We start from the raw sequence: 144,179 nt of genomic DNA on the forward strand, positions 1-144,179 counted from the left end.
TAATGAAATGAGCTGAACCTGAGGATTTGTACCAAGGTGTCCCTTTGCAGCTCATATAGGCAACATAAATCATTGGCTGTCAGCTTTCTTCAAGGTGGCCTTAGTGGAGTTGTGTAAAACCTTATAATGAACACGTTTTTCTTCCTACCAGAGAAACAGTAACCTTGATGTTTGTCTCTTTCCCACCAACTCCCCTCCCCACACACACACACACGCAGATAATAATAATAATAATCCTTGCATTTGATATAGCGCTTTTCACGTCGGGAGGACGTCCCAAAGCGCTTCACAGAATATACTGTAAAGTGAATTGACTGTATATTTGTGGGCGAATGCGGCAGCCAATTGCGCACAGCAGTGTCCCACAAACAGTCGTAGATTGAAAATGACCAATTTATTATTGTTTTTGGTTTTGGAGGGATTATTATTAGGCTCTGTGTGGAGTAAGGAAACTTGCCCAAGGTTTCGCCCTCTGCCTGGAATTGAACTCAGGTCTCTCGCTTGCAAAGCGAGTGCTCTAACCACTGAGCTACAGGACTCCAGATGCTGCCTGTATCCAAGCAGGATATTTGGATTTGGATTCAGCGGTGATCAGCTATTTACATAAGTTTGATGCAAAATCTCGTTCGTATATACTTTCCTGAATTCACAACACTTGCCTGGAGACTTTAGTGTGTGGGAGAGCCTTCCCAGTGTATAGCGGATGTAGCTTGAGGAAGATATCAAACAGCAATTCATTCCTGCTAAAGACTTACCTGACTATGGGGGTAAGGGTGGGCAGAGACGCAGCCTGACAGATCCCTTCCTCTTTGTGCACTTTCCAGCAGGACTCACTGAACAGGGATCAGGAGAAGGAATTGTGGCTGATTCTTCTCTTGCCTGGTTATAGGAAAGCTGAGTAAAATTGCAGTGGCTGTCACACAACTCAGCTGAGAATAGTCAACAACAACAACAACAAATTACAGTTGTATAATAATGATAATAATAATAATCCTTGCATTTGATATAGTGCTTTTCACGTCTTCCAGACGTCTCAAAGCGCTTCACAGAATATGCTGTAAAGTGAATTGACTGTATTTTATGTGGGCGAAATGCGGCAGCCAATTGTCACTCCTTTTGACAAACAGTTGTGGTTTGAAGTGACCAATTTATTATTGTTTTTTTTTCTTGAGGGATTATTGTCAGGCTTGTGGAGTAAGGAAATTGGCCAAGGTTTCACCCTGACCTGCTGGGAATCGAACCCAGGTCTCTCGCATGCAAAGCGAGCACTCTAACCACTGAGCTATAGGACTCCACACTCCACAGTATAGCGCCCTTCACGTCAGAAAGATGTCCCAGAGCACTAGACAGTCAGAGGTTCTTGGACCCGAGCTGGGAGTTGGGGTCAGGAGGGGTGGAGGGCAGGGGGTTGGGGGTGAGAGGGTGGCCAAAGGCGGGACTTGAAGGAGGCAAGGGAGGGTGTGAGGAGGAGGGATTGCGGGATAGATTTCCAGAGTGTGGGGGCAGAGATGCTGAATGCCTGACCACCAATAGTGGGGCGAGAGGTGCAGGGGGACTTGAAGCAGGCTGGTGTCCACCGAGCACAGGAAGCGGACAGGCTGACATGCGGTTTGGAGGTCGGCGAGGTAGGGGGGAGCAAGACCATGGAGGGTCAATGCACAGGTCAGCAATTTGCGCTGAGACCTTTCTGAGCGTTAGTCAATTCCACCCACCAGTGACTTTGTCAACTGAACCCAATTGAACACAACACATTCTGCCCCTGCATTCTGGAACCTGCTGTGATCAAACGATCATAAGAGGGGTTCAGGTGAAGAAGGCCTTTTTGTCCATTTGATCTCATCATTCCAGAACACGCACCAGACCGTCTTTCCATTATACCATTAAGCTGTGGTCTGAATAAGTGCAGGACTGGCCTCAACTAGTACCTTCCTGGTAACCTGCGTTTCATCCGCAAAACATAGTCAATTCACTTCACAGTATATAAGGAGTCCTGTATCTCCAATGGATAGAGCACTCGTCTCGCAAGGTTAGATTCCCAGCAGGTCAGGGCAATACCTTGGGCAAGTTTCCTTACTCCACACGCCTGATAGTAATCCTGCAAGAATAAGAGAGGTTCTACAGTATATCAATGGGTTTGGCTGTTGAATTCCTAATACATTGGAAAGTCATTGCAACTCATCAGAATGACGAACATGTCAAAAAAGTAAAGGCTAAATTCTAATTTACGATGAAAGCTTTATTTTTATTCAGATTAAAAAAAAGAGAGTTTATCTGATGAAAGAGTTTTTACGGGATGCATTGATCATCAGCACAGGCTTGCGTTCTACCCTTCTCCCTGGTATGAATGAATCTATGTGTGATTGTGAATGTGTGTGTCTGTTCCACTTCCTTTAAGTCAATATTGGACAGCACAGGAGGTGTGAGTTGGCCATTCAAATGCGCACAAATACAATGTTATGCATTGGCTTCGAGATAGCACAAAAAGCCCAGCATTAGCAGACTTTTAATACCACATTGATGATTTGCACAGTGCTGGCCGGCTGTGGGAACTAGTGCTATGTAAATAGAAACCGAACATGATGATACATTATTGTACCAGTCTATAATTCTTTTTCGTGTGACATAATGTAGGATGAGAGTGCCAAAAGCTCCTACAGTTTTTGCAAACATGCATAAAAGAGCGCTCTGAAAGCCTGCTACATTTTGATTGACTTCTGTGTCCATAACATCATGGAAAATTGGATCCATTAGATGTGCAGCTTGAACACAACCCAATTAGAGCTAATAATGGTTTTGTTATAAGAGCTATTACTACATTTTTCTGCCTGACCTTAAACCGCGATCTTTGTGACACTAATCCCTTATTACCCAGAGCATTGAAATGTAATTTAGTCATTATCAGTACGACTGTGAATAGGAAAAAAATGGGTCGTTTGCGAGGAGTTAAGTGGAAACTGTCTGTCTGAGCCACTGAGCGGTGTCTACAAAGAGCTTCTCGTGTCCATTTACCTCAATGATCTGCCATCTTCTGGGGGTGACTCTGCAGTAACATACCTCTTCACACACCCCCCCCCACCCCCTCCCTCCCCCAGCTAGAACCCATCAAATACTGAAAGCAAGTTGAAGGAGGTTGATGAGCAACTCTGGTGGCAGATCACTGGATTCCCCATTCTCCTGGGTTACAAGTTCAATCCGTAGCCTTCAGTGGTATTCAGATACCCCGATCCTCGATAGATATATTGCAGCAGATGTCAGCTTGACTGCCCGCCAGAGAACTCCACGTCAGCCATTGACATTGTAAAAGTTACCAGCCTACAAATCATCCGAGTAGGCTCTGATTGAATGCGTGCGCTTTGCAAACTGCATGTCCTGCGTGACATTTATGCATATTTAAAATCTATTACATTTTCTGAGCGTAGATTTGTACCAGAAAAGAATTTGTAGTCGCATTCCGAGGTGTGATATATAGTGTGGAATAGTTCAAGTGCATTCGAACATTGAAAACCACTGTCAGGATATCTTGTCTTATCACATGATAGATCACTGTATTAACTTAGGCAGATTGCCCCTCGCCTTCCTTCACCAGCCCCAATAATGTTACTTACCGGCCTTGTCAGCATCAACGTTGATCTATCCAGCGCTCTGCTGTGATACAGGTATGCAAAGTACAACAACAATAACTTATATGCAGCGTCTTTCACGCCGGGAGGATGTCTCAAATTGCCGGACGTCCGAAAACCGAAATATATTTTGTCACAATATAGTGGCCATTTAGTGTTAATGTTCTGATGTTTAGCTTCACACTAAAGATCACAAGTGCAGTGAAAGGTAATGCCAGTCCAGGTCAATAAAAGTATAATGTAAGACAGAAAAACATCTTCATATTGTACTTTGTATACACTATTCTGTTTGTGGGATATTATTGTGCAAATCGTTTAAAGCTGCCGCGTTCACTTATAAACACACAGTGACTACACTTTACAGTAAAATCTTTAAGGTGTGAAGTGCTTCGAGATGTTTCGACAGTGTGATAAGACACCATTTCAAATGGGAGGATCACTATTGTGTAAGTGGTATGTGTCAGCCTGGCTCAGTTTGTAGTATTTCCGCTTCCAAGCAGACGGTTGTGGGTTCTGGCCAGGGTCGCAGTCTTCGAGTGAGATGTTAAAGCAACATCCTGTCCTGGCTGCCTGTTCAGGATCTCGTGGCTCGATTCAAAAAGAGAAAAGGGGAGAGGTTTCTCCTCATTTCATGGTCAACACATCCCCCAGCGGGAAAAAAATGGTTATTCACTTCATGGCTGTGTTGTGGGACATTGTTGTACGCAACAATGGCTGCCTACAAACACACAGTCACTTAACTTTACAGTAAAAAAAATCCTGTCAAGCAGTTTGAAGTATTTTGGTCACATGATAAGGCACTCTATCAGCAAAAAATCACATCATATTAGCACCTTTCATATCAGGAGGACGTCTCAAAGACCTATCAAACGTAAGAATTATTATTGTATCAATCTGTTTGATGTATTTGAACAGGATATTGGCAATGTTTGTTATTGAGGGAAAGTAGACAAATGCATCCGTATTATGTGTATACGCAATATTTGCATCAAGTGTAACAGATGTTTAACGCATCCTGCGCTTTCACTTTAAATTTCGAAGAGGGCTTGGAGACAAGAGGGAAGATATTGAATATTACAGAGAGACCATGGAAAGATCTTAAAGCACCTTAAGGATATTATTGTGACAAGCATGTACATGGCAAGGCTGAGTGAGGAGTTTTACTCAATCCTCCTGTCTAACGGAAGACCGCTCAACTTTAAGAGACTCATCCAATTAGTATTGATTCTGTGCTGATTGAGGCCTTCTGTTCATGGACATGTGAGTTTTGTCAGCACCCGATGAACATATAAATGAAACGGAAACAGAAGTGGCTGGGAACGCTCAGCAGGTCAGGCAGCATCTATGGAGAAAGGAAAGTGAGTCAACATTTCGGTTCTGACGAAGGGTCGTGGATGCTGCCTGACCCACTGACTGCGCCCAGCGACTTCTGTTTCTGTTTCAGATTTCCAGCATCTGCAGTATGTTGCCTTTTGTTTTAACATATAAATGAAATGATTTCACAAACTGCAATGGATGGGTTTAACCTGAAGGGAAGTGAAGACTTAATAAATAATCCATACCAATTTTTGCCGATTTGGACCAAGTGGAGGGAGCAGTTGTGTGACTAGCTGATGATTGGGGATTTCAGTCTTTTGATGATGATAATAATAATAATAATAATAATAATCTTTAGCTATGGGTATATTTCACAACGTCGCAACGTCTCAAAGCGCTTCACAGGACAATACTGTAAATCGTAGTGACTGTGTATCTTGTAGGTGAACGGGGCAGGCAATTTCCAAACAGCAATGTCCCACAAACAGCCATGGTGTGAGTAACCAACTTTATCTAAGGGTTAATGGCCAGGACACCAGGAGAAACTCCCTTCTCTTTTTGATTATTACCATGGAATCTTTAACGTCCACCTGGACAGGCAGTACCTTGGTTTAACATCACACCTGAAGGTCGGCACCTCCAACAATACAGCACACCCCAGCACTGCAATGGAGTGTCAGCCTCGACTGTGTGGGTTCCGAGTCTTGATGCGGGGCTTGAATCCACAACCTGTGAGTATTTTCCATGAAGAAATAACAAAAGTTTGGCATCAGAGGCTTAAAGAGGGTTTTTTGATAAGACTGGCCTGAACAAATCACCCCCCCCACCCCCCACTCCCATACACAACACACACACAATAAATTTATCCAGGACGGGCTGGCAGATTCTGCTCTTCAGGGAGAAATCCCAAACTGAAAGAAAACATTGGCTTTGACCCAAGTCTTCACTTGTGCTGTTGACTTTGTCTCCGCTTCCAGTGGATCTGACATGAGTTAATTATGACGGCACTGGATCAGGCAGAAGTGACCTGAAAACCCCGTTGCCAAAGCAGTCGTTCTACTAAGGTTGAATTTAAAGCCACACGAGATCTCCTCTAATGGCTTAATCAGCTGTTTTCATGTCTATAAATAATCCTACAGCAATTTTCAGTGGACGTCTTTCATCGAAATTCTGTCAAATTTATGAAAATGGAAAACAAACTCCCACCAGAGCAACACCTGGGGCAGAGAATACTCGCAAAATCATATGTCAGCCTCAGCCCAATAATATATGCTCCCCGTGTGGAGATGTAGGTTGACTGGGCTCCAATAAATGACTATTTCCTTAATATTGAAACCAGAAATGTGCTGTAACAACGCATGGGACCTCTGCTCTCACACAATGTACTTTGGGACAAGAGTTCCCATGGGCTGGGCTAATGTACTTGGGATTACCAAAAGGAGCTCCGACTTTGATTGCTTATTAAGGAATTACATCAGAAGCTGCCGCATGTTAAAACCGATGGTTGCTTTTCCGTGTATTTATGGGGTGGGTGGGTGTTTCTTGTGGTCTTTGATCCCTTGAAGTCTCTGGTGTGCTGACTTTCAGGACTTTACAGGCCTGTGTACAGCACAGAAACAGTCCACTGGGCTCAACCAGAGTCCATGTCAGTGTTCATACTCCACATGAGTCTCCACCCACTCCTTACTCCCTCCCTCCCTCTCTCCCTCCCCATACCTGTCTATTCCCCTCTCCCTCATGAGATGTCCTGACATGAAAGGCGCTATACAATTGTAATCTGTTGTTGTTGCAATGTCAGAGGTGCCGTCCTTCAACTGAGACATTAAACCGAGTTCCCATCTGACCGTTCAGGTGGACGTTAAAGATAATAATAATAATAATAATAATAATAATCCTTGCATTTGATTCAGCGCTTTTCACATCTTCAAGACGTCTCAAAGCGCTTCACAGAACATACTGTAAAGTGAATTGACTGTATATTTGTGGGCGAAATGCAGCAGCCAATTGCGCACAGCAGCGTCCCACAAACAGTCATGGATTGAAGTGACCAATTTATTATTTTTTTTTGAGGGATTATTATCTGGTGTGTGGAGTAAAGAAACTTGCCCAAGGTTTCGCCTGACCTGCTGGGAATCAAACCCAGGTCTCTCGTTTGAGAGGCGAGTGCTCTAACCACTGAGATCCCACAGATCCCACAGCACTACTCGAAAAGAGAAGGGAGTTTCTCCTGGTGTCTTGGCCAACGATCCTTCAAATAAAATTGTTCACTGTCTTCATGGCTATTGTGGGACATTGTTGTGTGCAAAAGGCTGCCGCATTTCAATACACCGTCACACCACTCTACAGTATTTCCTGTGAAGCGCTTTCAGACGTCTCAAGGCGTTATATCAAATGCGAGGATTATTATTAGTTGTATCATTATTTTGTGGATATCTAGCTTCCTCTCGAAGGCATCAATACTATCTGCTTCAACTACCACTCGGGGCAGCAAGTTGCACACTCTCATTCTCCTCTGCATGAGGAAGTTTAAGTTGATACTTTATTAAGGAATCATACAAATTAGACGCCCAAACCAGCTCAATCCAACCTCACAGTACTTCCTGGGCTGTTTGTGGGCACATTGTCGTGCGCAACTACGAAATACACAGTCACTCCACTTTACAGCGTTGAGACATCTCGACAATGTGGCAATGTGTTTTATCAAATGCAAGGATTATTAATATTATTATTGATGTATAAAAGGCATCGCGCTCATCAAACTACCTCGGCGATTTTTTTTCTCTCCCCCTCTTCTTTACAAACACAAGTGGGCCTGACTTTTCATGAACGTTGGCTCTTGTGTCTTGTGGCTCTTGTGGAGTCCTGTAGCTCAGTGGTTAGAGCACTCGCTTTGCAAGCGAGAGACCTGAGTTCAATTCCAGGCAGAGGGCGAAACCTTGGGCAAGTTTCCTTACTCCACACAGAGCCTAATAATAATCCCTCCAAAAAACAAAAACAATAATAAATTGGTCATTTTCAATCTACGACTGTTTGTGGGACATTGCTGTGTGCAATTGGCTGCCGCGTTCGCCCACAAATATACAGTCAATTCACTTTACAGTGTGTTCTGTGAAGCGCTTTGGGACGTCCTCCCGACGTGAAAAGCGCTATATCAAATGCAAGGATTATTATTATTATTATTGTGTCGCTTGAACCCCTTCCCTCAAATGAGTTGAGATTTTCTCTCGGTGTTCCATGGCAGACAAAGAGCCACAGAAAGTCCTCGGAGGGCAAAACACAAGACACCGCGCTCAGTAAATTCTTCTTATCTCACGGGTAATCATAGAAGGGACAGACAAGAGAGCACCAGGGGTCGGATGCCTCAAGTGCAGACAGTATGCGGACTGACAGGTTTGAGAAAGCGGTCGATTTCCTTTCTGTGGTTTGGGATTGAATTGCTGGGGATTTGACTTGACACTTTTGCAAACCAATCAAAAACCCCACTTTGAACTCTCCAGTTCAAATGACTTGTTAGGCGGCGAGTATTCCCTCAGTGAACACAATCTCCAGCCCAGCCAGACATCAGTCAGTACCTTGGGCTCCGTAAGAACAACAGGGGGGTGAAGGGGTTAATGAAAGGTTTTGCAGTTCGTCTGCGCTATTCCCAACACAAATACCAATAAGGATTTCCTGACATCCATCATGTTCGCGACGTCTTATTGCATCCTCAAATGGATGATGCCGTAGGAGAAAGAGGGGAGATGTAAAAAGGCTAAAGGCAGTTGATGGGAGAAAGAGAACGAGACAGAGAGAGAGAGAGAGAGAGGGTGAAGAGAAGAGAAGCAGAAGGGCATAAGAAATAGAGGGGAGAGGAAGGGAGGTGTGTAAAGAGACACGGGGTAAATAAAATGAAGCACTAACAACAGAGTCAATGGAAGATAAATCAGATAATTGTTGATTAAAGAAAAAATGATAATAAAAATAATCCTTGCATTTGATAGAGAGTCTTTCACACCGGTAAGACATTTCGAAGACCTTCACAGGATTTACTGTAGATTGTAGTGACTGTGTATTTGGAGGTCAATGCAGTGACCAATTTATGTGTCCCACAAACAGCCAATGAAGTGAGTGACCAATCCTATTTGGGTTTTTGTTGGCCAGGAAACCGGGAGAAACTTCCTTCTCTTTTCGAATAGTGCCGTGGGATCTTTAATGTCAACAACAACAACTTGCATTTACAGCTTCCATTTTGTTTTACATTGCGCCCTTCACTCAGGGTAGGGTCCCAGAGCACTTTGTCCAACTGAGGTGGGAGCTCAGTTCGATGTCTCATCTGAAGGACAGCACCTCCAATGCAGCGCACCCCCAGCCCTGCACCGGAGTGTCAGCTGTGAGTTCAATGTCCTGGCGTAGGGCTTGAACCTACAACTTTCTGATTCGGAGGCAAGAGTGCCAAGGCTCTTTCTAGGGACTATGGAAAAACAACTCCCAAATCCAGACTGGATTTAAGAATTTTCCACAATTATAGGCGGTGATAAATTTGACGTCAAAACCATTTTGCAGGACAAGATTAGATGGAATTTCAGGCCTGAAAAATCCACAGCTTCTGAGCAGTATCAATTTTTATTGCCTCGTGCGTACATTCGAGAGCTGAGATTCAGTAGTTATGTGTAAGTGCATCACTTGAATAAGGAATCATCATAGAATTATTGAATTGTACAGCACAGAAGGAGGCCATTCGGCCCATTGTGTCTGTGTTAGCTCTTTTCCAATTCAATCCCACTCCCCCCATAGCCCTGCAAACTTCTCCTCCCCAAATAATCGTCTACTCGGGGAAGATGATTAACATTTCCTGCACATCTGCATTACGTGTATAAAGTCAACGAAGAAGACTTCTTTTACACAGGTTTGAAACACACGGAAACACTTTCATTATTTCCCCAGTTTTTCTTTGTATCTGCACAGAGAAATGCAGAAGCGGATATCGCCATTTACACAGGAAACATTGGTTGAAATGAAAGCAATATGTTCAATATATTTAGGATGTTAACCATGCTAAAGTCTCTCTCAAGATCTTTTGTCATATTGAATCAGAGAAGAATCATTCATAATAATAATAATAATAACCCTTGCGTTTGATGTAGCACCTTTTCAAAGGGCTTTCATAACAATCAGTAACTCAACAAATCTACAGATTAAGTGTGCTTTTTTGCATTGTTGTATTAAAATTAAGATTTTTTTAAAATTACAATATGAAATAAATACCGCAAAAGTATTGGACTTTTGCACACCAATGCACACTCTGGCTCTTACCACAACAACAACAAATTACATTTGTATTGTGTCTTTCATATCATATCCCAAGATGCTGGACAGTCAGGGATTTGGACCCGAGCTGAGGGTTGGGATCAAGAGGGGTGGAGGGCAGGGAGGGTAAGGGTAGGAGGTTGGCGGAAGGAGGGTGGACAAAGAGGAGGGTCTTCAGATGCGCCTTGAAGGAGGCAAGGGAGGGAGCGAGGTGAAGGGAACGTGGGATGGAGTTCCAAAGAGTGATATGGTGCTAGCAGGTCACAGAGGTAGGAAGGAAGGTAGGCCATGGAGGGCTTTGAAAGTGAGGATGAGGATTTTGACCTCTGTCCTCTGGAGGATGGGGAGCCAATGGAGCCAAGAGAGCGTGGGGGTGATAGGGTCACAGAGCCTGGTGCGGGAGGGGACATGAGCTACAGTGTTCTCAATGATCTGCAGCTTGCAGGAGGAAGAGTTTTGGGAAGGCCAACAAGCAGGGAGTTGGTGTAGTTGAGCCAAAATGCATGGATGAGGGTTTCAGTGGCCTAAGGGGAGAGGCAGTGGCAGAGCCGGGCGAAGTTGCGGAGATGGGGGAAGGCAGAGAGAGGAGGACAGAGCGGGAGTGAAGCAGGGTAGAGGACAGAGATGGGGCCATTTTGGGGTAAAGTAGCTCGGGTCAGGGGCTGCGTTGTGTGCCACTCACACATTGAAATACCCTCCAGAATCTAGCCCCAAACCTACGAAATGAAAGCTTTCCGTCTCTGCTGGCTGTAAGAATCCTGTGTCCCAATCCAATTCCTAGTGAATGTGTGGGCCCAAAGCATAAATCTGTCCTTAATTCAGCTTTACATTGGAAATCTAAGAGAACAGACAAGGACTGGTGGTGTGGAACACATAAAGCCTGAAATTTCTCTTGGTCTTAGCCTGTAAGAAAGACTATCTTGCTTTAAAATTTGACACTGTTGAACTTGAGCATTTAATCTGAGATCGTGCAGTATTGTGTCAAATTCTTAATACACTCAGTTTGGTGGCTGAGGTTTCTGCAGTTGTTCAAAAGAACCGTTTCCTAACTAAGACTGAATTTAAGAATTTTACACAGCTCTGCACAATCTCACAGGTGGAATTTGGGCCTTTAATGTGTCGCACTGGTGTGGTGCCCAATTCTCTTGGGAGGTGGGGGTGGGTGGGGGTGGGTGGGGGGGGGGGTGGGATGAGGGGAGATACATCGATGGGACAGGCTATAAACTGTGCAGCTTTGGAATAAGGTTGCGTTGCATCTGACCTAGAATTGCTGAGTTGACGATTGAAAAAGTGTCAATTGTCCAGCGCTCACAATCTCACTTAATAATAATAATAATAATCCTTGCATTTGATATAGCGCTTTTCACGTCGGGAGGACGTCCCAAAGCGCTTCACAGAACACACTGTAAAGTGAATTGACTGTATATTTGTGGGCGAACGCGGCAGCCAATTGCGCACAGCAATGTCCCACAAACAGTCGTAGATTGAAAATGACCAATTTATTATTGTTTTTGGTTTTTGGAGGGATTATTATTAGGCTCTGTGTGGAGTAAGGAAACTTGCCCAAGGTTTCGCCCTCTGCCTGGAATTGAACTCAGGTCTCTCACTTGCAAAGCGAGTGCTCTAACCACTGAGCTACAGGACTCCACTTCAATGAGAAAAACACTCACCCCTCTGCAGAACACCCCGAATAGAATTTGTGCGCAAATTTTTATCGACAGTGAGCAAACCCGCTTAAAGCTTCCCGATAAGGCAAACGATAATTTGTTGGCAAGTTCAATAAGCAGCGAGGGGGAGAGGAAGGGAGCCATAGAGATAGACCCAGAGGATAAATACAATTAAAACATAAGCAGCAAAAAGAAACGGAATTGAATCAGAGAACTCTGATGATAAACAAAATAATTATAATAATAATTCTTGCATCTGATATATTGCCTTTCGCATTGGGAGAATGTCTCAAAAAACTTCGCTGGACACAGTGGGAAGTACGTGTGTGTTTGTAGGTGAATGTGGTGGGCAATTTGCACGCAGCAATGGAAGTGAGCGATCAATTTGGGGGATTGTTGGCCAGGATACCTCAGTACAGCAATTCCATGCCGAAGAGAGCAGAGCAAAGGGAACGATCGACTGTGTTTAACTTGCTAGAACTGGAGCAGCACTGTCCGAGAATCCACTGAAGAACGACGTGCGCCTCCTGCCCTCGCACCTCCCTATCTATCTGACCTGCTTACCCTCATCCCAACCCCCCCCCCCCCCCATTCCACCACCCGCTGCCTCCGCCCGGCTGGCTCCAGCCTCCTGTTCGTCCCTCGTGTCCTCCTCTCCACCCTCGGTTGCCGTGCCTTTAGCCACTACTCCCCGAAACTCTCTCCCTTAATCCCTCCGCCTCGCCCCCCCCCCCCACCCCCCCCACCCCCCCCCCCCCCCCCGCCTAAATATCTTCCACTCTTGATCGTGCTTACAGTCACCCACCCCTCTCCCCTTGGACTCATAATCAGACTCCGCCATGGCCAAGCACTCCGAGACGCTACCTCACGTGAAGGGGCGCGATATAAATACAAGTTGTTGCTGTTGTTTTGGGGGTCGGGTGCAAAGCACTCGCTGGGAAGGTGCTCACTGGGAAATAAAAATAAACGGGCGCAGGTTCGGGGTCAAAACCTCCAAACCGGGCTTCTTCAGATGACGGAGATAAGAATGTTCACCGGCAGCAACTGGCAGAAGACCAAGGAACAGTCAACTCTCTATCGACTGAACTGAGAAATGGGTTATCTATGAGTGGAGGGATCATTAAATTCAATGAAAGATAATTTGTCAAGAGGCACAAGATATGTCGACTGAGATTACACGGGCTCTGTCTCACTTTCACTGGCAAGATGATGAAAAGCCTAACTGCTGTGAGAAAATAAAGCTGTAGCGGCGAAGAGCTGCCACATGAGTCGACAGACAGCAATGATTACTTCTATATCTGCTACCTTCAGCCACCGGGGACACTTTACTGTTCCTTGCTTGTTCTAACATCAAAGGAAACCAAGAAAACCGGCTGACCTGGAAGCAGGGCTGGTTTCTAGCTTAAAGGGGAAAAAAAATTCCAGCTCCGTCCGCAGTGACCGGGAAATAAAATCGGGAATTGAAATTAAAAAATTGAGGTTGATGTGTTTTGGGCTGAATGTTTATGCAATGTAATATTTACAAACACAACTTTACAATCTCCAGTGCCTCTTAATAATAATAATAATAATAATAATTGCATTTGATCTAGCGCCTCATCATGTCACTGAGACGTCTCAAAGCGCTTCACGGAATATACTGTAAAGTGGAGTGACTGTGGTTGAAACAGCAGTATCCCACAAACAGTTGTGGATTGAGTGAACTTTACAGTATATTCTTTAAGACATCTCAACGACGTGATAAGGTGCTGTATCAAGTGCAAGGATTCATCTTATTATTATTACATAATAATATCCGTTAGAAGTCAAAGCAAAGTGCTTCGAAAATGTTTGGACACAATAAAGCACAGTGTTGAATAAGAATTATAATCTGTTATGTGTTATGTCCTCTCAGTTTTAATCCTGTCAATCCTGGTTTGATCTCTGAATGCTCTATTCACATTTTCCTTCTGAACAATTATTTTGTACTTCCAAAAATAATAATAACAATAATAATCCTTGCATTTGATATAGCGCCTTATAACATCTTCGCGACATCTCAAATCCCTTCACAGAATATACTGTAAAGTGAATTGACTGTATATTTTGTGGGCGAAATGCGGCAGCCAATTGCGCACAGCAGCGTCCCCACAAACAGTCGTGGATTGAGTGATCAAATTATTATTTTTTTGAAGGCATTATTTCCTTCCTTCATTATTTTTTGAAGGATTATTCCTAATAGTCCTTAATAATCCTTGCATTTGATATAGTATTTTTTCATGTCTCAAAGCGCTTCACAGAATAGACCATAAAGTGAATTGACTATATTTGTGGGTGAAACGCAGCAGCCATTTGTGCACAGCAGTGTCCCACAGACAACTGTGGATTGAGTGACCAATTTTTTTTTCTTTTTTGTCTTGAGGGATTATTATCAGGCGTGTGGAGTAAGGAAACTTGCCCAAGGTTTTGCCCTGCCAGAAATCGAACCCAGGTCTCTCGCTTGCGAGGCAAGTGCTCTAATCACTGAGCTACAGGACATCACTAATAATACTACTAATAATGCATGCCTTCATTAGATAGATCATGCACAGTATCCATTGAACTGGAAGCCATCGTTTTCTCCCACTTTTGAATGAGGCATTTCAAGAATTGCGCACAGCAATGTCCCACAAACAGTCGTAGATTTAGTGAACAAATTCAAAAATACATCAATTTTGAAGAGGTTATTACCCCCGGAAAAGCGATCCGCTAATCGACTAACAGTCGGGTTCCTACTTGTCTCTTGTCCAACTCCAAACACTGAGCAGCAGTGGGGGAAGAAACAAGAGTTACACACCTAGAAAAGCACAAACAGAACAACACAGCTTCAGAAGAGATCAGGAATTGCATAAGAACATAAGAATTTGCTGGATGAAAGAAGACCAAGGTCCATCCCGTTCTCTTTCCGCTACCCTGGCAATTATACTGTGTCCCGAGATATTATTTCTTAACAGAAATCTATCTAATTTGTTCTTGAAAGATTTAGATAATAATAAAAAAATATATTTTTATTATAATGGCATCTGCATTTTTTGCCAGTTTTTTTCTTCCACTGTCTTGTCCTTCTCCTCTCCTAACGCTGTTTGACTGTTTCTCCCTTTTTTGTTGATTTGTCTTCCATGGCCTTAGTCACCCTTCATTATCTCAACCCAGAGTTTCAGAGCTGACTGTTTCTGTTTCGGGCTTGGTATTGTATTTTTTTGGTTCTGATTCCTGTTAGCCTGATAGAGAGTCCTGAGGGGATTGTATATACTGTACAAACTTTATATACACACACACACACACTTGCTTTATATGTAAATTTCTTTTGAACTAAAAGTGGATCGACTATTTTAAGAACATATCCAGAATAAATATCTCTGTAGACCCAGGCAAGAGTATTTTGCTGTCCTGTGCAGAAATATTCTCAATTTTGTTGCTTTCAAGAAATACAACAAACACTGGCTGTTTCTGTTTCGGGTTGGGTATTTTTTGGGTTCTGATTCCTGTTAGCCTGATAGAGACTGTAGGTTTCTGACAGTCCCCTTCGGTGGTTATTCAGTGTTTACCCGATAGATAAACCTGTGTTTTTGTCAGATCTTTGATGAGTTGGCTCTCTAGAATTAAAGGAGCTAGAAAACACTGACGGCTCGTTTCTGTCGATCGTGATATGTTAATGTCTCCTTCTGCCAGAAGGTTTTTTTGTCCGTTAGTTATGCCTTTGAGGTGTGGTTTCTGTCAGCTTTTCTCCTTTAATTTTCCCGCTTTCCTGAAGACGTTTGATTAAATTTTCCTTCCGTTGGGGTAGAATACAATGCAAATTTACGTCTGTCACATCAAGAAGATGCCCCAAAGATCTTAACGATCCTGGTTTGGCAACTGAGCTGGGCACACTTTAGGGGAATCATCCACCATATCTAAACTAAGTAAAACCATTATTATAATACCAAGAAATGCATTGATGTAGCCCCTTGCAGATTGGAGTCCTGTAGCTCAGTGGTTAGAGCACTTGCCTGTCAAGCGAGAAGATCCGGGTTCGATTCCCCGGTCGGGCGAAACGTTGGTCAAGTTTCCTTACTCCACACGCCTCTGTTTACCTAGCAGTAAGTAGGAACTGTGAGTAGCTTAGTCGATTTGCGGCTTGATTTTTCGGGGGTAATAATCCCTTCAAAAAACACATTTTAAAAAATCTGGTCACTCAATCCGCGACTGTTTGTGGGATACTGTCAAGACAGAGTTCATTGTGGGTTTCAAGACAGAAGTAGACATGTATATATGAAGGATAGGGGTTTGAAGGGGGTGAGGGGATAATGCAGACTTGATGGGCTGAATGGTCTCCTTCTGTAAATTTCTATTTTTGCGTTTCACCCACAAAATCATAATAGTAATCCTTGCATTTGATATAGTGCCTTATCACGTCTTCGAGGCGTCTCAAAGCGCTTCACAGAATATACTGTAAAGTGAATTGACTGTATGTTTTGTGGGCGAAATGCAGCAACCAATTGCTCACAGCAGCGTCCCACAAACAGCCGTGGAATGAAGTGACTAATTTATTATTACTTTTTATTTATTTACCCCCGGAAAAGCAATCTGCCAATCGACTAACAACCGGGTTCCTACTTACTGCTTAGTAACGGTGCTACCTGTTCATCCCCACTATTTTGTGTGTATATACAGTATATATTTATGTGCATGTATGCCAGATTTCAATATGGCTGTTCTCGTGAATTCCACCCGTAATAAGCCTTGTTCATGCTGCCATCTGCTGTCCGTTCAGTAAAATAAACCCAATTATCCTGGCAGCATGGCAGATGGTTAAAGAGGTCTTTGAAGTCGTTGACATCCTCTTGGAACGTTTCCTGTTGTCCTCAGAAACAAGCCCCATTTGTTATTACAGCAAATGCATTTATACTCCGACAGAGTGAGGACTGGAGGTACTGGAACACATTGGGGTTGGGATGCTTTTACTGGATAGAGGAGTGAAGCCAGAACTATGCTTTCAGAAACTCCAAGGCCAAGAAATATGTGCAGGCTTGTGAAATATGTCAGGAAATATTTCTTTACCCAGAGGGAAAATGTTACCAGGAAGGATGGTTGAGGTCAGGAATCCGGGCACATTTAAGAACAGCTTGATGCTAAAATGGGAATAGAGTAAGTTTGGCAAACCGTTCTGAAAATATGAGATCGAATCAGCCAAAGTGCCTTCTTTGTTCAGTTCTGCTATCTATAATAATAATCCTTACATTTGGTATAGCGCCTTTAACATTGGGAGGATGTCCCGAAAAGCTTTATAAGAATGCTGTAAAGTTTTAGACTGTTTTGTGGATAAACGTGGCAGCCAATTTGCACATGACCTTCACCCACTCCTCACGCCCCCCGACCCGACCCCCTCCCGAATACCCTTCTATTCCCCTCTCCCACATGTGAAGGTCTAGCTTCCTCTTAAATGCATCTACACTGTCTGATTCAAACAGTTTCAGGCAGCAAGTCTCACAATCTCACTCCCCTCTGCGTGAAGTAGTTCCTCCTAAATTTTCTTTTAGATCTCCTGGTCGCTCTCGTATACTTGTGTCCCCGGTTATGGACTCCCCAAACCCTTGGAAACAGCCTATGTAAAACTTAGCAAAATCTTTTATAATTTTAAACACTTCTATTAGGTCCCCCCTTAAATGTCTCTTCTCTAGTGAAAAAAGACCTAACCTATCCAGTCTATTCTGATAAGACTAACTTGCCAGCCCTGATATCATCCTCATAGACCCGCACAGTACTCTTTCCATTGCTATTATATCCATCTTATAGGGTGGAGTTCATGAAGTCATTTAATACCTAATATGCCATTCATCACTTCTCTGCACAACTCAAGCATATTCCTCAGTTTCTTTGCAGAGTGAAATCCGTGCCAATATTTTCCCATAAAACAAATTTGACATCATCACACCTTAACTTGTCCAAATGTTTCAAAGTGCTTCACTGAGATTTTGGAAAAGTGCACTGTATTTGTAGATGAATATAACTATTGAATTCTGTCTCACAAAAACTCATGAAGTGAAAGAGTTTTTTTTAATCTGGGGGAATTGTTATAACAACAACAATTTGCACTTTATAAGGCACCCTCCAGGCAGGATAGCATCTCAGAGCACTTAACAGTGGGGGAGGTGACCATAAGCACGGTCGAAGAAGAAGGGGAGAGAGGGATTGAGAGAGTGTTCCAGGGTTTCGGAGCGTAATAATGTTTGCAACCGGGAGAGCACGTCAAAGCGCTTCACAGGATTTACTATAAGATGTAGTGACTGTGTAAATGTAGGTGAATGCGGCAGTCCGAGCGCGCACAGCAACGTCCCACAAATAGCCATGAAAAAAATGAATTTCATTGGCCAGTTGGCCAGGACACTGGGGGGAAAAAAAGAGCTCCCTCCTCTTTTCGAATAGCGTCATGGGATCTTTTAATGTTAGCACGAATAGGGCACACGGGACCTCCGGTTAATGTCTCCATCCAAAGGATGGCACCTTAGACAACTCCGCACACCTCCAGCTTTCCCCAACGTGGGGCAGGTCTCACACCAGTGCAGATGTGATGGACTGAGCAATGTATGTAACATCGTGACTCCCATCGTTCAGAGTGGTCCCTCCAGTGGGCAGAACTGGCAATGCTCGTCTGATCGGGTAAATGGCCTCAGGTCAAGGCTACTGTTCAAACCCACGCTCCTGCCTGATCCACTGGCACTCGGGCTCTGTGCCTGTATCCACACGTTTGCGTCATGTGAAGGCCCTGATTAATAAAACACCTTCAACATTCAGTGTCTTATTTTTGCTTCTATTTGACGCTTATCTAATAATTATCCTAATAATAATTTGGTCACTTCAACCCCCGACTGTTTGTGGGACGCTGCTGTGCGCAATTGGCTGCCGCGTTTCACCCACAAAACATAGTCAATTTACTTTAGTTTATTCTGTGTAGCAATTTGAGACGTCTCGGAGACCTGATGAGGCGCTATATCAAATGCAAGGATTATTATTAGATTATTATAAATTCAAGATCCAGATTTATGAGTAAATTTGCAAGGCAATTTGACAATGGTGTGATCTTGTATACAATATTGTATACTATATATATGTATATAGAGAGAGGACCTGAAAAGAGCTGTATCAAATTCAAGGATTATTATTATTATAAAAGCTGCAAAATGAGCAGATTACAACACTATGCCAATCAGTGTAGATTCATTTGAGAGAGGTGGGGAGATTACAACAAATCCAATACCTTACAAAACGTTTTCCAGAAATATTTAATTAACAAACATTGAAATAACATTTCTATTTTACAACAATAGAGAAAAACTCAACTTACAACAATGTATTTTGTACAGGCATTCATTCCTCCAACTGAAATAAAAACACTCAATCCATGATTGTTTGCGGGACATAGCTGTGCACAATTGGGTGCCGCGTTTCACCCACAAAATACAGTCAATCCATTTTAGAATATATGCTGTGAAGCGCGTGAAGACACCTCAACAACGTGATACAAATGCAAAGATTATGATTATGATTATTATGAAGGATTGAGATTTTACTGACGAGTGGAATACCACTGAGCTATAGGACTCCACAATATTAACCATGCAATAATAGTGTAAACATCTTCCATTTCCCACACCAACCACTCTGTGGTTTCTCTGCCCCAGTGCCAGTTTATAAGGATGAACATAGCACAATCGCCTTTTTTAAAATCAAGCCCAAATTGCTGAAATTTAAATCAATATTATCTGTTGGTTATTAAGAATCGAACCTGAAATTCAAGTTTTGATCATCTTAAACCTTTATTAAAATATATAGATGTGGATCCATTGAACAAAACTGCCTCCAGTTTATCATCAATTGCTAATCTGACTCGAAGAATACAAATCACTGGAATGGGAACGGTTATGTTAATAATAATCCTTGCATTTGATTTAGCACCTCATCACATCGTTGAAACATCTCAAAGCGCTTCACAGAATATATTGCAAAGTGGATTGACTGTGTACTTTATGGGCGGAATGCGTTGTATATTGTAGAAGAGGGTGCTTTTCTGAGATTGAGACGAGGACACATCACTCAGGCAGCTTTACCCTTTTATCTGATTGTACGTGGCCAACGCAAATACTGGATACCTGAAATGAATGTGTTCCAATTATGAGCAACCCTTGCCTTGAGTGCAAAATTCACTGGAGAGGAGAAAACGATTATCAATTTAGCTCTGGACTCAAAAGGAAAAGCCACGTATAAAACCCAGTCCCTTTGGGAAAAAAGGTGATATGCACTGTATCAATATAACTATGGGAAGGCAGTAAAGATAGCGTGTCCCACTACCTACGTTTGACAAACACAACTAGTTGTTTCAGAAGAGCACAGTTGTTCTCATATTTTTCCTTTCCTTTCTTTTACCCCCGGAAAAGCGACCCGTCAATCAACTAACAAACGATTCCTATTTGCTGCGAGGTAAGCAGAGTTGCGTGGAGTAAGGAAACTTGTCCAACGTTTCTCCCTGCCAGGAATCGAACCCAGGTCCTCTCGCTTGCGAGGCGAATGCTCTAACCACTGAGCTACAGGACTCCGGTGTATTTATGATATTTTTGAACAATAACATTTATTCTTTAATTAACCAATAACAAACGAAAGACATTTATAATAAATGAGCAGGTCTATCAGGCTGTACATCAGCTCACACTTCTTTAGAGCTTTGTTCATATAGCAAAAACACAGAATTACAGTAGTCCAAAATGTCTCAAAATAAAATTAATATTTTAATTCAGAAAAATAAGGCACAAATATATAAACTATAGTAATGACACAATAACTGCTCCTCAAAAATGTTCCCCCACCCCCACCCAATAGTTTTGCTATTGATTCACATCCGGATGTTTCAACTGGGTGAAAAAAAGAATTGCTGGGAAGTTCAGAGAATTTGTAATATTGTAGGGATTACCTGCAAAAGGAGAAAACAATTCAGATATACTGATTTTTTGTTAAAAAATAAAATATTTTCTAATGGTGTGTATTGAATGCAACAAAAAAAAAGTTTTGGTGGTGGTGGAGGAAGGCAGTCCTGGCCAGTGACCGGATGTAAGGTAGGAAGGATAACTTGTGGATCGAACCTGATCCTAAGGTTGCACACGTGCGATGTGTCTGAGGGATAGGCAGAGAAGGATAAGGAGTTCAGAACCACAGGTGAGAAGACCTCGACAAAAGCCAAGGAGGATGGCTTCTGTCTTGTCCAAGTTCAGCTGCAAAACGTTGGAACTCATCCAGCCTTGATGTCTGATAAGCAGGCAGTTAGTACACCGGCAGCACAGGGCTTGCTACTCCAGGAGGAAACATAGTGTTGGCCAGACTTGTGGAAGTTGACCCAATGTCTATGGATGACATAACCAAAATGGAGCATTGAAATGAGAAATAGAAGAGTGTGGAAACCAGACTGAAGGGGCTCGAGAAGGAGAAGTCTCGATAAGACGTGATAAGATGCTGGGAGGAAAGGTGTCAGCAAAGTTGTGTGACTGGCATCAATGTGTTCTAGAAGGGAAGGACAGGTTTGAGATGGGCCAGTAAGTAGCAACGGTTGACTGATCAAGTGTGGCGTTTTGGAGGGGTGATGCTCGGGGTTTTGAGGGGGAGCGGGACGGTGCAGGCGGGGGGGGGGAAGGAGGCAGAGAAATTTTCACTTACCGGGGGGCACACAGAAACAGTCCCCTTGACTGAGATTATACAAGTTGTTGTTGATGGAGACTTTAATATGTCCTTGAATAATGTAAAATAACTGTAACAAAAAAATTATGATTATTTAGGCATCCGCCTCGTTCAGTTTGTAAGCAGTCTCGCCCGAGTGAGAGGTTGTCAGGGACTTGGGACCCATATAGTCTATGCTGACATGTCAATGGTGTGCTACATTGTTAGAGGTTTGCATTTGTATAGTATCTTCCACGTCGGCAGGACATCTCAAGGCACTGACAACCTTCAGATGAACTGTTAAATTGTGGTTGTGTCTGCCTGACATTAAAGATCCCAAGGCACAGAAGAAGATTCTGGCGGTGTCCTAGCCAGATACAATTTGTCATTCACTTCATGACTGTCCTGTAGCTCAGTGGTTAAAGCACTCGCCTCGCAAGCGAGAGACCTGGGTTTGACTCCCGGCAGGTCAGGGTGAAACCTTGGGCAAGTTTCCTTACTCCACACGTCTGATAATAATCCCTCAAGAAAAAAAATAATAAAATTGGTCACTTTAATCCATGACTGTTTGTGGGACGTTGCTGTGTGCAATTGGCTGCCTCGTTTGGCCCACAAATACAGTCAATTCACTTTACAGTATATTCTGTAAAGAGCTTTGAGACATCTCGAAGACTGGAAAAGCGTTATATCAAATGCAAGGGTTATTATTATTATGGCTGTGAAACATTGCAGCGCGTAAATTGTTTGCCACCTTTGTCTACAAATACAGTATTTGCAAATCTTGGAAAGTGCTTTGTGAATCATTGTGAAAAAGTACTTCATGGCGATGGTCTTTAGCCATTTCAACCCTCCCTCCCACTCGCACTCTGACCTCTCCATCCACGGTCTCCTGCGCTTACTGTTCCAATGAGCCACAGCGCAGCTCGAGGAACAATCTGCCAGGGCCCTTACAGCCCTCTGGCCTCAATATTGATTTCAACAATTTCAGACCATAACAGCTCACCTTCCCCTCCCCCTTTTCTGTGACCATTCCCATATCATCCTGGTCCCAGACACGCCTTTTCTCTCCCTGATCTGCCTGTTTTGTTGCAAGTTTTTTTCCCCCCACTTTTGTTCTGCAGTATTAACACCTCTATTCCCCTGCTTTGTTACAATCCCCCTTTGTTTTTGCACCATTAATACCTATTTAGCTCATCATCCCCCGTCCTCTACCCCATTTTCTCCCTTGTCATCCTTGCCCTGCCTCTCCTCTTTCTGTTAGCCCTTAAAAGCCTCTCCCTCCCAACGTGCCCCAGTTCTGACAAAGGATCGTGGACCTGAACCGTTGACTCACTTTCCTTTCTCCATAGATGCTGCCTGACCTGCTGAGTGTTCCCAGCGACTTCTGTTTTTGTTTTCAGGAATAATAAGGGAATGGTTACTCTATTGGGCGCTAATTATAGACCACCAAAGAGTAGAAATCAGACAGCAGGTGAGATTCGTAAGCAAATCTGAGCAATGTGCAGGAATAATAGTACCATAATAATCCAATAAGATGTTAAAAAAAGGATTTTTTTTCTGCAATGTGACCATAATTACTTTCTATATCAGTATGTTTCTATTCCAAGGAAGAGGCAGTGCTTCATCTAGCTCTAGGAAATGAAGAGGGGCAAGTAAGAAAAATAAAATAATAATAATAATCATCCTTGCATATGATATAGCGCCTTATCCCGTCGTGAAACCCACAAAATAATGGAAATGAAGTAATGGAAAAGAGAAACATTTAGGAAACAGTAATCGTATCATAATTTGGATCAATATAAAGATCAAAGAGGGGAGAACTGTAAAGATAAAGGAAACGGACTGGAAAAAGGGATGTGTTTAATGTATATAAAAGGAACTAGTCTAAATAAATTAGTGACAAAAATTGGCAGATAAATTCAAAATATCAGACGGATGAAACATATTTCAACAAAAAGCTTGGTTGAATAGATCAGTGGCCTTCATAATATATTGTCAATGAGTAAAACCAAGGAAACACTTTTTTTAAACAAATATCCATAGATACCTGCAATATTTTAAATTGCAAGTGGGAGATTAAACTGATGTAATGGAATTTTAAACAGCGCATCACACTTGGAAAACAGGACGCAGAACATAATGCAGAGGAACGATTCATTTACTCACCATGGTGTCTCCACACTCTCGCTGAATGCCTTTCTCTCTGAAAGGTCCCAGAAACAGTTTGCCGCAAGCAAACGTGTCGAGATCCAAATCCTTGCAAATACCAAGCGACGTATCGTTCTCATTGTAATCCAACTTTAAGGGATATTCGAAATCATTCGTTCCTGAAATTCCAACACAGTCTGGAAGTTCACAACAAAACAAAGTGGAAAAATTAGGACTCGTTACAGTACCTTTTGGTATCAAAATGCCGATTGCTGGGGATGACACAACTCTGTTCACTTTACACTCTCACCATCAACTACGACAACAATTTACACTTAGGGTATTTCATATAGAATCAGTCTCAAGCGGCTTTACAATAGGAACCTAAGCTGGGAGGCAGTTGGTATTTCTTTGGCGGGGGTGGGGGGCAAAAAAGATGTCCAAAACAACAAAAAACGAGAAAGGTCTTTCGGTGTGATTTGAAATTTTAAGCAAGAATGGGCAAGGCAGGAGGATATCAGTACAGCTCCACAGGGAAGTGGCAAAGTTGCTGATGGCTTGCATGCCAATAGTGGGGTGGAAGGCATGAAGCAGGCTGACATCAGAGTTGTGCTCTTCATGAACACAGCGCTACATAAAAGCAGCTCAGCAATTCTCTTTTGAGTATTTACTGGGGACACTGCTGATGTCAGGAAACGCCATGTACCCATGCTCTATGCGCGGGAGACAGACAGTGAACACAGAAGTACTTGAATACTGCTTATACATGTTATACTGGACTCCGCTGTATACTGAAGTGCAATATAATTGGGTCGTGCTTCACAAAGATAAGATGATAGACAAAAATAAGAATTTATTGACAAAAATTATTAGGAGGAACTCTGACTTTGAAGTATTTCGCAGTTTTCTTCTGTGCTCCATACAGAAGTAGGCTTTTGCTGTTGGAACGTATTTTCATAACTTTCAGATGTTTGCTCCGTGTAGGTTCCCCCTAGCCAGACAATAAAACAAATTGAAGGTTTTGAAAACGTGTAGTTATTCTGAATGTCATGTCTGGTACTTTCTAGAAATTAAATCAAAGTGAAATAGAGTGACTAAAAAAAAAAAACGATTCTGAAGTTAAAAATCAATTCAGCGACAAAAAGAAGGCAATTTATTTGGGGATTAGGCAGGAGTGTTAGGCAGGATACCAAGAGAAGCTCCCTTTTCTTTTCAAATAATGCCATGTGATTTTAATATGCACCTGAACAGGCAGGCAAGGCCTTGGTTTGACATCTCATCTGAAAGACAGAACACCAAAAAAAAAACAGCCAACACGCTGCCGAGAGGTATTTGACCTAATCCCAGAGTGCTGAGGCGCACATTGGTTAAGGCTTCAGGACCTGAGATTCTACGACTGAAATTTCACTAGATTGATCATCGCAAATACTGGTAAGATTCCTGCTATTTAACCAGTCACTTGAATGAGAAGAATCCTTGCTTTCAGAGACAAGTCTACTCTTCCAAGTTAATGAGCTGGACTGGTTAGTTCTCATAGAAAGTGCCTATGAGTATTGCAGACAGAAACAGGACAACCGAGACCAACACACACCATTGCCATCCGTTTCAGTACTGTTTGTGGTACATTTCAGTATTTGAAGACCGTGGTCAAATTTGAAAGCGTGGTCAAAGAGGAAAATCCTAAGACAGACCTTGAAGAAGGCAAAGGAAGTGGCGAGGTGAAGAGACTCCAGGATGGACTTCCAGAGAATGGGGGCAGAAAGGATGAACACCTGACCGCCGATGGTGGGGCAGGGGACAGGAAGCAGGCCAGTGCCTGCTGAGTGTAGGGTGTGGGCATGGTGGTAGTTTTTTAGTAGGTAGAAGTAGGGTGGGGCAAGACTGTAGGGCGAGGATGAGGATCTTGAACTCAATCTCTGAGTAATGAGGAGCCACTGAAGCCAGGCAAGGATGGGGTGATAGGGTCTTGTAGGGTGGTGTGGGACAGGACACGAGGTGCAGAGTTCTGAATGGTCTGCATCTTGTGGAGGGAAGAAGTGGGAAATACAACAAGCAAAGAGTTTCTGTAATCAAGCCTGTACGCAATAAAAGCATGGATAAGATTCTCAGGGGCCTGAGGGGAGAGGTACTGGTGGAGGCAGGTAATGTTTCACCCACAAAATACAGTCAATTCACTTTACATTATATCCTGTGAAGCGCTTATGTTGCGGAGGTAGGGGAAAGCTGAACAGGTCAAGGCATAGATGTGGGATTTAAAGAACAGTTGAGAGTTAAACAAGACACAGAGATTCCGCAATGGCTCAGTGAGTGAACATCCGTATCAGTATCGTTCACCAGAACACCAGGGCTTAAAGGGTTAAATTATGAGGACAGTTTTCATAAACTTGGTCTCCATTCCCTTACGTTTAGGGGGTGATCAATTTGAGGTGTTTAAAATAAAAAAGGGATTTGATAGGGTAGATACAGAGAAACTATTTCTTTGGTGGGGGATTCCAGAACATGGGGGCATAATCTTAAAATTAGAACCAGGATATTTAGGAGTGAAATCAGGAGACAGTTTTTCACCCAAATGGTAGTGGAAATCTGGAACTCTCTCCCCAAAAAGGCTGTGGTTCTAGGATCCATTCAAATTTTCAAGACTGAAGTGGATAGATTTTTGTTAGGTCGGGGTATCAAGCGATACGGGGCAAGGGCGGGTAATTGGAATTGAGGTACAAATCAGCCAATGATCTTGTACAATGGCAGAAGAAGCTCGAGGGGCTGAATGGTCTACTCTTGTTCCTATGTTCCCTGTAGATTCACACTGTGAGCACCTGAGGAGAGAAGGCGCTGACAGGAGCCAAGCGGGAAAGCCTCAGTTTTGTAAACATTCAACTGGAGAAACTTAGCTCTCATACAGGTCTTGGTGTCAAACAGGTTAGAGCAGCCGTAGTCCGAATTGAGGGTGGAGGGCAAGTTAGAGTTGGGTGTCATCTGCATATATGGAATTTATCTCATGTCTGTGGATGACATTACTAAACAGGCACACGTAAAGAGTAAAGAGAAGTGGACTAAGGATAGAGCCCTGAGCAATGCCACGGAGGGGTAGCAGTAGCACGGGCAGAGACAGTACAGCAGAGCTTCTCCATTTTGGACTCGAGATCTCCTTACATTTGGAACTGAAAGAGAGGTTGGGTGAGGCACGGGAAGGGTGGAGCAGCTGGTTTGTGGTGAAGAGGAGCCTGGAATTATCCTTGGCCTTCAGGATGACCGTGGAGTAGATGCACAATTTGGCTGAGATAAAGGCCGAGTGGTGGCACGCACCTGTGCCTTCAGCTCCCCTCTCGACTCTCTACCCCCTCCTCGCTCCCTCCCATCCCTCCCCTTGCCCTGACCATTTCCCCCCTGCTCGGGTCCCGACCCAATTGTCCAGTGCCTTGGGAAGTCCTCCCGACATGAAAGGCGCTCTATAAATGAAATCTTGTGGTTGTTGTTGAGGGAAGAGGGGTGGGTGTACCAGGGGCACTTGTGGAAGTGGGAGACAGTGTGTGAGTTGTTGGGGGAAAGGTAACAAGGATATTAGAGGAGTTGTGAATGAGAGTGACTCTCCTGGTGCACCAGAGAGGGGCCCAAAAAATGCAAGTTGTTGTTGTTGTCGTCAAGCCTCAGCGCTTGCCAACCTGCGCCTAATACTCTCTGGAATTAGGTTAGCCCTTGCTACTGCCACCCCCTCTTCACCTGACCTCCAACTTCCTCTCCCTCCAACCCCATCTCCCTCTTCTCTCACCTCCATTACTTCCCATATAAAGCCCATCACCCCCTTCCTTGACCCCATCCCTACCCCACTCCTTATCTCCCAGCTCCATCTCCTTGCCCCGTTAACAGACATCGTCAACCTCTCTTTGTCCATCAACACAGTTCCCTGTCTTAAAAAATAGCCGTCATCACCCCATCCTCAAAGAACTTTCCCTCTTCCACGTACTCTAGGAATGCTATTCCATTCCAAATACAGAAATTTCTTTGGAGGCAGATCTTCTGTGCTAAATATTCACTCATACCTGACAGAAGTATGTGATGGTCACTGTTGGGATATGAAGCCTGGTTCGCTGGCCCAGGTCCACTTGCATTCAACAAGAACCTTAAAAATAAAATTCCTCGTTACTGCAAAGTCACTCAAAGATTGCATTTTTCAACTGAACAAAATTAAAAGCAATTCTATACATATATTTTGACACAACTCATCAAGAGTTAGACAATGCAGACTTATCGAATGGTATGTGTGCATAACGTCAGTCGATTTTATTATGCTGATCAGTATTCCTAAAGTCTATTAGCCTAAATGAATGCAGTGTGCACAATACATAAAATATATATTTTTTAAAAAGTATGAAAATCTAAATATACAAACTGCATTTGGGTGAGTTGAACAGATCCTGAGATGTTTGAATCAAAACATTGTCGGACTTTAGAAATACTGCAGATCAAAAAAACACGAACAACCTGACTCCAAATGGATTGCTAGCCAAGGAAAAGTTACTTAAGTAATTGGTTAAAAGTCTCAACGTAGAACCAAATTATTTTGATTAAACTTAAATTTAAACTTACAAATTCATTCTTTGCTGCTTAACTTCCTCGTCTCGTGAACCAGGATTAAGTCCTGATTCACCACTATCTTCTATCGTTTCCCTCAAATTCTGCCAGGGTTCTGTCTGACTCGCAGAATCTTTCTGTCCACTTTCAGTGGTTTTTAAAAACCATCTCTTTGATGTACTGTCGTACACTGCGTCATGTGCAGGGATACTCGTATATCTTGGATTGGGATTACTGGAAGCTGCTGGATATGTTTCAAAGATTTCGTTCGACATTGTTTTGGATGCTGAAGACAAGAGGAGATTCCTAGCTTGCCTAGAAATTGCAATAGGTTTTTCAAATGCGCTGAACCTCTTCAATTGCTTGATACGGTTTTCATTCAGTTTGTCAAGACTCTGAGGACACCGTTTTGGCCTTTTTGTGGCTGGGTACAAAGCAGAGGGGTTTTCCTGGTCCTTCGCAAGCTCAGGAAATGCACGCTTTCGTGGCACTGATGACTTGAATAGATGCTTTCCGCTCTGCGCTGTGAGTGCCCCACTTATTGTATCATTTTCATATTGTACCGCCGGTTGGGACTGGATATCGTAAAAAACAGATATAGAATCGTCATCATAATCAAGCTCATCCCCTGCGAAATCAGCATCCTCATCTGAACTAAGCGGTTGTGGTACCACTGATTTAATTTGAGCACTCGATGAATCTCTTTTAGACAGGTTATATATCTTCGTCTTCTGTGCTGAGGATTTTCCTGCCCTGTGCTTTATTTTGTTTTGTGATGGAGGAAGCCAAGAGGAATGACGTGAAGACTTTGCTTCTCTTCGGGAGGAGACAGGGGGACTGTAGTCTTGCTGAGCTACCTTCCACCACTGGTTTGGGGGTCTGATATGACGTCCAGATATTGTATAGGTCTCATCGCTGTCAGGGTGGAGATCACTTATGCTGTGGAAATCGTCTTCGTGAAAGACAGAAGGGTTTATCTGTTTCGTCAAATAGCCCGACTGTGTTCGTTCAGTTTTCTTTGTGTCCGTTTGTTTCATTTTGGCTGGAATAGAAGGCAAAATTCAGTTAATTTAGATTAGTTCAACAAAACCTCAGTTGTCAAATTAAAAATACTACTCGATCAAGATAGCTAGGACTGTTGTAGCTCGTTTCATTTCCAGCACCAGGCTCCATGAGAGAACCTATTCCGCCATTTCTGCCCAGCTCCAATGGCTCCCTCATTCCCCAGCAGATCAAGTCCAAGATCCTCATTCTCACTTTCAAATCCCTCCGCGGTCTCACCCCATCTACGATTGCGATCTCCTTCAATGCCACCAACCTCTTGCTCCCATCACTCAACAAGCACCAGCCTGTTTCATGCCACCCACCCTGTCTTCCCCACAATCAGCATGCAGGTTTTCAGACATTCTGTCGCACTCTCTGGAACTCTACCATCATACTCCTTCCCTCACCTCGTTCAAGGTCGATCTCAAGACGTACCTCATCTGACAATGCTTTCAGTCATCCTTCCCCTTCTCACTCTCTACCCCTGGGGCTCCCAGCTCGGCTCAGGTGCAGCCAGGAGTATCAAATGTTTTGAGACATTCTCCTTATGCGAAGTTTAGATCGTATTACTGTATTGTATTCTGTTGTTATAGCTACATAATGGTAGCATAACCAGCCTCCCCCAAAGTCATGATATTCATGAAAGTGGACAAATAGAAGGGAGCATTGTTTCAATTTCCCCACATTCTTTTCTGCATCTTTTTGAAAAATAGATTAATTCCTTGATCGTTACAGATTCACATTAACATGACCATCATTTTACACAGTCAATTCACTTTACAGTATATCCTGCAAAGCACTTTGAGACGTCTTGAAGACACGATAAGGCACAATATCAAATGCAAGGTTTATTATTATCAATCGTGAACAAATGAACCAAAAGTGCAGTGGTGTCCGGTGAAATGTCACCCACCCAATAATGGGTCAAATTATTTTTAACGTTTAATGTAAAAAGCAAAATGTAATTTTTATTTTAAAAGCTCATTTAAGTGAAAAGTAAAAATCTATTACCTGATGTCTTTGTATTTTGCGTTCTGGTTTCTGCACTTGGAGCTCTACCAGACCTTTTTTTAGACCTATCTGTGGGACAATTTACAGACCCTCGAGATGCCAACTGTCTCTTAGAATTTTCAATTGTCTCTTTCAATTTTTTAGCTTGGTTTGCTTTCTTGACATAGACACGAGGCTCTTCCTGCAATTTCTCCTGATCCTGTACTTCGGGCATAGCCACAGCTGTTTTTTCGGGATGCTTTCGGGGTCTTCCACGCTTCTTAGGCACGCTGGAATTCTTTCCTTGCTTAACCGGCTTCCTGCTTATCACCTTGCCTTTTCTGACGTGCGATTCAGAGCAGGAGCTCTTGGGGTCCTCCCACATCTCACACTCAGATTCGTTCGATATTGGTGTTGAAGTCCTGAAAACCGTGTGTTTTGATGGTGGAGGCGTAACAGCAGGTCTGTGAAAGCCATGATTTATTTTTTAAATGAAAATAATTTAAAAGCTTTATTATTAGCCATAATAATAATATGCTAATTAAGCTCAACTTTTCTTAACACAGTAAAACACCAATAACTCGTCACTCCAAGGAAAAAAGTGCTGAGTGACTAGTTATCCGGGGTGGCCTATCTTGTGACTGGTGCGAGCAATCAGTGGCGGTTGGGCGCACATACACTGCAGAGACCACTGGTCTATTGAAGGCCCACGGTATGGCCTCCTGCCCTATCCTGTCACACGTGGGATGCAAGTCAGGAGAGGGAAGCCTCAGAGACCAAGGTCTCTGCAATGGATCTGACCATGTGGGCCCAACTTCCTCCGAGCACCTGCACCAGTCACAGGGTAGGGTGGGAGGCCTCTGTCATGCAAGATGGCATCTTATAGGACAAGTTATCTCATCAATTTTACATTGTAAGTACTTACAAGAGTTTCTGGAATGTGACAAGTTACGTGTTAAGTGGATTGACAAATAAGTAACTAATTAAGATCGCTGCCTTCCTTGCGACTTAACCCTACCCTCCCCATCCCCATCCCTCCCGATCCCAACCACCAGCTCAGGTGTGGGTCCCTGACTGTCCAGCATTTTGGGACGTCCTCCTGACACGAAAGGCGCTAAACATATGTAATTTGTTGTTGTTGCTGTAAAGCAAAGTACCTTATTAACGTTGTATGGGAAGCTGCCAGGGTATTGGCAGTATGGCAGGATAACTACTGACAAGTTATGCCAGGGTGTTGTGATCAGGAGTTAACTGGGACAAGCTTTTCCTTGTTTTCCAGTAAACTATTTGCTCACCACCGATACTTGCCAAGGAAGATACAAGTTAGTGTTAGTTGACAGCCGATGTGCAGCTATAGACTATGAATAGCAATAACAGCAAATCAAGCTCCTCTCTCCTCAGTAAAGATTAATTTGCAAGGGACAGTTTTTTTGTATTCTAGTCTGAACTTGACAAGATATGACAACAGAGGTTAAAAGCACATACAAGGAACATATGCATATTGGATGCAGCTCAATTATTTTTTGCAAAAAGCAACAAGGAGCCTGAAATTTATAAATCCAGGGAGTCATAATGTGCATATGACTCCTCCTCAAACTCAAAACGATCGACGATCTTCCTCGACCCGCTGCAAATTTCTAACGTGTTATACTTTTATTCCATGTTACCCACTCACATACCTGGACCATCACTGACATCATTCTCTCTATGAAATGGTATATTTTTAAAATTAGTTGTAATAATAATAATAAACCTTGCATTTGATAAAGCGCCTTATCACGTCTGAGCTTTGAAATGAAGTTCAGCGACTTTATCTTTTGTAGGTGAACCAGCAGTCAATTTCCACACAGCAATGTCCTGCAAAATGACCAATTTTAACAACCCCCAAAACCACTGCATAACAACAGAATTGAACCGTAATTACAGACCCATAAAATCCAAACCCGCACTATGATTAGAAAAAATGACCTCACCTTCCCCTGAAGTCCCAAATTGAAAGCAAATTTCTCAAGGGCATAAACTTTCATACCTTTTTGATTTGATCGTTACTGGATGTCTTGAAAGGGCTGAAGATGATTTTCCAGAAATTACGTATTTTTTCCGATTCTCCAGCTCAACGACTTGGTCGTTTTCATCATCATTCCCGCCTTCTGAGGCTTCAGATTCAGCTAATGGAATAGACTTTGACTGTGCACGGTTACTGGGACCGTAATCACCTGCAAAGAGCAGGACAAATGAGGGATTGCATCGTCTCAATCATATTTTAGAAATATACAGTGAAAATAATAATAATAATCCTTGCATTTGATATAGAGTCTTATCAAGTCTTCGAGACGTCTGAAAGCACTTCACAGAATACACTGTGGAGTGAATTGACTATATTTTGTGGGCAAAACACAGCAGTCAATTGCGCACAGCAGTGTCCCACAAACAATCGTGGATTGAGTGACCACATTTTTTTTGCAAGGAAGGAATTATTACCCCCGGAAAAGCGATCTGCCAATCGACTAACAAGCGGGTTCCAACTTACTGCTGGGAAACAGAGGCGTGTGGTGTAAGGAAACTTGCCCAGTGTTTTGCCCTGCCAGGAATAGAACCCAACTTTGCCTGATATGCTACTTATTTCAACCTCAATACAAAAATGAAATAATGAACTAAATGAAGTACATTTGTTAAGAGAACAGCTTGCAAATATAAAGCACTGGTAAGACCTGACAGAGCTTGTACAACTACAGTAGTTCTATCCTATCCACTGGAGCTTTGGTTAGAGTGGATATCTACACCAGGCAGACAGGCTGGTCAACCATCAACTATTAATGTGACCAGCCAACAAAATAAACCTATTACACATTACAATATATTTTGTGAAGCACTTTGAGATGTCTTGAAGACATGATAAGGGGCTGTATCAAATGCAAGGATTATTATTATCAATAGTAAATAAATGAACCAAAAGTGCAGTGGTGTCCGGTGAAATGTCACCCACCAAATAATGGATCAAAATGTCTTTAACTTTTAATATAAAAAGCTCATTTAAGTGAAAAATAAAAATCAATTACCTGATGGTTTTGTATTTTGCGTTCTGGTTTCTGCACTTGGATCCGGACTACCAGGTCTACCAGACCTTTTTTTATACCTTTCTGTGGGGCAATTTATAGACCCTCGAGATGCAGACGGTCTCTTAAGAGACGCTTTGGAGTTTTTAGCTTGGCTACCATTCTCGACATAGACAGGAGGCTCTTCCTGCAAATTCTCCTGATCTTCCTCCTGATCCTCTACTTCGGGCATAGCCACAGGTGTTTTTTGGGGATGCTTTCGGGGTCTTCCACGCTTCTTAGGCACGCTGGAATTCTTTCCTTGCTTAACCGGCTTCCTGCTTATCACCTTGCCTTTTCTGACGTGCAACTCAGAGCAGGAGCTCTTGGGGTCCTCCCACATCTCACGCTCAGATTCGTTCAACATTGGTGTTGAAGTCCTGAAAACAGTGTGTTTTGATGGTGGAGGCGTAACAGCAGGTCTGTGAAAGCCATGATTTATTTTTTTTAATGAAAATAATTTAAAAGCTTTATTATTAGCCATAATAATAATATGCTCATTAATCTCAACTTTTCTTAACACAGTAAAACACCAATAACTCGTCACTCCAAGGAAAAAAGTGCTGAGTGACTAGTTATCCGGGGTGGCCTATCTTGTGACTGGTGCGAGCAATCAGTGGCGGTTGGGCGCACATACACTGTAGAGGCCACTGGTCTATTGAAGGCCCACGGTATGGCCTCCTGCCCTATCTGGTCACATGTGGGATGCAAGTCAGGAGAGGGAAGCCTCAGAGACGAAGGTCTCTGCAATGGATCTGACCATGTGGGCCCAACTTCCTCCGAGCACCTGCACCAGTCACAGGGTAGGGTGGGAGGCCTCTGGAATACAAGATGGCATCTTATAGGACAAGTTATCTCATCAATTTTACATTGTAAGTACTTACAAGAGTTTCTGGAATGCGACAAGTTACATGTTAAGTGGATTGACAAATAAGTAACTAATTAAGATCGCTGCCTCCCTTGCGACTTAACTCTACCCTCCCCATCCCCATCCCTCCCGATCCCAACCACCAGCTCAGGTGTGGGTCCCTGACTGTCCAGCATTTTGGGACGTCTTCCTGACATGAAAGGCGCTAAACATATGTAATTTGTTGTTGTTGCTGTAAAGCAAAGTACCTTATTAACGTTGTATGGGAAGCTGCCAGGGTATTGGCAGTATGGCAGGATAACTACTGACAAGTTATGCCAGGGTGTTGTGATCAGGAGTTAACTGGGACAAGCTTTTCCTTGTTTTCCAGTAAACTATTTGCTCACCACCGATACTTGCCAAGGAAGATACAAGTTAGTGTTAGTTGACAGCCGATGTGCAGATATAGACTATGAATAGCAATAACAGCAAATCAAGCTCCTCTCTCCTCAGTAAAGATTAATTTGCAAGGAACAGTTTTTTGTATTCTAGTCTGAACTTGACAAGATATGACAACAGAGGTTAAAAGCACATACAAGGAACATATGCATTTTGGATGCAGCTCAATTATTTTTTGCAAAAAGCAACAAGGAGCCTGAAATTTATAAATCCAGGGAGTCATAATGTGCATATGACTCCTCCTCAAACTCAAAACGATCGACGATCTTCCTCGACCCGCTGCAAATTTCTAACGTGTTATACTTTTATTCCATGTTACCCACTCACATACCTGGACCATCACTGACATCATTCTCTCTATGAAATGGTATATTTTTTAAATTAGTTGTAATAATAATAATAAACCTTGCATTTGATAAAGCGCCTTATCACGTCTGAGCTTTGAAATAAGTGCAGTGACTTTATCTTTTGTAGGTGAACCAGCAGTCAATTTCCACACAGCAATGTCCTGCAAAATGACCAATTTTAACAACCCCCAAAACCACTGCACAATAACAGAATTGAACCGTAATTACAGACCCATAAAATCCAAACCCGCACTATGATTAGAAAAAATGACCTCACCTTCACCTGAAGCCCCAAATTGAAAGCATATTTCTCAAGGGCATAAACTTTCATACCTTTTTGATTTAATCGTTATTGGATTTCTTGAAGGAGTTGAAGATGATTTTCCAGAAATTACGTATTTTTTCCGATTCTCCAGCTCAACGACTTGGTCGTTTTCATCATCATTCCCGCCTTCTGAGGCTTCAGATTCAGCTAATGGAATAGACTTTGACTGTGCACGGTTACTGGGACCGTAATCACCTGCAAAGAGCAGGACAAATGAGTGATTCGTCTCAATCATATTTTAGAAATATACAGTCAAAATAATAATAATAATCCTTGCATTTGATATAGAGTCTTATCAAGTCTTCGAGACGTCTGAAAGCACTTCACAGAATACACTGTGGAGTGAATTGACTATATTTTGTGGGCAAAACACAGCAGTCAATTGCGCACAGCAGTGTCCCACAAACAATCGTGGATTGAGTGACCACATTTTTTTTGGAAGGAAGGAATTATTACCCCCGGAAAAGCGATCTGCCAATCGACTAACAAGCGGGTTCCAACTTACTGCTGGGAAACAGAGGCGTGTGGTGTAAGGAAACTTGCCCAGTGTTTTGCCCTGCCAGGAATAGAACCCAACTTTGCCTGATATGCTACTTATTTCAACCTCAATACAAAAATGAAATAATGAACTAAATGAAGTACATTTGTTAAGAGAACAGCTTGCAAATATAAAGCACTGGTAAGACCTGACAGAGCTTGTACAACTACAGTAGTACTATCCTATCCACTGGAGCTTTGGTTAGAGTGGATATCTACACCAGGCAGACAGGCTGGTCAACCATCAACTATTAATGTGACCAGCCAACAAAATAAACCTATTACACATTACAATATATTTTGTGAAGCACTTTGAGATGTCTTGAAGACATGATAAGGGGCTGTATCAATGGAAGGATTATTATTATTATATTATTATAATTGGTCTACTTTTAGAGAGTTCAATCTACATCCACTTTTTTTTTTAAAAATTACGGTATTCATTTTACAACAACTTGCACTTATATAGCACCTGCCATGCTGAGTAGAGTCTCAGAGCGATCAACAGTGGCGGAGCCTGACTTCAAGCCAGGGGGAGCGAGAAGGGGGAATGTGGCCAAAAGCACGGTCGAACAGGAAAGTCTTCAGGCTGGACTTGAAAGAGGGGAAGGGGAAAGCAAAGGGATTGAGGGAGAGTGTTCCGGAGTTTTGGAGCCTGGTGGCTGAAAGCACGACCTCCGATGGTGGGGCGGAGGGTACGAGGGACGAACAGGAGGCCGGTGCCAATCGAGTGGAGGCGCCGGGTGGTGGATTGGGGTATGAGGAGGTCAGTGAGGGCGGGAGGTGCCAGGGATTGATTTGAACACGAGTGTGAGAGGATCTTGAAGTCGATCCGGTTGGTGACGAGGAGCCAGTGGAGCCTGGGTCAGAACTGGTGAGATGTGGTTTCGGAGTTTGGTCCGGGTCAATATGTGGGCGGCAGTTTTGAATGAGCTGATCTTGTGAATGGGGAGACAAGATCACCATTCCCAAGTGGAGCTGGGGAGATCGGCAAGGAATGTGATGGAGTAATCCAAGTGGGAGGTGACAATCGCGTGCACAAGGGTTTGGGCTATATTTGGGGTAAGGTGCAATCAGAGGTGGGCAATGTGGCGGAGGTGGAAGAAGGCGGTCCTGGTCAGGGAACCGGATGTGGGGAAGGACAGTTGGGGGTCGAACCGGACCCCTAGGTTACTCATTGGTTCGGTGAGTCTGAGGGAGAGCCCAGAGAGGTTGAGGAGTTTAGATTCGCAGGAGTGAAGACATTGACAGGAGCCAATGAGTATGGCTTTCATCCTGTCCATATTCAGCTGCATATTCCATTTTATCAACTTTACCGTGAAAAGTCTGAGCTTATCTACTAGGATTATGGTTCTAAGTAAACCAATTGAGCTACGTGGGATCTTATGTAGAAATTGAGCTGTCATTATCAAAGTATAAGTAACCATTGACAGGCTATTTATTGTGGGTGAGACAACACTTTTGTAGTGAGTTTCTTCTCTTCCACTTAATGCTCAGTGGCCAGATGTGGGAGAGGAGGCACAATTGCTAGCAGTATCTGTGCCTCAATGCAAAGAGGTTCCAGTCACATTACCTACAATTCTGGAAAAACTTCTGTCCTACAAACACGCTAAACAACAACAACAACAAGATTTCATTTATAAACAATACGATAACATATAACCCATTGTTTCAAACTCATTACCTAATGGTTTCCTTCTTTTATCCACATCAAGCTTATCCATACCTGAAACTGTACCAGGTTGTTTTCCACACCTTGCCTTTGCAACATTTCCAGATGCCGGCAGCCTCTGAGGAGTCTTTTGGGATATTTTAGCTTTGTTTGCTTTCTCTTCAACACTACAAGAAGGCTCTTCCTCCAGTTCCTCCACCACTTTGGTCATAGCCATAGCTGATGTTTTGCCCTGCTCTGCTCTTTTTCGTTCTCCCATTTTTGTGGTGCGGATGGGAGTTAGCAAACGCTTTGAACGGGGCAAGGGTTCATTTCCTTCCTCCTCTTTCTCCTGCTGTTCGTTTCTTTTGTTGTAATTTAGCTGACGGCTAGCTGGTACTTTCTGAGTCGCTCCTGGATTATTATCCTCACTTGCTTTCCTTTTTTTGCTCCCGGAATGTTTCCCGGTGGGATGAAGTCCGGGTTGAACAGCAACCTTTTCCTGTACTGCTCCCTTTTTCCTTGTTTTCCCTTTCTTTGCTAGTTCTTTTTCATTCACGACGGACTTCTTTCTTTCTTTATCTGGCTCCTTATTTACCACCTTGTCTTTTCTGAACCATGACTCAAAGCAGAAGCTCTCATCATCGTTGATCTCAAACTCAAACTTGTTGTCGCTTGGTTTTATAGGGCTGGAGACAAGCTGTTTTGATGTCACTGGCAAAACAGCAGGGCTGTGAAAGAGATTTGATTAAAACACTAGCAACTAACAAGCAATTTCTCCTCACTAACTATTCATCTCCTGAAATATACAGCCAACAAACATACAGAATTAAAGCTGTAATGAAGTGAAATACTGCTTTGAAATGCTACATAATTATAACAACAACTCTAAAGAACCAGGAGGAATTTGTCTCCCTTCATTATTTCCCGAGAATCGCCTATTCATACACTTACTGAGTGATTGAAAGTGGGAGATTTCCAGTTACTGCTGGAGAGAGAGATAATTACCCACCAAATTGGGGGTCAACGTGAGCTGCTGGGAAACCCAATTTACATCCACTCCTACGCAAACTTCACATGAAATGTATTAGATTATGACAATAACTTAAGTTAACGGTACATTTTTAAACTTAAACAGTCATTGTGTGAGACCCCAGCTTTAAAGAATTTTTCAATGCAAACGCACTTGGTTCGTAAAATGTGAAATGGCGGCTCCGTAAATTTCAATTTCTTCTGATTTTGAACCTTTGACGTTGATGGTTCAACATTCGTAGCTCGACATTTTTCAATCTCCATGGGTGCAGGTTCCAATGTTTCACTTTTGTTGAAGTCAAGTCTGCAAAATCCAATTGAAAGACTAAATCAACATTACCAGGGGACAATTCAGCAAATATTCAGGAAGAGGTTTAACTAATTTAATATTTCAAGGGCTACAGAGTTGATCACTATTAGTTAGGTTAGAGAGTTATTGACAGCTGCCTGTCTGACATCGAGTCCTGGATGAGAGACAACTTTCTTCACCTTAACGTGCGCAAAACTTAGGCCCTCCTGATTGGCTCGCGTCAGCGCCTCCGCACCTCAGGCGCTGACAGCATCAGCATCCAAAGCCGCACTCTCCACCTTTCAAAGCCATCAGGAACCTCGGGGTTCTGTTCGACCCTGAGCTGTCCTTTCTCTCTCATATCTGCGCCACAACTGGCACCGCCTTCCATCACCTCCGGAACATCGCCAGACTACGGCACTACCTCACCCCTCACGCTGCTGAAACCCTGGTTCACGCCTTTATCACCTCAAGGCTGGACTATGGGAACTCTCTCCTCGCCGGCCTTCCCGCCACCTCCCTCCACAAGCTGCAGGTCATTCAGAACTCTGCAGCTCGTGTACTGTCCGCACCAGACACCGCGACCACATCACTCCCACCCTCGCTCACCTCCACTGGCTCCCCATCCTCCAGAGGATCGAATTCAAGATCCTCACCCTCACCTACAAGGCCATTCATGGCCTTGCTCCCTCCTACCTCTCCAACCTACTATCCCCCTACCTACCTGCCCGACCCTCCGTTCCTCTGGCTCCGGTCTGCTCCAAATCCCCCGCCCCAACCGCCCTACCATCGGTGGTCGGGCCTTCAGCCTCTCAGCCCCGAGGCTCTGGAACTCTATCCCCCAGTGTCTTCGCCGCCTCCTCCCTTTCCTCCTTCAAGGCCGGTCTCAAGACCTTTCTCTTTGACCGTGCCTTCAGCTCCCCTCTCGACTCTCTTCCCCTCCTCGCTCCCTCCCTTCCCTTCCCTCACACTGACCATTTCCCCTCTGCTCGGGTCCTGACCCAACTGTCCAGCGCCTTGGGACGTCCTCCCAACGTGAAAGGTGCTCTATAAATGGAATCTTGTTGTTGTTGTTGTAATTATTGGATTCAGTGTACCCACACAATACATTGCAAATTAATAAAGCACCGTTCATGTCAGGAGATTGTCTGAAAGTGCTTGGCACCATAGCTGGGGGTAGGAGCTGAGGGGAAAGATGATCAAAAGCGTGGTCAATGAGGTACGTCTTAATACAGATCTTGAACAAGCCAGAGAGGAACTCTGGGATGAAGTTTCAGAGAGCAGAGCAGATTAGCTGAAATCCATCTGCCAATTGTGGGGCAGAAAAGGGCAGGAGGACATGAAGCATACCAGTGCTCGCAAAAGGTTGCTAGGTTCAAAGCAGTTCAGAGGTAAGGTTGGATACGACAGTGGGGGTATTTAAGGGTGAAAACTGGGATCTTGAACATGATCTGCTGGGGGATGGGGAACCAATGGAGCCAAGTAAGGATGGGGTTTTAGTTTCGCTCATGGACAGGACAGGAACTGCAGAATTCTACCAATATAGAGATAGAATTGGCTAACATCAGGCTATATATAAATTCTCAATTAACGTCAATTTGGCTCACTTGGTAGTACTCTTTCCTTTGAGCTGACACACTACAATCATTAAAGTTCAGGTCCTGGGGGGAATGCTGCATTGTCACAAATGCCACCTTTTAAATGATGGCATGAACTAAAGCAAGTTCAATCTGTTCTTCAGGTGAACATTAAAGTTACTAAGGCAACATTCAAAAGCAGAAGACTGCGTCTCGAATAATTCTCTAGATTGTTGGCTTTTCGCCTTCTTATTCTTCTTTGTGCTACGTGTAAAACAGTTGTGATATTTGCCTATAAAAGTGACGGCATGCAACACTGATTACCGTGAAGTGTTTACAAATGTTGACATTGAAGACAGTATAAAAATGCAGGTTCTTTCTTTGAATGTTAATGTATAAACATTGTTAATATCAGTCTGTTGTAGAGGTGCTCACCGCAATTTTTTTAAAAAAAGTTTCTAGTTACATAAATGCCATTACCACAAGCTGGAAATAGTGATCCACAAAAGTAATGCAAACAGCAGTCATTTTTGATTGGTAAAATCAGGATGAATCTTTAGTGTGTTGATCAGGAGAATGGCTGCACAGTGAGAAAAGCTGGTGAACAACTGCTGCTAATGCTTTAGCTGGGAAACCTATAGATCACTGCTCAAATGACTTGTTCTGTTCAATTGGCTGTGACGTACCTCATTTTTGGTTTAAATTGTTCTGAGACTCTGAAAACGATTGGAGTGGAGCTCGCCAACGATTGCTCGGCATCATGGTTGCTCACTACTTTTTTCAGAGCGACGCAATCTGCTGTAGATTCTTTGGTCTCGAACTCAAGAAGACAGACGTCATCAGCTTGATTATCCATCTGGTCACTCTCATCATCAGTGGCCTCAGCTGGTTCAGCGATAACAGCAGCAGCTGCTGGAGGTTGAGGGGCAAAGCATGTTTGCAGGGGAGGTTCCAACAAGAATTCATTTGAACTCAGGCAACCTGGAAAGAAGCGGAATTAACGCATGAGTATTGAATGCACTGAATGTGCGTGTTCAAAGTGTTTCAAACAAGTTTCTATTTTCCGTTTCTGTGCATTTCCTCCGCAATAATGAACACCAATTTTATTGGAAGTAAAAGCTTTACTTTGAAAAGTGATAACTTCCCTACCACAACAACCACCACCTATAAATAATAATAATCCTTGCATCTGATACAGCACATTATGATGTCTTCAAACATCTCAAAGCGCTTTACAGAATAGACTGTAGAGTGAATTGACTGCATATTTTGTGGCGAAACGCAGCAACCAATGGTGCACAGCAGCGTCCCACAAACAGTCGTGGATTGAAGTGACCAATGTATTATTTTTTTTTGTTGAAGGAATTATTACCTCCGGAAAATCGATCCGCCAATCCACCAACAACCGGGTTCCTACTTACTGCTGGGTGGACAGAGGTGTGTGGAGTACGGAAACTTGCCCAAGGTTTCGCCCTGCCGGGAATCAAACCCAGGTCTTCTCGCTTGCGAGGCGAGTGCACTGATCACTGAGCTAAACAACAACAACAACCAGATTACATTTGTATAGCGCCTTTCACATCGGGAGGTCGTCCCAAGGCGCTGGACAGTGTACAGCATCTCAGACCCGAGCTGGGGTTTTGGGGGTGGGGGGAGGGGAAGGAGGTGGCAAGGTCAAAGAGGAGGTTTCTTGAAGCGGGACTTGAAGGAGGCTAAGGAGGGGGCGAGGCGGAGTGACTGGGGATCACATTTGTGGATCACTATTTCCAGCTTGTGGTAATGGCATTTATGTAACTAGAAACTTTTTTTTAAAAAAAATTGCGGTGAGCACCTCTACAACAGACTGATATTAACAATGTTTATACATTAACATTCAAAGAAAGAACCTGCATTTTTATACTGTCTTCAATGTCAACATTTGTAAACACTTCACGGTAATCAGTGTTGCATGCCGTCACTTTTATAGGCAAATATCACAACTGTTTTACACGTAGCACAAAGAAGAATAAGAAGGCGAAAAGCCAACAATCTAGAGAATTATTTGAGACACAGTCTTCTGCTTTTGAATGTTGCCTTAGTAACTTTAATGTTCACCTGAAGAACAGATTGTACTTGCTTTAGTTCATGCCATCATTTAAAAGATGGCATTTGTGACAATGCAGCATTCCCCCCAGGACCTGAACTTTAATGATGGAATTCCAGAGGTTGGGGGCAGAGTGGCTGAAGGCTCTCCCGCCAATGGTGGGGCGGGTGGGTCGGGGGATGTGGAGGAGTCCGGACACGGCTGAGCGGAGGGAACAGGCAGGTTGGTAGGGGGTTAGGAGGTCTCAGAGGTAGGGTGGGGTGAGGCCATGGAGGGCTTTGTAGGTGAGAATCAGGATCTTGAACTGGATCCTCTGAAGGATAGGGAGACAGTGGAGTCGGGCGAGAGTGGGGGAGATGGGGTCACGGAGTTTGGTGCGGGAGAGGACACGGGCTGCAGAGCTCTGGATGATCTGCAGTCTGTGGAGGGAGGAGTTGGAAAGGCCGACAAGCGGGGCTTTTGCATAGTCGAGCCTGGAGGTGATGAAGGCATGAACAAGAGTTTCAGCGGACCAGGACTCCACTTGCATTTATGTAACGTCCTTCATTTTTTATTATTTTATTATTACTTTTATTATTTTAATTATTATTTATGTAAAGTAAGGTCTTGGGAGTACTTCTCCCTTCCTCACACCTTCCCTGTTAAGGCACACGGTGAACCTAAATTTTGAAGCAAACCAAAATAGTGAATGCTGACCCAATAGGAGCCGAAAATAAAATGTTGCCTTTCTCAGTGTTACCATTCCTTATCGTAATGAACACAATGTTCACAAAAGAAACATTACAGAAGCAGGTTCCTCAGTCAAGCTTGACCGAGCAAAGACCTAGCATTAATTCACAGGCAGGTCCTCAGATTTGACAGGCAAAATAAGCACTTTCTAACTTCACCACAATTAGTAGCATCGCAACTATTTTTGCACACCATATTTGCGCCTCCAAATCAAACGATATTTGCACCTTCAAATTAGACAATATGCTAAATTAACAAAACTATATGCGATAAGCTCTTGGCGCGTGTCAAATACGAGCTTAAAATATGTTTGACGGCGCACACCATCCAAACACTGAAGAGAGAATGGTGTTTTTTCAATTCATCCCTATTAGCATTCAATATCACAATCCTTGCATTTCATGTACATCTTAATCCCGATGTCGAAACATCTAAAAGTGCTTCACAGGATTTTAAGTGTAGTGACGACCAGGGCTGCCAATTTGAGCACAGCAATGTTCAGCAACCACAAAGTAAATGAGGAATATTAGTTGAAACATCCGTAATTCCTGCAGAATACAACAACAATAAGACTAAATATATCAGGACAGTCTGATAAAAGTGGTACAAACCATTAATTTCCTGCATCTGGCCCGGAACCAATTTAAGTGTTTCAGCGTCTTCATGTAACGCTGCCAGTGAGACGACGTCTGGCGGATTCTAAGAAAATGGAGCAAAGTCCGGGCTTAAAAGTGTGACTTGTTTCTCCCCTTTGCTTCTTAAGATGGTGATTCATGCTGAGCACCAACAATAATAATGATTGCATTTTATATAGTCAGGTATCAGCAAAATATAATAATATAATAATAATAATAATCCTTGCTATTGATATAGCGCCTTATCATGTCTTTATGACAATCAAACTTAAAAGACCATAAAGATGGTGGAAGAGGAAATCAAATATAATCAAAATACTACAGTAATAAGTGATGTTGTAAAGCTCAGGTCAAGATGGATTGTTGGAACAAAGTAGAGGACTCTGTGAAGTGTAGGTGGCCCATATTGCACTCGACCCGAGGTGTAGGATGCTGATGGTAAATGTGTGAATTGAGAATGCCTTTTATTGTTCAACCACAAACTTAATATCCACACAATAATACTTGCATTTCATACAGCGCCTTATCACATCTTCGAAAAGTCTCAAATCGCTTCACAGAATATACTGCAAAGTGAATTGACTGTACATTTAGTTGGCGAAATGCAGTAGTCAATTGCGCACAGCAGTGTCCCACAAACAGCCGTGGACTGAAGTGACCAATTTATGATCTTTTTTTTGAAGGAATTATTACCCCCGGAAAAGCGATCTGCAAATCGACCCACAACCAGGTTCCTGCTTAATGCTTGGTGAATAGAGGCGTGTGGAGAAAGGAAATTTGCCAACAGTTTTGCCCAGCCAGGAATCGAACCCAGGCCTCTCGCTTGCAAGGCAAGTGCTCTATCAGGACTAAAATGCATCCCCTCTTCTCCTCCCCCACTTAACATTCAATTCTACATTTCAACACAATGAAATGAACAAACACTGCAGCAGTATCAAGACAAAGAATTTTAAAAAAACACACAGGTTTTTTAAAAACATGGAAAATGTGATAAAAGAATGGAACCGCGCCAGATAAAGGTAATATGGCTGCTCACCTTTATGACTGAGTGAATATTTGCACCTTCCATCACAGGTATATTCTCTTTAGAACACTGAGCTTGTGCTGTGTATGTATGATCTAGCCAGAAAAACAATTATTAATACCGTTGCATGTGAAAGACAATTGATTTAAGATCTTTCAGCGGCTTCCAATAATGCAGAATTTCAGAGAAATAGGCAGCATTATAAACAAGTAGTTACATCGTACCGATTCAGCAAAAATTCTTATGTTGTGCAAAATATTTTATGACAACAATACAATGCCAAAAACAGTTTTAGGGAACTGAGCAGCTGAAGAACATACGCCACTTTTGCTTAAAGCCCCTCAGTTGGTATCATTGGTAAAATGGTGATGCTACAAGCAGGTTAATTATTTTTTTAAAAGAGAAAACCTGAACTTCGAGCATAATCACAATCCAACGGTGTCGTTGCCACTTGCCTGGCCTGCTGGATAATATAGCACCCTGGTTCTAATACATTTGTCACTTTAACATACCCCATTTCAAGTGACAGTTAATGCAATATAAACGAGGCGACCATTTACCTGTGAAGGCATTTACCATCTCGTGTCATTTATTTATTTATTTATTTATTCATTCATTCATTCATTCTACCTGAGGGTTACTGCGCCACAACAGAATAATGAATAATATGCCTCACTGCCACTGAGTGCTGAAGCCGACTGAATTATCAGCACTCCCCAACAAAGAGCAATGTGATTTGCACTGAATTTCTCTCAAGCTTAAGGAAAGTTTTGTGCTTAAGATGCATTGCCCTGCAACGAAAAGAGGGCAGAATTCTCAAATTAGTGGCTTCAGCACATTTCAGAACCAGCTTAGCTTGAACCATTTCTCAAGTCGTCGCCGATGTAAATAAAACATTAAGAAGCCTCACCTAGTCCTTTTAAGAAGTCTTTTAGGATGGTTGATTTATTCTCATTTTTCTGACAGATGACCGGCAAAGGGTTTTCTGTCAGTCTGCAAATTAAAATCAAAACTGTATTAGCCACGTCAATATAATGATACAAGAGCAGCACTACAAATCTATTAAATCCAAACAATTACTCGAGGAGACAATCGTAACAAATTTACTATTACCAGAACAACAAAATTACATGTATAGAGCACCTTTCACGTCGGGGGGAAGTCCCAAGGCGCTGGACAGTCAGGGGTCCGGACCCGAGCATGGAGGGGAGGGGTGGGGTGGGGGTGAGGGAAGGCAGAGAGGTGTGAGGGAGACTGAAGGGAGGAGCACATGACGATGGTGAAGGGGTCTGCGAACTGACTTATTATAATTATAATTTATAATTTCCACTGTATATTTTCTGGGAGAAACATACATTCAAGTGCTGTTGGAGTCACAGGAGATTGGGAAGAACCACTCCACTCGGGCAGACGGTAGGAACGTCTCACTATAAGAACGTGGTGTTCCGGTTTGCCTTACTGTTCAGTTATCTCCTCTCCACATGTGGCAGGAACTGTCTGCTATTCAGACTGGTAGGAAGCTGATCCGTTTGGAACTATTGAATCAATTTTATTTTGTAAAGCTGTTGCTGTTTTGGAGGCTCACTGTGTGTGATTTCCCACATTTGCCTTTTAGAGTACATAAACAAGGGTAGAAGCGGTCTAGGGCGACGCAGGGTGGTTGAGCAGGCCGGGGGGTGGGGGGCTTGGAGTGATTTCTAACAAGAAGGTTGGCCATCGTTACCCCCCCCCCCCCCCCCACTCAATCCCCTCCAGCCACAATGGCCGGTCCGGTTGCATCCTGTAACGGGACAATAACGTGTTGCAGTTCTTCGGGGGATTTGCTTCTTTTTTGAGATAATGCAAATATATAATTCTATCTACAAATATATGTGTATTTAAAATACAGCTTTCATGTAACTAATGAAAAAAAATAATCCTGGCATTTGATAATAGCGCCTCATCACCTCTTTGAGACGTCTCAAACCGCCTCACAGAATATACTGTGAAGTGAATTGACCGTACGTATATTTTGTGGGCGAAACGCAGCAGCGTCCCACAGACAGTCGTGGATCGAAGTGACCAACTTTTTTTTTAAAGGAATTGTTACCCCACATATTCTAACATTATTAGAATAACATAATGTTATTACTAAATGCAGTTAGAAAGGGATTATCCTGCTATAAACCCACATGAATGTCAACACACCCAACGACAACAGAGGCTCAACCTCAGACTGCAGCAAAGCGCACCAAGGAAACGAGACACTTAGAAAACGATCAGCAACAATGTCATGCAACTGTCTGTCAAGCTGTGCTGTCACCAAGTTCTGGAGGACAACGGTTCTTCCCAATCTCCTGCAACTCCAACAGCACTTGAATGTATGTTTCTCCCACAAAATATGCACAAAATATACAGTCAATTCACTTTACAGTCAATATTGAGGCCAGAGGGCAGATAGATGAGGTGCTGTTCCTCGAGCTGCGCTGTGGCTCACTGGAACAGCGTAGGAGACCGTGTGAATGGAGAGGTCAGAGTGGGAGGGAGAGAGGAAGTGGCAAGAGACCGGACCCTCAGGGTTGTGCTTGCGGACAGAATGGAGGTGTTTGGCAAATCTGCGTTTGGTTCCCCCCCCAATGTAGAGGAGACCACATTGTGAGCAGCGAATGCAGTAACTACATTGGCGGTTCTTGTTTCCGGTTTCCACATCTGCAGCATTTAGCTTTTTGCGTAAAATGAAGCTATATAGCAAGAGCTACGATAGAAACAAACAACCGGCATAACATAGACATAACAGGAAATGCATTTATTTAGCGCCCCTCACGCTGGGTAGCGTCCCAGAGCGCTTAAGCATAACAAGAATGTAATCTGCACAACTGCTCTTTTTTAGAGGGAGGGCATCAATTGTATTAGCATTGTGATTAAAGGCAATGAAAAACAATTAGTGAATGCACTTGAAAAGAACAGGTGGTAGATATTTTGATCCTATTTTCCTGCAATTTATGTAGCTCAGTGGTTGGAGCACTCGCCTCGCAAGCGAGAGACCTGGGTTTGATTCCCGCAGGTCAGGGCGAAACCTTGGGCAAGTCTCCTTACTCCACACACCTGATAATAACTCGGTTGTTAAGTCGATTGGTGGATCGCTTTTCCGGGGGTAATAATCCCTCCCAAAAAAATAATAATTTGGTCACTCATTGCACTTTTTGTGGGACACTGCTGTGAGCAATTGGTTGCTGCGATTCTCCCACAAAATGTCCTGTCAATTCACTTCACAATATATTCCACAAAGAGCTTTAAATAACTCAACGATGTAATAAAGCACCATATCAAATGCAAGGATGATTATTATTATTATTTCCTGTCTGCCTGTTCAGGGGATATTAGAGGTCACATGGCACAATTCAAAAAGAGAAGGGCATTTCTTCCAGCGTCCTGGCTAACAATCCTCCATATAAAATCAATCATTCACTTCATGGCTGGTGGTGGAACATTGTTATGAACAAATGAACTGCTATGTTCACCCACAAATCCACAAATAGTCACTAAACTTCACAATGCATCCTGTGCAGCGCTTTGAGACGTCTCAACAATGTGACAAGGTGCTATATCAATGCAGGAATGGTTTACTATAAAAGTTCTTTCTAGATGCGAAAGATCACTGCAATGTACATTAAAATTCTCTGGTTGGATCATAGTTGGTATTCATTTATTGTTTGTTGTGCATCGCTTGAAATGAATGATTTTTACTGAAGAGCAATTCTTCAAATTTGTGAAGAAGAGTGAAGAGTGTGCAAACAACAACTTGTATTTATAAAGCACCCCCTCACACAGGTTCGGGTCCCAGAGCACTTGGTATATAAAGTAATTTACCAAAGAGTTTGTGTAAAATACTTGAATACATTGTGCAACAGGGACTAACACAAAGCTATTACTCAAAATGAGAATACTATATTTAAAGTAAATCATCACCAGAACTAATCATATCCATCAAAAAAATCGCCCTGCGAGTATGAACAAAAAACAGTCGCGCAAGTATCCAGTGAATTTTGTAAAATAAAATTTACTGTCATACTGAATCTTATTCATATATAGAATATGACAGACAGGCTGCGAAGGAAACCATTCCATGCACGAGAGTGAATCAAGTTTTGCTTTTATTAGCGATAAATGCAGTTCACAGATAAGACACTTATTTCAAGAAAGAGCATTACATGATTGATTTGAAGTCTCTTAACGGGTTTATTACATCAATCCCAGTTTACATTGTCTGAGGTTTGAATAGCTTGCTCTATATACATATAAGTTGTTATACAATCCAGATATTACAATATTTCCATATTAAAAAAAGAAACTTTTTATAACATTTTCTGATAGTTGGCCAAAATAAGACCATTTTCTCCAAGTCCCTTCAATATATCCCAGAAGAATCACACAGATTAAGATGCCTATATTAGATTTAAAATAATTGTGCATACCAAATCATTATTTTCCATAAGTTAAAGTAAACAGAAGTGCAAACATACCTTATTTTTCACTTGGAACTTCTGCTATTGCCATGAATGACTACAATGCCCCATTTATCACTTGCCATAGGTATGGCTCTCATTTAGGAGTGTCCCATGTACTGATACAAAAGTTCCTACTATACAATGCTCGCTATTTAAACTACAAGTCCTGGGGAAAAAAATACAGAATGCATCCTTCATTGAACAATTACCCGCCAACATATACAAATACACAAAAATTGAGATCCTCTGTCTTCGCGTACTCTCCCAGCAAGCATTTTAGTGCTAGCCTGTCAAATAAATACCAAGGATGTGGTCAGAGTACTTGCTTCAAATTCAACAGTGAATGCATAAACCACACAAATACAGCTCGGTTGGGAAACCAAGTCAGTAGCCACATAGTCATCATCTTTGTTCTTCGTAATTTTCAAGCAGTTACATGGAAATGATCTGCTTGTAACAATTTAAGACAAAAATATTCTCACTCGGAATGCATCGTTTCTTCTAATGGACTGAACAGCACAGTATAAATTATCAGTGTTTACAGCATCCAAAGCTCTGCTTTGATATGTCTTTCAACTCTGTCTATAGCTCATTTCCTCTAGATAAATCTAGGATGAGAGCTTGAAAGTCAGAGCCTCTGTGGGACAGTGTTGCCAGACTGCTGAACAAACACCGCGTGGAACTATACTCAAAAAGACAAGTCACCCAGACGACCTAACCTATGAACGGTGCAGTAACGATAACATCTGTGCAGAAATATGACCTATTGGATTCCACTCTCTTGACTGATGGATGACACCAGAGGCAGAAAAGCACAGTTAACAGAAGAAAAGGATGTTTTAAAAAATGCTGATGGCTAGCAGGAAGCAATATACAACCACATACCAGACATTTGGATTACAAAATATTTAGTCGTGTTTGTCATGTCATTTGTGGATTCCTGTAACGTAGTGGTGAGACCACTCGCCTCGCAAGTGAGAGGAAACTGGGTTTGATAGAGGGAGAGAGCGAGACTGAGAGGGAGAGAGACAGAGATGTATATAGAGAAACTGGGAGAGAGAGAGAGAGAGAGAGAGAGATATAGAGAAAGAGTGAGACAGGGACTGTTATACAGAGAGATGGAGAGAGAGAGATTTGGTGAAAGAGAGAGAAATCATTTTTCATTAGCTAGAAGTCAGGAAAATAATTCTTGTCCTTCGAATAATATTACGGCAATAGAATTCCATCTTCTTGGAAATGTAAACTATGATGATTCAGATTCACAAACTTGACTTCCATTTAATTGTAAATCAGCAGCATCTCTGGGGAAGGCTGCGATCTGACACTGCTGATTTTTATTGCATTATAATAATAAGTCTTTGCATTTGATACAGCACCTTACCACGTCTTCAAGACGTCTCAAAGCGCTTCGCAGGATACACTGTCAAGTGAATTGACTGTATATTTTGTGGGCGAAACGCGGCAGCCAAGTGCCGCAGCAGTGTCCCCCAAACAGTCATGGATTGAGTGACCAAATTATTATTATTTATTTATTTATTGAAGGGATTATCACGCCCGGAAAAGCGATCCACCAATCAACTAACAACCAGAATTACTTTTCACAGTACACAAGTCAACACACACATTAAATCCACTGAACTGTACACCTGTACAGTATAAAATACTGCAGATTGATTTGGGATTATAACCTAAACCTGTTTTTACACTGAAAGGCAGTGTGACAGCAGAATTAATCCAATTCAAAGTATTCTCCCATTTTATGCATTCATTTTTCAAAATAAATTCTTCCTTCAAAACAGAAATCAGTTCAGTTAACTCCTGACTAAATGATAGAAACAAAAGGGTCCACGGACCAAAAGGAAGTGGGTCTCAATCAGGTACTTGATCTCTCTAACTTCATCTGTGTGAAAATAGTACACGTGTACAATTAACTGAAGTGCTTGATTGTGACCCACAATCGTACTTGAAAAAAGACAACTGAGAATTAACTAAGTTAATACAAAGTATTTTTTGTTGAAAGTTTAGAGCGAGGTTTCACTTGGTCACCGATACAGATAATATGCTAAAAACATAGCACTGCACTGGCATTCTGCAACCACCTGAATAGGGTCTACTTTTGCTCTCTGGTCACTGAAATCTGCAGCAAAAAGAAAGTCACAAATGTCTCAACATCTCGATTCACAATGAATATACACACACTCAGGAACAGCAAAATTTACATTATTAAAGAAACCAACATGAAGATTTAAGAAATAAGTTTTTTTTGACAGAAATTTCTACAGTCAGAAAGATATAAATTATAGTCTGAGAAGGCTAACAAGATGAACATTTTTGCACTACGGTAATCTTTTTAGTAGGCCATGGGAAAATTAAATAAAATGGACAAAAGGCAGCATGATAAAGGTACAGGCAAAATACACCAGAGAACATAGGCTACACAAGATAGGTCGGCATACCGACAGGAATGCATCATCTTAAACTTGAAAAAGACGACCGTGTCACTTTCTTTACCCAAATTTAAGTCTACAGCTCCTGGCACATTGTTCAGATGGTCTTCATATCCTTTCATTCTTTCTCTGAAGACTTCTCACAAGCATGTACTATGTTTTTGACAGTCACAATGCAGAATGAGCTACCAAACCTTAAGTCTTCAAAAGCAAAACATTTTGTACTCATTTTAATGGTAAAAATGTGGCCCCGAACACAGGCATCAAAGCACAGGCATCAATCACCCTGCAGCACAAAACGATTGTCTTAACAATGCAGAAAGAGGCATCAGTCAAGGGGAGGGGGGAAAACTCCTATCATTTTAAAACTACAGATATGCTGTGTCGTGTTTTTAAGACAGCTGAATGTTTTGCAGTTGTTATTCAGGAAGATGAAAAACAGATTCGCAATGGAACACTTGAACGAGCACCAATCATCGTATCTGTCGGCCAAGGATTTCAGAAGAGGGCCTTCGACCCCTGGTTTTCAAATTCTGACCAAGCATCATTCAACTCCATGAAGATCATTTTGGCATGTTGTTCATAGGACTGTCCCGTTGCCTTAATGTGAAGGAGAGAAAAAAACGAGTTTTAATACCCGCTTCTAAGAGAGTGTTTAATTATTTCTGCATTAAAATTTCAAATATAAAAATGACGTGCCCTTTAAACTTGCTGCGGGGATCTGGCTGCCACTATTGTCCACAAAATACACACTTTACAATCTATTTTGTGAAGCGCTTTGAGATGTCTCAACGACGTGATATGGTGCTATATCAAATGCAAGGATTATTATTATGATAAAAAAACTTGTTTGAGGATTTCTAAACCAACTCCAAATCTCAGTTTTTCAGGTTTGTTTTGAGTGTAACAATGAGTAGGATTTAATTATGCTTTTACATTTTAGTTTAAAATTCTTTTGAAATAAGGCATTGGTTTTTGGAAGTTTGCAAATAACCGATTTTCCCTATTTCTACACTTACGGCAGAAATGTTTATAACAATATTTGTATAACAAATATGTGCGTTTCGCCCATAAAATATAGTCAATTGACTTTACAGTATATCTGTGAAGCGCTTTGAGACGTCTTGAAGACATTAATAGGCACTGTATCAAATGCAAGGATTATTATTATTATCAAAGGATTGTTTTTAACTTTACCTTGTCTGGATGAACCACCAGTACTGCTTTCCTATAGGACTTCTTCACTTGATCTGGCTGAACTATGTCTGCCATGCCAACAGGTTTCCATTTGGTTTCACCTTCCCACAGAACTGTGTGCAGAGTTGACAGCAAAGCCCTTATATTTCTCTCTTTCCCTTCAATCCAATCCAAGATCTGTTCAGGAAAAATAACACTTGGTAGTTATAACTTCAATAACCTGTGACCAAAGACATCAGCATCTTGCAAAATATTTATTTTCAATGTTATCATATCTTATAGAACCTAACCCAAGACAAACGTTTGTGAGTTGAGCAATGAAGCTACAGCTGTCCCATTAATTGGATTCGTGCAAGTGAACCTCAAAATAAGGGAAAACGTTGAAATAAAAACATAAATGCTTAAGATACACAGTAGGTCAACAGGCACCTATAAGGGAAGGACGAGCTCAGTTAAGGTGCTAATGAATACTACAGACTGCTCGAGTGCTGATATAGAAAAAATAGACGGCCAGAATTCGGTGGACAAGGTAGAACGAGGTCGAAAAGTGAAAATGAGTCTGGTGGGGCAGAGTAAGCTGACACAACACATTTGTCCAAACTGTTCCCTTTGTCAGTCTTGAGGAGGAGCTACTGGCAGATAGTGCAAGCTTAGGGAATAGTGAGATTGGAACAGACAAGGCAAGATTCAAGGGGAAAATAGAAACAAGGGTGAAACAGTTTGTCTTTAGTTACGTACCCAAAAGCAGACACTACCCAACTTAGTCGAAAGGTTTGGTGGCAATTTTGGTGTTGGACTGGAGTGTTCAGAGAGAAATAGAGCAAAGAGTAAAGTGCAGAAATTAAGATGTTGTGGCAGAAGTTTGTCAATAAAAAGATCAGGCAAGGAAAATGAGGGATCTAGCAGCCAAACAGACTGGAGCCTTGGATCAGAATCGTAACAGAGAGCTGTCTGCCCAAGAAGAAAGTCAAAGGTACAGATTAAAGTTTATCTAAAACAGAAACCTAGGTCAACATTTCGGGTTTATTTCAATTATAGGGATTACACGTAGAATCATAGAATAATAGAGCACAGAAGGAGACCATTTGGGCCATCGTGTCTGTGGCGGCTCTTTGAAAACAGTTATCCAAATCAATCCCACTTCCCCGCTCTCTCCCCATAGACCTGCAAACTTGTCCTCCCCAAATAATTATCTACTTCTCTCTTAAAAGTTGTTATCAAATCGGCTTCCACCGCCCTTTCAGCCAATGCATTCCAGATCCAAACAACTTGCTGTGTGAAAACATTTCTCCTCACCTCCCCTCTGTTTCTTTTAACAACTATTTTAAATCGATGCCCTCGGGTTACGGACCCACCCGCCAGTGGGAATAGTTTCTCCTTGTTCACCCTATCGAATCCCCTTATAATTTTGAAAACTTCTATTAAGTCTCCTCTTAAGTTTAACCTTCTCCACTCCAAGGAGAATAATCCAAGTTCTCTAACCTCTCTGGGGAAACTCAAATTAGATGCTTTCTGCAAGAGCTGCAAAGTACAAAATAAAATAATTAGATATAAATGCATCAATTAGGCAAACCTTTAGTTTCAAGGGATCCATCTCCTTAGTCAGTTCTTCTCTACGCATTTCTGCAATAGTCTTCGGTCCTTTCTTGTCCATTGTACTGGAAAACCCCTGGTCAGACAACAGGTCCTGAAAGTCATTCATTGAAACCTTTGGCTTTGGCCCTGGAAGAAGCAAAAACTGAATGTAATGACTGGCAGGAACCCAGAGTGCAAACGTCCTTTACACCACGTGATTGCACAGCATTAAATCATTTACTTTAAAAAAAAACACACAATATATAAAAAAAAAGGAAAGATTACCAAATCCAGGTCCACGGATTCCTCTCTCCTCGCGACTTCCTATCACACTGAAAGCAACATTGTAATTTGGTTTGCCCTGGGCCATGGGTTTGGGCTGCTGTGGTTTTGATTGCTGCCTTGCAGTGTTACTGGCCAGAGGTCTGCCTGCTTGCCATGACCCGCTGCTCAAAGGTGCTTGGGCAGGTTTCTGAGTGAATCCGCCAGCTGGGAATCCCCCACTCATAGAGCCTGGAACGAGAAGCACAGTCAGGAGTGATGTTATTAGCTATAATAAAAACACACGTCGCTGGGAACACGAAGCAGGTCAGGTAATGTGAGCTAACTGTGTTTAATCATTTGTGTTTGAATGTTCTTGTTATTCGCAAAAAGGTAAAGCTAGTCGGGGAAAGCAGCTGGAGAAGGTACTGAGGTGAGCAGTGTTAAGGGCTAAATTAACACTTTACTGAATTGCCGATTGTGAAGGTCACTTCAGCTCCCACTTTACCTTCAAGACAATGTTTTTTCCCAGTGAGGCCAGAAGAATGTTGAATTATCTCAAAAGCATAGTCATGTACAGTGGCCTTTTTATTGCAAACAAACAAATGTTGAAAACCAAAGAATCTAGAGGATTATTGACAATACATTTTTAAATAATATCATGGTCCAGACAACAAAACCATGTCTTAAGCATCCAAAGGATGATATTTCTGACAATGCAGCACCTCCCCAGTCATGCACTGGAGTCCAAAATATGAGTTCAAGTCCCGACATAGGGCTCAAACCCACAAATTTCTGTTTCAGAGGCACGATTGCCACTGTAAGAAAAAAAACCATTCAAATCGGTGGTTATTAAAAAGTTCGATTCAATCACAATGCTTGCGTTTGATACAGCGCCTAATCACGTCTTTGAGATGTCTCAAAGCATTTCACAGAACATACTGTAAAATGAATTGACTGTACATTTTGTGGGCGAAATTTAAGCTGTATAGGCAGGTTAATTTTGGTCAAGATAACAAATTACAAAGGCTTCTAAGAGGTGAACCAAAAAGCCTCTGTCTTGTCATCTTAATGCTAAACAGATAGGAGATAAAAATATAGCAGGTTAAATTGCTGAGCATCCAGCATTATTGAACACTTTGAATACTTTCCAGAATCAGGTAATCAGGATGTGTCCCTCCAGGGAGAGAGTGCGTATTCCATTACAACAATCCACCTCTGGGATTTCCATGTGTAGATGGGATGCATGGAAATCTCAGCTTGGTTTGGATACTCTTAAGTACGGTGATGGGTTTCCGCATGTGTCAGACACCCGGCTGACCAAAAAAAATGTAAAGCACTAATTCAGGAACTAAAGTTCTTAGCTTCTTTGTTTTAACTTTCAGCCCTTAGACTTAATATGCTGTTATGTGTTTAACAACTTGAATTGCAAATCGGGAATAAAATAACTTAAAAGATTCTATTTTGTGTTGTTAAAATTTCATCTTGATCCCTGGTTAGATCGGTGACCTGATTTGTCAGTTTTCTGAAAAATCTTGAGTCCAAATAAGAAAGCTAGTGTCTGTCTCTCAAGAGAAATATTTTCTTAAAGGGGCAGGATTTGTAATTGTCAACAGAAGAGCGGTTTGCAAATCACCTAATTGATGAATAAACACTGAATTTGAACTTGTCTGAATTTGATGCAAGATGGTTCAGTCACTTTCAGAAGATATTCAAAGGCTCTCCCTAAACCATTCTGAGAATGTATCATCTTTTAGCATCGAAAAGGTGGTGGTTGTATGAGAAATACATCTGCTACATTAAGTTCTTACAACCTGAACTTCATTCAGTACATCAGTACATTTTCTTATATTATTGGTTTGCTTATCTGGAATAGAACATTAATCTTCTTACATTACTCGTAGTGAGCCGAACAGTAAAACGTTTAATAATGAAAAAAACGCAGCAAATTGATTCAAGATCTTCAAGTTTTAAGCACTGACTACAAAGATGTGGCATTACAAATTTAAAAATCAGAATTAGGCAGGTTGCGTAAAAAGTTCTGACAAGCAAATTCAAGGCATTAACTAGACTATGAGGCGCAACGCTCAACCTCTGTCAACAAATCCCGAACATTACCTGGTAAATTGGAACCAAGGTTACCAAGATCAGCAAATGGGTCAAAGCTCTGAGGCTTGGGTGTAGCTGATGAAGTACTGGTGGCAGCACTGGTTGCTGGTCCACTTGAAGGAAATGTAGAACCTACATTAGGAACAACCACAAATGGTTTGAGGACCAGCAGCTAGGTTACAAAATAAGCCGAAAGGTGCAACTAGATTACATTGTCCCACAAATCCCAAACCAGAACAAATCTCCTTCCAGAAACATTTTAAAAACAAACCTAAAAGGCATTCTATAGCTAATAGAATGGTATTTTAAATCAGTCACAGGTACAAAATCCTCTAATGAATAATTGTATTATAATATAGAGCTACCACTGTTAATTATGCATAGATACATACAGAAGTAACGTGAATAGGCCTGCAAATAACAGGCATGATGTATCGGTATATTTTGTGCACATTCATAAGTGTACTGTTTTTACCAATGATTCATCACACATGGGTGAAAGTCACATTAGTTTTCTGGTCTTTCTACTTTGCACCTAGAAAAAATAGGCGCACATCTAATACTACAAGGAGGAATGCACGGCAAAAAGAATTGCATGCATTTTTATGGTAACAGGTTGAATTTTTTCAAAGAACATAAGAATTTGCTAGATGGAAGAAGACCACGGTCCACCCAGTTCTCCTTTCACCATCCTGGTAGTTGCTTTGACATTTTGTGTCCCAAACTATATATTGTATCCCGAAAAATGAATTTTTAACAGAAATCTATCTAATTTGTTCTTGAAAGAATAGACTTTCTGCTTCCACCATTTCCCTAGGGAGCCTGTTCCATACATCAAGTACTTCACATCGATGCAAAGCTAGGTTCTAAGTTCTGAACAGCTCAGTCTGTGACAAAATTTAATTGATTCAAACTAAATTTGCATCCTTACTGAGATGAACAATCCAGCAATCTGGTTGGAAATGTCATAATCCTTCTACCCAAGCCATCTACTGTTGCCACTAATAATCAATCCCACGTCTTGGATTGTTTTTGTTTTAAACTATAGCAAAATTCACCCAAAGGACAAGAAATCTTTCTATTTCTATCTTTCAAATCTAATTGAAAATCTTTCTTCAAAGTATGAAATGTGTTACTTTGGGCTGTAGCTCCAAACGAAGGCTTGTTGCTCTGTGGCGGCATTGTGTTGTTGTTGGAAGCCCATGTGTCCCAGGAACTCATCAGGTCAGGCTGACTGGCAGAAGACGACACCTTGGATGACTCAGGTGGCACGTTACCTTGAGATAAATACATTTTGTTACGTTTCCGTATTTCAAATACTTACAGCACAATCTCTTTCTTAGAAACACAAAGGCCAAATGATGGAAGACAGTAAAAACAAACTGATTGAACAATTTTCTTTGGCTTACAAGAGTCACACAAATGTCTCCAAATTTTTGGCTCTGTTGGCAGTACTCTTGCCTCCGAGTCAGAAGGTTGTGAACTCATAGTCTCAGCTGACACTCAAATGCAAAGCGCTGCTGCAGTATTGGAGGCGCTATCCTTTGGATGAGATGTTACAACAAGGTCCTGTCTTTTCTTTAGGTGGACATAACAATCTAATGGCATTGTTCAAAAAGAAAATGGGGGCTGCTTCATAGTCGTTTTATGCACCTTTGGCATCCCAAGGGAAGATATCCCGATGTGAAAGGTGCTGTACTAATGTATTTTTGTACTGTACCCTAACCTTGAGTCACCACCTTCAGGAATAGACAGGAAAATTGTGGGTGGATTAAATTTGCTACAATTCACTATATTATTATTGATCTGGGAATGGAATACTGTATTATCAGACCTCTTACCTAGATTAAAGAAACTGGAGCTGGAGGATGGAGCAGGGACATTATTTGTAGACGGTAAAGTTGTAGTGCTGGGATCAAGGAAGTTTCCAAACAGATCAGTCTCAGACTGGCTTGGGTCTGTTGTTGGAGATGCCGTACCAAACGGATCAAAGGGATCTTTGAAAAAGCAGATAAATAAAATTAATACAGTTTCCATCAAGTTAGCAGCCCATTTCATATTGGCTATCAGTTCGTGGAATGGAAAGAGAAGTTTGTGCATAAAAGTTATTATTGTACTATTTTCCTTCAAAATCAATTTTGAAATAATTTAGTCACTCAATCTACAAGTGTTTTTGGGACACTGCTGTATGCAATTGGTTGCCGTGTTTTGCCCCAAAATATACAGTCAATTCATTTTACAGTATATTCTGTGAAGCGATTTGAGACGTCTCGAAGACGTGATAAGGTACTATATCAAACGCAAGGATTATTATTATTATTACCTTATCTCAAGACTCACTGAAATGATCAACTCACACTACACCAGAACAGACAATATTTAATGAAAACAGTTCAATTGCTGGATTTACAAGCTCATCAAAACTGTTATTTAACACAAAATTGTCATTTATTAGTATGACACCTTACCTCCCTAATCTTTCCTTCCTGACACAATCCACAGCCTTTTAAACCACAAGCTTGGTATTACCTTGGAATATTATTACTTTGCTTTCCATTTCATTTTTTTCCCATTGAGGTCTTATAATGGATTAGCTGTACCCGTTACAGCTATGCTTGCAATCAGTTTAATTTAATCGTCCTTCTCTCTTTCATCTGTCATTTTTATTTGTCCTTGAAAGGCTTCTTAGGCATCTTTATCTCTTAAGATTAAGAAAATGTGCTATTGAACTTGTTAGCATCCCTTGTTCACATATTTGCGCACATATCCTTTTGGGAGGACTCCTGTTGGGAGGACTCAGTGGGAAGACTCAGTGAAAGAACTCCTGGTTGGGAGGACTCCTGGTTGGGAGGACTCTTGGATGGAGTCCATACATGTGTAATGAGCTTGTTTAAGTCACGATAGGAGATCCCAGAAAACAAATATGCCCATGACACTCCCCAAGCAAGACCTTTCCGATGAGGTATAAATCATGTCTCTAAGTCAATCGGTTAGACAGACACAGACAGACATTTCTCCTTTATTAGTATAAGATAGACGCTGACTAAAATTAACTTGGCAAGTTAATTTTAACTCTGACTAAAATTAACTTGGCAAGCAACACTTATTATATTGAAAATAAAACAGAAGTCGTTGGGAAAACTCAGCAGGTCAGGCAGCATCTATGTTCCCAGCGACTTCTGTTTTTGTTTTCAGAATTCCAGCATCTGTAGTATTTTCTGTTTCGTTTCTTATATTGATTTGATGCAAGGAAATAATAGTTTGTGTGCAATGCGGTCTGCAGTTTCATACAAATAGGGAATACTTTATTGAAAAAAATAACTTATTCATTTATAATAATATGTAATATGTATAATAATCCTTGCATTTGATATAGCGCTTTTCACGTCTTCTAGACGTCTCAAAGCGCTTCACAGAATATACTGTAAAGTGATTGACTGTCGATTTGTAGGCGAAACGCGGCAGCCAATTGCGCACAGCAGTGTCCCACAAACAGTCGTGGATTGAAGTGACCAATTTATTGTTGTTTTTTTTTCTTGAGGGATTATTTTCAGGCGTGTGGAGTAAGGAAACTTGCCCAAGGTTTCACCCTGACCTGCTGGGAATCAAATCCAGATCTCTCGCTTGCGAGGCAAGTGCTGTAACCACTGAGCTACAGGACTCCACTGTACCACATTTACAATGTTAGTGCCAGCAAATTTTCCTTAATTATGCCACAAAATACTTTTGTGTAATTCATTATTCTTCCCCCTAAATAAATTTTCCACAATCTAACAGGGGAGGAGGGGAAGAGAAAACATCCTCTTCTGCTAACAACTATAGATCTCTTGTATATTTCAGCAAGAAACCCGCTGGTAGCAAAGGGAGTGACAACCGTCCCAAAATAGCTAATGAGCTGCTGAGAGATGAGATGAAAATATCCGTTTAAACGTATGTATATGCATTTATGACAGGAACCAGATATTCTTTTGAGTGACCTGGCCTATGGGTTGAAGTTACGACCCATGGCAGCTAAATGTAATGATTCTCACAATCTCGATTTATAATTCGAAATTCTTATTATGATTTGAGTGTCAAAGTCTTTATTAGTCACAGTATGTGGTGGCAAGTGGAATTCACTCCATGGTTCCTAAGTAATTAATTCTTTCAACCATTTTAACACACTGCTTAGACTTACAGTTTCAGTTCTGCTTGTTGACCTGTAAAGTAATTTTTTTTCAAAATTAAGATATAATCTTACAAGTGAGTGCCACTATCATACATACCAGCTGAAGTGTGTGCTGTAGAAGACACTGGAACTGGTTCTACAGAGGGTAGGGGTGCTCCACTAAAGAAGAAATCTTCCTCCCCTCCAATAAGGTCAGTCGAGAGATCCTGTGGCATTTCTGATGTACTTCCGGCAAACAAGTCATTCAGCAAGTCAGCATTGCTGGACGAGCTCTTCAGTTCAATTGTCGGAGGGGCAGCCTCACATGGCTCATCAGTGTCAAGTCCAAGCAAATCCACATTGTCTACTTCAGAGGATTCTATCGGTTGCTCAGATGCTGCTCCGAAATCTGCTTCAAAGAAAAAGTTGACAGTATTCTTTTCCTCGAGCTGAGCTGGGCTTTCTGGCTCCTCATCAACCTTTGCCGCACTGCGCGCACTAGAAAATACAGCAAATTCATCCTCCGATGGCCCACTTTCATCCACCAGCCCACTGTGGTCATCCTCATTCGGAGATTGTTCCTCATTCGTCCTCGAATCAGCTTCTCTTTCTTCTGGATAAACAAAAAGGTCAGATTGAGTAATGACTGATTTCTCTCTACACATTTGGTTTCTCTGCTTTTCTAGAAAATAACTTGTGCCGCATATAAATGCCAGCCACCCTCAGTACCTTGTGTAGATAGCAATTCACGAAACCCAAAGAGCAAGGGATTGTCAGGGGGCTATTTGACTGCGGAGTATATTAAAGCAAGCCTAACCACATTCTTACTTGCTCTTACAAGTGCATCTGTTTGTGGCTTCCTGAAGTCAGTGGTTAGTGAGCTCACCTCGCAAGCGAGATTCCCGGGCGGGGCAAAACCTTAGGCAAGTTTCCTTACCCCACTGTTTATCTAGCAGCAAGTAGGAACCCGGTTGATGGTCGATTGGTGGATCGTTTTCCGGGGGTAATAATCCCTCCAATTAAAAAAATAAATGCAAATTTGGTCACTCAATCCACCATCGTTTATATGTTATAACACCCTCTTATCACATCGAAGATGTGATAAGGCGCTATATTAAATGCAAGGATTATTATTATTATTATACGATGGCTTACCCCACTAAAAAAAAAGCTGACTTCTGTTTTTTAGGTTGCCACTGACGTCATTTCTTGCATGTTGTGCACAAGTACCACCATTGATATCACTTCTCAAAGGAAGTGACAACAGCAGGGTTGTTTGTGTGTCGTGTGCCTGTGCAGTACACATGAACAGTGATCATACACTGAACATACACATCAACAGTGATCCCACAACCCGCAAGTCAACCTTTTTCATGCTTCACTTCTGACATGGTTTCTAGCTATTGGATCCAGAGAATCATGTTATAATGAAGTCCCTGTGGCTAAAGATGGCAATTCTGGACATGCTTCAAAAACCTTGATTAAATTGACTAAAGCAAAAATAACCAATGCTTTTGTTCCTGTAAAGCCACTCATACTACAGTTTTATTAAAACATTAAGAAGCTGCTTAAATTCGAATGATCTTATGGTGATTAAATGAAACACAGATCGGATAGATTTGTTTTAGGAAATAACATTATGGGATATAGTACATAGGTAATTTGGGATACATGTGCAAGCTATTGCCAGGAAGGTGGGAGGCGAACTAGATGGACCCTGGTCTTTTTTCGTCTAGCATTTCTTATGATCTTATGTTATGTGATAAAACAAAAAAAAGATTATTTAAGAATAAAATTTAAACATCTCTCCTCCTCCTTGCACAACTTAACCTGTCTAATTTTCTGATGTTCTATGGACTAAACCAACATGACTTGAAAAAGAATATAATAATATTCCTTGCATGTGATGTAGCGCCTTATGATCAAAATAAATTTAAAAAAGAAACCATTTTATGATTTTCCTCCAAAATGTTTGCCTCTGTATAAGTGTACAGCTTTATGTGGTTTCAGAACCACAACAGTCCATTTTTTCAGAGGGTACATGACTCACAACACTGGTCTCTGATAGCAATCGTTTGGTAATGAGATTGTCACTAGAAACAGTCATATCCCTTCAATTACATTGGTGAAGACAACCCAACATTTTGTGTAGGCTGGAGTTTGTCCAACCACAAGGTCCCTCTTTTTGAAAGATTACAATAGGGATGGTAAAGCATGTAAAGCCATGTAAAGCAAAGGCCAGTGTTAAACAGAAACTTGGATTGTACTTTAATGAAGAAGAAGGAGGAGATGCACTCACCTTGCCAGTCTAACGTTTCGAAAAAAACGTTTTCACTCTGGAGTGACGTCTTGTCTGCTGCATCCATACTCTCTGCACCAGGATCAGGTGTGGCTTCTTCTGCATCATATTGTGCTGTTGAACCTGGCTGTCTGGGCAGTTCAGGTTTTCCTTTATGATGAGTAAAACATTTGTAAATGAAAGGTACATTTTGCCTGATAATTTATTGTCGTCCCTATATATAAAAAAAGTAAAATTCACTTTACAGTATATGCTGTGAAGTGCTTTGAGACGTCTTGACGAAGTGATAAGGCGCTATATGTCAGTTCATAGTTTTGGTGACATAGTATGAAATAGTACAGTCAATGTTGTTAAACTATAGACCTCAACATTATCCAGTTAAGGAAACCATAGAATACTGAAACTAGTTTATGTTCTTGTTTTAAACAATCAACACAGCAAAATACAATTTTACTTGACTGTGAATTACTACTGAATGAATCAAATGGGTATAATAGGAAGATTTTTCACTTTAGCTAAAATAGCATTTATTTCTATTGGATCAGAAGTCAGTTTCTTCTAAATCTCCTCTTTGAACATCAACCTGGGTTATAATAATAAACCTTACATTGATTTAGCGTCTTATCACGTCTTTGAGATGCTTCACAGAATATACTGTAGTGAATTGACTGTGTACTTTGTGGGAGAACAGTCATGGACTGAGTGACCAAATCATTATTATTCTTTTTTTTTTAACCCCCGGAAAAGCAATCTGCCAATCGACAAACAACCAGGTTCCTACTTACTGCTTACTGCTAGGTGTGTGTGGAGTAAGGAAACTTGCCCAATCTTTCGCCCTCCCCAGGAATCAAAACTAGGTCCTCTCGCTTGCGAGGTGAGTGCTCTAACCACTGAGCTACAGCACTCCACAGGTTTGGTGGTAGCACTCTCGCCTCATTGCTATGCGCAAACTGGCTGCTGCGTTTCTCCACAAAATACAGTCAATTAACTTTGCAGTATATTCTGTGAAGCCCTTTGCGACATCTCGAAGACATGATAATAAATTTTTCATTTCAATCCACGACTGTTTGTGGGACACTGCTGTACGCAATTGGCTGCCGCGTTTCGCCCACAAATATACAGTCAATTCACTTTACAGCACATTCTGTGAAGTGCTTTGAGATGTCTTGACTGAGTGATAAGACGCTGTATCAAATGCAAGGACTATTATTGTTTCGCCCACAAAATATACAGTCATAAATGTCCTGACAGGGCTAAGACTTCTTTAATTGTTACTTCAAAAGCAAATTTGCTTGCTTTTTTTCAATCTCTGCCAGGTTGGAATATTTATGTTGAACAAGTTTGAACTGAAAACTGTATGAGAATACTGAGGCTTTTTAATATCAACAGTCCGAGACTCTGCCCCGCGTGAATATATTCATATATTATATGAATGTAAATTGTTTTTATTCTAACAAATTGTATAAACTATAAGTGTTGGTTTGTGTCTCCACAAGGCATACCAAATTTAGACAGCATCTCTTGCTGTTCTTCACGACTAGAGAAGAGGATCTTAGGATTGAGTCCTTTTGTCACAAAGTTTTCCCAGGGCGGCACCTTACTGCTGACTTTGTCTCGAGGTTCCACCTCTACTTCCAGAGTTACCTGGAAGAGATCTGGGTATTTCTCCTGGATGTCACATGCATCAAGATCATACCTGCAATATAATATAGTTTAATTGAAAGCATTTTACATTGGAACTACTTTAAACCTAAATCAAGTCTAATAATTTGTAGGGATTCTTTTAGTTTTATAATCACCAAGTTTCACTGAGCTACAACTAGGTGTAAGGCAAAATATATACTTAACTATTGCTTAGATTAGTCTTGTAAACCAGAAGCGCTTATAGGTTTGAAAATATAAAGTCCATAAATGCCACTGATCCACTAGTAATGCAGGTTGGACCTGCATTTTATTCAGTCATTGAATCATACCATTCCAGCACAAACTCCAAACAATCCCCACCCACCACCCCAAAGTCAATATAAACCTGTGTTTGATCAGTAATGTGTTTTCAGTTTCTGCCTGATTGAAAACTTCATGGCATAAATCAAGAAATATTCAATTGAGAAAAGCCACCACAGATCTAAATTAACTTTTTTTTAAAATATAACCGTGAAATATCCACCCAAAACATTAAACAATCTTTATCTATCAGGTCCTCATCGCCTATTTCCAGCATTAAAATTTAAAAAGACTTACTTTGCAAATTTCACCAAGGTAGCATTTCTGGGCACGAATCCTGTATGGAACTGAATTTGGAACATCTTCATGGAAGTCATCTAGAAAAAAAAGTTTCAATAAATGTTTCCAAATCTCTGCAACAGTGAACTCCATTTTTGTTTTTTTTCACACAGCTTTTTTGTAAAATAAGTTTTTTGGAAAATAATAATCCATTCTTGCATTTGATACAGAGCCAATCCAAAAATGGTTGTGGGTAAGTGAATTTTAAAACTGAATGAGATGGTATTTTAACCACAAAATCTGAGGACATTTCAAAATACTCCTGCTACAACAAAATAAAATCTGTTTCAATTATTAATTCTCAATTTTCAAAAACTGGTTAAAAACTTCTTTGCCTTGCAGTACTTTTCAAGGCAAAACAAAAACATGTTCGTAAAATCCAGCATATCATTAATTACAGTTGTCAAATAGATATCCACTTTTTGCATCCACCCCCTTCAGCAAGATACGTATGCTTATTTATCCAGTCAATTTAGAAAGTGCAAAACTCGCTATCAAAGTATTTGGAATGAGTGAGTGTAATTTGATATTTTGCCCATACCTTTGCCTGCAGTCTCCCTCCAAGTGTTGATCTGGCATGAAAGATTACAATGAGGACATCACCCTGGACACTTAAACCAAGTGGAATTATTGCCTTACCATCTTCAATCTTAAATTCCCTGAAAAGACAGATTCAGGGCGTACTTTACATAAGCACAAAATAATGAAACACAATGTGAATTCCAATAATCTAGATAAATACAAAAGGAAACTAGATAAATCCCTAGAAAGGAGTAACCTGCAAGGATGTGGGGAAAGGGCAGGTAAATGGGCCTGAAAGAGCTAGCTGAATGGGCTTCTTTGCTGTAAATTTCAACAGTTCTAAAACTTAATTCCCATCTCATCTGCAATAAATTACTGATGTTGAACAGTTTATCTTTTCGCCCATCAATTGTCCCCCTTCCTCATCTCCAAAACCATTTTAGCTATTTTGTACTATAGCGTGGAACAGTTCCATTGGTACCCAACACCCTCCAGTACCTCAACTAAGATGCCATCATTCACATGTGTGCTTTAACTGTAGGGGTTGGCAGACAGGTTGCGTTACAGCCAAGTCTAACGCTGTTCTCTTGAAACATCCAGACTTTGACAGAGAGGGATTTCCAGTTCGGGGCCAAATTATGGGTAATTGTGTGCTGACTGATCAGCAGGAAGCAGCTTGTCTTATTTCACACAGGGTCCCCACAACTCTGAGATTAATAATAATCATTGCATTTGATATTGTACTTAAGCACACTGCAATATCTCAAAGCATTTCACAGAGGTTTCTGAAATGTGTACTGTCTATGCAGGTACAGGCAATGCTAGCAGCTAATTTTGCACACAATGTCCCACAAACAGCCATGAAGCAGATTTAACTGGGGATTGTTGGACATCAGCAGAAATTCCCTTTTCTTTTCAAATTGTGCCATGGGATCTTTAGCCTCCATTTCATTCGAAGGAGGTTACTTCTGACAATGCAGAGGTCCATCCCCCCAACCCACCTCCCACTGAAATGGACTGTATACCTACCCTATAGGTAATTAATTCAATCACTTATTCAATCCTTTGATTGAAGGTACGAACACAGATAACAATCCTTCCATTTGCTACAGCGCCTTTGGCGTCAGGAAGACGTCTCAAAGCGCTTCCCAAAGCACTGATTTACTTGCAGGCGAACAAAGCTAATACAGCAACAGCAACTTGTATTTACTTAGCACAACCTCACCCGGGTAGCATCCACTAATGAGCTCATGGAGAGCAATTACCTCAGTTTATCATATTCTTGAGAGGTGGTCATCACCCGACTGTCGCCCATGTACACTTCACAGAAGGGGCGGCAAGCACTCCGCTGTTTGTTAAATAAGGGAACAGGCGTCATCACAATGGACTTGATGACGATGGGTTTGTTGTGGGGGATAATTGGTTCTTCTGCCATCATGTCACACATGTACTCCACACACCTACAAACAAGAACATATCATAGCAAGATAGTGTATAAAAACTGCTATTGCGCCACACTCTCAGGAACGAACATCACTGATGAGAAATGAATACACATATGTTTGGGATAAAAGGAAACGTAAATACAAGCAGACCGAGAGAAAAACAGACATTTGCTAGAAAGCGATATAATAACAGTCAGGTAGGTTATCATTTTTAGTATGTAATTATGGTCCAACAAGACTAAACTACCCTTTAAGTGTTGATTGTCGTGCTGTGCAAATTCAGACAGGTCACTCTGAGCTCTTCTCTGAATCTGCTGTGACTTTGTGCCTACTTGGTGCAAACAATTAGTGAGCTTAATATAGGTGCTTTGTGGTTTACTTCAATAAAATGCAATTGATCAAGGCAGTGATTGCCTGAAGCCTGGCAAAGACAGTTTAAGCTTTCTTTTTAAAATTGACTTGGAACAAGAAATGGACCAAGACAAATCTCACTGATGGTATCTGAGATGACTCAATCAATCAAATTTAGAATAAACTGCCTCAACCTATGTATCATTTTGTAATAATGCTGACATGCCTTTAAAGCTTGTTCTGCGCTGGTAGCACTCTCTGATTTTTACAAGAAAAGAATTTCACTTACACAGTTCAATTTTTCTTACATGTACAGACCTTTTGTTATTGAACGATTTGAAAATGAACCCACTGTTCTCACCAGATTTTGAAACAAAGAGCTAAGTTCATCACTTGAATGAAAGCTGTTTTTCTGAAGCAAAGGACACTTTCATTTTATAAGAATGTATATTTTACAGGAAAGCTCAAAATCATTGTTCACTTAATACACACCACAAAACAAGATTTTATCACTGCTTCTGAAAATGCTTTGGAAATGGTCACATTGTTAGAAATCATTTATAAATCGACTGTCTGATGCATCCTTATGTGATGTATTGTGAGAGTTGAAGGCTATGCAGTAAATGAAAGCTTTAAATTAGTGGGTAATTTATATCAAACATGGATGTAAATGACTGGCAATTATAAGACAGGTATTCTGCAGAATATCTTTACAAATATACAAACAAATTCATATTTGCCGATATCAAAAAGATCAAAATGCAAAGTATAGGTTTGTCCTATCAATGTATGTGCAGGAACACTAATGTCAATTCTTCTGCAACTTTCAATCCCCACCCACCAAAACTGCTCATTGAACACTTATTGTTAAATCAGGCAACACTGAGGCCTACAGACGCTGATTTGTTTTTTTATAGCTAGCAGCTTCCAATAGCTAGAACTTTCTTGCTACAAACAAGGCTAGAGTTTCTGCTGTTCTCGTTTTCAGCTGTTTCTTCTTTCCCTTCAAAAATACCAACACCAGCACTAGCTGGTCATGAGTGGCTCACTATTAATTGACCACTTGGTGGCCCACTAGCAATGCCCTTGTCTGATCCTTAAATGACTATGGAAACGTGCTGCCTTACTTCATAGGACTATTTGGTTTAACAGTGCATCTGCTTTGCAGCATTCTCTAACCCCCCCCTCTTTCTCTTCAGGATGTAAACGTACCTTTTGTGAGAAGGCCAGATGCCAGGAGGTGATCGCTTCATACTGAACATGTAAACTGCAGCCTCCGCAGTGCTGAAGAGACGGCAAAAGCACAAGAAAGAACAAACCACCACAGCAGATGCTGCCCGCCCATCCTGATTCACAAGATATCAATCGTGGAATCAATGTTTGCAAGAAAATACACATGTAATAATACAGCTTTTTTAAAAAGTTAGATAGTCACTATCACATTCACATAAATGCACAAATTTACTAGGTCATTTATTGGGGGAATAGAACGTGTTTAAAAATATAGAGGCGATCCACAATTTTTCCCATTTTACATTATTTTCTATTAAAATGCATAGATTTGTACATGGTAGTTTGACATTATTCTCAGATTTAATGCACTCATCATTTTCCATTCTCAGTCCAGCTAACAAGTTTGTCATCACAGACAACTTTTCTAATGCCCAACTCACCAGACTCCACTCTTCACAACAACAACAACAACAAATTACATTTGTAAAGCACCTTTCATGTCAGGAGGACGTCCCAAGGCGCTGGACAGTCAGGAATCCACACCCGAGTTGGTAGTTAGGATCAGGAGGGGTGGAGGGCGGGGAGGGTAGGGGTAGAAGGGTGGCCGAAGGCATGGATGAAGAGGAGGGTCTTGAGACGGGTCTTTAAGCGAGGGAGCGAGGCGAAGGGAATGTGGGTTGGAAGTCTAGAGAGTGGGGGCAGAGAGGCTGAAGGCCTGCCCGCCAATGGTGGGGTGGGCAAGGCAGGCGACATGAAGCAGGTCAGAGGCCGCTGAACGGAGGAAGTGGACAGTTGTTAGGGGGTTAGGAGGTCACAGAGGTAGGGAGGAGCCAGACCATGGAGGGCTTTGAAGGTGAGGACCAGGATCTTGAACTGTATCCTCTAAAGCTTGAGAATGTCCAGAACTCAGCAGCCCGCAGCCTCTCACACAAATGTTCCCATCACCCCCATCTCCTCCAACTCAACTGGCTCACTAGCTCCTAGCGATCAGCTTTAAAATCCTTGTCCTTGCCATTAATTGCTTCCATGACATTGCCCCACTCTACCTCAGGGATTTCCTGTAACCCTACACCCGCAGCCACTCTCTCCACTCTTCCAGCTCTGGCCTGCTTCACGCCACCTGCCCACAATGCCCCACCAATGGCTGGCGGACAAGCATTCATCCACTGTTCCCACCTCCTCCCTCCTTCTCAGCTTTCAAAGCCCATCCAAAACCCCATCTCTTTGATTCCAGTAACAGACCTTTGCTCTCCCCCATCCTTACCTGGCTCCACTGGCTTCCCATCACCCAGAGTTCAGGATCCTCGTCCTCATTTTTAAAGCCCTCCACAGTTTGCGCCACTCTAACTTTGTGACCTTCTAAAACCTATCAACTCACTCACTCCCTCCGCTCAGCAGACATTGTCCTGCTTCACAACCCATGCCCTGCCCACCCCACCATCGGCATTTAGCCTTTCTGCCCTCCACTCTCTGAAACTCCACCAGAGTCCCTTCGCTTGCCCCTTCCCTCACCTCCTTCAAAGTCTGTGTCTTAAGACCTTCCTCTTCGGCCCCATCTTCGATCATCTTCCCAGCCCCACCCGCCTTGGCCCCCTCCCCTCCCGAATCTAATCTCCAGCTTTGGTGCAAACTCTACAGTCCAGCTCCTTGGGACATTCGCCTGACATGAATGGCGCTATATAAATGTAAGTTGTTGTTGTATCAGTAGGAGCCAAAGCACTTGGCCATGGTTGTGAGCGGAGAGAACAGCCAGAACTGGATTGTGGAAGGGCAGTTGAATAAGACGGACATTAGGGAAGACTGGATTAGTTTGGAGTACAGCATTATTGCACAGCACTGCATTTACATTCTGAACAGGGTTTTGCAATGAACAACTAGGTCGGGATTCAGAACCGGGTTCAAAATAGAAGCCAAACACGCAACTGCTAAAGGTGCCAAATTACTGGATTATTTCTTCAAAATTATATTCACCCACCCGGGAAAGGGAAACCACATTTATCTCAGATCGAGATTTGAATCCTTCTTAAAGAATAGCAGTTGATATCAATTATATTTTAAAGCAGATTCAAAGGCTCTAAAATAAGGCGTATTAATGAACACAGATAATTTGAATTCCTACTAGTTACTTTGAGAATTGCTTTGAGACAAGTTATGGTACTGATTATCGTTGGCTCCAACCGCAACAAGTCAATTTTGCCTTTTGACTCATTATAGAGACATACTTACAAGACAGTGGACAACACAGATATTCTTCTGATCTTGCTTTAACCATAAGTGCATATTCTTGCAAATATTGAACAGATTTCGTAGACTTGGAGCACGTCTCGCAGGCCAGCCACATTCAGAAACCTAGGATACAATGCAATACAAAATGACATTTGTATAGCGTATAGGATTGACAAAAGTGAGGCAAAAAATGTGAAGCACAATCTTAAAAATCAAGATCTAATTTTCTTCAACAACCTCTACATTTAGCAATGGGTCAGAGTCACTGATCAGCCCAATTTCAATAAGCAGTTCAAGTATTCAGAGTTAAAAAGTAATGTGATTAATACCTAAACAATAGCTTTTTGGGGGGGGAATTAAAAAACACCTGTTCAGAAATTACTATGCGTTTTCGATCCAATAAAAGAAAATGATCATATCTTTGAACTAAGAAAAAGTCAACAAAATGACATGATTTCCCTCTTTTAAAAAACATTTGACAGCATTTTCTAAGCAACAATCAAAACAAAGCTACGTAGTAATTTTGCCAAACCAAGAAATATCTGAAGCTGCAATTACAGAATTTAGTCATTCTACACATCAGAAAATTCCTGGCTTTTTACTGGTAATTTCACGTTTCACTTCTTCCAAAGCCACCAATTACTTCTTATTTTACACAACTTCCTAAGTCTAAAATCAAACGGATTTAAAAGTTAATTGAGTGTGTGCTCCTTCTGATGTGTCCATGGATAAATGCTGCGGTTTAGTGTTACTCTTGGCCACACAAAACAATAAAACAATAAGCAATGGATTCAACTGCTGCTCTGTTAATCTCAACCAAGCACTAAACTGCAACAGTCACAACATTGACTTCATGTCACTGTAGAATCCTAGTAACCAACATCAAACGTTGCTGGAAAAGGTATTTGTAGGCCAACACTTCTCATGTTCTTAGACCTTTAAGTCCTTTAAATTTAAGCTCATGTAGAATTGTTGAATATTCTTAAATTGTCTGCCTGAAACATCAAGTCTAAATTTTAAGTATTTTTCAAAATTCTGCACAGGAAATGGTCTTAATAAGTCCAATGCACAGTCGTTCCACTTCACAGTGTATCCTGTGAAGTGCTCTGAGATGTCCTCCTAACAAGAAAGGCGCTATACCAAATGCAAAGATTCTGTATGCGGCCATGATGAATTTGGGGAAACTGGAGTTTTCAGAGAACGAGAAATTTCTGGTAAACCAAATCACCAACATATTGATTAAGATCACATCCACACTTTTGGAAAGGGTTGGAGATGGACACCATGAGAGACCTGAAAATTAGTGCAGGAGGGGGAATGTACCTTATAAAAAGATAATAGTAGAAAGATTATCTTGTGTTTTACATAGATACAGCAAGGGATCCTAATAATAAAAACAATAATACTAAACCTTGCATTTGATATAGCGCCTTACCACGTCCTTGAGATGTCTATAAAACATCAATCCTAGACATATATAAAAAAAAATTCCCTATAACAAAGATTCCTCTTGCTTGAAGTCGGGTGGAGCCGGTACATCAAATTAACAGGTTTAGCCACTTTGATCCAATGTGAGACACAATCAGTCTGTAGTTGTTTGACCCCAGGAAAGTAAATTACTGGCGTACATTCAGAAATGTTCAGTGACAACAGTATCAATACTGATTTGGGTCACGTTTGCAGATTCGGTGGAACCTGATGAATGGTTTCAAAGGAGACGGCAGATTGGATAGGTGCAACCGGTAAAGTTTAATCAACCAAACGTTAAAGTTTCACTGAGGTTTAGCGAGCGGAAACGTGACTTGTTTTGAGATTTTAATTGCTGATCTGTACGGCTGCTTCACCAATTCTACAACAGTAATATTTTCGACACAGTTCTAATTTTCTTCCCTCTACATCTGCTTAAATGCATTAACTTATGGTCAGCTACAATAGAAGCCGAACACACAACTGCTAAAGGTGCCAAATTACTGGATTATTTCTTCAAAATTATATTCACCTGCCAGGGAAAGGGAAACCACATTTATCTCGGATCGAGATTTGAATCCTTTCTTGGGTATTTTTCAAAATTTTGCACAGGAAAATGGTCTTAATAAGTTAAGTCTAATACACAGTCATTCCACTTCTCAGTGTATCCTGTGAAGAGCTCTGAGATGTCCTCCCAACATGAAAGGCGCTTTACCAAATGCAAAGATTATTCATACGGCCATGACGCATTCCCTCTACCTCTCCTTAAATCCATTAACTGTATCTTGTAGTTAGATACAGTTCCTCGGGTGCTAGCCATCTCCAAGGATCTCACTCAAGTAGCAATCTACATGTGTGCTCCTGCGCCGTGAGTGCTGACAGGCTATTGGAATGTGCGTAGCTTCAGAACCAAGTCACATCCTGTTTTCCATCAACACCTTAAAGTAAAATTAATATTCTTATTAAAAGTACATTCCAGCAGTTGGTATTGAATAGGAGCTGGAACCTTCCTTTTACCACCTCTCCCACAGGCAGAGAGGTCTAAGTAGGACCACTTGAAACTGTTGTTTATTTTTATTAAAAAAAGTGCAGTTCTGTTTTAATTAACATCTAAGATTTCTGTAATAATAACCTTTGGCATTTTTTTTCCACTTACCCGGTTATGGAACCTGGAGGACCTGTAGGTTCGCTGTGAGAGATTATAAACTGCATAATGACCTGGATGGTGTGAGTCTAAGAACAACCTAACATCCTCAATGTTGTTTTTGATTGCGGACTCAACACCTTCGGCTGGAAATGACATAACTGGAAAAGAAGAACAACAAAATGATATGCACGGGACGCAGAATTTCCTGGTGACATCCTTTCGATAATCATATACTGTGTGCAGAGACAGCCACTGCACTTGTGCTAATGCTGCTGCTAGTGGAAAAATGGACCAAAAAATATATTTAAGCACTGCAACAACTTGCATTTATGTAGCGCCCTTCACATGGGATAGAGTCTGAGCGACTACGTTTGTAAGAACCGCCAGCAAAATCAATTTGCCATGAAAACAACAGTGCCAGGAGTAAGCCAAACTGAATAATGCCAATACTTGCACTTATGGTGCTGGACATAGGTTGGGAGGGTGGGTATGTTGATAAGCAGCACATTTTCAATTTAAAAATCTTCCTGTTTCCTGAGTCAGTGTGGAATAGTCAGATATAATCCAATAGTAGGAAGCAATTTCAATAATAATACTATTAATATGTATAATATAATCCTTGCATTTGATATAGCGCCTCATCATGTCTTTGAGATGTCTCAAAGCGCTTCACAGAATATACTGCAAAGTGAATTGACTGTATATTTTGTGGGCAAATCGCGGCAGCGAATTGTGCACAGCAGTGTCCCACAAAGAGTTGTGGATTGAGTGACCAAAGTTTTTTTAAGGAATTATTAGCCCCGGAAAAGCGATCCGCAAATCGATTAACAACTGGGTTCCTAATTACTGCTAGGTAAGCAGAGGTGCGTGGAATAACGAAACTTGCCCAATGTTTCGCCCTGTCAGTAATCAAACCCAGGTCTCTCGCTTGCAGAGTGCTCTAACCACTAAGCTACCAGATTCCACAGATAGATTCAAGGCTGTGATCTATCTAAATTCCTTCGATTAGATTACGGTCTTGAAATCAACTTCCTGGCAGCTGCTGTTCTCTACGGAACAGATTTAAGAATCTGTAATTGAACGAATGTTCATGCAATTCATTTTCAGTGATTCCTAAAGCTAATTCATAACCTTTAGTGAATACTAAATAAGGCTTATTATAACATTTTTTAAAAAACTGTGCTCATACTCACTGGTTATTAGACACAGTTGATAGCTTTTAAAACCATCGGTCATTAACTTATCCTTCATATCGATAGGGTCACAAAAACTACATCATCAGATTCCATTAATCATAGAAGACTTAATGGTACAAACTCAAATGGCGATTTATTTCATTCAGTAGTAAGTACAGTAAAAGCACAAACAAAACAAAATCATGAACTGAAAAAGTCAAGACAGCCCTCATAGATTACCTAACATCACCTATTTATAGATGCATTCAAGAGGAGTGCTCGAACCTTCACATGAGGAAAAAGAGCATAGAAGGGTTCAGGGAGGGAGTCAAGAATGGGTGGAGACTCTTGTGGAGTATAAACACCGTCACGGACTGACTGGTTGAGTCCAGTGGCTTGTTTCTATGTTGTACAGTTTGTGCAGATCTTGTACACGCAAATAAATATATTCACCATTCTGGGGTACAGGTTTCAGGGGTTTAATAAACTAGCTGGCACAGAGGTTTCCATTGTAGCTACAATATTACACTTGTATAGTGTTTTTCACGTCGGGAGGATGTCACAAGGCGCTGGACAGTCAGGGATCTGGAACCCGAGTAGGAGGTAGAAGGGCAACCAAGGGTGCGGTGGAAGAGGAGGGTCTTGAGACGTGCCTTGAAGGAGGGAAGGGAGGGAGCAAGGTGAAGGGAATGTGGGATGGGCGGTGGGGGGGATGCAGAGAGGCTGAAGACACAATCACCAATGGGGGGGAAGTGGAGCAGGGAGGCTGGCAGTGCGGATGAGAGGTTTGCCCCTAGGGTCTGGGGCCGGTGGGCCTTGCGACAATAATGGGGATGGGGCGGTCAGTGTGGCTGCTGCTGAGGTGCCAGCGGTGAGCGCCTCAGTGAGCCTGATGGTGGATTCCCAAGCTGGAGCAGAGGGAGGCTGTGAGACGGTCAAGTGGGGATAGCAGGCGAGGAGGTGGAGGGAGAAGAGATCAGAGCGGGAGTGACAGGATAGAGGACAGGGGTGGGGGTATTTTGGGAGGAAGCAGCTCGGGTCGGGAGTGGCAGCAAAAATGCGCACACCGAGACTGGAGGCAAAGTGATCAATGAGGCATAGTCAGCCCGCAGGCATGGAGACAGCGGGGGCTAGAGGAGAGCGCGGGGGCTAGAGGAGAGCGCGGGGGCTAGAGGAGAGAGCGGGGGCTAGAGGAGAGAGCGGGGGCTAGAGGAGAGAGCGGGGGCTAGAGGAGAGAGCGGGGGCTAGAGGAGAGAGCGGGGGCTAGAGGAGACAGCGGGGGCTAGAGGAGAGCGCGGGGGCTAGAGGAGACAGCGGGGGCTAGAGGAGAGAGCGGGGGCTAGAGGAGAGCGCGGGGGCTAGAGGAGAGCGCGGGGGCTAGAGGAGAGCGCGGGGGCTGGAGTAGTGCAGAGGGGAGAGGGGGGGCAAGGCACTCATTGTGTTATTTACCAGGATCCCCAACCTCAAAGATAACTCGGAGAAGTTTACAGGGAGAAGAGGGAGGAAGGGAAGGCGATAATAAAAATCAAAATAAGACTATACTAAACCTGAATCCAGGGTTTGAAAAACTGGCGTGCGGAAAAATGAGCAATAAGCAGAACTTATTACCACTATAAATAGCTTGCTGCTGTCAAAAACATCTACTGACATATCTACCAGTTAAACAGTCTCGTTCTAATATAAATAGTTTCAAGAATAGTAAATAGTAATACAAAAAAGACATTCAAAACGTCTGACTTACCAGCAATTCTTGAAGTAACGTATGAAATATCCAAATCCCCTTTAGCGTAGCTGGCCAGAAACATATTTGTAAAGGTTAGTGCAAGTTACTCTTATTCAAAAAGAATCTTCAACAGTGGGAGATAGTTTGACCCACAAGCAAAGAACACTTTACCATTGCTAATAAGGTAATGACAAATAGGCTCTGAAAGTCATGAACTGTGGGAAACTCAGTGCTGCATTCCTTCCATTTACAAACACAAAATCTGTTTAAATCGGTCACTTTTAGTTGTCTGGAAAGTTGCACTCTTCAATCAACCTTGTCCATCTTAAATACCAGTATGTTGAGTGCAAATGTATCCTCTGGGTTCAGAGACCAAATCTGAACATTCTCAAAAGGCAGTGATTTAACAGCAACCATTTACATTTATATAGCACATTTCACATTGGGAGGGCATCTGAAATTGCTTCACACAGCTGACTGGGGAGCTTGAGCTGGAGAAGGGGGGAGAAGCAGGAGGTTCAGAAAGGCGGTCAAAATTGTGGTAGAAAAAATAGCTCTTACGGTGCTATATCTAGGGGCTATATCAAATGCAAGGATGATTATTATTTCAGTTTAACGGATACTTTTAGATTAAAGTTAAAATTGAGAATAGTTTCAAATTGGCTGCTAAGTTCGCTTACAAACTGCAGCATCATTGAAAGGTTTTGAGATATTTTGATAATGTCATAAGGTTCGCTATCAAATCATGGATTATTATTATATTGTTACTCATGTCAATGCGATTTAAATAAGTAATGGCAGCACTAAATTATAAAGGGCAGGACTGATTAGAAGGTCTCACTTTTTTTTAAGAATAGGAGCAAGAGGATCACCTTTTAGGTCACAGAAAGCAAATAATCCTTGCATTTTTTGATATAGCGCCTTATCACGTCTTCGAGACTTCTCAAAGCCTTCACAGAAATATACTGTAAAGTGAATCGACTTTATATTTTGTGGGCGAAACGCGGCAGCCAATTGCGCACAGCAGCGTCCCACAAACAGTCGTGGATTGAAGTGACCGCGTTTTTAAAAAAAAATGTTTTAACCTTGTCATCACGCAACTACCATTTTATCATCTTATAAATACCAGCGTATAGAGTACACATTTATCCCCCGGGATCAGAGACCAAATCTGAACATGCTTTCTAATAAAGATAGTCAGATCAACAAGATAACCTATACTACTTTCACCTTCCTCCCCTCAGTAGACAATATGAGGAGGCATCGGTAGGGCACGATTTGCTGGACACATCCTCATGCACCACATATCAGCCTGTTCTGCTGGTGCACAGTTTAACACAAAATAAATAATTTAAAATATCATTGCATTTGATATAGCGTTTTCATGTCAGAAGGACATCTCGAAGCGTTTCATAGAATTCATTGTAAAGTACAATTTTAGGCAAAAAGTGAGAAATCTAAATGTAGTAATGTAAAAGACAATTAGCAATGAAAGAGCATATGGGAAACTACACTGTGCGTATTGCAGTCATATCTAAAAGTTTACAACTGTGCAGCATGAAATCTATATCAGTCCCCCTCCCTCCCCACCCTCAAATCCCGCCGAAAGAACTTCCTTTTTGATGGTACTTATAGTCACCTCCCGTCTCCCTCTCCCTCAGCTCGTTGTCAAGACACCGCCCCTGTGAAGCACTCCAAGATGCTGCCCCATGTGAAGGGCACTGAATAAATGCAAGTTGTGGATGTTGAAGTTGTTGTTATGTCATGCTTTTGATATTAAGAGGATTGTGTTTAACATGCCAGCAACTCACAAACCACACACACATAACGTGTTAGATTTAAATCCATGTTTTTACATCAGATGTATATTGCTTAGATAAATTTCAACTGAAAACTAATTACAAATTCTGCAATATTAAAGGGAAAACGTTAACATTGCCGTCACATTTGCAAGGAGATACGTTAAAAAAAAGTTTTGGTAATAGCCTGACTTCCTTTCATAACGTCGGTCAATTAGTCTATATGAAGAACACCCGTCTTAACTAATCCTCTCAATATGCTGTCTATATTTAAAATGTTAAAATTAAAACAAAAGTTATACAGTATTATAAATAATATAAGCCCTTGAGAAGAAACATATTGAACACCTCTATCCTGAGATTTGTGCTTGCAGCAAAAGGTAATGAACACACAAAGATGGCTTTAATTCAATTAATAAAGAAGCAAAAACATCCACGTCACCAGCACACAAAACCAACAAAATATTTACCTGGGGTTGCTACCAGACGCACAAAGATGTTGAGAAAGAAAGAAAGCAAGCAGTGAATGACAGGCTGAACAGTCAACATGGACACAGACAGGCAGCAATATTCACAACTCAGAACAGAAAATGTTAGGCTCATGATACGAATGATTGTCAAAAAAGTAACTCGCTCCCAGATGACAGACGGCAAATTACAAGAGAAATGCAAAATTCAAAACATTTAATAGGATAATGAGAATGACCATGGGTGCTCACTACAAAGTTAACATGAAAGAAAATATCTTATATATAAATAAGATAACTTATCCAATCTAATTCCCCCGTAGATTTAAATAACTCAAGTCTCTTTAAGGCCAAGAGAAATAGAGCAGTGATCATTTTTTTTTTTAAAAAGTACATCCTTAAAATACTAATACTTTCGAATGATACTCCAGAGAGGGTGGATGATGCCATAATGCAGCCCACTCAAATTCATTGACAGAATATCCTAAACGAATGGCGGCTTAGCTTTTTCTGCTGGGCAGACATTTCTCTCCTACTGGCTAGTGTTACAAGGCAGAATTTTAAGACAAAGTAGTTCTGTAAGCAAGATTACATTAATGGGTGCAGTCAATGCGGGGGAGGAAAGAGGAAAGAGATTGCATGGAGTGGAGTTGTACCACAGGTTCACTATTTGCTAACTTTTCAATTTCTTGGTTGCATCCACAGAAATCTTTAAGCATTATACAATACAAAATTACATTTGTACAGAGCCTTTCAAGCCAGGAGGTTGTCCCAAGGCGCTGGACAGTCAAGGATTTGGACCAGAGCTGGGGGTCGGGATTGGGGAGGGTGGAGGGTAGGGAGGCTATGAGGGTGGCCGAAGGCACGATCGAAGAGGATGGTCTTGATACGTGCCTTGAAGGAGGCAAGGGAGGGAGCGAGGTGAAGGGAATGAGGGATGGAGTTCCAAAGGGTGGAAGTAGAGAGGCTGAAGGCCCGACCGCCGATGGTGGGGCAGGACAGGTGGGGGGGCGTGAAGCAGGCCGGAGCCTGCTGAGCCGAGGAAGCGGACAGGTTGATAAGGACGTAAACTTCTCTACTCAGATCTTGTATCTGGAGAAAAAATAGCTGGAAGCTGTGCAGCTTTCCATCACTAACTTGCGTTCTTTTTTCACTCGGATCATTTACTGAAGCCCTGGATTTGGAGGCACTGTAGCAATGCAATCAGCAAAACTGCTGCTGCCTCCTCAGCGTCAAAGATTAACTTATAAAGAGGTGGGTGATTCCAGCATTTCCAGAAGCAGTAAGTCCTGTCCCCCAAAGTCAATGGAAATATTAGCATCAGAGATGGTGACAACCTTGTTTTCTGACAAGCTGAGTCGAAAATCCCATGTGTATGCCCACTGTGGTCCTGCTCACCAGGCTATTTGTACCATTTTCGTTAGGGAATGTAGAACGCAGAAAAGTAAAGAAATGGAACTTAAAAACTGTGTACCGTTCTGCTTCTGTGGAAAATTTCCCATTCTAAATAGCAAAGCTATGTAAACGCAGCACCACTAACCAAGGAAACAAGTCATACTTTCTAGTAATAAAGGAGGGTAGAGTGAACTAAATCAATCTTTCTATGCTTACACACTTTGCTGTTTAAACATTTTCCACAGGGAGGTGTAAACTGAACAGTAAACTGGAAGGTATTCCTCTCAAGACAATGAGCACCTCATGTGTCTGTTCAATAGTTATTTTGTGAACAAAAACTCGAATATTTGCTCAGCTCCACTTACTTGGCAACAGACTGAATCATTTTCGAAGACGTATCTTTGATGTTAGTTAGGAATCGCTCTGTGCCACCTTTAAGGATATCGAAGAACCCGCCAGGGGGCGATACATCATTTTCATTAGCTAAGGAAAAAAATAATGCAAACTTCAGCTGACTTTTGTACATTTCCAGTCACATGAGAATCACATGTTCACTGTTTCTACAGCACAGTCAACAGTAAAATCACAACTGGCTGTGCAAGTAGGAAGTACGTAGCTTACCCTCTGCGGAATGATTAAGTTAGTAAAATGACTAAATTATTCTTTGCAATTGAACAGTGCTCCACTTTATATGTGCGCTCTCTTTTTCTGGGGCAAATGTGTTTAACTAAATGTTGTATAAAATTAAATCAGAGGTATTTAGATTAACCAAATTTAATTAAATATTACTAGAGATTCCCGTTAAAACTATTTAACACAAAAGACTTAAAGCAATATATGGGACATCTAAACAGGGACAGAAGCAAGAGTGGCGCTGAACTCCAGGAGTAATCAAAGATTGCCTTGGGATTCCAGGCAGAGGAAAAACTTTGGAACAGTTTTTCAGTTTATTTCTTTATAATAATAATAATCCTTGCATTTGATGAAGCGCATTATCACATCTTCAAGATATGTCAAAGCACTTCACGGAATATACTGTAAAGTGTATGATCTATGGGTGAAACGTGGCAGCCAATTGCGCACAGCAGTGTCCTACAAACAGTAGTGGATTAAAGTGACAATTCTTTTTTGAAGACCCCCAGAAATGCATTCCGCCAATCGACTAACAACCGGGTTCCTACTTACTGCTAGATAAACAGAGGCGTTTGGAGTAAGGAAACTTGCCCAACATTTTGCTCTGCCAGGAATCAAACCCAGGTCTCTCACTTGCAAGGCGAGTGCTCTAACTACTGAGCTACAGGACTTTATTTCTTTATGGGTGGATTTAGGAGTATCCTATTCCGATACACCTTGGGACCAAAAAGGACATCAAACAGACACAAAGATTTGCACAATTTGCATTTTTTTACAGAAATCAATACATCTTCTTAGTACAGTTTGAAATGTGTCAATTCACTAGGTTAAATAATCAACGTCAAAAAATTCTAGCAGACGGGTGCCCTCCATGGCAAGTTTGAAGTAATTAAACCAACCTTTTCAGTTTTACAAACTTTAAAAAACAATTCTGTAAAATGTGGGCAAGGATCACGAAACAAGTGGTTTCCACATTCTGCTGATTTAAACCATGAAGAACTCTTAAAATATAAAACTAAACACCAGTCTTCTAAACTATGGCAATTTAGTGATAGTTTCGCGGGCGGCAACCAAAATCTCATCAATAATAGTTGGTCCATCTCAAAACAGTTGTATCATTCCTAAAATACTGAGTCAATAATAATAATCATTGCATTTGACATAGTGCCTTATCACGCCTTCTAGACGCCTCAAAGTGCTTCACAGAATATACTGTAAAGTGAATTGACTATGTGGGCAATTTGTAAAGTGCAATGTAGATATTGCATCAAAATAACTACAGCATAAACTCCCAAAACCCAAAGGTATACCGTCTATGCACCAGTAACTTGAACATTAACATTCTTTTTCCCAATAATCCACAGAATTTGTTCTGATCAGCATTTAGATCAAGGACGGTTTTGTGATGAAAACTGGACTGAAACTGACCAAATCTCTTCACACATTAAATGCAGTCGCCAGAGACAGTCTATTACTTTAGTCATCAAATAAAAGAAAAACAATTCTGTAGTTCCAGCAGATCAGAGTTCAAACCCCATTTTTGATTATTAATCTTCTCTTTATAGGTAAAATATAGCCTTCTCTCAGTTGTGGAGAGATCACTTTCTTTATAAGAGAGTCAGAAAAAGTAAATCTCATGCAATTTTCTCCTCATCTCCTGAAAGTATTTCGCTCTTTCATTCTACTGGGACACAGTTCTGTAAGCACCAGTGACTCTTCAGTACCTCATCCAACAGACCATTATTCTAGTGTGAGAAAAGGTAGCAAGTACAAAACAGCTACGTGATAATAGGATGCCTCGAAGAAAAGTATTATTCTCCTGAAAAAACATACACACACACACATATATATACTCTACCAGGAATCGTCTGGCACTGTTACTGCAGATTCAGGTGGAAATCAAAACCAGAGCACGTGTTGTTTTACATTTGCGAATTAATTAGCACCGTAAAACATCACAATAAATGAAATAATCAAAATTGTGGCAACATCGAGCACACAACGATCTCTCCCTGGTGACCAGTTCCTGACGGACTCTTCCCAACATGCGTTTGTAGAATTAAGATTCGGTTCCTCAATCTAAATCAACCAGACGGACGGGAAACACAACTAATCCTCTTAAGTGGCAAGGTAACTTCGGTTTGCCTTTAGCTAGCTTTCACTTAAAGAGCTTTGAACGTATGAGTTCAACTTTTCACGCATCGGTTATCTTTATGCCTTTTCGATCAGTGAAAACAATTCCGGAGTTCACTTCTCCTCATCTAAAAAAAAGAAAATGTTACATGCCTGCATTATGCATGTTGTTCGGTGGTCCTCCTGGCTTGCTCCAAGGTGGCGGTGAACTTGCCGTTGTCCGGGCTGGGACACTGTTGCCGAGCCCTCCATTGTGCTCCAGGAGCTGCAAAGATTCGTAACTGTCACAATCAATCTTTCTCAGATAAGAGCCCGGCAGACTCATGAGAAAACTATTCAGGCACTCATACAATGAAGAATGCGGAGATTCCGAGCCACCAGTTGCACATTATTCTGCATCGTGGCAGAGCAGCTATGAGCTTTTCTTCAGAACAAACAGGCCATTGGTGGGTTAGTGCCATTTCAATGATCAGCTGTAGCACTTGCGAGCAGGCCTAGCGCTGTCCAACTGGCTTCAGGCCCAGCCTTCATCAGTACACGTAGCTGACTGCACCGGGCCTGGCCTGTTTGACGGTTAAGCTCATTAAGATAGCAGATGAGCAGATTAAACGATTATCCAGCTCTTTCTCTTCTTAAATGTGCAAATGGTCGCCCTTATTCGTTCTTTTTTGTTTTTAGGATCTGCTCAACTTTTCAACAACATTTAGCTCTTTTAGGAGAATTTAGAAAAGCTCTAACATACTAAATGACAACAGGAATATGAAAACGTGGGAGCCCAGACAATAATCGTGCGAGAAAAATAAATACAGCATGAGCTCCCCTGACCCTTTAAGAAGATGGTCTTCACAAGATCTAATGCTTCTAATCCTGCAATAAGCCACATTAAATTCAGAGACAACAAAGTTAAAAAACTCTATAACAACAATTTGCACTTATATAGCACCTGTCACAAAGTATTCCATCTAAAGCACTATGCAAAGACAGTTTGGATAACTAGGGAGGGGGCGGTAACTGACCCAAAGCACATTCAAGGTCAGGTGAGGATGGCTATAAATGGGTATACAGTGTGCATTATCCAACATAAAGCCTCAATCAGGTATTCAGGCCTTCCCCCACAAAATACAGTCTGCACTTCATGTACTCCATGTATTACATCCTGTAGCTCAGTGGTTAGAGCACGCGTCTCGCAAGCGAGAGACCTGGGTTTGATTCCCGGCAGGGCAAAATGTTGGGCAAGTTTCCTTACTCCTCACGCCTCTGTTTACTGAGGGATAATTAGGAACCCAGTTGTTAGTTGATTGATGGATTGCTTTTCCAGAGATAATAATTCCTTAAAAAACAATAAATTGTTCACTCAATCCATGACTGTTTGTGCAATACTGCTGTACACAATTGGCTGCCCCATTTTGCCCACAAAATATACAGTCAATTCACTTTACAGTAAATTTTGTGAAGCGCTTTGAGACATCTAGAAGACATGATAAGGCGCTGTACCAAATGCAAGGATTATTATTATTACATCACGGGAAGCGTTTTGTGCTATCCTCTTAACTTGGAAGGTGCTACATCAAATGCAAGGATCATCATTATTGCATCTCAATACCTTTGAAGACATTGGCAGAGAATGAGTTGATGCAACAAGTCAAAAAACATTGTAGTGCGAGTCTCTTGAAGAGTCTTCCAACTAGGATGCCAACGCTGACTGCCACCACAACCCAGGTGCGACACTGAGTCTGAATCAGGCACTCTGCTCAGAGAATTCAGCAATCAAGTTACATTATTGAGACACATTGCCCACACGCTGCCTGAAATCAAGCACATCCGAACGTTCAGCAGATCTTGCACCGACCGCTTTTAGTTGGGATTTCCCCAGTGCAGCATGTTGAATTTTCAGAACTGATTCTTTGAAAGAGTCTGGAGACGGTTCAACTCCTTAGAAAGTTTGGAGACAAGTCTGACGTAAATTGTAGACATTGAATCCAGCCTACTGCATGTCCCTCGTGCCCTCTGTTCCATTGGTGGGCGCGCTTTCAGCCACTATGCCCAGAAACTCTGGAACACTCATCCTCTATCCCTCCACTTTGCCCCTTCCTTCAACTTCAGGTCACGCCTGAAGACTTTCCTATTCGGCAACGCCTATGGACACCTTCCCCCTCTCCCCGGCTCGGAGTCGTGCTCCGTCACTGTCGAGCGCTCTGGGACGCTACCCTGCATGAGGGGCACTATATAAATGCAGGTTGTTGTGGTTACTGGAAAGGGTTATTGTCTGGACACCAATGCCTTGAAGCTAGCCAACTGGTACCAACAACCTGAGAAGAAACAGACCGCCTGAAAAATATGACAAACTAAAAGAACTTCAATGTTTCCCTCACAGAGACCTTGCATGTTCAGTCAGCTCAGTCACTACGGGAACATCAGTTATAATAATACAATATTATAATACAAGCTTCATGTACAGCTCTATTCAATCCAAAGCTGCCCAAGCACAGAGAGCCCTCTACTGGTTTCATATCATATGCAGCCTTATCCAGCCAATAATGAGTTTCTGTGTAGCTCAGAAAGTTTCAGAGTACTTCCGCTCACCACCAAATCCAAAGTGCTGACTTCAAATGAAATGAATGGAGCTGCTTTCTACACAGACACGCATTCCTGCTCCATTGGAGGAGCTTAGTATTGAAATAAACCAAAATATAATAATAAATAATCCTTGCACTTGATAAAGCGCTTTTCAAGTCTTGTAGACGTCTCAAAGCGCTTCACAGAATATACTGTAAAGTGAATTGACTGTATATTTGTGGGCGAAACGCGGCAGCCAATTGCGCACAGCAACGTCCCACAAACAATCGAGGATTAAATGATCAAATTTTTTTTTTTTTTGAGTGATTATTATCCCCAGAAAAGCGATCCGCCAATCGACTAACAACCGGGAGCCTACTTAATGCTAGGTAAACAGAAGAGTGCAGAGTAAGGAAACCTGTCCAACATTTCTCCCTGCTGGGAATACAACCCAGCTCTCTCGCTTGCGAGGCGAGTGCTCTAACCACTGAGCTACAGGATCCCAAGGACATACAGTGTGAAGGTATTTCAATATACGGTAATTATTCTGGATCCAGTTGTAGATGGGCGACAGTCAGTGTTGTTAAAAGGATTTTCTAAGTGCATTAAGCATGTGAAATTTTCTCATAATAGGATTGTGATGTTTCTATACTGTATGTAATTGAACGTTGAAAAACGCACTGCATTTTGTCCTACAATTATCTGGAGGAAACATTTTCGGCTACTTATGAGGTGATGTGATGAAACTCCTGACCTTGTTGTGGTAGCGGCGGTGATGAATAAAGATCTGCTATGCACAATTGGCTGCCGCGGTTTGCCCAGAAATATACAGTCAATTCATTTTACAGCATATTCTGTGAAGCGCTTTGAGACGTCTCGAAGAAATGATAAGGCGCTATATCAAATGCAAGGATTATTATTATTCGAGATTCAGAATAAGGGCCCTCGGCATATTTGATCTAATCATTCCAAAATACCAAACCTACCTTCTTCCCATTACATTATCAAGATGTTTCTTACATTAGTCTAGAATCTTGAGCTGAACAACCCTTCTTGGTAGGTAATTGTACAAGCAGTTGAATACCATCTGTGCAAATAAATATCTGCTAATTTTCCCTCTTTCTCACAGAGATCCATTTTTTTCCCTTTCTCCTAGCAGTTCCATAGGCTCCATTCACCAGTCAGTACCTCACCCAAGTAACTATTATTCAAGTGCAAGTTTTGATAGTAAATGTTGGACCAATCTAATTAGGGCGCAAAACAGCATAACTGTACTGAAAAAGCATTTCTGGAACCTGCATTTTATCATGAGAATAAAATTTAAAAAATCCTTAAGTTTGATTTCCTTCACTTTGTTTCATTTCTTTCCACCTTCACATTGGGAGGACATCTCAGTGCTTCATTGGATATGCCTTAAAGTATTGTGTTTGTGTAAATTATGTAGGCCGATAACTTATACTTCATGGGCACTTTAGCCAACAAAAACAGCATAAATCTTATAAGTGAATAAACTGTCTCCTGTGCATCGCATATGCAGCATATTCATGAGTATATACATGAATATACTCATGTAGCATTTGAGCAGGTTTCAGAGATAGGGTGAGGCAAGACCATGGAGGGATTACAAAGTGAAGACGAGGCTCTTGAATGCGAGCTTTGAGGGCATGGGGTGCCTGTGGAGCCAGACAAGTTTGAGGTGATAAGCTCGCAGAGCCTGGTGTGGGAGAGGACATGAGCTGCAAAGTTCTGCACAGCCTCCAGGACTGATAGGCAATTGGTCAGAAAAACATTGGTCCTGGAATCAAGGGTGGAGACAAAAAGGGACTTGGGTGCCATCTGCATACATGTGGGGGTTAGGGAAGATTCTCCCAAAAGAAGGACTCACGACTATGATTGAAATCTTTAACAATGCACAAATTGCCTACAACTGCTGTGATTGCCTACAAATACAGTTGCCGCACTTCACAGTAAAATCCTGTGAAGTGCTTTTGAACGTGTTGAAGACACAATAAAGTGCTATATCAAATGCAACATGATGATTATTATAATAAATTAAATAATACAACATCCAGCTACTACAGCACAAGCGATAACTGTGGATTCCTCAACCTATATGGTACCAGAAGCACAATTTGGTGACCTTGAACAAAGGGCTGGTGGAATGCTTATTTGACACAACAACTGGCATTTACATAGTGCCCTTCATGCCAGACGGCGTTTCAAAGCGCTTAAGAGTGGTGGAGCCCGATGCCGAGCCAGGGGGACGGGGAAGGTGACTGTAGGCACGGTCAAAGAAAAAAGGTCTTCAAACCTCGACCTGAAAATGGGGAGAGGTGGGGCCGGGTAAAGGGATTGGGGGAGAGAGTTCCACAGCTTCGGGGTGTAGTGGCTGAAAGCACAGCTGCCGATGGTGGGGAGAAAGGTCCGGGGGACAAGGAGGAGACTAGAGCGTAGGCAGCGGGTAGTGGTGTAGAGAGAGAGCAGGTTGGTGAGATGTTGGGGGGGGAGGGGGGCATGAAGAGATTGAAATACAAGAGTGAGGATCTTGAAATTAATTCGCTCTGTGACAAGAGAGTCAATAGAGTTTGACAAGGACTGGGGTAATGGAGGTACGGAGCTTAGTGTGGGTGAGAATGCAAGCGGCGAAGGACACTAGCTCCTTTACTGTACTGCACAGTAAATAGTCTGCCTCCAAGTGATTTCAGCCTCTTCAACTTCTATTGACATTTAGGGTGAGAGTTGGAGAGATTGTGCTGAGTTGCAGAGAAGCTGAGTGCTGTCTGTTCAGAGATACAGGACAAAACTCACCTCAACTGCTGTTATCAAACCAAAGTGATTCCGTGTTGAAAAGGAATTTGAATTTAAAAGTTACAACTCAATTTTAATGTGACTTAACTCCCCCTTCGCCTCCACAGAAATTAGTGACGAACATTTCCTACCTCAGTGACTGGAGACTTTGGATTGATATTCCTAGCTGCAGCTATCTCCTGAAGTTGATTGACCACCTCTGTAATGGTCAATCTCTCCTCCGGATTGATCTTCATCGTATTTCCTGTGGAAATAATAAAGGACAAAGAAAGGATGAGTTGTTAGTCTGTAGTCAGGACCTGTCCTGCAACGTGATCTGAAACTCCAAGAACATATGTCAAACTTCCAACACTGAAGTTCAGCTGCTGGATCAAAATAATGAATCACAGCTTTATCCAGATTTTTAAACTGCATTGCATTGCAATATTCTACAATATTACAGTACACTTGGCGCATACAATCACGGGCTATGGCCATGGGAGGCCAATCCGAAGAGGGGAGTGCGAGGATTCTATTCCTACTTCTGGGCAAAAATTAATTTCTCATCCAATTGTGGACACTGACTATTTTCTTGTGCAGAGGTGAATAATGCACTTCACAATGCACTAAATGTAGACCAATAACATCTCAGGGTGAGAGTATCAGAAATGTGGACATCTTTCCCCAATATATTCAAAACTACACAACAACTGCAAATATGATTGATGAAGTCTGATGTCACGTGCTCTATGCTGTATACTTACGCAGTATTCAATAGTAAAATTATAAGCGCATGCACTTCCTGTGACTACATTAGCTGTACATTAGCTGGGGGCTTGTATGAGCATCAAAATACGATCATACAATTCAACTATAATGTTCTGCTAATAAAAACCAATATCAAAAATTCAACCAACAGGACATTTATAATCCAACCAATAAAAGCTCACTCCGACCACCTTAAGCAATCGTAAAGTTTGGGAAATAAACAATGTGTAAATATAATTACCACATTTATTTCACGAAAGGGTATTGTCAAGATTAACAACTTTGAGTAAAGCTAAGCAATAATCTCAATGATAATTGATAATTTTAAACCATGAACAAGAAGTTAAAGTAGTTTAGGACTGACATGATGAAATTATGCTCTTTGCGTAAACACCATCATTCTTAAAATATTTACATTGCAAATTGAGTGGAGGCAATTTGTCTTATTTTTGCTGCTTTATTTGTATTGGATATCACATTAGTCTTCAACGCCCAGAAATTGTAAGTGAACACACAAGGTGAACTATTAATCATTGTGCAAATTTATCATGCAATACTGTAATTGATCAGCCAAACAAATTACCTACAGTAGAGCCCCCTTTATAACACAGTAGTTGGAGTCCATAAAATCACAATTAAGGGTATAATGGCATGCGGAGTCCTGTAGCTCAGTGGTTAGAGCATTCGCCTCGCAAGCGAGAGGACCTGGGTACAATTCCCGGCAGGGCAAAAGGTTGGGCAAGTTTCCTTACTCAACACCCCTCTGTTTACCTAGCTGTAAGTAGGAACCCAGTTGTTAGTCGACCAGGGATAATAATAATAATAATAATAATAATCCTTGCATTTGATATAGCGCTTTTCACGTCGGGAGGACGTCCCAAAGCGCTTCACAGAATATACTGTAAAGTGAATTGACTGTATATTTGTGGGCGAACGCGGCAGCCAATTGCGCACAGCAATGTCCCACAAACAGTCGTAGATTGAAAATGACCAATTTATTATTGTTTTGGTTTTTTGGAGGGATTATTATTAGGCGTGTGGAGTAAGGAAACTTGCCCAAGGTTTCGCCCTGCCTGGAATTGAACCCAGGTGTCTTGCTTGCAAAGCAAGTGCTCTAACCACTGAGCTACAGGACTCCACGATAGGACTCCATAATAATTGCTTTTTAAAAAAAAATTTGGTCACTCAATCCACAACTGCTTGTGGGACACTACTGCGCGCAATTGGCTGCTGGGTTTCACCCACAAGATATACAGTAAATTCACTTTACAGTACATTCTGTGAAACGCTTTGAGACGCCTCAAAGATGTAATAAGGCACTATATCAAATGCAAGGATTATTATTATAATTATTATGTGAATGCTGATCAGAACTTCCACATTCACTTTTTCAGGAAGATAGCTGGCTCCATCCACACTTCAAAATGGCTGATACGTGGGAAGCCAAAACACTGACTGGCATTTTGAAGCATCAATGAAGTTGGAGCATGCATTTTGGATTTTTGGGGGTAATTATCAGGGTGGAGGTCACCCCAATAAGTGAATCCACATTATAACAAAGCGCATTATAATGGGGTTCTACTGGAATTAGTTCAAAAAATACTTACGAATGAGATCATGAAAAACTGTGTATTTGGTATCATTCTCAGGAATAGAGTACTTTCCATTCACTATTGCAAGTTTAGCACCATCTTCAAATGGATGCTGTTTGAAACACAGTAGGTAAAGGATGCAGCCCAAAGCCTAAGGAAAGTTACAAGATGCATTTTTAATTATTAGTTTTATGCTATGAATTAGTGCAATCAATAATTGGTATTTATCTAGCACCTTTCAGCTAATAAATGTGTCAACCACTTTACAAATTCTAATTGATCAGAAATGTAAATAAATGTTATTGGTAAACACAGCAGCTAATCTGCGTGCCAGCAACTTCCCACAAATGAGTGAAATGAATGTACCTACTAGCCTAGTACAATCTCTGACTGCCAAAGAGGATTTTGTGCCGTTGACCTAAGATGGATATTTATGTGTGCATGGCACAACACCATCATCAACATCAGCATTTGCAAGGTACTTTGAGGACACAATTTTCTGCACTAAATCTAATTTCGGACCCTACTGTTTTCCAATCCAGGGAAGATCTTGCATTGTTTACCCGTTTCTAACCTGTTCCTTGGAAGCCATCTATTTTTTGATTGGAAAAAGTTTCAAGCTATAGCTAGTGATCGAAAATGTAGAATAAGACATTAACCCAAATAATCAAGAAGTGAACTAATAAAAGTGGTGATGTCACAAATCCTTATATTAAAGCTGTAGAATGGAGAGGATCACATTGTAACTTAAGCAGAGAAGGTTTAAGATGAACAGAATTATAGCTCTTTTTAATCCTTTACCTTTTGTAATATATTCTATTCTATTATATATCCTAAAAGGCGGTAACAACATTGCTTAGATGACAAGGCAATTCCTATGACAGAAAGTTGTGGGTTCAAGCTCCCTTCCAGCTCCCCTTCTGTACATGAGTTTACAAACCAGGACCAGGCAATTCTAAGAGAGTGCTTCATTGTCAGATGTACTGCACTTCATATGAAACATTAAACCAAAGTCCTGCCTGGTACTCCGGTGACATTAAAAGATCCCATGACACTATTCTCAAAGAAAAGCCCTGACCAGCAACCCTCCAAAGAAATGAGTCATTCCCTTCATGGCTGTTTGTTGGATCTTGTTGTGCCCAAGTTGGCTGCAGTGTTCCCTACAAACATAGTCACTACACTTGACAGCCATCATCTGTAAAGTGTTTTGAGACGGTCAATATTGTAGGTGCTATATCAAATGCAGGGATTAGTATCATATACTGAAGTATAATAATCACCAAGGCGCACAGGTACAATAACTGTTTTATAGCTGAGAAGTGTAATGCTCAGTGACAGACAGACATACCCAGATATCTTGTTTTTCATTGATGGGATAGTTGGAATACAGATCTATTATTTCTGGTGTACGATACATTGGTGTAGTATTTCTTGTAATCTGCCAAAACGAAGAAAAAGATTTTGTCAGGAGTTATTCTTAATTTACTAATTATGAAAACACAGAAATACACAAATACTTTGATATTATAACTATGAACATGCATTAGGACGCAATGTACACTATATTCCTATTGAATAAAATCGTAGTATTTTATAGAACCAATGTTCATTCAGCCCATCATTTTGGTGCCAGTTAGGTTTGAACTTCAGTTTTAATTCAAACTTTTATTTGAATTATAATTTGAAACTTTTCTCACACATACTTCACATAAATAGCAATATACATTCATTAACTCAAATGCACTAACAAAGAAGAAAATAATACAAAGAACGGTTTTGTTGTTAGACAGGAATTATAGTGTCCTAACACACTATAATTGAACGTTAAATGTGGAGTGATACAGTAACATGTTGGCAAAGTTATTCAATTCCACATACTTCAGATTCTTCAAACAATTTTCAAGACCCTCATTGCTTCAGCCACTCCCCTACCCCTACCCTCCCTGCCCTCCTGATCCCAAACCTCAGCTCAGGTCCAAATCCTGGACTTTCCAGCGCCTTGGAACGTCCTCCTGACGTGAAAGGCGCTATACAAATGTAATTTGTTGTTGGTGGTGGTAGAACTGAGAATAACAAGTTTTGCTGTGGATAGCCAAAACAGCTGTTCATACCAGAATTGGGGTGTAGATCCCAGTATGTACTTTACAAACTATCCTAAATGTACGCAGAAAGTTAGCCAGCTCACTTGAAAACACCATCTGGCTTCTTGCTCACTCAAAAATGCCCAGGTTCTGGGTCATCAGGGACACAGTTGATGTCATGTCCTGGGACTGGGTTTGCAGGAAGCCAGTCAGCTTTCTGCTTGGATGTGTAATGAATGTAGAAGTGCTGAACAGCAATCAAGCCCAGTTACAACGTTGCTGTGGATTTTGTGGGACCCAACCACTATGTTATAATGGGGCTCTACTGTACTAGGGCAATCTAACAACCTTCAACAAACATGGCACTTAATACTAGTCTTGATTGCCAGCCTCTCACTAAATTAAAAGGGAACAAATACATGAAATAAATTGTATTCTTTGTAACATAGTAGATGAATACACTTGGCGAGTGCAAATGCATGTATATTAACCACTCATCATTTGCAGTAAGAAACTCACTCACGCTTCATTTTAGATCTATCCAGTTGATGTCACTTATGAGCACATTCTGTAAACAGTCCCCACTGTGCATTGTCCTAGAAATGTTAAAAAAAACCACACACATACCTCTTCCTCTACCATTGCCCTCTTCTGGGCAGACCAGCTATAGTCAGGGTAGTGTGCTATACTGGTAGCACTACCAAAGTCACATAATTTAATTGTGCCTTGGTTACTGACCAGGAGGTTTTCAACCTGCAAAAACATAAAATTAAGATCAGAAAATAAATGTGCATAAACAAGTCTTGTTCTACATAAAACACATTTTTTGCCAGGAAAGGGGCAAATACAGCCTACTCAAGAGGTTTTTCCAGGAATTTCTACTGCCCGCCTGTAGTATATTATACTGATCTCAACATCACCTTTAAAGGGATTAAGATCAAAATTCATCCAGAGAAACATAACATTCTACAGCACAGGAGAGAGCCATTTGGCCCATCAACAACTGCAACTTGTACTTATATAGCAGGGTAGCGTCTCAGAGCGCTTGAGCTCTCATCGAGCCTGGACTGGCTCACAGAACAAGGATATCACTTCAATCCTACCGTCCCGCCTTATCCACAAACCCCTTCAAGCCCCTCTCTTTCAGATGCCCGTCTACTTCCTTCTTGAAAGCTATAATGGAATCCACCCCCACCACCCTACTCAACAGGCTGCTTGATCATATATATCTCAAAACTTGAGACAGAAGTAAAGAGAAAATCACATCAATTAGTTGTTGATACTATTCTCGACTTGTCAATTGCTAATGTGATCCCTAAAACACCATCAGTTAAAGCTTTCTTCCATGTTGAACAAATTTCACTGAATCTCAAACTATGCAGATGACACATTAGACACAAATGAAGAAAAACTGCAAATGCTGGAAAACAGAAATAAAAAAAATGAGGCATCTACAGCAGCGCAAGCAGAATCTGGATACGGTAATGTTTAAGATGGGAGTATTTTAGGTCATAACCGAAATGTTAATCAGTCTCTTTCAGATGATGTTGAGTTTTTAGCAATCAGTTCTGTTTTTTTTTACTGAAATTAGACACAAAATGACTTTTCTGCAGAGATCATTATACAGTTACTTCAATTACTGCCCATTACAAAAAGGTCACAATGTGGAAGAAATCTTTTGAGTTAAACCAGACCCCATCAACTATATTTCTGTCTTGCATTGATTAGTTTGATTTTAAATTATACAACGATTACATTCGATTGATCTGGACTTTACTTTGTGTTTTTGGTACTTGGACTCAGTTGAAGAAAAACACGTCTGGGGAGGGGGTAAGCGAGGACTCCTTGAAGTTGAACTAGCTCCGGGATGACATGCTCAGTAATGAAATATTGGAATTGAGTTAACTCTCTGTGTCGGACTCGGTAACCATTTCCTGAGTCAGATGGGTCTGTATTACTCCAGGGCACTGCTGATGACAGACAGACCAGCTAGCCTGGCTCATCCACAGCACTGGAAATTGCAGACCAGTCACTCAGGCAAAGATTCTTTCCGCCCAGTTGCTGTTTTCCCTGCAAGTCAAAGCCCTAACGGGTAGGGTGGTCCTAGCTGAACAAGCAGCGGGAAAGATTGCCAGACAGTGCTTTCAATGGCAAGCTATACAGTTTTAGCTGGTTAAACTAGCAGTACCCCCAACACACACTCTGGGGTCCCAAAGTCTTAGCCCTTGCTAACCCGCACCTAATACTAGTATTGGGAAAGCAGGATGTGTCTCAGAGGGCACATTCCATTCTAATACATGGGAATTTGCATGCGTAGGTGGGATGCATGGAACTCTATTTGATTTGAATGCCCTTAATCATGGTGATGGGTTTCCACATGTGTCTGGCTGACACCCTTAAAACATTTTTTTAAAAAAAGTTCTCATTTCTTTTGGGGGGCGGGGATGGAGAGAAAGAAAACGGCTTCAGATGGAAAATACTACTCGCCTCTGACATTCTCCTACAACGGAATGAATTGCAGAGAAGCAATAAATACAAAGAAATCAAAGAATATTAAAAGTATATGTTTCTGTTGGAATTGAAAATCCCCTCCTAAAGAAGGAGAAAAGATTGTTATATAATCTAAGCACTTTGTATTTTGTATATTCTGTTTCCCACTGGACAGTCAAATTAAAGGTACATTTAATTTTGTGTTTTGCCCACAATATATACAGGCAATTCACTTTACCGGATATTCTGTGAAGCGCTTTTAGATATTTGGGATCCGATAAGACGCTATATCAAATGCAAGGATTATCTTATTAATATTATTAACCTGCTACAGCACTGCCTTCCAAGGTCTGTGCATGAATAATGGTCACACAGGTGGGGAACTGGAGGGCATCGATGGAACTGTACTGCCCTTGAAGAAGAAAAGCAGTCAAATGCCTTCCAGACAGCAGCAATTATATGAAGGTAATTCATATTCAATTAATGCAGGGTGCAAGAATTCCATTTCACAGTATGGCTTAGCACACAAAGATGAAAGCTGCAGCAAAAGCCTAGAAGCAATTGCACATTCAGGAGACTTCCCGATACCATCATAAAAAAAATAAATGAAAGGAGTCTTCTTTTGTGAAGAAAGGTCTGATATTTTCAGAGAATCTGAAAGCCTCAACTTATGCAAGCAAAATGCACTCTTACGAAAAGGCTCCCCATTATAACACAACCACATAATGCCCCATTATAATATTATAATGCTCCCCACATAACTGGAAATCGGCTCCCAACCGTTATCCAATTTATATTACATTTCAGATTCCACAGCTGAACTCACCAAGGCTGCCTGAATAAAACACTAGAAAGAAACTATGGCTTATTGCTCCATGATTCATCTGCAGGCTGTGCTACTGATATGCTAAGCCCTAGTTACGGAAATGATCTACTTCAAATAGATTTTCAAAACTGACAAAACATTTTCCAAATGTTTTAGTGGTCACCAGAGGAAAACGTTAAGCGCTCCAAGATGCTGAAGGGTGCTATAGAAGTGCAAGTTGTTGTTTATAAGTAACTTGCAACGAAATAACTATACATTTGCTACAAAAAGTGCAAGCCACTGATTACTCTGCTAGCTAGTCTACAGTACTAATAGAATACAGAATATGATTTCAGATGTAGGAAGAATGCACTTTGGACCAATATTAATGAACACAGTCATACACTTTACAGTGAAAATCCTGTGGAGTGCTTTAAAATGTTTTGTCCATATGATAATGTGCTACAAGTGTACGTCTTGCTCAATTGGTATATTAGGTCTTTGAGTTCATAGTCTAGGTTGACACTACAATTTAGTACTGAGGGGACCGATGATTGACAAAGGTACTACCATCCTTCTGATGAGACATTAAACTGAGGTACCATTTGCCTGTTCAGGATATTAAAGATTCCTTAACACTATTCAAAAAGAGAAGGGACTTTCTCAAGGTGTCAACAATCCCTCAGATAAAATTGCTCATCCATTTCATGGCCGTTTCTGGGACATTCCTACACACAATTGGCTATCGCATTCACCTACAAATACACACTCATTACGTTTCACAGCAAAATCCTATAAAGCACCTTCATATATTGACAAAGTGATAAGGACTACATCAAATGCAAGTATTATTGTTATTATTATAACGGGCTTGAGAATAAGCAACAACGCATTAAATGATCAAACAGATTGTTTGCTGTGATTACTAAATATCTGCAGTTGTATTGGTCAGCTAGTCAGACATAACCGATCAATCATGTCTATCCCAAGAGGCAACACATTCTATTTTATCAAATTCGCTCACACGTCCTCCCTCCATTCCCTACTCGAGCTCCACCAGTCCAGTTTCAACCCTGTCCACAGCACAGAGACTTGTCAAAGTCACAAATTACGCCCTCTCTCTGACCAGGGCTACCTCTGCCTTCTTCTCATCCTTAGACATCTCTGCCGCATTCAACACAGTCAATGATGCCATCCTCCTCCACCACCTCTCCTCCCTCATCCACCTTAAGTCCTACTTAACCAAGCGCCATCAATTTGTATCTGCAAATGTTTTTTCCTCCCACCCCCGCCCATTCACTTGCGAGGTACCCCAAAGCTCCATCCTTGGCCCACTATTTTTCTTATTTACTTCTCCCTCTTGGCGCTGTCATCTGCAGAAATGGGATTAACTTCCACATGTATGCGGATGACACCCAAATCTACTTCTCCTACAGCTACAACTCCAGGTCACTGATGTTCTGTCAGCTTGTTGTCAGACATCACGGCCTGGATGACCGTAAACTTCCTGCAGTTAAATGTTGATAAGACACAAGCCATACTCCTTGGTTTGGAACTCTCTCTTTCAATCACTCTTTCCCCATTTTTAGATCGCGAATGAAGACCTTACCCTTCGACCGTACCTACAGTCAACACTTCCTTCCCCCCGGCTCGGTATCAGGCTCCTCCACTGATAAGCGCTCCGAGATACTACCCTGCATGAAGGACGCTATACAAATGCAAATTGTTGTTGTATTTTTGCGTCGTTTAGCAAGAACACAGATCTTGGTCCTTACCTTCAGATCTCGGTGAGTGATGGGCGGTTTCTGTTTGTGCATGTGCTGCACTGCACGACAAGACTGATAAAAGATCTTTAGCACGGTATCGCACGCGAGAGATCCTTTTGCTTCAGCTCGCTTCAAAAACTCGACCAATTGTCCTGAAGACAAACGATGGGGAACAAAATTAGTAGCCATTATTCCTTCAGACTAGGTTATGAAACAGATTTTTTTATTTTTTTCAGTCAGGGTAAGGAACAAGTAGAAGCAAAGATAATTTACAGTTTAACATCCATAAATAGTCACACACGGAAGCAACTGTACCTTTACAGAGTTCTGTGAGTATGAGGTACTCTGCTTGCCCAGTATCCGACTCTTCTTTCCCTATAGAAGCTGCAGAGCTGAACTGCACAATATTGGGATGTCCGGAAAGCTTTTTCTAAAATGATTTGGTTAAGGATTGTTCCGTCTTCAACTAAAAAGATGCATTAACATTTTACTTTTGATGGCAAAGATTGATGTAGTGTTCAGCCAAAGTCCTCTCCGAACCTTTTAGAATGTTTGGTCTTGCATACGTGGGGAAAATACTGTGGATCCGACAAGAACTTAGCTGTCCGCATTGAGGCACCTTACAGTATCGGGCAACATCAGGAAAGCACACAGTTGAGACAGTTTTAGTCTGACTGGATTGCCACAACCCCAATCCTCATTAAGCAACAGGCTTAATTCCTGGGATAAATGCTGGTGTTCATGGAGGTTCAGTTACAAAACCAAAAGCTCCTCTAACCATTTGTAGCCAAAGCAACAAAACTGGAACAAAGGTACTTTCTAAAAATAATAGAACATACTGCAAACTTGGCATGTTTTTAGACTTAGATTTCACATGAAACACAAAACTGGATAAGAATAAATCAATTTAATACATAGAGAGAGACATGTTCACACAGACACTCACAAACATATACAGAGGAGAGAGACACACCGACAATCTCAACAGCGGGGCCTCCGAATGGAGTGAAGTCCACTTCCCGCTTGTGCCGCACTGTGCATGCGCGTCAGAGCTCCACAGCAACGGTGGATAAACAGTGCGATAGGCCCCGGGCGCCAGAAACTTCACTGTTTAGCGGGTTTATGGCGGGTTCCGCGGAAAAATTGAAGACGCACTTTTTTTTATTGGCCCAGGCCATGACTTATGGTCATCGCAAGTTATTTTTTGAAATGATTTTTTTTTAAAAAAAACAAGAAATGAAGATTAGTTTTCCAAATTCTGAATAAGGAGACCCTTTTAACGTTCACTTCAGCAAACCCTCAAGCTCAAAGAAACAAAAGGATACCATAAAGCAAACTTCTTGAATAATTGCTCTGTTCTTCTCTTCCTCATTTGATAGAAGTCTCTGCAATATAAAACAGCATTGCATGCATTTCTAGTCATTATAAACTATGTTTAAAAAAGCACACCCAGCAAGTCCTTGCGCCCAACGTTTTTGGACAAAAAACTGTTTCTCCTGGTACTTTCAATAAACTAGGCGACCTTTTGAGATTTACAAAGTTTATTGGCTACTTTTAGTACAAGAATTTTCTAATTGTTGGATGGAGCTCTACCTTGCTGTTACTAGTTTCAATGAGATATTTGTCATGGGTAAATCAGAATCACTAGATAAGCAACTGTCTGGCCTGCAAGCAGGATTTTGCAAGTAAAAAGACTCATTTCCGTTTTACTTTATCCTTTCCTTCCTGATCCTTTCAGGCTCTTTTTCCATTTACTTTCTAGTTTTTATATTTGACCTATGCAGTTCCTCTTTCCCTGTTCGCCTTTGGTCATTTTTTGATTGAGCTTCTATCTGGAATTGTTTAAACCATTGTTTAAACCCTCGTTTTCGGTGCATTTACTGATTTTTTTCCTTGTGCAAATCCAAAATCTGATTCTTGCAATCGTTTTGAAGGCGTGACAGGGGATGAGAGCAGAACATTTCCTTGGGTGGGTCAGCAACAAGCAAAAGTGGGAACAATTTTACAGTGAAAGTGCACTTAACTCACACACACACTACACAGGGTATTAACACATTAATAATCTACAGTAAAATGCATACAGGGTTGGACATTAATAATCGCCAAGTACACAGTTGGACTTTGACTTCTTGTTGACCATAATTGCTGAGGCATTTCAACAAAATTGCAAATGAAAAAGCCAGGAAGGATAGGAAAAGCATTTTTTCGTAAGTGTGTGATTGAAGTCCTTACAGCATTGTACTCTATCGTACTTTTTCTTTAAGAAACATCTCATTACTAATTGTTATCCTCCCCATCATCCGAAAAGAATGAAACCCTTTTGTTCTGGGATACAGTTCCAAAGGGACTTTCTGCCCAAGTGGAGTCCTGTAGCTCAGTGGTTAGAGTATTTGCCTCACAAAGAGACCAGGGTTCGATTCCCAGGCAAGGCGAAATGTTGGGCAAGTTTCCTTACTCCAAACGCTTCTGTTTGCCTAGGAGTTAGTAGGAACTCGGTTGTTAGTCGATTGGCGGATTGGGGTTCTGGGGGTAATAATTCCTTCAAAAAATTAATAATAAAATTGGTCACTTCAATCCACAACTGTTTGTGGGACACTGCTGTGCGCAATTGTCTACCGCGTTTCACCCACAAAATATACGGTCAAATCACTTTACAGTATATTCTCTGAAGAGCTTTGAGATGTCTCGAAGACGTGACAAGGAGCTAAATCAAATGCAAAGATTATTATTATAAATTATTATTCATGTGGGAGCCTTGGCAGCACAGGCTATTCAAGTGTAATAGACCATCAAGCTGTTCTACAGTACTCTTAGTAACTTTTGAATATTGCACCAGCAATTTTTGGGGGAAAAACAGGATAAATAGGATAGCACAGGAACTCGTAAAGTGCGGGGAGGGAGACAAAAAAGCAGAATGAAAACAGAAGATCGAATTTAAACGAGAAACACGAGAGACAGCTGCAGGTGAGGATTACGGGAAAGGTTAAGAAAAAAATAGCGAAATAATTCTTATAAAAAGCATTAGATTGCAGGTTATGAAGTACATGGGATAAACCCGTCTGGTGAGACGTTTCCATCAATAACTCTTTATTAATCAAATCATCTGAAGCAAACTACTAACGGCTAGTCCTGTGCTTCTCGAGGATGGAAAGAATCAGAGGACCAGGTGCAAGGGGTTTCCACAGGGAATCTATTAGGTAATTACCCAGCCTTCAGTTTGACAAGTTGAAATAATCACATTTCTTTCCTGTGTAAGTAACAGTTTCTGGTTTAAGTGTTACTTACACAGTTAGAACACCCATCCCATTCAGCAGGGATTCTGTGTGGGAAAACAAAATTAATGTTTCCTGCTCTAAAACTGCACTGTTGGAGGCTGAGGAGAGCTCTGTCCAAACACAACTGAACTATCCATTCATTATTGAAGGATGAGTGTGACTGGCTTTTCAATAATATTAAAATAGTTAAAACTACTACGTGTAATGTAATCATTCCCTTTCCACAAGCACCACATATTCAAAATGTCCAATTTATATATGTAAAAAGAACCATTCTTACATCTTCGAGAGGTCTGAAAGACTTGATAGGATTTACTGAAGTCTGTATTCAGTCCAACCCAGCATTAACAGTGGGATAAACACCAGCTAGTAATGTGTTTAGACGATGATAAAATATCAAGCATGAAAATAAATAGCAGCTTTCCTCCCTTTATTGTTTCTTGCATCGCAGAGGCCTCCCACCCTATCCTGTGATTGGTGTGAGCATTTCAAAAGTTCTGGCAAAGCTTACCTTTAATGCATACTCTCTTCCATTGCCAAGGTCGTGGGCTTCGTAGACAAAGGCAAATCCACCTGTCAAGTCAAACAGACATTTCCAGAATGATGTAAAATAATCAAAGAGCAAACCACAAGATACAGTGGGCTGGAATTTGTAGGTGTTTTGACAGGATTCCAAGAAGCGCTTTGAGAGACGTGTCGAAGGCGTGATAAGGCCCTGTATTAAATGCGAGGATTATTATTATTATTCCTTCATAAAGAATCAGAGTCACACATCAGAGGTTCCTGGTAAATGGAAGTGGGTCAATGACCAATGGGAATTCTGCCCCAAATTAATCTACTTCCAGAACAGAGCTTCTATGTGGGTCAATGCAATTCTAACAGTGAGCAGGTACAAGGCAGCAATTTAATGGAGAGGTTCAGACAATGCTAACCACAAAAACGAAGGTCAGATGGTTTTGAATAATTACTCGAATCCAGTGATTAGATTAATATCTTACTCTCAAGGCTATCTTTTAAATAAATGTTTTAAATTAGTGATGGTTGCATTTAACTTTTGTTCCTTTTCACAGAACCAGTTGCACCTAGGTTAACCAGTGTGGTGTAATTGCTGTGTGTCTATTGAGTTAGCTGCAGTTTGCAATAAGCAGTCAGCAGGCATTGTAAGATGGTAATCCAAATAGAGCAGTTCACATTACAGATTTAAAGAACCACAGATAACTTACTGAATATTTCATGACTGCCCAAGATAATATTACAGCTAATCACTCCTTCACATTTTTTAAAAAAATTCAAAGTTAATTTCTCTATTCTTAATCGCCCCCACTCGCCAGTTATTTCCCAGTCAGACTACCCCAGTCCTAAACAACCACAATTGAAATGTTCTATTCTAATCTCTACAACATGTGTAAGAGCAGCCCTGGTCCCTCATTTATCACACAGGGAAACATGTCACCCATCACCTCAAAGCAAACCACTGGATCAGAGAATTATTTTGTGGTGAAATCCAACACGTATCTATATCCGGTTGCACTATGGCACTGTGTTTCACAATAACTAAGTACAGCATACAAATATTCTGCCCCATAGGAAGAGGGAAGAGAATATAAAAAATAAATCAGAGATTAAAGCACCAAATCTATCTCAAAGATCTCCAATTAGCAAAGCCTGGCAGAACCTGTACCATTTTCCGCCCGACAAGCACAGGCGATACACAGTACAAGGCCACGAAGAACCGAAAGGAATAAGAATCCTTGAATTACTGTACAAATACACAGTAAACTCGGGATAACTCATCACTCTAAGGTAAAAGAGCTCAGCGAAAAGTTATGTGGAGTGGCTACTTAGGCACAGTTCCTCCCAGACCACAAGGGTGTGTGTGTGTGACTGGTGGGGGCACTCTGCAGAGATTGGGCTCAGGAGCATTGTAGAGGACCCTGGTCTATTGGAAGGCCACGTTGGTCTATTGGCCTCGCCCTCTATCCTGTCACAGAATAGGTGGAAGGCAGGGTAGGAGGCCATGGACCAGAGGCTGTGCACCAAGTCTCTGTCGATAGCCCGCAACAATCACAGGATAGGGTGGGAGACCTCTGGAATGCAAGACCCCATCTTAGAAGTTATCCGATCAATTTTACATTGCAATTAATTACAAGAATGTCTAGAATTCAACTTGTTACCTGTTAAGCAGAGTGACAAGTAAAGCAGAGTCTCTTATCAACATTTTACATGGGAAGCAGCCAGGATATTGACAGCAGTCTAGCTTAGTGGTTAGAGCACTTGCCTCGCAAGCGAGAGGACCTGGGTTTGATTCCCGGGTGGGGTGAAACATTGGGCAAATTTCCTTACTCCACACAACTCTGTTTACCTAGCAGTATGTAGGAATCCAGTTGTTAGTCGATTGGCAGATTGCTTTCCCGTGGGTCCCTTAAACATAATAATAATAATTTGGTCACTCAATCCATAACTGTTTGTGGGACTCTGCTGTGCACAATTGGCTGTCACGTTTCGCCCACAAAATATATAGTTAATTCACTTTACAGTATATTCTGTGAAGCGTTTTGAGACGTCTCAAAGACGTGATAAGGCGCTATATCAAATGCAAGGATTATTAGTATTAAGTAGTAGTGACTAGTTAAGCCAGGATCAAATTATCTGCAACACTATAGACATCAAAACATCTCAAAGCGATACAGTTTTCTGTAAAGGCTAGTGACTGTGTACACACACAAAAACAAACCATGAGCATCCTTTGCAGTGTACAGCAATTGTACAAATGGAGATACAGCAACTGATAAAGCATTTTCGCTCTCTTAGATTTTCTTGATCGACTATTACAATCATTGCTTTTGATATAGAGCCGATAATGTAAAATAGTCTCAAAGCACTTCACAGGGAATTGCAGTCAAGTGTGTTATTGTGCGTGGCAGTCAATTTTTACTCCGCAAAGTGCCATAATGGCAATGAAGTGAATCACCAATTTATCCACAGGATGAATGACCAGTAAGCCATGAATAAACCATATCAAATGCAAGGATTATTATTATTATGATGAGAAATGTATTCTCTTTTCAAATATTGTCACGGGATCTAAAACATCCATCTGAACACAATGGTTTAATATCTCATTCAAAGGACGGCACCTTCAACAATGCCCTTGAAACCAACAACTTGTATTTTTTACTCTACGTCTCACGGAGCCAATACGGAGCCTCGGTGTCCTGTGCGACTCTCAACTGTTCCTCATCCCCCACATCCATGCCACGTCTCTCACAGCAGCTGCCAATACCCTCATCCATGCATTCATTACATCCAGGCTTGACTAATCAAACTGCTTGTCAGCCTCGCCAACTCTTAACTCCATAGACTGCAGATCATCCAGAACTCTCTGCAGCCCATGTCCTCTCCCGCACCCGGGTCTGCGACCCTATCACCCTCATCCTCGCCCGACTCCACTGGCTCCCCATCACACAGAGGATACAGTTGAAGATTCTGGTCCTCATCTTCAAAGCCCTCCACGGCCTTGCTACTCCCTATCTCTGTGACCTCCTAACCCCCTACCAATCTGCCCACTCCCATTGCTCATTGGAGGCTTCACCTCCCCCGCCTTGCCCGCCCTATCATTGGCGGGCAGGCCTTCAGCCTCTCTGCCCCTAGCCTCTGGAACTCCATCCCACAGTCCCTTCGCCTCGCCCCCTCCTTTGGCTCCTTCAAGACCTGTCTCAAGACCCTCCTCTTCAACCGTGCCTTTGGTCACCCTCCTACTCCTACCCTCCCCCACCCCCTCCTGATCCCAACCACCAGCATGGGTGCGGATCCCTGACTGTTCAGGGTCTTGGGACATCCTCCTGACGTGAAATACACTTCAAATGTAATTTGTTGTTCTTGTACAATAGACTATAAACTAACATATCTGGGTAAAGACTTCAATTTCAAAATCCCACGAGAAAAGCAGACCTCCAATTAAATTAATTACCTTGATTATTGCAGCCAATTTTAACAGATCACATAATAATTTATTCAGCGTGAACAGGAAAAACATAAATTGTAATCAAATACCAAGCCTTCCTGGATGGAATCAAGAAAAGCTTGTTTTGCAATAGATGATCGTTCTCTCACCTCTGGCATTAAATTATTTTACTAATACTTCTTGGTGATTTGTCCTTTGAATATTTCTTTATTTTTCTTCCTAAATTGCAATCATATGGTCTCGTATGCTCTTTAATCCTCCTGACATTATTATGGTAAAGCCCAAATCAAGACAACATACCATCTCCTACTCTGTATACTTTCACAAGGTCTCAAACAACTCCTTACCTTCCTGATAATCTACAGACTTTTTAGAAACTAATCTTGGCATCATGAAACCACTACTTGATTTACAGCACTTTGTCCTCTCCGTCACTCTTTTCCAACTTAGAGATGTTCTGTTCTGCAGACGTTGACTCTTCTAGGCTTCTGAAGAGCAAGGCAAAATACAACAAGTTGCATTCGTGACCACATCACTCCCACCCTCGCTCGCCTCCACTGGCTCCCCATCCCCCAGAGGATCGAATTCAAGATCCTCATCCTCACCTACAAGGCCATTCATGGCCTCGCTCCCTCCTACCTCTCTGACCTACTATCCCCCTACCTACCTGCCCGTACCCTCCGTTCCTCTGGCTCCGGTCTGCTCCACATCCCCCGCCCCAACCGCCCTACCATCGGTGGTCGGGCCTTCAGCCTCTCAGCCCCGAGGCTCTGGAACTCTATCCTCCTTCAAGGCCGGTCTCAAGACCTTTCTCTTTGACCGTGCCTTCAGCTCCCCTCTCGACTCTCTACCCCCTCCTCGCTCCCTCCCTTCCTCCCCTCACCCTGACCATTTCCCCTCTGCTCGGGTCCTGACCCAACTGTACAGCGCCTTGGGACGTCCTCCCGACGTGAAAGGCGCTCTATAAATGGAATCTTGTTGTTGTTGTTGGATTGATACAGCGCCCCTCATGCAGGGTAGTGCCCCAGAGTGCTTGACAGCGGTGGAGTAAGACTCCGAGCTGGAGCGAGGGGGAGGTGACCGTAGACACGGTCGAAGAGGAAGGTTTTCAGGCACGACCTGAAGATGGGGAAGGAAGGAGCAAGGTGGAGGGATAGAGGAAGAGTGTTCCAGAGTTTTAGGGCATATTGGCTGAAAACGCGGTCGCCAATGATGGAATGGAGAGTATGAGGGACATGTAGAAGACTTAGAGCCAGTCGAGCGGAGTGCTTTGCAATGACCACAAGCAAAAGCATGAAATGGAAACGTATTTTCAATAAATTGTAATACTCCAACAGGAATCTATCAATAACCCAAGAAAAACAATCAAGAAATTATCTGTTATTTGCTTATTTGAGGAAAAAAGTCAAATTATTTTAATTATAAACTCATCTATTTTCACACAGAAAAAAAACACTTAAAATTGGTTTCAGTCTAAATATGTAAAATACACTCCATAATGGGACACAGAAATATAAAAATAGAAAGGAACACAATGTGCAGCCCAATACATTACTGAAATGTAGAAGCTCAAAAGTAAACAGTAAAACTACATAAGTCATATCAGTCGGGACATAACATTAAATATGACTTACATGAACTCTGAGTTGCAGGTAAACTGTAGAAGTCTTATAAAATCTGATTTAATAAATAATCTACACTGCATATGTGTAATCCAATGCAGCCAATAAGTGTAAGTATAATGCAATGTAAGTGCAATGTAATCTAAATGTTATGTAATGGAGTATAGGGGAGCAGCGTTACAAGTCGTCAAATGATGATTAATGCAAAGTTGTTTTGATAGGAAACTGAATGGGACTCGGGTGGATGTACGACCAAGGCGATTTATAAACGTAAGATTTATGTGAGTTTTATTGTATTAGTAACAACTTGCATTTATAATCGCACCCTTCACTAGGAGCAAGTCTCAAGAGCACTTAAAAGTATATAGATTGCTCAAAAAGGCGGAGTAACTCAGGAATATTATTATTAAAAAGTACTCATGGATTACTGATAACACCCACATAACACAAATGTTTTAAATTACATAACATTTTCATACTGCTCGGTGCAACAATCTCAAAGATTACTGATAGCTCTCTAACAAGAAGTATTTTTCCAATATAGCATTTGAATACAGTAATGCAAAAGCGTTTTAAAATACACTTCCAATCATTTCGCCATTAAAAAGGCCTTCTGATGCTGCAGGAGGTAAAAGCTGTGATGCATTAGAATCTAACACAACAAAAGGCTGTAGGCGTCTATGCTAAATTACCTAATCTCGGCCAAGGGAGCAATAATGAGCACTTTAATAATCCTTGCATTTGATATAGCACCTTATCACACCTTCAAGACATCTCAAGGCGCTTCACAGAATATATTGTAAAGTGAATTGACTGTGGGTGAAACGCAGCAGCCAATTGCGCACAGCAGTGTCCACAAAAGTTGTGAATTGAAGTGACCAATTTATCATTATTATTTTTTAAGGAATTATTACCCCCGGAAAAGCAATCCGCCAATCGACTAACAACCAGGTTCCTACTTACTGCTGGGTAAACAGAGGCACGTGGAGTAAGAAAACTTGCCCAACATTTCAATTCGCCCTGCCTGGGAATTGAACACATTTCTTGCTTGCGAGGCGAGTGGTCTAACCACTGAGCTGCAGGACTCCACAGGATTAGGGAGGGGGAGGAATTCAGGCAGGATGCCCATCCCAAATCACTAACCAGTGACCTCTGCCAGGTGCTTGGACAATCTGTGAGGACAGATTCAGGTTCAAGCACTCACCTTCAACATTAAGACTCAAGCATGAAATAATGTCCGTGTGGTGATGTACTGGAAGTCATCTGATGGCCATGAAACAGTACTCGAGTAGAAGTAAAATAATTCCAAAGCATCCATTGTAGAGAATGGGACAGAAAATTGGCAGGGACTAAGTCTTAAAACCAAGACTTTCGCAAGGGAAGACATAAAATTTGTCATTCAATTTGTGTTGCTTGTGGGACATTGCTATGCACAAGTTGACGGCTTTGTTTGCCCACAAGACTAAGTCGCTGCACTTTATAGTATGTCCTGTGAAGAGCTTCAGGAATCCTCCTGACGTGAAAGGCACTGTACCAAATGTAAGGGTTATTATAAAATTACTGCGTGTAGAAAAACATTAAGACAATGCTAGAATCCATAGGAAGGAAAGAAAAAAAAAATCAGTTCAATTTCCAGGATCAGTGCTTTGGATGCTTTCTTTCATCGCTGCCCGTTCTTTAACTTTCTGCATTTTTATAATAAATAATCCTTGCATTTGATATAGCGCTTTTCACGTCGGGAGGACGTCCCAAAGCGCTTCACAGAACACACTGTAAAGTGAATTGACTGTATATTTGTGGGCGAACGCGGCAGCCAATTGCGCACAGCAATGTCCCACAAACAGTCGTAGATTGAAAATGACCAATTTATTATTGTTTTTGGTTTTGGAGGGATTATTATTAGGCTCTGTGTGGAGTAAGGAAACTTGCCCAAGGTTTCGCCCTCTGCCTGGAATTGAACTCAGGTCTCTCACTTGCAAAGTGAGTGCTCTAACCACTGAGCTACAGGACTCCACTTTCCATATTACTTTCCAACATTTCAGCCATTCTACCTTTGGGAAAGTGCAGCCTCCAATCTCATTGTATCAAATTGTTATTCCAATTAATGCTGGGAAACAAAGTCATAACATCCAAAATGTATTTTGCCTGAATTTAAAATTATATATCGCCTCACACCATTTTATTGGAAAATAATTCCAGTTCACTTATGTGCTGCCCTTCCATTGTCAACTCATGTCTGCAAATTATCTTTGTGCTCCTCCTCTGCAAACTCTCAGATGTACTAGGGCTGCTTTAAAAAATAGTACGATAGTGATCAAGACACACAGTAGAACACATCTACACCACCCATATCTCTCCAGAAGACACTCACTCACTCCGTGGCTATTTGTGGGACACTGCTGGGCCAACTGGCTGCCACAAAATACACAGTCAATCCGCTTTACCGTATATTCTCTGAAGCGCTTTGAGACGTCTCGAAGACATGATAAGGCACTATATCAAATGCAAAGATTAATATTATTATAATATTATTACCTATTGAGGATGCGCTGTAAAAAAAAGTACAATAAAGTCCTGGATTTGCCCTATTAATTGCTCTCTCCCATTACAAACACTGGAACACTCCTCGAACCACCAGAACCAAAGAGATTTTGTATTCTCCCTGCTTTCCTCCAACAGAGTACACCATTTGATCTTATTCATATCTACATTTTCTTGTATACATCCTCATTGAAACAGAAGTGCAAATCAGTTGCCCAAACACGCCTCTCCAGATTCCTTTAAACACTAACCTCGACCTCTGGTACACTTATATGTTGCCGCACAATTTGCTTGCATCAGAAAACTAGGCAAAGACTACTTCTAAATACTCTTGTTTATAACCTAAGCTACAATAGTAACAGTTTATAAATAAATCTTATAAATAAATAAACATCACATTTGATATAGCATCTCTCAGGTCAGGATGATGTCTCAAAGTGCTTCACAGAATATCGTTCGCAAACACAGTAGCCAATTTGCTCATAGCAATGTCCTATAATTATCCACGAAGTGAATGACCAGGAAAATCTCTCTTCGCTTGTCTTCAAAAGATAGTTACCGGCTGCAACTGTTAAAATCTGCTCAAACACTAACAATTTACAATCTGTCGTTGTTGCTGATTTTTTAAATACTTTTACCATTGAAACACTATATTATGAAAGAAAGTGAATCAGAGGTGCTGTGCTGATCAGAAAGTGTGAAGGTGTTAACTGAACACACTGTTGAAACTAAATCATAGAGTGTCTATTGATACAGTGAAATTTGGTTATTTGAATACTCAATTTGTTAGCTAAATTATTCAATAAACCAAACCATTCACATAGCCAGACTAAATATAAGAGGCTCACCTCCCAGAGCTCTAAATTCTATTTAATAAACTGAACTATTCAATTATACAATATTGAATTAAACACAATTCACTGTAATACTTAATTTCCTTTACAGTAATTAGTTAGGGATCTCCTGCTACAAAGGGTCTACTGATTATATTCATTCTCACAATTTAAAAAATATTCATACAAAAGATAAAGCAGCATGGCAAACACTCAACTTCATAATAGAACTACATAAATGAATACAATATTGAGAAGGGCACGTTGTTGACTTTCATACTATTTTAATAAAACTGCGAGATGACATACCTACAAAACACGGTTTTCTTAATATATAATAGGACATTTACTTCATGCCTGTTTGTGGGGCAATGCTGTGGTCAAATTGGCTTCCTCGTTTGCCTGCAAAATGCAGTCATTATACCTTGTTGTGTATCTTGTGAAGCGCTTTGAGATGCCCTCCGAGATGAAAGGCTGAAATGTCAAATGTAAGGATTATGCTTTCCACACCTTAAAATAATGGAAAGCAAGTTTCCTTCCATCCAATCAATAATCTATGAATACATGAATTTGGCACTGTCTGGTGTGTCAGCTACAAGTGTATTAATAACCAGTCAACGGGGGGGGGGGGGGGCGAAGTGTATGATGTACGGTGCTGGATCTGTGGTGTGAGTATTGGGAGGGGGTGGTGGAGGGGGAGTGTGTGCGTTGTAGGCTATTGGGGGGTGCAGTGAGTGTGGTGTTTGTGTGTGGTATGAGTGTGGAGGGGAGGAGGCTATTGGAGGTGTAGTGTGTATATGGTTTTGAGGGTGCTGTATGTGTGTGTATATATATATAATAATCCTTGCATTTGATATAGCTCCTTATCACGTCTTCGAGACGTCTCAAAGCATTTGAAAGAATGTACTGTAAAGTGAAATGACTGTATATTTTGTGGGAGAATCGCGGCAGCCAATTGCACTCAGCAGTGTCCCACAAACAGTCATGGATTGAAGGAACTATTACTCCCAGAAAAGCGATCCACCAATCGACTAAAAACTGAGTTCCTACTTACTGCTAGGTAAACAGAGGCGCGTGGAGTAAGGAAACTTGTCCAACGTTTCACCCTGCCGGAAATTGAACCCAGGTCTCTCGCTTGCGAGGTGAGTGCTCTAACCAATTTGCTACAGGACTCCAGGATATGATGTTGGTGTGTGTGTGTTGGGGTATACTGTTTATATGGTGTAGTGTATGCATGGCGCTATGGTGTTGGGGTGTAGTGTAGTTAGTGTTTGTATGGTGCAGTGAGTGTGTAGTGTGATAGTGTGTATGGTGTAGTACGTGTGTAATGTATGTGAGTGGGGTATACAATCATAGATTTATGCAGCACATGAGGAGGCCATTCAGCCCATCGTGTCTGTGGCGGCTCTTTGAAAAAAGCTTCCAAATCAATCCCACTCCCCCGCTCTCTCCCCATAGCCCTGCAAACGGGTCCTCTCCAAATAATTATCTACTTCTCTCTTAAAAGCTGTTATCGAATCGGCTTCCGCCAGCCTTTCAGCCAATGCATTCCAGATCCAAACAACTCGCTGTGTGAAACCATTTCTCCTCACCTCCCCTCTTGAGTTATAACTTAACTCAACACAGTTCCTAAAAACACATGCATCCTATGTAGGTGGGCAGACAGCTTTGAATGTGTGTTTAAGAACCTTTATTCGAGGGGTCAAATATTGATTTTCAATTGTAACTTTGAATTATAAACCCCGTTTTGAAATGTGGTTCTCAAAGGAACTTACAGAATGCATATGGCCGCTCCAATTTACAATACATCACATGAAGCGCTTTGAGACGTCCTCATGGTGTGAAAAATCATATAATACCATGCAATACTATTGATAATCCTTGCATTTGATACATCGCCTTGGAGTAGGTATGAGTGTGTGTGTGAGTGTGTAGTGTGAGTGTAGTGAGTGTGTGTATGTAGTGTATGCCAGTGTGTAGCGAGTGTGAGTGTAGTAAGTGTATAATGAGTATGAGTGTGCAGTGAGTGTGCAGTAAGTGTGAAGTCTGTAATGAGTGTGCAGTGTGTAGTGAGTGTGTAGTCTGTAGTGTGTAGTCTGTAATGAGTGTGTAGTGAGTGCACAGTGAGTGTGTAGTGAGTGCACAGTGAGTGTGTAGTGAGTGTGTAGTGTGTACACAGTGAGTGTGTAGTGAGTGCACAGTGAGTGTGTAGTGAGTGTGTAGTCTGTAGTGAGTGTGTGTAGTGAGTGTGAGTGTGTAGTGAGTGTGTAGTCTGTAGTGAGTGTGTAGTCTGTAGTGAGTGTGTAGTGTGTAGTGAGTGTGAGTGTGTAGTGAGTGTGTAGTCTGTAGTGAGTGTGTAGTCTGTAGTGAGTGTGTAGTGTGTAGTGAGTGTGAGTGTGTAGTGAGTGTGTAGTCTGTAGTGAGTGTGTAGTCTGTAGTGAGTGTGTAGTCTGTAGTGAGTGTGTAGTGAGTGTGAGTGTGTAGTGAGTGTGAGTGTGTAGTCTGTAGTGAGTGTGTAGTGAGTGTGAGTGTGTAGTCTGTAGTGAGTGTGTAGTGAGTGTGAGTGTGTAGTGAGTGTGAGTGTGTAGTCTGTAGTGAGTGTGTAGTGAGTGTGAGTGTGTAGTCTGTAGTGAGTGTGTAGTCTGTAGTGAGTGTGTAGTGAGTGTGAGTGTGTAGTCTGTAGTGAGTGTGAGTGTGTAGTGAGTGTGGTGTGAGTGTGTAGTCTGTAGTGAGTGTGTAGTGAGTGCACAGTGAGTGTGTAGTGAGTGTGTCTCACCCTCGGCGATGACCCTCTTGACTCTCAGTCTGGCCTCTCCCAGCTCCACAGTCTGTCCCACGAATTCGTTGTGGTCGCGACCGCTCGAGGAGCCCGGAGTCCCCGAGAGGAAGTCAAAGGCCGATTGGAAGATGGACATGTTGTGGGGGTGTGGGGGGTGTGGCGGTGGTTGGGGAGGGCGGGTGGGGGTGTCGGGGTGGGAGGGGGTGTGTCGGGGTGGGGGGTGTCGGGGTGGGGGGGAGGGGGTGAGGCGGTGGTGGTGGGGGTGTCGGGGTGGGGGGTGTCGGGTGGGGGGGAGGGGTAGGCGGTGGTGGGGGTGTCGGGGTGGGGGGTGTCGGGAGGGGGGGAGGGGGTGAGGCGGTGGTGGGGGTGTCGGGGTGGGGGGTGTCGGGGGGGGGGGGGGGTGAGGCGGTGGTGGGGGTGTCGGGGTGGGGGGGAGGGGGTGAGGCGGTGGTGGGGGTGGTCGGGGTGGGGGGTGTCGGGGAGGGGGGGAGGGGGTGAGGCGGTGGTGGGGGTGTCGGGGTGGGGGGGAGGGCGGTGGTGGGGGTGTCGGGGTGGGGGTGTCGGGGAGGGGGGGGAGGGGGTGAGGCGGTGGTGGGGGTGTCGGGGTGAGGGGTGTCGGGGAGGGGGGGAGGGGGTGAGGCGGTGGTGGGGGTGTCGGGGTGGGGGGGGGGTGGGGGGGGTGAGGCGGTGGTGGTGGGGGGTGTCGGGGTGGGGGGGGGGGGGGGGGGGTGTCGGGGAGGGGGGAGGGGGTGAGGCGTGTGTGTGTGACTGTCTGTGTGTGTGTGATCTGTTGTAACTGTCTGTGTGTGTGTGTTGTGTGGACTGTCTGTGTGTGTGTGTGTGACTGTTGTCTGTGGTGATGTCGTGTGTTGACTGTCTGTGTGTGTGTGACTCGTGGTGACTGTCTGTGTTGTGATGGTGTTTGACTGTCTGTGTGTGTGTGTCTGTATGACTGTCTGTGTGTGTGTGTGACTGTCTGTTTGCTGTTGTGTGTGGTACTGTCTGTGTGTGTGTGACTGTCTGTGTGTGTGTGACTGTTCTGTGTTGTTGACCTCGTGTGTGTGTGTTTTTTGTGTGTTGACTGTGTGGTGCTGTCTGTGGTGTGTGACTGTCTGTGTGTGTGTGTGACTGTCTGTTGTGTGTGATGTTGGGTGTGGGACTGTCTGTGTGTGTGTGTGACTGTCTGTCTGTGTGTGACTGTCTGGTGTACTGTCTGTGTGGTGTGATGTGTTGTACTGTCTGTGTGTGTGTGTTGTGTGGACTGTCGTGTGTGTGTGGTGACTGTCTGTGTGTGTGTGCTGTGGGTGGACTGTCTGTGTGTGTGTGACTGTCTGTGTGTGTGTGACTGTCTGTTTTGACTGTTGTCTGTGTGTGTGTGACTCTGTGTTGTGACTGTGTGTGTGTGTGTGATCTCTGTGTGTGTGTGTGACTCTCTGTTGTTGACTGTGTGTGTGTGGTTGACTGTCTGTCTGTGTGTGTGACTGTCTGTGTGTGTGTGTGTGACTGTCTGTGTGTGGTGTGTTGGGTACTGTCTGTCTGTGTGTGACTGTGTGTGTGTGTACTGTCTGTGTGTGTGTGTGACTGTCTGTGTGTGTGTGTGTGTCTGTGTGTGTGTGACTGTGTGTGTGTGTGTGACTGTCTGTGTGTGTGTGTGACTGTCTGTGTGTGTGTGACTGTCTGTGTGTGTGTGTGACTGTCTGTGTGTGTGTGTGACTGTCTGTGTGTGTGTGTGTGACTCTCTGTGTGTGTGTGTGTGACTCTCTGTGTGTGTGTGTGTGACTGTCTGTGTGTGTGTGACTGTCTGTGTGTGTGTGTGACTGTCTGTGTGTGTGTGACTGTCTGTGTGTGTGTGTGTGACTGTCTGTGTGTGTGTGTGTGACTCTCTGTGTGTGTGTGTGTGACTCTCTGTGTGTGTGTGTGTGACTGTCTGTGTGTGTGTGACTGTCTGTCTGTGTGTGACTGTCTGTCTGTGTGTGTCTGTGACTGTCTGTCTGTGTGTGTGACTGTCTGTGTGTGTGTGTGTGTGACTGTCTGTCTGTGTGTGTGTGTGTCTGTCTGTGTGTGTCTGTGTCTGTCTGTGTGTGTGTCTGTGTGACTCTGTCTGTCTGTGTGTGTGTGTGTGACTGTCTGTGTGTGTGNACTGTCTGTGTGTGTGTGTCTGTGTGTGTGTGTGTGACTGTCTGTGTGTGTGTGACTGTCTGTGTGTGTGTGACTGTCTGTGTGTGTGTGTGTCTGTGTGTGTGTGTGGTGACTGTCTGTGTGTGTGACTGTCTGTGTGTGTGTGTGACTGTCTGTGTGTGTGTGACTGTCTGTCTGTGTGTGTGACTGTCTGTGTGTGTGTGACTGTCTGTCTGTGTGTGTGACTGTCTGTGTGTGTGTGTGTGACTGTCTGTCTGTGTGTGTGACTGTCTGTGTGTGTGTGTGTGACTGTCTGTGTGTGTGTGTGTGACTGTCTGTGTGTGACTGTGTCTCTGGTGAAACTGCTGATCAATAACCCCCTGAAAATCTGCAGCAGTTGAGGAGTTGTACGGAGGCTGACAAACCTGGGGGTGGGGGGTCTCCCACTACTCCCCCACAGGTCGGGGGGACCACGCAGTTAAATCCGGGATTAAGCAGTTTTTCGTCCGCGAGGATGTGCAGATCGCCACAGCTGGACACAGGGACTGTGCCCTCCCCCTCCCCCCGCTCCCCCGACTCCAGACCAGACTACGGGGTCTCCTCCGGCAGCAAGCCGAGGGTCACAATGTCAGGGAGGAACTCGAGGAGGTGAAGGGTCAACAAGCCTCGCTCTCTGCCTCCGAGGCGTCCAAAGTTATCTTCCGCTCCATCGAGTGCGATCAGACGTGCTCGCTCTTCTTTCAGAAAGCAAACTGAGGCTGTGATGGATGGGCTGAGGGATGAGACCGGCTCCGGACGCCCGGGCAGGCAACAGACAAAGGACCACGAGATCCTAATCTGCCTGACCTGTACCTTGAGAAACCCATGGAGAGCGCGGCCTCCCGCGACTTCCTGTCGGCCAGCACCGAGGTGCTGGACGAGGGAAGCCGGGACCACCTAGAAGGCCCATGCTCTCTGGATGAGCTGATCAGGGCTGTCAAAGCCCTCCAGGTGGGTATGACCCCCAGGGCGATGGCCTCCTGATGGAGCTCTACACGGCCAGTTGGGACGTGATAGGCCCAGACCTGCTGGGAGGGTCCAAGAGTATGCTACTGACAGAGAACATGGGAACATTTCTCCATGAGAAAAGGCACGGTCACCATCGTCTACAAGCAGAAGGGGGAAAAGGAGGAGATTAAGAACTGGCGGCCAATTACGCTGCTCAATGTAGATTACAAGATCCTGACAAAGGTGATTTCTGAGCAGATCAAGACTGAACTCGGGCAGGTGATCCACACTGACCAAACCTGCACAGTTCCCAGACAAAGGATCTCAGAAAGCCTTGCGCTACTCAGAAATACCATTGCCTGTGTGCAGGAAAGGGTGATGGACGTTCTCCTCTTTTGTCTGCTGCATTGTCTATTTGCTCAAGCCATCAGGAGGGATAAGAGCATTAGAGGGATCACCAACCTGGGCAGACACAGCACACAAGCGAAGGTCTCCCTTATACATGGATGACGTCACCTTCTTGCTCAGACCAGTGCTCGGTAGTGAACCTGCTAGGCATCTGTGACCATTTCAGGTGCCATAGTAAACTGCCAGAAAGCAAGGTCCGATATTTTGGTAACTGGAGTGACCACGGATATCCCATTTGCAGTCAGGCCAGACTACATCAAAGTCCTCGGCATCTGGTTCAGGGCCAAGGGGCAGGGCACATAAGCTGGGAGGAGCGTCTAGAGATGGTGAGGAAGAAACTGTGAATGTGGCGCCAGTGCTCGCTGTCCATCATGGGAAAAACCTGGTGATCAGGTGTGAGGTGCTCTCGGCGTTGCTGTACATGGCGCAAATCTGGCCCATACTGTCCAGTGCTGCCAAGGTCACCCAAGAAATCTTCCACTTTGTCTGGGAATCCGCAGGACTGCACTCCTCAAGATCCCGGACAAAGGAGGCAAGAGCGTCCCCGATGTAGCCCTGATCATCATGACCACCTTTGTGTGTAGCTTCCTGAGGCTGTGCCTGGAGCCCCGCTATGCCGGCAGCAGATGCTGCTAAGGATGGGTCTGGAAGAACTGCCTGGGAACGCCGCACACAGCTGGAGCCAAAACACCTATCACATATTGAGAGATTCACATCTCGCAACATCGCAGACCCCCCGTGGGCAATCACCCAGTGGTCCGTGCTGGAGTCAGAAAGGGAGAGGGAATGGACCTGATAGAGGGGTTCCCCAGGGATGTCAGACATGTCTGACAGAACGCTTTTGTCATTGGCCTTGTCCCAACAAACATCAGGACATGGCCTGGCTGTCAATAAAAAACGCTCTACGTCAGGTTCTTCTTGCACCACCGGGGCCTCCCAGCCACCACATGCTGCCCTCAGGTCAGCTGTGGCGGTGAGGAGACGGTGGAACACCTCCTCCTGCAGTGCAAGTACGCAAAGGCCGTGTGGGAACAGATGGACTGACTGCTCTCGCAGTTCGTCCCTGGGGACCCACTGTCACGGCAGTCAGTGCTGTACGGCTTCTTCCCGGGGGACACACACAGTGAGACTGACATCGAGCGCGCCTGAAGGATCATCGGCTCGGTGAAGGCGGCCCTTGTGGCCGCGAGAAACCAGTTGGTGTACCAGCACAGCACCACGTCAGAGAAGGCCTGCTGCGCGCTCGTACATTCCGCCATCAGGGACTACGTGGTTCGGGATGCGCTGAAGCTCGGCACAGCCGTGGCAACAGACAGATGGGGGGGGACCGGAGCCCAACTGGAGCGGCTCCTATGCTGGCCTCGCTGACAGCAGCGCTAAACCCAAAGCTCTAGGGTCCCAACTGTGCACAGACCGACATCAGGGGACCCTCACCGTATAGAAGTGCAGCCCCAAAAAAGGGAATGTGATGTAAAGAATGGAACGTTTTGTATCGGGATACATGGAAAAAAATTTGCAAAAGATGTTGTCTTTTGAGTTGTTTGTTGTACCAAATACTATATTTACAAATAAATATATATTTTAAAAAAGTGACTCCCTGACACACTCACTTCACTCTCTCTCTCCCTCTGTCTGACTGGCTTGTGACTCTCTCTGGCACACACACTCTCCCTCTGACTGTCTGTCTGATTGACTCTGTGACTCTCTCTATCTGACACACTCTCTCTCTGACTGACTCTGTGACTCTCTATCTGACACGCTCTCTCTCCCTCTGACTGACTCTGTGACTCTCTTTCACTCTGACACCCTCATTCCCTCCCTCTGTCTAACTGACTCTGACTCTCTCTGACACACTCATTCTCTCTCCCTCTATCTATCTATCTATCTATCTATCTATCTGTCTGTCTGTCTGTCTGTCTGTCTGTCTGTCTGTCTGTCTGTCTGTCTGTCTGTCTGTCTGTCTGTCTGTCTGTCTGTCTGTCTGTCTGTCTGTCTGTCTGTCTGTCTGTCTGTCTGTCTGTCTGTCTGTCTGTCTGTCTGACTGACTGACTGACTGACTGACTGACTGACTCATACTCTATCTCTTTGTCTGACTGACTGTGACTTTCAGACTCTCACAAACTCTGTCAGTGTGACTGACTGAAGGAGAGAGAGTCTGGGCAGAGCGAAAACCAGACTGCAGGGGCTCGAGGAAGGAGTGGACTGAGAGATAAAAAAATCCTTGCATTTGATATAGCGCTTTTCACGTCGGGAGGACGTCCCAAAGCGCTTCACAGAACACACTGTAAAGTGAATTGACTGTATATTTGTGGGCGAACGCGGCAGCCAATTGCGCACAGCAATGTCCCACAAACAGTCGTAGATTGAAAATGACCAATTTATTATTGTTTTTGGTTTTGGAGGGATTATTATTAGGCTCTGTGTGGAGTAAGGAAACTTGCCCAAGGTTTCGCCCTCTGTCTGGAATTGAACTCAGGTCTCTCACTTGCAAAGCGAGTGCTCTAACCACTGAGCTACAGGACTCCGAAGTTGACCTGTGTTCCAGGACTTTGGTAAGGAGGGGTAGGTTGGAGCTGGGACGGTAGTGTGAGAGATTAGAGGGATTGAGGGTGGAGTTTTTGAGGAGTGGTGTGATGACGGCGGTTTTCAGGGGGAGTGGAACAGAGCCGGAGGAGAGAGACTGGTTGACCATGTCGGCCAGCAGGTGGAAGAGAAAGGGGAGCTGAGTGACCAGCAGCTGGGTGGGGAGGGGGTCGAGGCAGCAGATGGTAAACTTCATCCAGGTGATTGTGGTTGAGAGGGAGGAGGGAGAAATGGGGGCAAAGGAGTGTAAGAAGGAGGGAGAGGCAGGAGCCGCGGCGGAGGGAGAAGGCAGTGTGGATGCTCTGGGTGGGGTGGAAGGAGTCATGGGGAGGACAATGTAGCCAAGCGGATGTTTTCAATTTTTGAGGCGAAGAAGTCTAGCATCTCTTCGCGCTTGATGTGAGGATAGAGGGGGTTTCAGGGGGTGCAAGGAGGAGGACAGTGGAAAACAGCGCCTTTGGATTGTGTTTGCCTCCAGGATGACCGCATACATTTATCTCCTCCATTTATCTGCTAAACTTCCTGGGCACAACTGTAAAATAATGTGAAATAAGTCCCACACACTCTCTCTGTCTGACTCACTATCTCTCAATCTCTGACACACTGTCCCACTCACTATCTCTCAGTCTCTGACACACAAACTCTCTCCGACTCAGTCTCTCTGAATCACTATCTCAATCTAACTGACTCATTCTTTCTCTGACTCTCACCCACACACACTCTCTCTCTCCAGTGTTTCTGACTCAGTCTCACTCTCTGATTCGCACTCTCTGTCTCTGATTCTCTCACAACACACAATCTCAGTCTCTCTGACACTTCTGCACATTCTTAGTCTCTGACACACACTCTCAGTCTCTCTGACTCACACTCTTGACACTTTCTACAAAACATTTTTTTTGTCACCTTTGAAGACCTTTTCTTACACAGTTTCAAAAGCACTGAGACGGTTCTACACCCTTATATGTACACCCACGATATGGCTCGCTCCCCCTCGCAGAATGTACTGGGGTGGTGGCCTCTAATCAATTCTCACTAATGTGTATAAGAGCTTATCGCTAAGTATGTCTTGCTAATTGAAAATGAACAGAGAGCTCGAATGAGACACGGTTAAGAAAACTCAACGGTATTTTTATGGTTCGTTTAGAATCCCAAACTCCTCGGAAATAGTTCTCAAGTGATTTCGACAAATAACAACAAATTACTCAAATAACTAGTCAACTTTAACAAATACTAACTGCAGCCTATTAAATAGAAGGTTAATGTGTGTGCACCGTACCAACTCTTGACTCAGAGGATTTGTACCTCTAGCTAGTCAAGTTCATGTACGTTTCTGATGTTATCAAGTCAAGTCGACCAAGAGCACCTGGCGCTCATTCTTTTATGGGCCTTGAGCCCCTTCCCGAATTAGGGTACCCAATGGTAATTGTATTGCACCAGTTACTTGATGTAATTGTTGCCTTTTTTATGGTCCAATTAGAAATCTCCTCACATTTGCCAATAGAGGACAAGTTCCACTTCCAATCCTTCATTTGTATATCAGAATGGTAAATTTCCCGCCAAATTGTTGCAACCGACGCCTTTAGAGACCTGATGGCACTATCCGGGTCACAATCTTATTTAAATTACATTCAAAATGCATTTAAGGGAATAATACACTGAAAAATGGTATGCACGTGCTCTCGTTCTTTTCTGAACTTTCGGGGTTTGTATGGGTTTACCCGAGTCCATTCAGGTCAGACAATAACCGCATTTAAACAATCAGTGCTTCAAACTACATGATAGAAACATTAAACACTTTCAACAGCTTAGTGTTTCCAACACAATCATACAACAACAAACTGTAATTATTAAAGACAGACAGGTTATGTAAAAGTGGAGCATGACCGTGACAGTACTAAACCTAAATCAGCTACTCAGCTACCCCATAGGAGGCCACGTCTGACATTGGGCTACTTTAGGTCGAGTCTTTGGTAGATGTATTGCAGTTTCTGGTACACTCTGTGCACGCTCCAGCCTGCTCCACAACCCCCCACCGGCCCACCCCACCATCAGCGGTCAGCCCTTCACCCTCTTTGCCTCCACGCTTTGGAACTCCATCCCACATTCCCTTCCCCTCATCTTAATACCCTCATCTTCGGCCACCCTCCTGCCCTCCACCCTCCCTGATCCCAACATACCCCCCCACTTGGGTCCTAATCCCTCATTGCCCAGTGTCTTGGCAAACCCTCCTGACGTGAAAGCCGCTAGACAAATATAATTTTGTATTGTGTTGCAAAAATGCATAGCTTGCCATTGATAGCATGGTATGGCGAGCTTTCCCGCTGTGAAGCGCTTTGAGACTTCGCGAAGACGTGATAAGGCGCGACATCAAATGCAAGGATTATTATTATTATTATAATTATTATAATTCAATCTTGGGCTTCTGCAGGCAATAATATACTGAATGAGCTCTCGCAGTATTTTCAGAAAGGCTTCAGCTGAAGTGCAGTCTTGAAGTCATCACCAGCTCTTTCTCATTACTCAACCGAAAAGTCTTGCAATGTTGAAAGGGTCACTGACAGCATCAGAAATGAAACGCAAAGTAAACACCAAGCTTATGACTTAATGGGAATGATAAATTGTATTTGCAAAACCAATGTATCAGCCCCAACTTGTCTTGTGCGGCAGGCAGGCACATTTAGAGAGATTTCTTCATCGCATTTTTAATCTGGTGCCAAACCACTGGCATTGAAAAGTTCTCGACCAAACTGATTGAACTGCATTTCAGGAGATCAGAGATCCTGGCAATTAAACACGTACATTTGAGATTCATTTAATGGTTACAGCCCCGGCCGCCATGAACGGGGGCCGGACAGGCCAGCACACACCACCCACAGCAAGGAGGGCAGCCCTGGCTGTCGTCAGCGGGAGATGACCAGCGAGAGCACACCACCCACAGCAGCGCAGACAGCTCCAGGTGCTATGTATTGGGGGCCGGACAGGACCGCGCACACCATCCACAGCAGGGTGGACAGCCCCGGGTGCCATGCAACGGGGCCAATAGGCCCAAGCAAACCACACACAGCAGAGGGACAGGATGTTGGGGTAACTGCTGGAGTTTAACAGCTAAAACTTCAGGGTTAGCAGGAACTGATTGGGAGGATTCCCTGCCCTCAGTGACTGGTCTGCTCTTCCAGATCCTGCTGATGAATCAGGCTGTGCCCTGGAATACTGCGGAGCCGCCTGGTTCAGGAACCGGACGAGAGACCATGACAGATGGCTGCCTTGATTCTGATATCCTGTTGCCAAACATGTCACCCTGGTGCCAATTCAGCTCAAAAGAGATCCCCACCCCACCCCCCCCCCAAGGAGGGCAGTCAACAACATCAACACATTACATTTACACAGCGCCTTTCACGTAAGGCGGACGTCCCAAGGCGCTGCATAGTCCGGGATCCGCACCTGAGCTTGTGGTTGGGATCAGGAGGGGTGGAGGGAGGGTAGGCTAGTCATTATTATACAGTTATATATATTACAAATATAGATATATTACAAATCTCGAGGAGAAAATCCAACGGCGTGAGCTGTGAACAGAGTGAGACTTGGTGAAGGAATTTGGTGAGAGTGGGAACAGGGGGCTTATATATACATATCAAAAAAGTTTTTAAAAAACTTCTGGGAATATGGCGGAACAGCTGAGACCTGTTTCAGCATACTGTGTGCCCTGTGGAAGCTCCAGAATGCTTCACCTGTATTGGACAACCACATGAGCAGAAAGTGCCCCTGGCTGTTCAAGCTCGAGCTCAGGGTTTCTGAGATTCAGTAGAGGCTGGTATCACTGTAGTACATTCAGGAAGCTGAAGCCTTTATGGAGGTGGTCACCCCACAATTACAGAAAGTTCAGGAGGAGAGTAAGTGGGTGACCACCCTGTATGGTAGGAAGAGGAGACAAGTAGTGCAGAAATCTTGGCGCCAGGGTGGAGGATCTCATGGAACAGGTACACAACATTCTGTGGGGGGGAAGGAGAACAGCCAGAAGTCTTGTTGGAATGTTGGAACTGATGACGTAGGAAAGAAAAGGGTAGAGGTCCTACAGGCAGAGTTTCAGGAGCTCATGAGGAGATGAAAGAGCAGGACTTCAAAGGTGGTGATCAGCACGGAAACAGCCCTGGTCAAAGTCACTAACAACAGTCTGTCCACCTGTGACCAGGGCTCTCTCTGCCACCTTGTCCTCCTTGATCTCTCTGTTGCCTTTTACACTGTCAACCATTCTATCCTCCACCACCACCTTTCCTCTCAGTTCATCCTTCACTGACCTGCCCTTGCCTGGTTCAAATTCTACCTCTCCCACGATCTCCACTTTGTCTCCACTAACAGCTGCTCCTCCGGCCCCCAGTCCGTCAAGAGTGGCATCCCTCAGTGCTCTCTCCTTTGGTCCCCACCTTTTCAACATCTACATGCTCCAACTTGGTGACAAAATCCATAGACATGGGGTCAATGACACCCAACTCTATTCCGGGACCACTGCTGTCCTCACAAACTGTTTGTCGGACATCAAGTCCTGGATGAGAGCTAACTTTCCCCAGTTGAATGTCAACAAGACCAAGGCCCTCCTGCTTGGCTCCTGTCAGTACATCCACACCTTGGGCGCTGATATCAACACTCTTCATGGATGCACACTACCACATGGAACCAATGCAGAACCTCAGTGTCCTGTTCAACCCTCAACTGTTGTTCATTAACCCCATCCATGCCATGAATCACTCCGTCTTCCCCCCACCTCTGAACATTGCCTGGCTACACCATTGTCTCTCACTGCAGGCCACGAAGACCCTCATCCACACATTCATCACATCCAGGCTTGACTACAGAAACTGCCTACTTGTCGGCCTCCCCAACTCCTCCCTCCATAGGGTGCAGATCATCCAGAACTCTGCAGCCCATGTCCTCACCCGCACCAAGCTCCACGACCCTATCACCCCCATCCTCGCCTAACTCCACTGGCTTCCCATCACACAGCGGATACAGTTCAATAATAATAATAATCCTTGCATTTGATATAGCGCTTTGCACGTCGGGAGGACGTCCCAAAGCGCTTCACAGAACACACTGTAAAGTGAATTGACTGTATATTTGTGGGCAAACGCGGCAGCCAATTGCGCACAGCAATGTCCCACAAACAGTCGTAGATTGAAAATGACCAATTTATTATTGTTTGTTTTTTTGGAGGGATTATTATTAGGAGTGTGGAGTAAGGAAACTTGCCCAAGGTTTCGCCCTCTGCCTGGAATTGAACTCAGGTCTCTCGCTTACAAAGCGAGTGCTCTAACCACTGAGCTACAGGACTCCATTGTATACTGCAATCAGCAAATTGTCCCTCAAGGGCAGGCTGTTTTCTAAATAAACCTGTCACATTCTGTACTATCTAACCTGGTATCTGTGAATAGTATTCTCACTAAATCATACATAAATACAGTATTATTTTTCATCTGACAGGGAGCCAGTGGAGTTTGGCAAGGACTGGGGTAATCGGGGTTCAGAGTTTAGTGTGGGTGAGAATGCGGGCATCGGAGTTTTGGATGAGTTGAATTTTGTGAATAGTGGAGGAGGGGAGACTGACGAGGAGGGCATTTGAGTAGTCCAGCCAAGTGGTGACGAAGGTGTGGACAAGGGTTTCGGCAGCTTGTGGAGTGAAGTATTGTCAGAGACGGGCAATGTGGCAGAGGTGAAGGAAAGACCAGATTTGATTTGAAAGGCAACAACAAATTACATTTGTATAACACCTTTCACATTAGGAGGAAGTCCCAAAGCACAGGACAGTTAGGGATTTGGACCCAAGCTGGTGGTTGGGATCAGGAGGGGTGGAGGGCAGGGAGGGTAGGGATAGGAGGGTGACAGAATCACAAGTTAATAAATTACATCATTGTGACTAAAAACCCCAAAAGCCTGATACCCACCTGGTCTTAGCCATCGGCCTTCATTTTGGTCAGGTGTCTGAGACACGTGCAAATCCACCACCATGCTAAAAGAGTATCCAACCCATATAAGAGTTACAGATATGCCTGCCACGCATACGCGGAAATTCCCTTTGTCTTGAATGGAATGCATATTCTCTCCCTGGAGGGACTTAACATAAGTTAAGAGCCAAGACTTGATGATCTCAGATTTCACCACCACAACAACAACTTGCATTTATATAGCGCACTTCACGTGGAGTAGCATCCTGGAGCACTTGACAGTGTCGGAGTCTGATCCCGAGCCAGGGGGACAGGGAGCAGGTAGGTGTCTGTAAGCATGATCAAAGAAGGTCTTTAGTTCAAGATCCTGGTCCTCACCTTCAAAGCCCTCCATGGCCTTGCTCCCTCCTACCTCTGTGACCTCCTAACCCCCTACCATTCTGCTCACTCCCTCCACTCAGCGGGTTCTGACCTGTTTCACATCCCCCGTCTTGCCCACCCCACCATTGGTGGGCAGGTCTTCGGCCACTCTGGTACGCCATCCCATAGCCCCGGGGGCAACGCACCCTCCCTTGCCTCCTTCAAGACCAGGGGAGAAAGACCAGGGGAGCATTGTGAGGCTACAGCGCCACAGGTAACTCGCTCGAAGGTTTGCTTACAGCGCCATGTGTGCTGCTATTTAAATCGAGGCGGTTGGGGGGTGGGGGGGAAGGCAACCTTCTGGTTGACACAGGTCAGATTCCCTAGAGAGGAATATCCTCGGGTCACACAAGCAATGGTTCGTATTTCTGTTCCAGAAACATACCGATATTTACACAGCGTCTTTGACATGTTGGAAGGATGTGTTGACCCTGTCGTCTGGGCACCTGAGCTGTGGGTGGGAACTGAGCCGAGGGAATTGGGATGGGGAGGGAAAAAGATGACCGAGATAGTTAGGTCTTGCCGTGCCTTGAAAGAGGGAGGAAGGGAGTCACAGGGACTCCAGAAATGAGGTCCAGAGAGTGATGGTGGGGCAGATGGGCGTTTGCTCCTCAAAGGGAACGGCCGGGTTGGGAGATTGCAGAGGTAGGGTAGTGGGTGGGGTGGGGAGTGAACGAAGGGGATAGAGGAGTTTGTCACTGGAGAAAGAGGGAGTTTCTGTGAGGTAACTCGGTGTCTGTCCTTGTGCGTCCCCTGCGGTGGCTCCAATCATCCACAGAACACTGCCCTCAATTCTCCTCACCCTTAATCACTCTCTCCCCCCACCTCACACCCCCCCACACACACACTCTCACTCCTCCTCACATTCTCACACTCTTAATCCCCTCTCAATTACTCTTTCTCACTCCGCCTCTCACACATTTTCTCTATTCCCCTCAATCACTCAGTTTCTTTTTCTCCCCCTCTCCCTCATATTCTCTCTCAATCTCACCCTCTCCCTCCTCTCACTCTCTCGCACACACGCTCTCGCTCCTCTCAATCCCTCTCTCCCCTTATCAGTTGCGCGGGTCACTATCTGCCGCTGCAGGACTAAGTTGGTGAGGATGCGTTTGGTGAGAGACGCGCTTGCCTTCCTGACAGACTGCAGTCACGGCCGGTATTATTCACTGTCCGCGCTGGATCCTCCCGACCGCCGGCTGCTGCCGCTGCCTGGGGAGGACATTCACCGGGGAGGACATTCACCAGGGAGGGAGGTACGGTGGGAGGCAGCGGAAGGTGGAATGTCAGAGACGGTCTCGGGCTGGACTGTTGGCCGACTTAAACCATTCAATGAAAATGTGAGTCAGGCTTTTGAAATAATACTCGTCTGAACAATCGACCAAACAGACGTACTCAATTGGTACATGTATTTTATATTAAAAGCACAATTCCCACGGTTTTCCATGTATTTAAATTATTATTTTTTATTATAACTCGCAGCCGGTGATGTCTGAGCTGTAAATGTGCAGCAGTTTAATACCAGCATCAATCATTTGTTTACAAAGTGACTTTCGAACATGAAATCAATGAATATTGAACTGAATGTGTAATATTCGAAATCCCCGGTGTTTGACACAAGATACACTCGGCTGCAATATGTGTTGCAGTGATTCACTGTGAATCCGCCCCCCGTAACTGTCTGTGTACATCTGTGATTCATGTCATACGTAGTTAGATACTCACACATGTATCTCTGATGTAACTGTTACATACACACACACAGAGTGTGAGGTGGAACAGAGTGAAAATTCTGTTAAGAGATTTGGTGAGAGTGGGAATTCTTCAGCAAGAGATATACCAGAGAGCAAGAGAGAATTCTGATTCACCAGAAGAGTGGGAAATCTATCTCAAAGTAGAGGCAACCTTATACGTAAAGCTGGCAAACAAGTCAATTAGCAGGTAAACGTAGGTCAGGCGTTGGGGATTAAAAAATCTGCAGACCAGTCAAAATTGGGCGCTTTTGTTTCAGTCCTACATAAAGGGAAGACTTGCGAGATCCTCACTTGAGTGAGAATTCTGTTAGGGAATTCGGTGCAGAGAGGAACAAGAGGTGCATAATTACAAAATACAAAATAGTTACATTAAAATAATATAAAATATGTCTGGGAATATGGCAGGGCACAGAGACCTGTTGCACGCACAATGTGTGCCATGTGGTGACTCCAAGATGCTTTGTGTGCCCTGGATAAACACATGTGTAGAAAGAGGCACTTTCTACGGCTGCTCGAGCTGGAGCTCAGGGTTTCTGAGCTTGAGGAGAGGCTGGTGTCACCAGCATACAGGAGGCTGAAGAGTTCATGGATCCAACGTTTCAGGAGGTGGTCACCCCACAGACACAAAGGTGTCAGAAGGTGAGTGAGTGACCATCTGGCATGGTAGGAAGAGGGGACGGTCAGTGCAGAAATCCCAAGAGTGTGGCATTCACACCAGTTCTCTGTACCCTAACCTGTCAGGGTGATGACACGTCTGGGGAGAGGAGTCAAAAGCAAATGGATGCACTGGGGGACACAGGGAAGAGTGTTAATGCAATTGTCAATGAGGACACAATTGTGAAAGGAGTAGACAGGCGTTTCTGCAACCAAAGATGTGACTCTCACATGGTATGTTGTCTCCCTGGTGTCAGGGTTGAAGACATCACAGAACGGGTGCAAAACATTCTACGGGGGAAAGGGAACATCCAGAAGTCGTGGTCCATGTTGGGATCCATGACGTAGGGATAAAAAGGGCTCAGATCCTACAGGGATAGTAGCAGAAGCTCGGGAAAAAGCTAAAGAGTAGGACCCAAAATGTGGTAATCTCTGGTTTACTCCCAATGCCTCGTACAAGTGAGTATCAAAACAGCAGGATCAACCACATGAATGCATGGCTGGAAAAATGGTGCAGAAAGGAGGGCTTCAGGTTCTTGGAATATTGGCACCAGTTTTGGTGCAGGTGGGACCTGTACAAGGTGGATGGGTTACACCTGAATGGACTAGGACCAATATCCTCACAGGGAGGTTAACTCGTGCTGTGGCGAAGGGTTTAAACTAATTTTGAGGGGGTAAGGGAATGTCTGATGCAGCATCAGAGAGGACAAGGGACATAGAAAGGGACAAGGAATAATCAAAGGTGAAGATACTCAACTGGAAGAGGGCTAATTTCAGTGAGTTAAAAAGGGACGTAACCAAGGTGGACTAGAAAGAAAGATTGGCCGGTAAAACAGCTAATCAGCAATGGGAAGTCTTCAAGGAGGAGATCGTTCAGGGACAGAACAAAAACATTCCCAAAAGAGGAAAGGTCGGGCATCCAAACCTCCCTGGACGAATAAGGAAATCGGGATTAAGATAAAATAGAAAAAGGAGGTTTATGATAAATGTCAGGTCCAAAATACAGGAGAAAATCAAACAGAATATAGAAAGTACAGAGGAGAACTGAAAAGGGAAATAAGAAGGGCACTGGCACACGCGCTGACAAAGTGTGTGTTGTCAGTGTGTGTCACACACCGACACACAGCAACACACAAAGTGACACACAAAGTGACACACACCGACATACACACTGACACACACATACACAGACTGGCACACACAGACTGACAGTGATACACAGTGACACATACACACACCATGACACTGACATACAGTGACACACACACACAATAACAAAATTACATTTGTAAAGCACCTTTCACGTCCAGAGGATGTCCCAAGGCGCTGGACGGACGGAGTTATGGACCCGAACTGAGGGTCGGAGTGGGGAGGAAGGAGGGCAGGGGTGAAGCAAGGAGATTGAAAGCACGATCGAAGAGGATGGTCTTGAGATGGGTCTTGAAGGTGGCGAGGGAGAGGGCGAGGCAGAGGGACTGCGTGATGGTGTTCCAGTAGATGGGGGCAAAGTGGCAGAAGGCCTACCTGTCAATAGTGGGCGAGCAAGGCGGGGGACGTGAAGCAGGTCGGTGCCCGCTGAGCAGAAGGAGTGAGCAGGATGGTAGGGGGTTAGGAGGTCACAGAAATAGGGGGAGCAAGACTGTGGAGGGCTTTAAGGTGAGGATCAGGATCTTGAACCGTATCCTCTGTGTGATGGGAAGCCAGTGGTTTCAGGTGAGGATGTTGGTGATAAGAGTTGCGGAGCCTCGTGCAGGTGAGGACATGGGCTGCAGACATCTGGATGTTCTGCAGCCTATAGAGGGAGGAGTTGGGGAGGCCAACAGGCAAGGAGTCTGCATAGTCAAGCCTCGATGTAATGAAAGCATGTATGGGGTTTCAGCGGCCTGCGTTGTGACAGTGGTGGAGATGGGCGATGTTGCGGAGGTGGGGGAAGGCAGAGTGGGTCATGGCGCAGATGTGGGATAGAAAGGATAATTGATGGTCAAACAGGACCCGAAGGATCCAGATTGGCTTAGCAAAGTGGAGTGTGCAACCATGGATTGTGATGCTGTCAGCGCCTGAGGTGAGTTGATGTTCAATTGAAGAAAGTTAGGTCTCATCCAGGACTTAAGTTTTGACAGACATTCTGTCAGGACAGCAGTGGTCCTGGAGTTAATGGTGGAGGCAGAGAGGTGCAGTTGGGTGTCATCCGCATACATGTGGAAGTTGACCCCATGTCTGCGGATGATGTCACCAAGAGGGAGCATATAGGTATTGAAGAGGAGGCGACCAAGGACAGAGCCCTGAGGAACGCCGCACGAGATGGTCCGGGGGCTGGAGGAGAAGCCATTGGAGGAGATGAAGTGCAGGCGGTGTGAGAGGTACGATCTGAACCAATCAAGGACAGTGCCGTGGAGGTTGAGGTGAGGGAAGAGGCAGTGGATGAGGATAGAGTGGTCGACGGTGTCAAAAGCCGTAGAGAGGTCAAAGAGGATGAGGAGACAGCGGGAGCCCTGGTCACTGATGGACAGAATGTCATTTGACGCACAGAGTGACACAGTCACACACAGTGACACACATACACATACAGTCACGCACACACAGTGACACACAGTGACACACATATACACACACATACACACACAGTCACGCACACAGTCACTCAGTGACACACATACACACAGTGACACAGTCACACACAGTGACACACATACACACAGTCACACACACACAGTGACACAGTCACACACAGTGACACACATATACACGCACATACACACACACAATCACACAGTGACACACATACACAGTGACACAGTCACACACAGTGACACACATACACACACAGTCACGCACACACAGTGACATAGTCACACACACACAGTCACACACACAGTGACACAGTCACACACACAGTGACACACAGTGACAGTCACACACAGTGAAACAGTGAGTCACACACACAGTGACACACAGTGACACTGTCACACACACAGTGACACAGTGACACACACAGTGAAACAGTGACACAGTCACACACACAGTGACAGTCACACACACAGCCACACAGTGAGTCACAGTGACACACAGTGACACACACAGTCACACAGTGACACAGTCAGTGACACACACAGTGACACAGTCACAGTGACACACACAGTGACACAGTCACAGTGACACACACAGTGACACACACGGTGACACACACGGTGACACACGCGGTGACGCGATGCAGACCGACTGTGTGGGTGGGAGAGGGCGAGTCAGTGAGTGACGGTGGGTCTGACCACGAAGCGGAGAGCGGAGAATCCGGAGTCGCAGCTGAAGTGGGGGCCGAGGGCCGTGAAGGAGGGGACGGCGGCGCGGCCGCCCTGCAGCGGGAGCGCGAGCGCCACCTGACTGCCGCACAGGAACAGCACCAGGTTGCGGTAGGCGATGCCGGGGTGGGCGGAGTCAGGGTCGGGGTGGGCGGGGTCAGGGCCGGGGTGGGCGGGGTCAGGGCCGGGGTGGGCGGGGTCCGGGCTGAGCGTCACCACGGGGTAGCCGCGGGGGGGGCAGGAGGCCTGGCTGTGACGACAGGCCTGGGCGCTCGGGTGATAGGCCGCGGCCCAGCGCACGCGCACGGAGCTGTAGTAGCGGCTGGGGAAGCGCGCGGTGCTGAAGGTGAGGCCGGGGGAGGCGGGGCGCCGGAAGCTCAGCTGGTGCACGTACCGGAAGCCGTCGTAGCGCAGCGCGGGGGCGGGGTCCGGCGGCGCCCCCGGGTCGGCCGGCTCGAGCGGCAGCAGCGCGGTCCAATCGGGGCCCGTGTAGATGCGCGGCTCCACCCCCAGCCCCGCCCCCAGCCTGGCCACCGGAAGCGAGTGGAAGCGGAAGGCCTGGAGCAGGCGCTGCAGCAGGAAGCTGTCGCGCTGCAGCTCGGGCCCGCGCTGGCTCTGCAGCGCCACCAGCTGCTCGGGCGAGAACATGGCGAAGCGGAGCCGCCCGAGCAGCTCGTGCCGCAGCCCCGGCCCCGCCGCCCGGGGCAGGAGCCAGGCCTCCACCGCCCGGTACAGGGACAGCTCGCCGTGCAGCACCAGGTCGGAGCGGAGCAGCAGCGCCGACAGCTGCCGGGCCTCGAGCCGGAGCCAGGCCGAGGACTGGCTGAAGGCCTGGCAGTTCAGGGCCAGGTACCGCAGGCACAGGCCCCGCAGCTCGGCCTCCTGAGCGGCCTCGGCGTAGCTGTACAGCTGCAGCTGGAGCGCGAAGCTGCGGTCCTGGGGCAGCAGCTGGTAAAGCAGCTGGTGACAGGCCTCCCGCAGCGCCCGCACCCCGTAACTGCTCGCCAGCTCGTGCACACACCGCACCGAGGCCAGAGTGATGTCCATGCTCTTGGTGTAGAAGTACCTGAGGGGGGGGGGGGGGACACGGCTGGTCAGGCTCTCCCTCCCCCCCTCACACTCTCCCTCACACACACTCACTCCCTCACACACACACTCACACACACTCACTCACACACACTCCCTCACACACACTCACTCCCTCACACTCACTCACTCCCTCACACACACTCACTCCCTCACACACACTCACTCCCTCACACACACTCACTCCCTCACACACACTCACTCCCTCACACACACTCACTCACACACACACACTCACTCACACACACTCACTCACTCCCTCACACACAATCACTCACACACTCACTCACACTCACTCACTCCCTCACACACTCCCTCACACACTCCCTCTCCCACACACACTCCCTCACACTCTTCCTCCCTCACACACACACACTCCCTCCCTCACACACTTTTCCTCCCTCACACACACACACACTCCCTTCCTCTCTCACACACTCTTCCCCCCACACTCTCCATCACTCTCTCTGTCTTGACTCTTTGAGGTGTCTCAAAGACGTGATAAGGCGCCATATCAAATACAAGGATTATTATTATTATCACACACTCTCCCTCCCTCTCATACAGCTGGTCTGTGCTGAGTTTGCTGATATCAGCTCGGGGTGCAATAAAGATACTAAAACTTGACATCAAAACCCCAGAATTATGGAAGAAAAGCAACGACTCGTTCCAAAAAAAATAATAAATTCTCACAATTTCCAATGAAAATGTTTTTTCTCCCGTTTCCAGATTCTGCTTTCTCACTCTCCTTTGTGTCTCACTAACAAAAAAACACATTCCAAACCCAAGCAGAGCTGGGAGAAATTAGAATATTATATCTTCAGATCCGGGGGGATGAGTTGCTCTCCTGTTTGGGAGCAGAGTCTGCAGAAATAGTTCCTTTCACCCATTTCACAACAAAGCCTATAATCACTGTTTGTGGGACACTGTTGTGTGCAATTGACTCCCGTGTTTCGACCACAAAACTTCACAGTATATTCTGTGAAGCGCTTTAAGACGTCTCGAAGACGTGATAAGGCGCCATATCAAATGCAAGGATTATTATACACATGCCACTGAGGTCAGCGTGATGTCTATGATCTTGTTGTGGAAGTACCTGAGGCAGTTCAGGCTCTGACTCTCTCTCACACTCCCCCTCTCTTACACTCCCCCTGTTCTCTCTCACTCTCTCTGACCTGATGAAGTCCTCTACGAAGGCCAGACAGTCTGAGGGCACCACCAGTTGGATGCCTGAGGAACGGTTGTGGCTCAGGCTGTTGCCGTCCTGGCTGAGGGCAAGGATCAGGCGATGTGCGCACAGGTGGAGCCGCACCGGGCCACCCTGCGCCGTCAGCACCAGGATCTTCACCTGACAGTGTTTCTGGCTCAGGTACAACAGCGATAGTGACTGCTGCAGCTCCATGGGGCGTTCTAGGTGGTACCCCGGGAACTCAGCCTGGTCTGTGTGAGAGAGAGTGTATGTGAGTGACAGAGAGACAAAGAGTGTGTGAGAGACGAGAGAGATTGTGAGACAGAGTGCGAGTGTATGTGGGAGACCGAGAGAGAGAGTCTATGTGAATGACAGAGAGACAAAGAGTGTGAGCGTGAGAGACAGAGACAAAGAGTGTGTATGAGAGACTAGAGATTGTGAGACAGTGCGAGTGTATGTGGGAGACCGAGAGAGAGAGAGTGTACGTGAGAGACAGAAAGAGAGAATGTGTGAGACACCAAAGAGTGTGAAACAGAGAGGGAGTGAGAGTCACACAGAGAGAGCGAGAGACAGGCAGACTGAGAGACAGAAAGACAGAGAGAGTGTGAAAGAGACAGAGTGACCCTGGCAACTGCCTGATCTGGTCACAGAGAACGAGAGAAAATGTGATAAAGAGGGAGAGTCACTCACGAGAGAAAGTGAGTGTGAAAGAGTGAGACAATGCATTCCAGATCTGAACAACTCGCTGTGTGAAACAATTTCTCCTCACCTCCCCTCTGTTTCTTTTAACATCTATTTTAAATCCTCGGGTTACCGATCCTCCCGCCAGTGAAAATAGTTTCTCCTTGTTCATCCTATCGAATCCCCTCTTCATTTTGAAAATTACAATTCAGTTTCCTCTTAACCTTCTCTACCCCAAGGAGAATAATCCCGGCTTCTCTATCCTCTCCTGATACCTGAAGTCCCTTATTCCTGATACCTGAAGCCCCTCATTCCTGGTACCATTCTGGTCAATCTCCTTTGCATCCTCTCCAATGCCTTGACATCCTTCCTAAGGTGTGGGGTCCAGAACTGAACACAGTCTTGAGCTGAGCCCTAACCAGTGTTTTATAAAGGTTCACCATAACTTCCTGACTTTTGTACCCGTTATTGTCACTATCGCAACCCCATGTGGCTCTTTGAGCCGCAGCCCACCAGTCATATTTGTCACACTCCGTGCATTTACGCACATGCACTCCAAGACCAACTTAATCTGTTCTGCATTTCTCCCCCATCTAATCCCTCCTTTTTCTGGACTACTCCTTATTACATTGCGGTTCGTCTCTCCCTGCCCTCTATGTAATTTGTCGTCTTTAATGTTACATCCTTTTCCCCCCTTGAAATTAGTTTAAACCCTTCCCTACAGAACTAGTTAACCTCCCTGTGAGGACATTGGTTCCACCCCTGTTCAGGTGTAACCCATCCACTTGCACAGGTCCCACCTGCACCAAAACTGGTCCCAATGTTCCAGGAAACCTGAAGCCCTTCTTTCTGCACCATTTCTCCAGCCATACATTCCTGTGTTATATAGAGAGTGAGAGAAAATGTGGGCAAGAACGATAGAAACAGGTAGAGTGAGACTGAAAGAGTCGAGAGATACAGTGAGAGAGAGAAGGGTGAAAGAGACTGAGAGAGATTAAGTAAAAGAGTTAGAAAGTGAAAGAAAGCGGAGAGAGTCAGTGATACGATCACAGACACACACACAGATGGGTACAGACACACACAGTCTGTAACACACAAGTCTGTGGCATACAAGTCACACACCGCCTGTGACATACACACAGACACAGACGGCTACAGATACACACATAGCCAGGGTTACCTGCTGCGCTGGTGGTGCTGCTCATCATTGGGAAGTGGTTGCTGGTGTCGCACCGCACCCCCGCGGCCTCCCAGTGCTCACAGTCATGAACACTCCAGCCTTTGGTTTTACAGTTTATCAGTGACCGCTCCGTCCCCAAACACCTCACATCATCCAGCAAGATCGGCCCCGCGCCTGTAACAACACACACACACCGCCTGTAACAACACACACCGCCTGTAACACACCGTCTAACACACACACACATAGCCTGTAACACATACACCGCCTTTCACTGACACACACACCCCTCACTGACATACCTACACATTCACTGAAACACACTGCTCACTGATACACAACCCTCACTGACACATACACCCCTCACTGACACATACACCCCTCACTGACACATACACCCCTCACTGACACATACACCCCTCACTGACACATACACCCCTCACTGACACATACACCCCTCACTGACACATACACCCCTCACTGACACATACACCCCTCACTGACACATACACACCACTCCCTGACACATACACCCCTCACTGACACATACACACCACTCCCTGACACATACACCCCTCACTGACACATACACACCACTCACTGACACATACACACCACTCCCTGACACATACACCACTCACTGACACATACACCCCTCACTGACACATACACCCCTCACTGACACATACACCCCTCACTGACACATACACCCCTCACTGACACATACACCCCTCACTGACACATACACACCACTCCCTGACACATACACCCCTCACTGACACATACACCCCTCACTGACACAGACACCCCACTCCCTGACACATACACCCCTCACTGACACACACACACCCCAACCTGACACACACACCCCTCAATGACACACACACACCCCAACCTGACAAACACACACCCTCCCTGACAAACGCACCCCTTCCTGACATACACACCCCCCCCTCCCTAACACACACACTCCTCACTGACCTGATCCGAAGCGGCCGCCGGTCACAGCCTGTGTGGCGTTGGCGTAGCCGAGAGAGCGACAAACCACATGAGCGTCTGCCATGTCCCATTCGTCATCACACACGGTGCCCCACTGGCCGCGGTATTGAACCTCCACTCGGCCCTCGCTCTCCAACCCCCCACCCAACAGCCGCAGGTCACCATCATCTGCAGCTGGGAACCAGGGACAGGGTTAGTCAACCCCCCGTGATGCCCCTCCCCGCTGTGATGCCCCCTCACCCCCCGTGACAGCCCCTCATCCCCCGTGACACCCCCTCACCCCGTGTGACCACACTGCAGTCACTGAAACCCTCATACACGCCTTCATTACTTCATTACATTTCATTACTATGCAAACTCACTGCTTGTCGGCTCCCCATCTCCTCCCTCCGTAGGCTGCAGATCATCCAGAGCTCTGCAGCCCGTGTCCTCTCCCGCACCAGACTCCGGGACCCTATGACCCCCCATCCTCACCCGACTCCACCGGCTTCCCATCACACAGAGGATACAGTTCAAGATCCTGGTCCTCACCTTCAAAGCCCTCCATGGTCTTGCTCCCCCCCCCCCCCCCCCGTGACATACCCTCCCCCACCCGATACCCCCTCCCCACCCCGTGACATACCCTCCCCCACCCGATACCCCCTCCCCACCCCGTGACATACCCTCCCCCACGCGATACCCCCTCCCCACCCCGTGACATACCCTCCCCCACCCGATACCCCCTCTCCACCCCGTGACATACCCTCCCCCACCCGATACCCCCTCCCCACCCCGTGACATACCCTCCCCCACCCGATACCCCCTCCCCACCCCGTGACATATCCTCCCCCACCCGATACCCCCTCCCCACCCCGTGACATACCCTCCCCCACCCGATACCCCCTCCCCACCCCGTGACATACCCTCCCCCACCCGATACCCCTCCCCACCCCGTGACATACCCTCCCCCACCCGATACCTCCTCCCCACCCCGTGACATACCCTCCCCCACCCGATACCCCTCCCCACCCTGTGACATACCCTCCCTCACCCGATACCCCCTCCCCACCCCGTGACATACCCTCCCCCACCCGATACCCCCTCCCCACCCTGTGACATACCCTCCCCCACCCGATACCCCTCCCCACCCTGTGACATACCCCCCACGCTGTTACCTGTTATGGTGATGGAGAGTGAGATGACGGTCGCAGTGAGGATCAGGCGGATCATATTCCCTGTAATTCACACACGTCAGCCCCACCCACACCCACACCCACACCAGCTCCGCCCCCATGCCCACAGCCCCACCCAGCCCCGCCTCCATGCCCACAGCCCCACCCACACCCGCCCCCATGCCCACAGCCCCACCCACACCCGCCCCCATGCCCACAGCCCCACCCACACCCAGCCCCGCCCCCATGCCCACAGCCCCACCCACACCCAGCCCCGCCCCCATGCCCACAGCCCACCCAGCCCCGCCCCCATGCCCACAGCCATGCCCAGCCCCGCCCCCATGCCCACAGCCCCACCCAGCCCCGCCCCCATGCCCACAGCCCCACCCACACTCAGCCCCGCCCCCACACCCATAGCCCCACCCACACCCAGCCCCACCCCCATGCCCACAGCCATCCCCAGATTCGCCCCCATACCCATAGCCCCACCCACACCCAGCTCCGCCCCCATAACCACAGCCATGTCCATCCCCGCCCCCATACCCATAACCCCAGCCAAACCCAGCCCCGCCCCATAACCACAGCCCCACCCACATCCAGCCCCGCCCCCATGCCCACAGTCCCACCCGCCCCATGCCCACAGTCATGCCCAGCCCCGCCCCCATGCCCACAGCCCCACCCACCCCCATCCACACCACATGCCCACAGCCCCACCCAGCCCCGCCCCCCATGCCCACAGCCCCACCACAGCTCCCATGCTCCCAGCCCCCCCACACCCAGCACCTCCCCACACCTCAGTCCCACCCCTTGCCCACAGCCCCCCACAGCCCCATGCCCACAACCCACCACCCCGCCCCCATGCCCACAGCCCAACCACACCTGCCCACACCACAGTCCCGTCCACCAATACCTCAACACACACAAATGCACTAAACTCATACAGTAAAACACACCCCAAACACACACATCACACACCCCAAACACACGTCCCAAACACACCAAGCCCCATACACACAAACACATCCCAAACATACAAACACACATACACCAAACATCCCAAACATGCACACTTCACACAGCAAACACACACCTCTCCCACCAAACACACACACCCATCACCCCAAACCACATACACATCTCACACCCCACACACCCCAAACACACACCCCTCACACACTTCACAACCCGAACACATACATGACAGCTCACATACCTTTGCCCACCAGTTGTCAGTGACAGTGTTTAACGCTGACTCAGGTCTAATCTCCATTTGAATGGAATCTGCTGACTCAACACTTATGGGCGGAGAATGTCTGATTGGCTGAGCGTGTGTGTCAGGGTCAGTGTGAAAGCATCTATGACTGTGAACGTGTCAGTGTGAATGTGTCAGATTGACTGTGTGCATTACACACAGTCCTTGGAGTCCTGTAGCTCAGTAGTTAGAGCCCTCGCAAGCGCAAGACCTGGGTTCGATTCCCGCAGGTCAGCGTGAAACCTTAGGAAAGTTTCCTTACTCCACACCTGATAATAATCCCTCAAGAAAAAAAACAATAATAAATTGGTCACTTCAATCCACGACTGTTTGTGGGACATTGCTGTGCGCAATTGGCTGCCGCGCTTCGCCCACAAATATACAGTCAATTCACTTTACAGTATATTCCGTGAAGTGCTTTGAAACGTCTCGAAGACCTGATAAAGCTCTATATCAAATGCAAGGATTATCAGCATTGCTGTGCATGTGTGAGTGGAGTGAATCTGAGTGTATTAGAGTGACTGAATGTTTCCGTGTGATTGTGAGAGTGAATGAGAGAGTGAATGTCGGAATGTTAACTCTCAGAGTGAGTGTCAAGAGTGAGAGTGTCAGTGAGAATGAGTTGTGAGAGTGAGTGTCAGTGTGAGAGTGAATGTGTGAGACTGTCAGTGTGTGAGAGTGTGTGGGAGTGTGTCAGTGTGAGAGTGAGTGTGTGTGAGTGTCAGTGTGAGAGTGAGTGTGTGAGAGCGAGTGTGTGAGAGAGTGTCAGTGTGAGAGTGAGTGTGTGTGAGAGTGTCAGTGTGAGAGCGAGTGTGCATTGGGGTAACTGCTGGAGTCTAACCATTGCTATTGCAGTCTGGTACGCTTTCCTGCTGCTTGTCGAGCTGGGACCACCCTCCCCGTTCAGCTTTCAGGGTTAAGGGAACTGAGTGAGTGAGACAAAGAATTGACTTAATTCCATTCCCAGCGACATCACTTGAGCCAGTTCTGCTCCACAGAGACCCCACTTACCCCTCTCTCTCTCTCTCTCTCTGGGGGAGGAGGAGGAAGAGAATTGTCACGATTGACATCCAACGGCTTAGATTTGCCTAATGCTCTGCTGGTCTCCCTCACTCCCCCACTTCTACTCATACGAAACTCTCACCCTCACCAAACTCCACACCCCCACATTTTATCAGCCTCCTTTGACTGCACGTTGGCAAGTCCTCATCCTCACCTATAGATCCCTTTCCTTTACACTCCAGTACTTCCTCTTCAATCTCCCCTGACCCCACTCCACTGTTCAACCATCCACGTGGCTAACTTGGGCTTTCTGTTCACTCGCCACCAGCCCCCCAACCCCCCCCCCAACCACACACACACACACACACACACAAATCGGTGGCTGAATCATCAGATCTGACACTTCTCACCTCTAGAACTCCCCCCCCCCCCCCAAAGCCCCTCTTCCACCCCCCCCCCCCCACAACCCCACCATCTCCACCCACAATCCCTCCATCTCCTCCCACAATCCCTCCATCTCCACCCCCCCCCCCACAACCCCATCATCTCTCCCCCCCCACCACAACCCCATCATCTCTCCCCCCACCATAACCCCATCATCTCCTCCCACACCACAACCCCATCATCTCCCCCCCACCACCACAACCCCATCATCTCCCCCCCACCACCACAACCCCATCATCTCCCCCTCCCCACCACATCTTCACCTTTGATTGCTCCTTGTCCCTTTCTATAAGTACTCTAAACCTAATGATGTTGTGATCGCTGTTGTCCAGATTCTCTGCTACTGAAACCTACTCCACTTGCCGCATTTCATTCCCCAGATCTAGATCCAGCACTGCTTCCTTCCTCGTTGGGCTGGAAACATATTGATCCGGAAAGTTATCCTGCACACATTTCAAGAATCCTTTCCCCTCCTTGCCCTTTATACTGTTATTTTGTCAGTCTATGTTTGGATAATTGAAATCCCCCATTATCACTACTCTTATTGTTTTTGTACCTTTCTGAAGCCTGCTTGCAGATTTCCTCGTCTATCTCTTTCCCACTATTTGGTGGTCTATAGTATACGCCTAACAGAGTAACAGAGTCTGCTCCTTAACTCTAACCAAATAGATTCTGTTTTTGGACCCTCTAGCACATCATCCTTTTCCAGGGCCGTAACCATGTCTTTAATCAATATTGACACCCCTCCCTCCTTTTTTTCCTTCCCTGTCCCTCCTGAATAAATTGATTGTAGCCAGGAATATTCAGCTCCCATTCCTGCCCTTGTTTGAGCCAGGTCTCCGTTATTGCCACTGCCTCATAACCCCATGTGGCAACTTGAGCCGCAGCTCATCAGTCGTATTTGTTACACTCCATGCATTTACGTATATGCACTCCAAGACCAACTGAGTCTGCTCTGCATTTCTCCCCCTTCTTATCCCTCCTTTTTCTGGACTACATTGCTATTTATCTTTCCCAGCCCTCTAAGTAACATGTTTCTCCTCCCTGATGTTACATCCGGATTCCCTTCCCCCCTCAAAATTAGTTTAAACCTTTCCCCACAGCACTAGTTAACTTCGCTGTGAGAACATTGGTCTCAGCCTTGTTCAGGTGTAACCCATCCATCCTGTGCAGGTCCCACCTGCCCAAAACTGGTCTCAATATTCCAGGAATCTGAAGCCTTCCTTTCTGCACCATTTCTCCAGCTATGCACACATATGTTTGATCCTGCTGTGAGGCATTGGGAGTAATCCAGAGATCACCACCTTTAAGGTCCTACTCTTTAGCTTTTTCCCTAGCTTCTCCCTGTAGGATCTCAGCTCTTTTTTCTCTACATGGATAATAATAATAATCCTTGCATTTGATATAGCACTTTTCACGTCGGGAGGACGTCCCAAAGCGCTTCACAGAACACACTGTAAAGTGAATTGACTGTATATTTGTGGGGGAAAGCGGCGGCCGATTGCGCACAGCAATGTCCCACAAACAGTCGTAGATTGAAAATGACCAATTTATTATTGTTTTTGTTTTGGAGGGATTATTATTAGGCTCTGTGTGGAGTAAGGAAACTTGCCCAAGGTTTCGCCCTCTGCCTGGAATTGAACTCAGATCTCTCACTTGCAAAGAGAGTGCTCTAACCACTGAGCTACAGGACTCCACAACCTGTCATGGATCGGACATCATGGCAACATACCATGCGAGAGTCACATCTTTGGTTGCAGAAACGTCTGTCTACTCCATTGTGTCCCCAATGACAATTGCATTGACACTCTTCTCTGTGTCCCCCTGTGCATCCATTTGTTTTTGACTCCTCTCCCCAGAGGTGTCATCACCCTGACTGGTATTCAGTAGAGAACCGGTTTGTGAGTGCCACACTCTCAGGGGATTTCTGCAGTGCCCGTCCCCTCTTCCAGGTGGTCACACACTCTATTTCCTCATGAACACTCTGTGGCTGTGGGGTGACCGCCTCCCGAAACATTCGATCCATGAATTCTTCAGATTCCTGAATTGGAGCCTTTTGAACACAAACGGGCAGTCACTTGGGAGCAGTGGGATGCAAGGAATGAATACAGCTTCCCTTTGAACTGACCAGTCGGAAAATTGCTTCTATAACATGTGGCATCAACTGCTTTACCACCAACCTTGTGCCATTGCATAGCTTCAGTGCATCTAGATTCCTCAGCAGCGTGGTTATGCATCCAAGCTTTAGTATGAGTTTGTGTGAAGGCATACTGACCGGATGGTTCTGAAGAGTTTAAAAACGTAGTTCGGTAGTTGACAGTAGTTTTGATGTCAGGAGCAGTATCTATGGTCTTGTACAGTTTCTTGGCCAGGGATGCCATTGAGTAGCTGGGAATTGATCTCGCTGCAGACTCATCTTTTGAAGCCGGGATTGCTCGTTCACACAACCACGTATGATTTGTGTAGTTATGGCTGAGATTTGGGAAAACTTTTGTTTTTGAGCTCTGCTATATCCTGGCTTCTCTATCCTCTCCTGATAACTGAAGTCCCTCATTCCTGGTACCATCCTGATAAATCTCCTTTACACCCTCTCCAATGCCTTGACATCCTTCCTAAAGTGTGATGCCCAGAACCGAACACAGTCTCGAGCTGAGGCCTAACCAGTGTTTTTTAAAGGTTCATCATAAGGTTCACCTGCCTTGTCTCCATTATTGCCACTACATCATAACCCCATGTGGCACCTTGAGTCTGCAGCTCACCAACCTTATTTGTCACACTCCGTGCATCCACTCTAAAACCAACTTAGTCTGTTCTGCATTTCTCTCCTGTTCAGGTGTAATCCATCCACTGTATGTGAGCAAATATGTGAAAAACGGATGCTAACGAGTTCAACGGCACATTTTCTTAATCTTAATAGATGCCCAATAAGCGATGATCAAACCTTTCAAGTTACAAATAAAAATGTTAGACGAAAGAGAGAAGGCCGATTAAATGAAACTGGTTGCAAGTGTAGCTGCAACGGATACAGCTAGTGATTATATAAACAAGCTGTAAAAGTGATAATAAGATTTACACTAAAGAAAAACTTTAATAGTATCACATCCCATTACAGGACACAGCCGGGGGAGGCCGAGTCCCAGCACAGCCCCACTTCTTTCTCTCTCCCTCCACCCTTCATTCTCACTCTTTCTCTCCTCACATGCTTTCTCTTTCTCTCCCTCCACCCCTCTCTCTCATATGGATGTCCTCCCGAAGTGAAAGGCATTCTCCTAACGTAAATTTGTATTATATTCCCTCTGTCCCTCACTCTTGGGGTTCAGGTTGTGGGAGTCCAGGTTCACCTCTGCCGTCAATTCACTTTATAGTATAATCTATGCAGCACTTTGAGATGTCTCGAAAACGTGATAAGATGCTATATCAATCGCTGCGGGTTTGGGTGATGGTAAAACAATAAAGAAAAGGTATTGAATATGGAAAGAGGGGCCCAAACTACACCGGCTCTGGGACCCCACAAACTGAATCCAGCTGTGGAGGAAATGGTTCAAATAAAGAGAAAAATAACAAAAATCAGTCAGTAAAGGTTTATTAGTGGTTAGTGATCAGTTACAATGATTTACACACATTACAGTGAGTCACAGGGGGAAGGTGCAGGAACACTGGGAGGGGGAGGAGTCAGGGAGGGGGGAGGAGCA

General features: G+C 43.8%; 3 protein-coding genes across 4 annotated transcripts; all 3 read right to left on the reverse strand.

The window, feature by feature from the left end:
• Positions 1–20,490: 20,490 nt before the first annotated feature.
• On the reverse strand, positions 20,491–46,378 carry LOC103182111 (serine/arginine repetitive matrix protein 1). 2 transcript variants are annotated; one of them, XM_042336713.1, is made up of 17 exons: positions 46,326–46,378; positions 45,881–45,963; positions 44,983–45,065; positions 43,923–44,010; positions 41,189–41,483; positions 38,791–38,940; positions 37,680–38,335; positions 35,425–35,611; positions 33,403–33,860; positions 32,373–32,559; positions 30,365–30,807; positions 28,325–29,351; positions 27,778–27,857; positions 24,627–24,731; positions 23,759–23,937; positions 21,593–21,683; positions 20,491–20,855 (listed from the first exon to the last, which is right to left on the reverse strand). In XM_042336713.1, the coding sequence occupies exons 3-17, from the start codon at positions 45,013–45,015 to the stop codon at positions 20,770–20,772; spliced, it is 4,065 nt and encodes a 1,354-aa protein (XP_042192647.1). In that variant the 5' UTR covers positions 45,016–45,065; positions 45,881–45,963; positions 46,326–46,378; the 3' UTR covers positions 20,491–20,769. The 2 variants fall into 2 exon arrangements, with proteins under 2 accessions (XP_042192647.1, XP_042192650.1); XM_042336716.1 differs by lacking the exon at positions 24,627–24,731.
• A 2,708-nt stretch (positions 46,379–49,086) lies between these two features.
• gak (cyclin G associated kinase) lies at positions 49,087–113,492 on the reverse strand. Its single transcript, XM_042336725.1, has 28 exons — positions 113,348–113,492; positions 102,123–102,184; positions 99,662–99,721; positions 98,652–98,766; positions 98,346–98,488; positions 93,903–94,028; positions 92,543–92,632; positions 91,210–91,345; positions 88,987–89,099; positions 83,645–83,756; positions 81,091–81,208; positions 77,083–77,132; positions 74,176–74,324; positions 71,553–71,675; positions 69,306–69,439; positions 67,563–67,757; positions 66,317–66,434; positions 65,734–65,813; positions 64,995–65,188; positions 63,493–63,642; positions 61,312–61,806; positions 58,888–59,043; positions 58,183–58,323; positions 57,056–57,178; positions 54,962–55,189; positions 54,675–54,823; positions 53,102–53,278; positions 49,087–52,504 (listed from the first exon to the last, which is right to left on the reverse strand). The coding sequence occupies exons 1-28, from the start codon at positions 113,484–113,486 to the stop codon at positions 52,403–52,405; spliced, it is 3,978 nt and encodes a 1,325-aa protein (XP_042192659.1). The 5' UTR covers positions 113,487–113,492; the 3' UTR covers positions 49,087–52,402.
• A 17,957-nt stretch (positions 113,493–131,449) lies between these two features.
• On the reverse strand, positions 131,450–142,868 carry LOC103173225 (galectin-3-binding protein). Its single transcript, XM_042338042.1, has 6 exons — positions 142,616–142,868; positions 136,621–136,812; positions 135,640–135,813; positions 134,273–134,331; positions 133,765–134,024; positions 131,450–132,569 (listed from the first exon to the last, which is right to left on the reverse strand). The coding sequence occupies exons 1-6, from the start codon at positions 142,866–142,868 to the stop codon at positions 131,450–131,452; spliced, it is 2,058 nt and encodes a 685-aa protein (XP_042193976.1).
• Between the last annotated feature and the right edge of the window lie 1,311 nt (positions 142,869–144,179).

Source organism: Callorhinchus milii, unplaced genomic scaffold (assembly GCF_018977255.1).
Source record: "Callorhinchus milii isolate IMCB2004 unplaced genomic scaffold, IMCB_Cmil_1.0 Scaffold1, whole genome shotgun sequence".
Lineage (NCBI taxonomy): Eukaryota > Metazoa > Chordata > Chondrichthyes > Chimaeriformes > Callorhinchidae > Callorhinchus > Callorhinchus milii.

What these genes read in the sequence shown, in the direction of transcription:
- LOC103182111 (XM_042336713.1), bottom strand. Translation starts at nt 45,015, where the DNA reads ATGGAAGGTGCAAATATTCACTCAGTCATAAAG. An exon ending in GCAAAATACAAAACCATCAG is followed by an intron (nt 32,560 to 33,402) that starts GTAATTGATTTT and finishes TGCTCTTTGCAG; the next exon opens with GTGATTACGGTCCCAGTAAC. An exon ending in GTAACGATCAAATCAAAAAG is followed by an intron (nt 30,808 to 32,372) that starts GTATGAAAGTTT and finishes TGGCTTTCACAG; the next exon opens with ACCTGCTGTTACGCCTCCAC.
- gak (XM_042336725.1), bottom strand. Translation starts at nt 113,486, where the DNA reads ATGTCCATCTTCCAATCGGCCTTTGACTTCCTCTCGGGGACTCCGGGC. An exon ending in ACTCACAGAACTCTGTAAAG is followed by an intron (nt 98,489 to 98,651) that starts GTACAGTTGCTT and finishes GTTTGTCTTCAG; the next exon opens with GACAATTGGTCGAGTTTTTG. An exon ending in ATGAAAAACAAGATATCTGG is followed by an intron (nt 91,346 to 92,542) that starts GTATGTCTGTCT and finishes AACTTTCCTTAG; the next exon opens with GCTTTGGGCTGCATCCTTTA.
- LOC103173225 (XM_042338042.1), bottom strand. Translation starts at nt 142,868, where the DNA reads ATGGCATCCCTGGCCAAGAAACTGTACAAGACCATAGATACTGCTCCT. An exon ending in CGGCGGCCGCTTCGGATCAG is followed by an intron (nt 135,814 to 136,620) that starts GTCAGTGAGGAG and finishes GTGTTGTTACAG; the next exon opens with GCGCGGGGCCGATCTTGCTG. An exon ending in CTCACACATTCTCTCTTTCT is followed by an intron (nt 134,025 to 134,272) that starts GTCTCTCACGTA and finishes CACACAGACCAG; the next exon opens with GCTGAGTTCCCGGGGTACCA.